At 41.2% G+C, this 118,070-nt stretch overlaps 4 protein-coding genes across 9 annotated transcripts; 2 read left to right on the top strand and 2 right to left on the bottom strand.

The window, feature by feature from the left end:
• Positions 1–8,553: 8,553 nt before the first annotated feature.
• Positions 8,554–44,757, top strand: KLB (klotho beta). The gene is made up of 5 exons (XM_045984507.1): positions 8,554–9,371; positions 29,330–29,840; positions 32,850–33,118; positions 38,703–39,846; positions 43,831–44,757. The coding sequence occupies exons 1-5, from the start codon at positions 8,586–8,588 to the stop codon at positions 44,193–44,195; spliced, it is 3,075 nt and encodes a 1,024-aa protein (XP_045840463.1). The 5' UTR covers positions 8,554–8,585; the 3' UTR covers positions 44,196–44,757.
• A 4,242-nt stretch (positions 44,758–48,999) lies between these two features.
• On the bottom strand, positions 49,000–53,825 carry RPL9 (ribosomal protein L9). Its single transcript, XM_045998480.1, has 8 exons — positions 53,801–53,825; positions 53,303–53,349; positions 53,101–53,216; positions 52,430–52,525; positions 51,105–51,237; positions 49,670–49,750; positions 49,339–49,453; positions 49,000–49,091 (listed from the first exon to the last, which is right to left on the bottom strand). Exons 2-7 carry the CDS (start codon positions 53,346–53,348, stop codon positions 49,347–49,349), a joined length of 579 nt encoding a protein of 192 aa, XP_045854436.1. The 5' UTR covers position 53,349; positions 53,801–53,825; the 3' UTR covers positions 49,000–49,091; positions 49,339–49,346.
• A 106-nt stretch (positions 53,826–53,931) lies between these two features.
• Positions 53,932–69,557, top strand: LIAS (lipoic acid synthetase). Of its 4 annotated transcripts, XM_045998397.1 has the most exons (11): positions 53,934–54,092; positions 55,224–55,396; positions 56,320–56,413; positions 57,591–57,671; positions 59,984–60,140; positions 60,227–60,284; positions 61,771–61,899; positions 63,527–63,672; positions 65,258–65,328; positions 66,199–66,310; positions 69,264–69,557. In XM_045998397.1, the coding sequence occupies exons 1-11, from the start codon at positions 54,048–54,050 to the stop codon at positions 69,317–69,319; spliced, it is 1,122 nt and encodes a 373-aa protein (XP_045854353.1). In that variant the 5' UTR covers positions 53,934–54,047; the 3' UTR covers positions 69,320–69,557. The 4 variants fall into 4 exon arrangements, with proteins under 4 accessions (XP_045854356.1, XP_045854353.1, XP_045854354.1 ...); XM_045998398.1 differs by lacking the exon at positions 57,591–57,671 and having other exon boundaries at positions 53,940–54,092; XM_045998400.1 differs by lacking the exons at positions 56,320–56,413; positions 59,984–60,140; positions 60,227–60,284 and having other exon boundaries at positions 53,932–54,092.
• An 11,780-nt stretch (positions 69,558–81,337) lies between these two features.
• On the bottom strand, positions 81,338–116,687 carry UGDH (UDP-glucose 6-dehydrogenase). Of its 3 annotated transcripts, none has more exons than XM_045996902.1 (12): positions 116,411–116,687; positions 107,472–107,660; positions 98,913–99,014; positions 95,776–95,976; positions 95,465–95,662; positions 94,149–94,296; positions 90,962–91,056; positions 88,118–88,248; positions 87,765–87,898; positions 86,299–86,390; positions 86,066–86,176; positions 81,338–82,710 (listed from the first exon to the last, which is right to left on the bottom strand). In XM_045996902.1, exons 2-12 carry the CDS (start codon positions 107,631–107,633, stop codon positions 82,600–82,602), a joined length of 1,485 nt encoding a protein of 494 aa, XP_045852858.1. In that variant the 5' UTR covers positions 107,634–107,660; positions 116,411–116,687; the 3' UTR covers positions 81,338–82,599. The 3 variants fall into 3 exon arrangements, with proteins under 3 accessions (XP_045852858.1, XP_045852856.1, XP_045852860.1); XM_045996900.1 differs by having other exon boundaries at positions 107,472–107,640; positions 116,411–116,686; XM_045996904.1 differs by lacking the exon at positions 107,472–107,660 and having other exon boundaries at positions 116,411–116,686.
• Between the last annotated feature and the right edge of the window lie 1,383 nt (positions 116,688–118,070).

Here is a 118,070-nt window from a genome sequence, read left to right as displayed (position 1 = left end):
TCATTTTCTTTTCTATTTTGGGTTGTGTTTTTGGTGTTATATCTAAGAAGTCATCACCAAACCTAAAATCTCCTAGATTATCTTCTCTGCTATCTCCCAGAGTTTTACAGTCTTGCATTTTACGATCTACTATGAGTTTAGGTCTATGATTCACTTTGAGTTAATTTTTGTGCAGTGTGTATAGTCAGTGGCTATATTCATTTTTTTTGCTTGTGAATATCCAGTTGTTCCAGCACCATTTGTTGGAAAGTCTATCCTTTCTTCCTTGAATTGCGTTTGCTCTGTGGCCAAGGATCAAATGACTCTATTTATGTGGGTGTATTTCTGGGATCTCTAGTCTGTTGTGTTGTTCAATGTGTTTGTTCTTTTTTTTAGATTTCATTTATTTATTTGAGAGAGAGAGCAATAGAGCAGGGTGAGGGGCAGAGTGGAGAGGCAGTCTCCCTGCTGAGCAAGGACCCTGATGCAGGGCTCGATCCCAGGACCCTGGGATCATGACCTAAGCCGAAAGCAGATGCTTAACCAACTGAGCCCACCCAGTTGCCCCCAATGTGTCTATTCTTTTGCCAATATTACACTGTCTTCATTACTACAGCTCTAAAGCCTTGAGGTCAAGCAGCATCAGTACTTGGATTATCAGTCCTTTAATATTGTATTGACTGTTCTGGGTCTTGTGGCTTTCCATATAAACTTTAGAATCAGTTTGTCAGTATCCATACAACAATTGGCTGAGATTTTAATTGGGATTGCATTGATCTATAGATCAAATTACAGAGAACTCATACCTTAATAACATTTAATTTTCCTATCCATGTACATGGAATATCTCCCCATTTATTTAGATTTTCTTTCATGTCTTTCATTAGAGTTTTGTAGTTTTCTCATAGATATTGTACATATTTTGTTAGATTTAAACCTAAGTATTTTTTGTGCTAATGTAAATGGTATTGTCTTTTTAATTTCAATTACAATAGTTCATTTCTGGTAAATAAGAAAATAATTGTCTTTTATATATTAACCTCTACCCAATTATAGAGAACAATCTAATGGTTACTAGAAGGGTGGTGGGAGGATGGGTTAAATAGGTGATGGGGTTTAAGGAGTGCATTGTGGGTCTTCTGAGTGGCTCAGTCTGTTGGGTATCCAACTCTTTTACAGGCGGGGAGAGGCATCCAACTCTTGATTTTGGCTCAGGTCATGATCTCGGAGTTGTGGGATTGAGCCCTTCATTCGGCTTCACACTCAGTACAGAGTCTACTTGTCCCTCTCCCTCTGCTCCTCCCCGCAACTCTCTCTCTTCCTCTCTCTCAAATAAGTAAATAAATACAATCTTTAAAAAAAAAAAAAGAGTGCATTTGTGAGAAGCACAGGGTGATGTATGGAACTGTTCAATCACTGTATTGTATACCTGAAACTAATATAACACTGTATGTTAGCTAACTGGAATTAAAATTAAAACTTTTTAAAAAATAAAGTAAAATATTTCAAGTATATATTATATGTGTGTGTGTGTGTGTGTGTGTGTGTGTGTATTAACCTATATTCTGCAACCTTGCTATAGTTGCTTCTTATTTCCAGGATTTCTTTTATTGAGGTTTTAGGATTTTCCATATAGACAATCATTATCATCTATGAACAGACTTTTATTTTTTACTCCCCAATTTTTATACTTTTTGTTCCCTTTCTTGTCTTATTGCATTAGCTAGGACTTCTAGCATGATGTTGAATAGAAGTGGTAAGAGTAGACCCCCTTGCCTTTTTCCTAATCTTTGCAGGAAATGAACTTTTGTTTCTAATATTGGCTAATTTTTCCTTTTATGTTCTTTTTCTATCAAAAATAAAAATTGAGGGTCACCTGAATGGCTCAGTGGGTTAAGCCTCTGCCTTCAGCTCAGGTCATGATCTCAGGGTCCTGGGATCAAACCCCACATCAGGCTCTCTGCTCAGCGGGGAGCCTGCTTCCCCCTCTCTCTCTGCCTGCCTCTCTGCCTACTTGTGATTTCTCTCTCTGTGTCAAATAAATAAACAAAACAAAATAAAATAAAATCTTTAAAAAATAAAATAAAGGGGCGCCTGGGTGGCTCGGTGGGTTAGAGCCTCTGCCTTCGGCTCAGGTCGTGGTCCCGGGGTCCTGGGATCGAGCCCCGCATTGGGCTCTCTGCTTGGCAGGGAGCCTGCTTCCTCCTCTCTCTCTGCCTGCCTCTCTGCCTAGTTGTGATTTCTCTCTGTCAAAGAAATAAAAAAAAAAAATTAAAAAAAAATAAAATAAAATAAAATAAAAAATAAATAAAATAAAATAAAAAATCGGGACACCTGGGTGACTCAGTCATTTAAGCATCCACCTCTTCGTTTCGACTCAGGTCATGATCTTGAAGGTCCTGAAATCAAGCCCTGTGTCAGGCTCCATGCTCAATGTGGAGTCTGCTTGAAGAGTCTCTTCCTCTGCCCCTCCCCCCACTCACATATTTTCACTCCCTCTCCCCCCCCAATAAATAAATCTTTGAAAAAAAAATTGAAAATATAAATAAATAATAAGTTAGGAGCACCAGTCTGGGTTAGTTGGTAGATCATGTGACTCTTAATCGCGGGTCATGAATTCAAGTCCCACACTGGGCATAGAGCTTACCTTAAAAAAAAATATGAGTTAAGAAAATTTTTAATTAAAAAAATTAAATGTACAAAAGAAGGAGAATAACTATAACCTATTGTTCACAATCCGAACAGTATAGCAAAGTGTGGGTATTTTCTTACAATTCTATATATTAGTTATTGCTTTTATTACATAATTAAAATCATGCTGACTATTCCATTTTTTACCTGGATTTCTTTTTTCAGTATTTTTTTTCTTTTTTTTTAAATTTTATTTATTTATTTATTTATTTGACAGAGAGGGACAGCATGCATGTATGTGCAGAGAGGCAGAGAGGGAAGGAGAAGAGGCGGGCGGAGGACAAGCAGACTTCCAGCTGAGCCTAGAGGCGGACACAGGGCTCCACACCAACTGAGCCACCCAGTCACCCCCAGTTAGCTTTTTACCCTAAACATTTTTTTAAGATTTATTTATTTATTTGAGAGAGAGCAAAAAGAGAGCATAAAAGGGGAGAGGTGCAGAGGAAGAGAGAGAGGAAGAAAGAAGCAGACTTCATGCTGAGTGTGGAGTCCAACACAGGGCTTGATCTCACAACCTGAGATCATAACCTGAGCCAAAATCAAGAGTCAGATACTGAACAGACTGAGTCACCCAGGCATCCCTACATTTTCAAAGACTATTTAGTAACATTAAAATGTTTAGGATAGGGGCACCTGGGTGGCTCAGTCATTTAAGCATCTGACTCAGGTCATAACATCAAGGTCCTGGGATTGAGGCCCCATTGGGCACCACACTCAGCGAGGAGCCTGCTTGATGATTTCTCTCCCTCTCCCTCTGTCTGCTCATACTGTCTCTCTCCCTCTCTTTCTCTTTCTTTCTCTAAAATAAGTAAATAAATATTTTTTTAAAAAGAAAACGTTAGTGACTCTACACTGCTTTATTCCATGCCTTACGTAATTATTTCCCACAAATGTATCTTTAAATCATTTCAAATTTGGGGACACATCAGTGGCTCAGTTGGTTAAGCAACTGCTTTTGGCTCAAGTCATGATCCTGGGGTCCTGGGATGGAGTCCCATGTCAAGGTCTTTAATCAGCGGGGAGCCTCCTTCCACCTTTCCCTCTGCCTGCTGCTCCCCCTGCTTGTGTCACTCTCTCTTTGTCAAATAAATAAATAAAATCTTTAAACATAGTCATTATAAATAAATAAATAAACATTTTTACCATCATAATACTGCTATATTTGTACCTATAGCATTTTATGTATTTAGAATAATTTGTTATAAATTTCTAATATTACTGAATTAAGACATGAAAAAATCTAAGGTTAATTATATATTAGAAAGTTGCTTTCCTTAAGTGTTTTACAGATTCATGTTCTAACCAGCGATGTGTTACAATCTCGTTAACAGCAGTTTTCATCACTCACTTTAATTCCTGCTAATTTAACAAGAGAAAATATTTGGAGTTTGGGGGTTTTTTTAAGATTTTATTTTTTAGGGGGTGCCTGGGTGGCTCAGTGGGTTAAAGCTTCTGTCTTTGGCTCAGGTCATGATCCCAGGGTCCTGGGATCGAGCCCCATGTCTGGCTCTCTGCTCAGCAGGGAGCCTGCTTCCCTTCCTCTCTCTCTGCCTGCCTCTCTGCCTACTTGTGATCTCTGTCTGTCAAATAAATAAATAAAATCTTTAAAAAAGCAAAAGATTTTATTTTTAAGTAATCTCTCTACCCAAAGTGGGGCTCAAACATCAAGTCCAAGATCAAGAGTTACATGTTCTACCAACTGAGCCAGCCAGGCACTCCTAGAGTTATTTTTATATGTGTTTTTGATTGCTGGTTATTTAAATTTTTTTCTTTAGCTAGACAGTTGTGCTTCCTCTTTTGCATATATTTTGTGCATGTTGTTTGGCCATTTCTTTAATTTAGAGTGTTTTTCTTTTGACTTGTCTGAGTTACTTATATAATAAAAAGTTGGCCATTTGCCTTCTAGATTTGCTGTAATATTTTCCAAGTTTGTTATTTGCGTTTCAATTGTTTCATATATTTTAATTATAGTTAAATTATTTATATGAGCTCATATATAAGTAAATAAATATCATTATATAAACTATTTATAGTTTTTAAGCTATATATATAAACTATATATATAAAAACTATATATAAACTATATATAGTATATATATAAACTATTATACATAAAATATGTATTTATGGATTTTAATATTTGCTTCCATTTTTCTCCTAGCTTTCTGTAACTATATATATTTTTAATTAAATATATCTGTGAGGGTGTAAATTATCACATTTAAAAATTTTATTTTTAGGGGCACCTGCGTGGCTCACTCGTTAAGCGTCTGCCTTCAGCTCAGATCATGATCCCAGCGTCCTGGGATGGAGCCCCGCATCAGGCTCCCTGCTGGGTGGGAAGCCTGCTTCTCCCTCTCCCACTCCCCCTGCCTGTGTTCCCTCTTCTACTGTGTCTTTCTCCGTCACATAAATAAATAAAATCTTGAAAAGTAATAATAAATAAAGATAAAAAAATAAAGATTTTATTTTTAGTCATCAGCTCACCATATATACATATATCAAATCACTACACTGTGCATCTAAACTAACACAATGTTACGTGTCAATTACATCTCAGCAAATCTGGAAAAAATATTTTATAAATAGTGAATTAATCGCATCAACTCCATTCATTCATTTAATGATTAAGCATTTACTCAGATAAGTGATGATAAAATTTCAGATAGGAAACATTCTTCCAGGCCGGTGGAGTAGAAAAACAATTCCAGGATTATGTGATAAATGCGGAGATAGTGGTATACCTTCTACAGGCGTATCCATTCAACTTTAGTGACTAGGAGGCCCCCACATATTCCATAGGGACCAGTCATGGCCCTTGTTTTTTAGAAAAGAGACACTGAGAGAGAGCTTTAAGTCAAGCAGGGGTTACAGATAAATATATTGTGTGAGAAATGTCCTAACAGAGGAAGTCTGGGCTGCCCCGGGAACACAGATCAGAGAGACACATCTATACCAAATCCAACTGTCTTAGTTCCTCTCTGGCTGCCTGAGGATCAACCACCATGATGAGCGACGTGGTTTCTATCCAGACCAGGAAGTTCATGACCAACTGACTACTTCACCCCGGGGAATACAACAGTAACTAAGACAGAAATTCGGGGAAAAACTAGCCAAAATGTACAAAACAACACCAGATGTCACCTTTGTATTTGCATCCAGAGCCTATTATGGTGAAGGGGAGACAACTGGCTTTAGCCTGATTTATGACTTCTTGGATCACGCATCCAAAAATGAACCCAGATACAGACTTGGCGGGTAAGAGAAGAAACAGATGTCAAGGAAACAGTGAAAGCAATGCCAGAACAGAATGAAGAGAGTCAGGGGGACTGCAAAGGCCAACGCTGGTGCGGGTCAAAGTGAGCCGGGATCAGACGCAGAAGGAGCAAAGACTCTGCAGTGACTTGACCTGCAGCGATTGTGCAGATGTTTCACAAGAGGATTAATAAAGAAGTAATGTATTTAAATAAACAAGCAAGTAATTTAAATACATTTAAATATGTAATTTAAATAGATTTTATTTAGATTACATTTAATAAATAATATAAAATTTCACTTACATAAGTAGATAAATACGTAATTTACACAAATTTCAGTTAAATAAGTGATTCAAAACAAACTAGGGAACCGGAGAGTCTTGCTAGAGGAGGTACCATGGACATGAGCTAGAGGAAGGGGGCACACATCCTGGCAAAGAGCCCACATACCAAGACAGAGGACATGAGCCCTCCCCGTGCGTCCAGCGAAGGCAACGTGGTTTGTTATGGCTGATGGGATGCGTTCTACATGTAGCTAACTGAAGAGGAATGAAGTTCAAAGGTGTGGGCAGGAGCCAGAATATAGCATCTTTTATGCTGAATCTTAGCATCACTTTCTGAATAATCCTTCCTTTTTTTTAATTTTTTTTAAGATTTTATTTATTTATTTGAAAGACAGAGATCACAAGTAGGCAGAGAGGCAGGCAGAGAGAGAGGAGGAAGCAGGCTCCCTGCTGAGCAGAGAGCCCGATGCGGGGCTCAATCCCAGGACCCTGGGATCATGACCTGAGCTGAAGGCAGAGGCTTTAACCAACTGAGCCACCCAGGCGCCCCTGAATAATCCTTCCTTTTCACATAGAAATAAGAATGCTCATTGAGTCCTTATTATGAGTCAGCGTCTCTTCCAAGTGATTTCCATGTACTAACTCACTTAATTCTCACAATCATCCATGCTGTAAATACCAGTATTATCCCTTTTCTTACATAACTCGGAAACTGGGGTGTAGAGAGGTTAAGTAACTTGTCCCCAGTCACACAGCTATATTTAAACCCATGCAGTCTGAGTCCAGAGGCTAAAACTGTTAAACACTCTGCCATTCATTATTATGGGATACTTCAAATATTTAAAAGACTAAATTTTTAGGGGCGCCTGGGTGGCTCAGTGGGTTAACCCTCTGCCTTTGGCTCAGGTCATGGTCTCAGGATCCTGGGATCGAGTCCCGCATCGGGCTCTCTGCTCGGCGGAGAGCCTGCCTCCGCTCTGCCCCCCCCCCCCCCCCCCCCCCCCGCCTACTTGTGATCTCTCTCTCTGGCAAATAAATAAATAAAATCTTTAAAAGAAAAAAAAGAGTAAATTTTTTACCCTTCTGTACAGTATTATCGTTCTATTCATTCTTATTCCAAAATCATGCTGTTTAAGTTGTGCTTTTCTTTCATGTTTTCATATCTAAAGGTAATCTGTGCCTTCACTATTTTCTTTTTCAGGGTTTTTTCTTTCTTTATTTATTTATTTATTTATTTATTTATTTATTTGACAGAGAGAGATCTCAAATAGGCAGAGAGGCAGGCAGAGAGAGAGGAGGAAGCAGGCTCCCTGCGGAGCAGAGAGTCCGATGCGGGGCTTGATCCCAGGACCCTAAGATCATGACCTGAGCCCAAGGCAGCGGCTTAATCCACTGAGCCACCCAGGCGCCCCAGGGTTTTTTCTTTTTTTAAAGATTCCATCCATTTATTGAATTGACAGAGAGCAAAAGACAGCAAGAGAGGGAACACAAGCAGGGTGGGTGGGAGAGGGAGAAGCAGGCTTCCCGCTGAGCAGAGAGCCCGATGCAGGGCTCGATCCCAGGACGCTAGGATCATGACCTGAGCTGAGGGCAGACCCTTAATGACTAAGCCACCCAGACAACCCTTTTGGGGTTTTTTCTTTTTTTTCTTGTAATTATCGCCTATTTATTTGTCAAATGAACTTTCACAATAATTTTGTTGAACTCAAGTTTGGGATTAGAGGATTTAGGTTGAAAGTGCATTTAAACGTATAAATTAAATGAGAAAGTATTCAGTGTTTCTATCCAGAAACTGCTATATACTGCTTCATTCATTTCTCTCAAATTTATGAATACATTTTTATAATTTTCTTAAGATAAGTAGCATTTGATAAGAGCATCCTTGGATGTGTTATAATTTCTGCAGAAGTGTAATATCTTATTGTATTTCCTCGTTCTGGATTATCAGCCCATAGGAATACCACTTATTTGTATCGCTTCTCCTGAAATGTGACATAATAAAATTACCACTCAAAAACCACGAACATCGGAAAGGTATACACTTTATTCAATAGTGTTCAAAACATTCAGAAAAGATTTGGGTCGCATGGAAGGCTACAAAGAGAATATGGCATTTTTAGTCATTGTTTATCTATGTTTTAGTTACGCATTCAAACTCCTGTCAGTGATGCGTTTTCAGATCATTCTTCCCAGAGTAAGACAGGAGGAAACGAGCAAATTACGTCGCTCTCCACGACCCATCCCAAGGCTCACAGTTCAAGCTAATCATTGACAGAGCTTTACAATCACAAGCTTTTACTGAAGCGTTGATAAGACAGGCGGGCAGTGAGCCGCCAGCGAAGCCAGGCTGTGCGGCTGCATCTCCAGGGAATGAATGGATTTTCGAAGCGCCCATGAAAGAAACAGACACCGCAGGAAAACAATGTGCAACCGCGGTCTCCAAAGATCTGTCATCCTGTCGGCATTTATTCTCCTACGAGCTGTTACTGGATTGTCTGGGGACGGAAGCGCTGTATGGTCTAAAACTCCTCATTTTAGTCCGGTAAATGAAAGTCAGCTGTTTCTCTATGACACTTTTCCTAAAAACTTTTTCTGGGGCGTTGGGACTGGAGCATTTCAAGTGGAAGGGAATTGGAAGACAGATGGAAAAGGACCCTCTATATGGGATCATTTCATCCAAACACACCTTAAAAATGCCAACAGCACGAATAGTTCCAGTGACAGTTACAATTTTCTGGAAAAAGATTTATCAGCCCTGGATTTTATTGGAGTTTCTTTTTATCAGTTTTCAATTTCCTGGCCAAGGCTTTTCCCCGATGGGATAGCGGCAGCTGCCAATGCAAAAGGTGTCCAGTACTACAATGCTCTGCTCGATGCTTTAGTGCTGAGAAACATTGAACCTGTAGTTACTTTATACCACTGGGATTTGCCTCTGGCGCTACAAGAAAAATATGGGGGTTGGAAAAATGAAACCATAACAGATATCTTCAATGACTATGCCACCTACTGTTTCCAGACGTTTGGGGACCGCGTCAAATACTGGATTACAATTCACAATCCGTATCTAGTTGCTTGGCATGGGTATGGAACAGGTATGCACGCTCCTGGAGAGAAGGGAAACTTAGCAGCTGTCTACACTGTGGGACACAACCTAATCAAGGTACTGTACCACCTGTAAGCTGGCTTCATGTTACAGCTTCCGAATGTAAGGGACAGGAGTTAAAAAGAAATGCTAAGAAATGATTCTTGTGTTTAAATAATTCTTTTTATTGACAACAGCTCAACTCATGGTAGTCTAACTCACAACTTCTAGCCTCTAATTTCACATTTAAGGTCGGCTTTTATGTATCTAAGCTCTTAGTAATGTGTTAAGCCAATTATTGTCCTTAAGGGTTGTGCTTTAAAAATTTTTTTAACTCTTGGGGTGCCTGGGTGGCTCAGTGGGTTAAAGCCTCTGCCTTCAGCTCAGGTCATGATCCCAGGGTCCTGGGATGAAGCTCCTCATCAGGCTTTCTGCTCAGCGGGGAGCCTGCTTCCCTCTCTCTCTCTGCCTGCCTCTCTACCTACTTGTGATCTCTGTCTATCAAATAAACAAAAATCTTAAAAAAATAAATAAATAAAAATGACTTGCAAAATTAAAAAAAAAAATTTAACTCTTAAAATCTACAAGTAGACATTAAAGTGTGAGGATATGAGCTTCCTTTCATTTGGTGAAAAACCAGTACTTTAGAAACCTAGTTGCTGAAACCCTTTTCTGACAATGTGTAACCATTTCAGAAATTTTTTACAGCTTGACCTTTTCCTTTGTTGTTAGTATTGTTATTCTTAGTGATACTTAGCAGTAATAAGCTAAATACATGTTAACTAACTGATCCGTATTAAACACAGGAATGGAGAAAAATGCACTTCACAGTTGGTTTTATCTGTGTTACATGGCAGAAAAGATGAGGCTAACTCTTCTAGGAGGTAAAATTACACTAGTAATATAAAAACTGGGGAGAATATTCTCCACTCGGTTTTAAAAGCTAGAGTTAATGTTGTGAGATGTTAAAGTTACTAAAACAGTGAAAATGTAAGCAAAATAATAGCAAATATTGGTTGGATGCTTACTGTGTACCAAAGACAATATTAAGCATTCTGTATGCATTATCACAGTTAATCCTCATAATAACTTTGTGAACTAGGTCCTATTAGTATCCTCATTTTAAAGATAAGGAAACTGAAGCTTAGTGGGATTATGTGAATTAATTTATAATGACAACATAATTAAACCACCAAATGTCTTTATTAAGAATGTTTTTAAAAGAGCAATATTTCAGGGATTTTAAAGTGACTTCGCCTCACACTGAAGCTAGTATCTAGAATCAGGTTAAACTTCTTGAGTCCAGTAGTTTCCTTGGGGAAAATAAATTACTCTGGACACTTGTCACATTTTGAAAATGAAAGTTTATTAGTACTGGTTCATACTGTGGTAGGAGGAGTAATTTGATTTTTGATAATCAAATGTGAAATGTGTAAAACTAGAAAAAATGTATAGGAACATAAAATTACTCCAAGGTCTAAATTTGCACATACAAAAATACCTACCCACCTTCTTTTCTTTTTGAACTTGCTGGGCTATTATACATAGGTGTTGTACTATGGTTCAGTTGCATCTGCCTTTGCCATAAATACATTGTATTATGACTTCAAGGTCATTTACATATCTCTGATTAGCATTGTCTACGGAACATATGATTGATGTGAGGGTGTACTGTAATTTGGCAAGTAGGACCTTAAAGGTAGAGCTATTAACTATGAAGATTATGCATATGTAAGTTAGAAAACTATTCCTTTTATCTAGTTCTTTAAATTATTAAAATGTATGCATTCATATATGCTACAGGCTTGTGTAGATTGAGAAACACCAGATTGTACCAGAGAGTATAAAGTGAAAAAGTTCAATTCCTCTCTCCCTCTCCACCTGACAATTTCAGCCTCGAGGAAGCTACGGTTGGTAGTCTTTTACATAGTCTTTTTAGAGTTAAATAGGCACATACATGCAAGTATATGTTTATTTAACCTTCTTATAAAGAAAAATGTTCTCAATTGTTGAAGTTTTCCATTACCTGGAAAAATGTTAACAATAGGAATTTTCAGGAACAATATATTTTAGTGGTTAATTTAAAGCCTTAAAAACTGGCTATTGGATAAAAAATACATGGGAAAAAGTTGTAACTAACCAATAGACATTGCCTTCAAACTTCTCATATAAAATGCTGTATTTTCAGATGTTTTTCATTGTCCCCTAATTCAAGACAGACTCTGCCTTTAACACAAAATTAGCACTCTCCCAGAGTGAAATAAATTTTGTTTTAAATTGAGGCATTATATTTTTTAATTACTGACTTTTCCAAATAATTTCTCCTATCTCTTTAAAATTTCTAAATCACTAGCTCAAATAAGGAGTGTAAGGGGTCCCTTGAAATCAGCCAGAAAGTGAAATATGCTTCTTAGCCCAGTGACATAGAGCTCCAGAGAGAAATCTTGCAATAGTTTGGTAGCCCGAGGTGAACTCATTTTTCCCACTTGTTCCTTCTCTGTTCTTCCTTTGACATGGAAAAGATTAATTTGATATTTTCTGTCGTAATCAGGTATTTATTCCTTATTTTGCCACCTGTGACCCAGAAGCAGCATTCTTGAGGATTTGTTTTGAGTCCGAGTTCACACATTTCACTGAGTTTAAAAAAAAAAAAAAAAGCGTAATATAAAAATCAACTTGGGGCACCTGGGTGGCTCAGTGGGTTAAAGCCTCTGCCTTTGGCTTGGGTCATGATCCCAGAGTTCTGGGACTGAGCCCTCCATTGGGCTCTCTGCTCGGTGGGAAACCTGCTTCCCCCTCCCTCTCTCTCTGTCTCCCTGTCTGCCTACTTGTGACCTCTGTGTGTCAAATAAATAAATAAAATCTTTTTTTTTTTTTTAAAGCTCAATCAACTTTATTCCCCACCCCTCAGACACTGATAAAAGATTTCAAAGTGGCTCTTGGGGTCTTTCTAGTTCCAGGATAACCTTGAAAACTCCATTTCAGTCTGCAGTATCCTGGTTTGGAGAAAACCTGAATGAGGCCTAGTCAGTTCTGAGACTGACCTGGACTTTAAATCCCAACTTTATTGCAGATTTGGTGATTACATTACAGTGAGTCTAAGCTTCAGGTCAAAAAAAACCCACAAAAAACAGAGGACTGCCATAATCATACCCACTAAGAGATGCTCCACTCTGGGTTTTGAGGAATATTTGGAACAGAGAGAGTACATTTTTTGACTTGGCCATCTCTAAGTGTGGTAATCATGGCTTTAAATATACCTGCAATCGTGGCAACAACCTTGCCAGGTGCCTATTATTATCCACCATGTTTTACCACAGAGTGATTATTTCTAACATACATCGTGTTCCTGCCCTGCATAAAATCCATTTAAGTGGATCTTCAAAGCTTTGGGGACTAAAGTCCTGATTTTTCACCAAGATACTCAACCCACAACACCTGGCCTCCATTGCAGGCTCCTTCCCGGCCACTGTCCCAGGCCCATCAATAATATCGTTGTACCCCATGATCTACTATAGTGCGTGACTGGCAGTGTCTTGGTTTTACCTCGCTGTTCCTCCCCCACTCAGGCTTTACTAGCATTCTATCCTGTGAGGATGCCCTTTGAACTCCCTACTTGACCCATCTGATGTCTTCAAGACTCTGTTTAGGCAGTCACCACCTCTAAGTTGTTCTTGACTTGTTGGGGTTAGTGTCCCTCCTAAGGGGTCCCATAATTAAGACGGGCTCGCTTCTGTCATAGCACTCATACCATATGCTACTCTTCGGTCCCGGCAAGTAGCCTGAGAGCTCCTTGAAAGGAGAGGCTCTTCTTTGTCTTTGTGTCTCCAGCACCGAGCACGGAGTATTACATACGTGCTGGGTAGAAAGTTTGTTGCGTGAGTACTGTAGGATTTCAATCTCAAATCCTGCAATTGAAAAACCAATCTCAAGTTCAAAATTTGTACTTCATTGCATTATTGCTGATTCTTGAAATATTACCCATGTTGATCTACTGGTACATTAGTCAGGACTTTTTGGTTGGGAGGGACAGGAGCCTAATTCAAGTTGGCTCAGCAAAAATGGATGATTCCCTGGCTCAGTAACCAAATCAAAGGATGAATGACCCCGTTATGAGAACACTGTCAGAAGTCCTTTATCTCACTCTCTCATGTCCTTTCCTTCTTGAGGGTTGGCATCCTTCTCTCTTCTGTAGAAGAAAGATTTCTCTCTTTCAAGTTCAGTTTTTAAAATCCTCGAGATGGACTCCAGACTGTATGGCCCTCTGGCTCTCATCCCTCAGATCAGCAAAGCCCCAAGTTTTCACATTAGTAAAAGCAGTTAAGATGTCTGTTTTCTTTCTATTTTTAAGCCAATCAATATGCATGAAAATTTAAATTTGTAAGTCCCTCCCCTTAAAAGGAAACATCTGAGAGCCCCTAATTAAACATGCACAGAAGTTGAGGGAGATGAATTTGCTCATAAGAGGGGAAGTCATTCCATTTATTATGCCACAAAATAGCTTTCATGATAGTTTTGACTTCATTGCTTTAAATTTTTATCTTTTGTAGACATGTACTGTTTACATAGTGTCAGGATTTCTCAACCTCAGGACTATTGACACTTCGGGTCAAGTAATTCTTTTCTGTGGTGGGGTGTTCTGTGCAACATAGAATGCTTAGCCCTATCCTTGGCCTCTCCCCACTAGAGGATAGTAACTCCCTTGTCCCCAGGCTTATGACACCAATAATGTCTCCAGACATTGCCAAATGGCCCCAGCAAGTGGGAGGCAAAATTCCTCTCCTTTCCCTCTCCTGAAAAGCACTGATGGGAACCTATACTAGACAACTGGGCCGAAGACCTGAAGCATTTAAGATCAAGAATTTTGAAACAGAATTAGTATGAGGGACATAAAGTTGCCTCAGTTTTAGAAAATCGCTTCAAGATTTTCACCAGAGCTGCAAGTTGCGTAGATAAACTCTAAATTAGTTTATGTCTAGTTTGGCTTTTCACACGTTGAGAATAAAGACTGCCCCACCAGCTCACGTTGTTGGTGAAACACTGGTAAGAGCTGCCCCCAATGGTTTCTCTCAGAGACTTACTTAGTCACGAACCGAACACCAACTGTATTTTTTGAAAGCTTGTACTTTTTCAAAAGCAAAATTCAAGGATTCAAACAAACGTAAGCAATTTTTATCCATTTTTGATGCCATAACAAAGTTCGGGTTTTTTGTACATGGCTTCATGTTGGTTTTTTTTTGCTGGGTTTGGTTTTGGGGTTTTGGGTTTGTTTTGTTTTGTTTTGTTTTTGGTTTGTTTGCACATCCAAGTGCCACGTGTACCATTATTTACTAAAATGTTTTTCTTTAAAATGTTTATTTTGAAATGAAATTTTTTCCTGCAATACGTGAGACCAGTCAAATACCCTTAAAATAAGTATGTAACACTTTCATTTCATCTTCGTTACACCTAAAGTGATGACTTTGCACAAAGTGCACAAAGAGGAGGGTGTATCAGACTTGGAAAACACCACGTTAATACATTTGGTCCTAAAACCAAACACATTGTGCCATTTTAAAACGTGTCATAAAATGCTTTTCCTTATGTAATTAAAATAGTTTGAATAATGTAACACTATTAAATGGGAAAATGCCAATATTTGTGCACGTGTTATAGGAGCATCTTAAATATCCATAATTTATTTTCTGAGTATTTTCTATTTATTTAACATAAACTTTCCAATGCAATTTTTAACAAAACAGGCTTATGTAAAATAAAATATATATCAACACTTTTTTGTATATCACACACCAATGATGAAATTATTTTTCAAATTCCTCTGGGGTTCAAGAGGTTGCTTAATACTGTGAAAGAGGCTTTCAGGACAAGAAATCTTGGGAAACTCTGCTCAAGGTCGAGGCCTCACCACTGTGTTCCTGAGCCTGCGATAAAACTTGATTTATTCCCTATTTTTCTACCTCTTTGTGGAATGATGTCTTAATACTTCTTGGCATCATTCCCTCAGAGAAGCTCACACCAGGTTGGGTATGTGTTAAGTATCCAATAAATAATTCAATTGATTATTGTCTGTTTAAGAAAGATCTACCTTGTCCTAGAAAGGATTTAAAACTGCCATTGAATAAAATTGGATTTCAGACACACACGCGTACACACACACACACACACACACACACACACACACACACACCCAGCATGGATTCTGGCATTAACACATACTCTTTTCAAAACAAGCAAATCAATAATGTATGCCTGTTTCTACTAAAAAATTTTACGTTAAAAGACCATCCTGAAACAAGCTACAGAATATTGAAGACATTTGAAACTGAGTAATGTGTTCATGAAGGCTCACTATAGTATTCTTTCCATTTTTATACGTTATGAACATTTCCACAATTAAAAGTAAAAAAAATAAAAGAAGTGGGTGCCTGGGTGGCTCAGTGGGTTAAAGCCTCTGCCTTCGGCTCAGGTCATGATCTCAGGGTCCTGGGATCAAGCCCGGCATCAGGCTCTCCGCTCGGCAAGGAGCCTGCATCCCCTTCTCTCTCTCTGCCTGCCTCTCTGCCTACTTGGGATCTCTGTCTGTCAAATAAATAAATGAAATCTTTTTAAAAAATTAAAAAAAAAAAGAAGTAAAGAGATTATTTTTATTTTAAAAGAAAACAATTGTCTTTATGTAGTACACCTCTTAAGGGCACTATTACAATTCCTAACCAAAATTTAGTGTTAAAATTCAAAACACAGCAATGATGTGAAAAAGCCACCATTCACAGGATTAATAGCCAAGACTTCTTTGCCAACAGGATTAGTATGCTGCAACTACTTTCTTGAACAAGAGGGCTGCAGTGTTTCACAGGCACATTTAAATAGATTAAATGTCATTTTTTAAACCTCTTCTTTCTAAGCCCCCACCAATAGCTGAAGACTAAGTATAATATTTTGAAATGGAAAGGTTTTTTTACCCTATAATAGTTTCCAGAGCCAAAATTCAAATCTTACCCATCCAAATCCAAGCTAACAGGATTTGATGACATGAATCAGCTACCTAGCTTCGGTGAAAAAGAACAATCTATGGTCTTGAAGCCCATGGAAGCCACTTGCATTGACGCTGACTCACAGACATTTAACTTCACTTTGCCTATTTAAAGACCAGAACCATCCATCGACATGTCCCCCCCCCCAAAAAAAAATCTATGAACAGTTTATCCCTGGGACGCCTGAGTGGCTCAGTTGACTAAGAGTCTGCCTTCAGTTCGGGTCATGATCCCCGAGGCGGGGATCGAGCCCCGCATTGGACTCCCTGGTCAGTGGGGTGTCTGTTCTCCCTCCACCTGCCACTCTCCCTGCTTGGTTCTGTCTCTCTCTCTCTGACAAATAAATAAATAAAATCTTAAAAAAAAATTTATCCTTGACTCATGCATTAACCATGATATTTCCCATGTGTCCCCATGATTCTAGAGTTGTAGTTGCTCACAAATTTAGTGTCCCATTAAAGTAATGTTCGATCCTTTCTGTGTGCCCTTGGCAAAACCATCTGAAGTTGAAATAAATGTTAACTCAATTATTCATTGAATTAGTTAATCCATGATACCTGTATTATAATCCCAACTCATCTCCCTTAAGATCTAAGACACCTCTAACAAAATATAGGAAGGAACGATCCAACAAGTTAACACTAGCGTCCTTAGAGGCATTTCTAATCAAATTTGAATAAAAAGATAAAAACTGCCTGTGGGTAAGAATTGTCAAAGGCAGTTCCCATAACCAAAATACCATGGTTAGATATGAGTTCTATTTTTAAAAAAACCTATTTATAGAAGACAGTTTGTTTTCTAAAATCTTCAGGAGAGCAATATTTACTTTTTCTAATCATTAAGTAGAAAAAGTTATACTTCAGTGAATGATTAACAAGAGTTTAAATAAATGTAATTATAAATGTTCAGAGAATAACATTATGATCATATTTAAACAGCTTGATTTGATACGGACACTCTCATACATGGAAAATTTGGCCCAACTAGAGATCACAAAATACTATAAACACTGAAAGCTGTGCTAGATATGATGCAAGAAATGAACTGAGGAAAACTTTACATTTGCTGGTAGAGTACAATAAGCCATTTAATTGTATATGAAAAATTAATTGCATATGAAAAATCTTACTGAGAAAACTCAACACTCACTTAGTCTATGTTCGAAGAAGAGGGAGTCATTAAACCATTAAACATGAAAGAAAGTTCTGTTGCTAAAAAGTAGTAAGTAGGAAGGCGGAGAAAAGATCCAGACCTTCTAATTTCTTCACTAGGAAAGAATGAATCACTGACATCATTCAAATGGTTCCTGGGTGATCTTCTGGAAGATATTTGGGGGATGTCTCCCAGCTGGGGAAACCCCAATCTTTAGTACTGGGGGCAGAGTACTGATGGGCTCTTCATAGTGTCATATCTTGACCAGAGATTATGTGACTAAATCTTTAAAAAGAGGGCTGGGGTTTACCGCTATCATTCTTCTTTTATGTTATCTGTATATGTTTTGTATGTCTCCTGCTCTTCCCTTTGAATATCAACATACCACTATGGAGTAAAAAGGCATCCTTTTCTTTTTTTTTAAGATTTTATGTATTTATTTGACACAGGGAGATTACAAGCTGGGGGAGCAGCAGGCAGACCCGCTCAGCGGGAAGCCTGATGCGGGACTGGATCCCAGGACCCTGCTATCATGACCTGAGCCGAAGGCAGACGCTTAACTGACTGAACCGCCCAGGCGCCCCATAAAGGCATTCTTTAATAGACAATGGAATCTAGAATAACAACATTTTTTTAAAGATTTCATTTATTTATTTTACACAGAGAGAGATCACAAGGAGGCAGAGAGGCAGGCAAAGAAAGAGGGGGAAGCAGGCTCCCTGCTGAGCAGAGAGCCCGGTGCAGGGCTGGATCCCAGGACCCTGAGATCACGACCCAAGCCGAAGGCAGAGACTTAACTCACTGAGCCTCCCAGGCACCCCTTAAAGTATTTTCATCAAGTTTTCCACCATGCTCTCCTTAGCTGTTAGTTCAGTTCTTCTTTGTATAAATATTTCTCAAACCAGCTGATGAATAAATAAGACTATTAATTCATTGCAGAGTGACATTGGTAACAGATAATACAGCAATTAAATAAGCAATGAAATTTCCAGAATTAAGGGCATCTATTAAAAGCCTAAAATATTTTTAAGTAATTTTTTAAAAATTCATTTTTTTGAGAGCGGAAGAGAGAGAGAGCATGAGTGGGGGCAGAGGAGCAGAACGAGAAGGACAAGCAGACCCCACAGCGAGCAGGGAGTCTGATACAGGGCTTCATCCCAGGACCCCGAGATCGTGACCTGAGCCAAATGAGCCAGCCAGGTGCCCCTAGAATAACAATTTTTTTTTAAAGATTTTATTTATTTATTTGACAGATAGAGATCAAAAGTAGGGAGAGAGGCAGGCAGAGAGAGAGAGAGAGGAGGAAGCAGGCTCCCTGCCAAGCAGAGAGCCCGACGCGGGGCTCGATCCCAGGACCCTGGCATCATGACCTGAGCGAAAGGCAGAGGCTTTAACCCACTGAGCCACCCAGGCGCCCCTAGAATAACAATTTTTTACTTAAGTTTCTACTTTTTCCTCTGAGAGGTTTGGAACTTTAGAGAAACTAAAGAGTAACAGCATACAACAATTAAATTGGCGTACAGAAACCATTTGTTTCAACCAATTCTCTTGACTTTTTTAAACTACAAAAATAGGGACACCTGGGCAGCTCAGTGGGTAAAGTGTCTGCCTTGGGCTCAAGTCATGGTCTCAGGGACATTAGGCTTCCTTACTCAGTGGGGAGCCTGTTTCTCCCTCTGCCTGCCACTCCCCCTGTTTGTGCACTCTCTCTCTCTGACAAATAAATAAATAAATAAAATCTTAAATTATAAAAAGAATGCATTTTTACTGCAAAACACTCAAGCAATACAGAGCGGCATGAAGTCAAAAATGAACAGTCTCCTTTTTCCTTGCTTCCCAGCCCCACACCCCAGGAGGAACTACTGCTAGCATCTTATTCAATGTCCAAATACTTTCCTATGTGTATAGAAACACATACATACAGTCACTTCTTTTACAAAATTTGCATCATATTCTTGCATTAAGTTTTGATGATCATCTCTGATTAATTGAAATCCAGAAATATGCTGCTTTTTTTTTTTTTTTAGATTTTATTTATTCATTTGACAGACAGAGATCACAAGGGGGCAGAGAGGCAGGCAGAGAGAGAGGAGGAAGCAGAGAGCCCGATGTGGGGCTTGATCCCAGGACTCTGAGATCATGACCTGAGCCGAAGGCAGAGGGTTAAGCCACTGCGCCACCCAGGTGCCCCCAGAAATATCCTGCTTTTATCCCTGTCTATCTGCCCTTCTCTTTCCTATTAGAGGTTATAGTTCATCTGAAGGCAGGAGCTATCTTGTTAACGTTGTTTTTTTATTTCTGAATGCCTACCAAAAGTGCCTTGTGTATGTTAAATAAGTATTTGTAGACTTGAATTTAAACAATTAGTCAGTGTGAATGAATGCAGAGTGAAGAGAAGGAGATCATAATAGCTGTGGATTGAAGGAAAGAGGTCAAATGATATTTTGCAACTTGCTTTTGCTGTTGTGTGTAATTTCTATAAGGGAAAAAAAAATTAAGCAGAAGGTAATGCTGGTGAATTCTCTCGGTTTGTCTGGGTACTGCTACGGTGTCCCAGCTGGTAAGGGAGCATGACGGTGTCATCAACACCAGGAATCGCAGCTCAGCTCTTGCCTGACAGTGTTGCTGGGGTCCGAAAACTGTCACATGGCTTTCAGGGTGTGCTGGTCCTTGTTTCAGGGCCTCTGTGTCTATGGCATAAAAGTATGCTTCGAAGGCGTACAGATTAAGGTGCGGAATGTCCTGGAAATGACAGCGACTGAGGAAGCCGAAAGACTTCATTCTAATTCTAGCTTGCCCCGGAGACCTTGGGCAAGTCACTTATGTCTTGGGCTTGGGCATCTCATCCACAAAAAGGAGATTTTTGAAGGTTGGGTCAAGTTCAAGGGCCAGGGCCAGGGCCAAGTCTCAGATCCATCCTCTAACCCAACTTAGTAGGCAAGAGCACTGAACTTGGAGCCATAGGGAGCTTGGGTGGCTCAACTGTTAAGCATCTGCCTTCAGCTCAAGTCATGAATGATCCCAGGGTCCTGGGATTGAGTCCCGCATCAGGCTCCCTGCTCAGTGGGGAGCCTGCTTCTCCCACTCCTACTCCCCCTGTTTGTGTTCCCTCTTGCTGTCTTTCTCTCTCCATCAAATAAATAAATAAAATCTTAAAAAAAAAAAGAACTTGGAGCAAAAAATACAGCATGTTGACTTAGTTTGTGAAACTGGACAGGTTATTTATTTAACCTTCTTCCCCCTTGGTCTCCTCTCCTCTAAAGTAGAACGCTTAGGGTACCTACCATAATTATCTTGAATGAGGATTAAATGAGATAGTACATGGGAAGCACTTTAAAACAGTGCCTAGCACATCGGGCACGAGATCCGTGTTAGTTCTTACTATTATTTATATGATTCATTTTCTATGGTTCTGTAATTTATTCACTGTTCTGTTCTATTTGATCATGATAGTCACTCATCTGTAAGGACCATTTCATTGTGATTTTCTTGTGCTGTGGGGAATGCTCTCTTCCCTCTTGGTTTTAACGTTTACAACAGTGTAAAGACCTGGATCCTCAGTCAAGATGGTCAAGTGTGGACGTGGTCCCTAAGGGCTCATTTAGCCTCTGACACCAGTGAGGACAATATCTAATGCCAACTTTGCTGGTTCTCAGAAAGAGGCCCAGGGAATTACACACGAATGTTCCATGCTGTGCTGGGCACTTGGACAACCACATGGCTTTCTGAAAACCCAAAATTTCCTGGCAAGTCCTCCTTGACCTTTGTAGGTGATCCTGAATTTCAGACATAATAGATATCTTCTCAGCATGCGAGAGTAGGCTACAATACCCTCATTCTATCCCTGTTTAGCTCTTTTAATCAATTCTAATCAAGTACAGCAGAAATTAACATTTAATTTTAAAACAGTATGTTGTGGTGCATGTCAAATGGTCCCCAACTGCTTCAAAATTTAGAAGTGAGGGGGCGCCTGGGTGGCTCAGTGGGTTGAGCCGCTGCCTTCGGCTCGGGTCATGATCTCAGGGTCCTGGGATCGAGTCCCGCGTCGGGCTCTCCGCTCGGCGGAGAGCCTGCTCCCCTTCCTCTCTCTCTCTGCCTGCCTCTCTTGTGATTTCTCTCTGTCAAATAAATAAATAAAATCTTAAAAAAAAAAAAAAATTTAGAAGTGATAGGACGGGGCCCCTGAGGGGCTCAGTTAGTTAAGCATCCGCCTTTGGCTCAGGTCATGATCTCAGGGTCCCAGGATTGAGTCCTGCATCAGGCTCTCTGCTCAGTGGGGCATCTGCTTCTCTCTCTCCCTCTGCTCCTTCCCACTGCTCACGTGCTCTCTCTCTCTGTCTCTCATGCTCTCTCTCTCAATAAGTAAATTAAAAAAAAAAAAAAAAGAGCTGATGGGACATACAGAAAGCAGGATGGTTTGGTAAGGTGATCAGAGATGCCTGGGTTCAAATCCTAGCTTTCCCCATGTTCAGCCCCTGTGAAATTCAGTTTCTTTTCTAAAATGGGGGAAATGACATCTGCTTCGCGGGGGCTATGCTACCAACATCGTCTGTCAGGTGACCACCTAACTAGCTGATCCCTACTGGGCATTCACTCAGCAAGGATTCAATGCCAGGCTGTTCTCTGGGCTTCTCTCTGTACAATTGTGAACGAGACAGTCTGTACTCGAGAAGCTCATAGGCCAGGCATGGTTCTACAATGCGTGGGCCTGAGACATACAACCTGGGGGACCCTCTGTGAGAAAATACCCCCAAAAGTATGGACACAGGGGCGCCTGGGTGGCTCAGTGGGTTACAGCCTCTGCCTTTGGCTCAGGTCATGATCCTAGGCTCCTGGGATCGAGCCCTGCATCGGGCTCTCTGTTCGGCAGGGAGCCTGCTTCTTCCTCTCTCTCTGCCTGCCTCTCTGCCTACTTGTGATCTCTGTCTGTCAAAGAAATAAATAAAATCTTTTAAAAAAATGATTCTAAATACAACCTGGCTTCCAACCTACCTAGAACATTTTATAGGGACCCACGCAAGTAAGGGGTTCACGGGAAATCTGCCTTTGTTGCCGGGCCTAAAATTAGTAGGTCTTATTTTCGTTATTGGAATAACGGTGTTATTTGTAACTTCCACAGTGGCTTCTGCATTGACTGTCTTTAACTCTTCCTTCCTAAATCTTCAGGAAAAGCTGCAAGTCATTCATCCTGGCCTTTTAGCTTCGATTATACTCTGAGATATGGTCTTTTTGCATGAAAAAATTACCAACAGGATCCCAATTGTTAATGTAATAATAACAGGAAGCTGAAAATACCATTCCAACCTCTGGAGAGTTGGCACGTCAGTGTTCTCCTTGGGCAAGGAAATTGAACTTTAGTTAAGCATCAATTTGCGGCTATTGATTTCTTCTAAGCTCCCTTCCAATATCTGGGGAAACCCACAGATGCTTCACTTAATTAATGATGATCTTTATTCTAGACCTCTTTTCCCCTCTGCATTGCCAGTTTAGACTCTGACTCAAGCATTAGTTGAATTTAGTAATAATATCATTGAAATTAGAATCCTGCAACAATGTTAAAACATGCATTTTTTTTTAAGATTGTATTTATTTATTTGACAGACAGAGATCACAAGTAGGCAGAGAGGTAGGCAGAGAGAGAGGAGGAAGCAGGCTCCCCGCTGAGCAGAGAGCCCGGTGTGGGACTCCATCCCAGGACCCTAGGATCATGACCCCAGCTGAAGGCAGAGGCTTTAACCCACTGAGCCACCCAGGCGCCCCCAAAACCATGTTTTTGAAGGAACAAATACATTGGAGTTTAATTTTTACATGATTCCTACGGGGAAATCCTGAAACTAAACACACTGATAACAAGCAAAGATTTGTTAGAATCATTTGAAAATATGATGGTTGAAAAGAAAATAAGAGGAAAATTCATTAAAACAAATTTTAATATGATCATTACTGAACTATTCCAGCTATAGGAAACATGAATTTGAGGGGCACCTTGGTGGCTCCTGGAAATAAAAGGTTTAAAAATATAAGCAACACCAAGTGTCGTAGGTGGATAATTCCTGCATGTCCTATTAACTTAAAAAATATCCAACATGTCAGTTATGGCTCTTCACATCTTTTCAGCCATATTTCCTTTTTGTTCTCATAATTCTTAAACATAATGTTTTGTTTTGTTTGCTTTTGGAGAGGTGGGTCCTCCGTGGTTCCATCAGTTAAGGGTCTGCCTTGGCTCAGGTCATGATCCTGGGATCCTGGGATCGAGTCCTGGGTCATCCCTGCTCACCGGGAAACCTGCTTCTCCTTCTCCCTCTGCCCCTGCCTTCCCCCCTTCCTACCCCCTCTCCTTGCTCACTCTGGCTCTCTCTCTCTCTCTCTGTCTCTCAAATAAATAAATAAAATCTTAAAAAAAAAAAAAAGAAAAGGAAAACATGAATTTGAACTATTAAAAATAGCATAGGTAAACATTTCCTCTATGAAAAGTGGAAACTTTTGTTAATATTTAAGATCTCTCCTAAGTATAATGAGGGTAAGATATTGCCTCCAAGAGTTTCAAGATTCAAAAAAAAAATTAAAGAAATAACAGTCACACAGTTTGTTTTATATTATATTATTTAAGCTTTTGTTTTTAAGTGATCTCTACAACCAACATGGAGCTCGAACTCCCAACCCCGAGATTAAGAGTCACATGCCCCACGGACTGGGCCAGCCAGGTATACCCACATAATATATTTGTAATGAAGTAACAGTCACATAATTTAACAATGAACAGTAAAGTCTGCATACCTTAAGCCCCTAATAAACATCTGTGGAAGGCAGAAATAAATGAATGAATGTTAAATAACCAGGAAGGACAGGTCAAGGAACATTCACACGGATGGACAAATGTGTGAAAAGCAATTTGGAAATATATAAAAGCAATTTTGAAAATAGGTAACCTATTCCTGGGATTAACAGAAGGAAATAATGCAAACAAATTAAAAGCTATATGCCCAAAGTTAGTTATTGCAACATCATTTATAATGGGGGAAAAAAAGAGGAAGGAAGGAATGAACAAAGGGAGGAAGGGAAGGAGGTAAGGATGGAGGGAGGGAGTGAAGGACGGAAGGAAAGAAAAACAAGCTAATTCCTATCAAAAGAGAGGTAACTAAGTGAACCATCTTTCATTAAATTGACAAATGGTTATGAAGAGTTATGAAGAGTTAAGAAGATAGAAAATATTCAAAGTGATTTTAGCTGGGAAACCTATTTGGAAAAGCTGGAAGGGAACACAGAAATATGAAAACAGTTCGCTATGGTTGTGGGATTTTTTTTTAAAGATTTTATTTATTTATTTGACAGAGATCACAAGTAGGCAGAGAGGCAGGCGGGGGTGGGGGGAAGCAGGCTCCCTGCTGAGCAGAGAGCCCGATGCGGGGCTCGATCCCAGGACTCTCGGATCACGACCTGAGCCGAAGGCAGAGGCTTAACCAACAGAGCCACCCAGGTGCTCTGGTTGTGGAATTTTAAAATAAATTTTCTTTAACAGTTTTATTTGATTCTTTATGAAATAATTCTATTTTATTTATTCATTTGACAGAGATCACAAGTAGGCAGAGAGGCAGGCACAGAGAGAGAGAGGGAAGCAGGCTCCCCGCTGAGCAGAGAGCCCGATGCAGGACTCGATCCCAGCACCCCGGGATCATGACCTGAACCGAAGGCAGAGGCTTTAACCCACTGAGCCACCCAGGCGCCCCTATGAAATAGTTTTAACAATAAACATGTTCAGAGGTTCCCATGAAGATATTTCCACCACAATGTGACTAAAATCATGCACAGACTTGGAAATTTAGCTTTTGACAAAGGATGGGGGGGTCCTTAAGTACGGACACGTGTGATGTGCTAGGATTGTTATTCTGTCTTCAACCCGTGCCCTCCACAAGCGTCCCGCCATGTCCTCCTGACCTCTACCCCCACTTACATCTTGTTTCTAAAGTTGTGCCCGCTATCTTATTTGCTTCCTATCATTCAGAGAACTTATCTGAGTCTGGTCTTCCAGGGGCATCCAAGAAAGCTGCTACATTAGAGGAGAGGAGGAACAGAACGAGATATTCCGCCCCTGGCTGTCTCTCAGTGACATCAGGCCCTGATAGCCGGTTCAGAAAGAAAAAGCCGCTGACTTCCCCTTTAAGCTACTGAACCTGAAGAACAAAGGTTGAAGCTCCCTTAAATCAATCATTCCAAAGGTAGATGGCCTTGTACAAGATAGAGGGTAACCTTGAAAATCGCACAAGGACTATTGTGCAAGGTTGCAGGGCCCAGGCTGAACTCCTGCACCCCATTTTAGTTTTCCCAGTAGACCTCCTTTATGAGTGTCCGACCGAAGGACACACCTAGATATCTCTGTTCCATCAAGATCTATGTCTAACTCCCTAACACGGAGCAATACTTTTTACCTTTTTACTTGGCAAACAGGATCGAGCTATATAACCCTAAGGGCCACACGAAGCCCCTCCCCCACATTCCCCACAGGAGAGTGGAGAGCGGTCTTCAGTCCAGAGCAAAGATAACCCTAGATACCTCGATAGCCTCTGCAAATAGCAGCAAAGGTGAAAGACACACTGTGAATACGAAGGTCACCTTGGGGCATGACCACACAAATGTGCATGTAACTATATATGCGCGTCTCCGGAAAAGTCTCTTGGAAGTGATTGCAAATGTACGTTGTCTCTTGTCTTCTAAGCGGTCCTCGTTCCTCAAAATACTGATGCAACCAAGATTTTATCATAGGTTACATCACTTTCGTATTGCCACTGAACTAGGCACTAGAACATCTGTCTTGAAATCCCCTTCTCCATTTTTTGTTCCTAGGAGGAGTGATGTAGTAAGCGCTTCCTGATGCCATCTCTTCCCTTTAGTGTCTGATGACATCGTATGTGCGAGGCAGCTAGTTTGTGACTTGGAATCTGGCTTGCTCAGTGCTTTACAGATTACACATCAGAGGGCCTGACAGCCCCGAAGGTAGACGTATGGATCGCTGCGGTTTTTGTGAATGAAATTACTGAGGATAGCAGGGGATTAATGGACAGATCAGAACAGAGCTAAGAATGCCGCCTTTGGGTTCTAATGATTGCTTTTGTATCAAATCAGAAAAAAAAAAAAGCAGTTTTCAAGTCTTTCTATTGGGATTCCAACCCCAGAAAAGCCCACAAAAAGCAACTAAGACCACTTCAGGGTGAAGGCTGTCCCAGGCTCCCCTGTGATTCCTTCTCGAAGCTGGGAATCAGGCGGTGGCCTGAAACTTCCCCAGAAGGAGACCATTCTTAAGTATCCTTGGGAATACTTGGGTGCTAAATGAGTCTGGGATCTTCCAGTGAAAATTGAGCAAGGACAGATGGAACATAGGTAATACTTCAAAGCATCTGCTCCTTCAGAAAATCTTTCAGGGGGTGATTTAAATGAGCTATTTTTGCATAAAGCAAGGAGGCATCCATCAGTCTTGGAATCCTTTCTTCCTATGTTAATACATATCTCTCCCCATCCTAACCCAATTTATGGAACATTTTCAGTGTCCACAGGATCTATTAGGTTGTTGTTGTTGTTTTTTTAAAGATTCCTTTATTTATTTGAGAGAGAGAGAGAGTGCATGTCCACCTGCGTGCACAAAAGCAAGGGAGGAGCAGAGGGAAAGGGAGACAAGCAGACTCCTGGAACCGGAAGCTGGTCAGTCGTGGGGCTCCATCCCAGGAGCCCAAGATCATGACCTGAGCTGAAATCAAGCTTCCGACCTTCAACCAACTAAGCTACCCAGATGCCCCAGGATCTATTAGGTTTGAACCATCGCTCAGATTTGATGGTTTCTGGCCTACATAAAGGCATGTCAGATCATTCAACCCAATATAAAATACTTCTAATGAGCAAACAACAAGTTACAGAACAGAACAGAACAGAAAGCAGATACTGTGGGTTAAAAATAGTAAGGGTTTGTGGGCACCTGGGTGGCTCAGTGGGTTAAGCCTCTGCCTTTGGCTCAGGTCATGATCTCAGGGTCCAGGGATCGAGCCACACATCATGCTCTCTGCTCAGCAGGGAGTCTGCTTCCCCTCTCACTCTGCCTGCCTCTCTGTCTACTTGTGATCTCTCTCTGTCAAATAAATAAAATTTTTAAAAAAATAGTAAGGGTTTGTGCACTTGTTTTAGAAACACCAAAAAGAGGAGAAATTACAACACCTTGGAGGAGACATCAGGAGACAAGCAAGTCTGAAGGGAAGAGATGCTGTCACACAGATAAAGGACAATTCTAAGCCTGTCCAGGTCACAAGGTGACCTTGAGCATTAACTAGCCTCGAGTCCTTAATTGTAGGCCTTGATATTTGCTCCTTCTAATACAGCTTGTGGCTCATCACCAAGCTTTTCTTTTTTTTTTTTTTTTAAGATTTTATTTATTTATTTGACAAACAGAGATCACAAGTAGGCAGAGTCAGGCAGAGAGAGAGGAGGAAGCAGGATCCCCGCTGAGCAGAGAGCCCCACGCGGGGCTTAATCCTGGAACCCCAGGATCATGACCTGAGCCGAAGGCAGAGGCTTTAACCCACTGAGCCACCCAGGCACCCCACCAAACTTTTCATTAATTTTTCACTTAATGACCTACTTTTACACCATTTTATATTTATATTTTATGCCATTTATGTTTTCACACATTTAGTCTTATTTTCCTCAATAAGATGATTGGCTCCTGATTCTCCTGCCGTTTATTTCAGCCTCTCCGGGCAGGGCAAACCAAGCTAAGTTAGTACTCAGTGCGTACCTATTAAACGGACTGGAAACCTATCCTGAGGCTCTGTTATCAGAAAGCTCAACTGGAAATGTAAATTCTGGGAGGACCAATAGTAATAACAGGCATCTTTTTTTTTTAAATTATTTATTTATTTGACAGACAGAGATCACAAGCCGGCATAGAGGCAGGCAGAGAGAGAGGAAGGGAAGCAGGCTCCCTGCTGAGCAGAGAGCCCTAAGCGGGGCTCGATCCCAGGACCCTGAGATCATGACCTGAGCCGAAGGCAGAGGCTTTAACCCACTGCGCCACCCAGGCGCCCCAATAACAGGCATCTTTGAGCACTACCTCCCACATGCCTTACGGTTTGCTACAGATTTAATATAGACGTTAGCACTGTATCTAACGACTTTACAAAGGGCCTTAGTATTAACTTCATTTCACAGCTGAAGATACTAAGAGATTTCAGAAAGGTGAAGTGAATTGTCCAAGGCCACATGGTAAGTTCCTGAACTTCAAGCCCGAACCCAAAACCCACACTCTTTCCTGCTTTGTATAGTCCCTGCCACCCTTCTATAATAACCATAATAATAACTGTTATATTAATAATAATAGGGTTATAAAAGAAGAGTTTTAAAAATAAAATTGTCTTAATAATAATAATATTTAAAAAAATAATAGTCATAGTAGTAATAATAATGGCTTATGTAGGAGTTATTCCATGCCAGACACTGTTCTGAAGTCCTTTACATATATTAATTCATTCAATCTTAATCAGCCTAGGAGATGGATTCTATTATCCATTTACAGGATTTTGAGAGTGCACTATCTTGGACTTCTAAGTTAGGGCTGCAAGGAGATTCCATAGAACAATGAAAGATCAGGACTCTCTGCCTGCCCCTTGACAATCATATAGGAGAGGCTTTCCGTTGAAGGCACAGGAGAAGGCAGACAGAGAACAGACTTTGAGATCATCAAGGTTCCCTGACAGCTCTCCCCTGCATCATCCTGTGTGTCACGAATTTGTCCATGAAAAGACTTTCTACCAGCCAAATTACAGTCCGTGTGAGTAAGGACAAGAAAGATTAACGATATTTTCTCCTTATTAGGCTCATTCAAAAGTTTGGCATAACTACAACACAAATTTCCGCCCACATCAGAAGGGTTTGGTGTCAATCACGTTGGGATCCCATTGGATTGAGCCAAACAGATCAGAAAACATGGTGGATATACTCAAGTGTCAACAGTCCATGGTTTCAGTGCTCGGGTGGTTTGCCAACCCTATCCACGGGGATGGAGACTATCCAGAGATGATGAAAAAGAAGTCGTTCTCCATTCTACCCCTTTTCTCTGAAGCAGAGAAGAAAGACGTGAGGGGCACCGCTGACTTCTTTGCCTTTTCCTTTGGACCCAACAATTTCAAGCCCCAGAACACCATGGCTAAAATGGGACAAAATGTGTCACTCAATTTAAGAGAAGTGCTGAATTGGATTAAACTGGAATATGACAACCCCCGGATCTTGATTGCTGAGAATGGCTGGTTCACAGACAGTCATGTGAAGACAGAAGACACCACAGCTATCTACATGATGAAGAATTTCCTCAACCAGGTTCTTCAAGGTTGGTTGCACATTAGCTCGAATTCTTAGTCCTTGGAATACTTACACCATAGGACACTTAAAGTCATCTTCAGACGTGATTATGGTTGTTGGGTTTTCCCACTGACCTATGTTAATGGAGTTTTTGTGTTACTCTCATGTCCTTTTTAAATAAAAGTTTGGGAACAGAATAACACTAGACTTTAGATATACACCCTTAATTGGCAACAAGGGGCTGTATCACGCTTTTTTAAAAAAGATTTTAAAAATGTATTTATTTATTTGAGAGAGAGAGCAGGGGGAGGGACAGAGGGAGAGGAAGAGATTCTCAAGCAGATTTCGAGCTGAGCACAGAGCCCCATGCAGAACTCCATCTCACAACCCTGAGATCATGATCTGAGCCAAAACCAAGAGTCAGACCCTTAACTGACTGAGCCACCCAGGCACCCTGATGCTATCTCATTCTTTTTAAAAGAACATATGCTACAAGAGATATTCCTCAAAGTTTTCTAACAGTAGTAACGTGGTCTAAGATGTTGAAAGCTTTTCCTGAAATTGTGCTGTTTTTAAGGGTACCTGGGTGGCTCAATCCTTGAGCATCCCACTCTTGATTTCGGCTCAGGTTGTGATCTCAGGGTCGTGGGTTTGAGCCCCATGATGGGTTCCACACTCAGTGGGGAGTCTGCTTCTCTCCTCCCTACTCCTCTTCCCCTCCCCCCAGTTGATCTCTCTTTATATCAAATAAATAAATAAATCTCTTTTTTTTAAAGATTTTATTTATTTATTTGACAGAGAGAGAGACCACAAGTAGGCAGAGAGGCAGGCAGAGAGAGAGGAGGAAGCAGGCTCCCTGCAGAGCAGAGAGCCTGATGCGGGGCTCGATCCCAGGACCCCGATGCGGGGCTCGATCCCAGGACCCCGAGATCATGACCTGAGCCGAAGGCAGCATCTTAATCCACTGAGCCACCCAGGCGCCCCAAATAAATAAATCTTAAAAAAAAAGAAATTGTGCTCTTTTTATTCTATTACATGACTAAATGGTGAAAAGGTCTGAAGACAAACAATGAGCCATGAATGGCAAAGCTGAGTAAGTTCTGTTGCTCCTAGATATTTCTCTGATCCCTACTAAGCCCGTCCTTCCTTTTCCACTATTCAAGGAGTGACATCTACAGGTGGCTGATTGGAAATAATGGAGCAGAAGATAAGCCCATATTGTGGTAGGTCTTTCCCCTACAGAAACTTGGCTCCATTTCACCAAATATAAAGAAATTCTCAGCAGATCTTTCTAAAAGTTTGTAGCTCTCTTTAGAAGTCACATGCCAGGATGCCTGGTGGCTCAGTTGGTTGGGTGGCTGCCTTCAGCTCGGGTCATGGTCCCAGGGTCCTGGGTTCAAGTCCCACATCCGGCTCCTTGCTCAGCAGGGAGGCGCTTCTCTCTCTGCCTCTGCCTGCCACTCTGCCTGCTTGTGCTCTCTCTCTTTGACAAATAAATAAAATATTTGGGGGAAAAAAAAAGAAATCACGTGCCTAGGGGCACCTGGCTGGCTCAGTCAGCGGAGCATGCACTGTCTCTTTTTTTTTTTAGGATTTTATTTGTGAGAGAGAGAGTGCGTGTGACTGGGGTCAGAGCAGAAGGAGAGGAACAAGCTGACTCTGCACTGACCGCAGAGTCTGTCACAGGGCTCGATCTCACAACCCTGAGATCATGACCTGAGTCAAAACCAAGAGTCAGGTGCTTAACCGACCGAGTCACCCAGGCACCGCTGAGGATGCAACTCTCAATCTTGGGGTGGTGAGTTCCAGTCCCATGATGGGGACATTTATTTACTCAAAAGTAAATAAACTAAAAATAAATAAATACATACATAAACTGATTAATTCATTAATTGATTAATTAGAATTTAGAAGTCACAAGCCTAGAGGAAATGTTCTGCTGGAGAACCTTCAGGGAGGGTCCTCGGGGAGAGCAGGATCTTGTTGCACCAAACTGTGGGAAGGAGCAGCATGGAAATAAAAAGCTTTTAAGAAAAGAAAAATAGGTTGAGGTTGATTTGGATATGTGTTGCTTTTATTGTTGCTGTTGATTACCATACTTCATTTTTACCCAATTTCTAAAAGTTATTGAATCAGGGGCGCCTGGCTGGTTCCATCGGTAGAGCACGAGACTCTTGATCTTGGGATTGTAGGTTCAAGCCCTACATTGGATATAGAGATTACTTTAAAAAAAAAAAAAGTTATTGAATCAGAGTTTTTAATGCTAGAAAGTTCCTGAGAGATCTTTTCCAACCTTTTCTGTTAAGAAACTTGCCCAGGAGCAGCCTTCCAGGAGCACAGTGGCCTCCTGCCCTCCGCCCCTCTGCTGGCCCGTTCTCCCACCGCGCTGTCCTTGTCTCTCCTTATATGTACGTTCACTTCTGTTCATTCTCAAAGCTGATTTTTCAGTCCTTAAAGGATAGTTTCATAGAAAATGAAATGGGACCTAACCCAAGCTTGAAATGTCACGAACAGACCATCTGCCTTGGTCTCAAAGGGTTCTAGGGATTTCTATGTCTTCTGGCGCAGATTTGCCCACTAATATTCTCAGGAATATTTTTTTTTAAGATTTTATTTATTTGACAGAGATAGACATAGCAAGAGAGGGAACCCAAGCAGGGGGAGTGGGATAAGGTGAAACAGGCTTCCCGCTGAGCAGGGAGCCAGATGAGGGACTTGATCCCAGGACCCTGGTATCGTGAGCTGTGCTGAACGCAGACGCCTAACGACTGAACCACCCGGGGATCCAAAGAAGTATTTTAAACTTGACCCTTGAACTGTGTCTTTCCCTTTTTGTGGGTAAGGGAGAGGAGCATTCCGGACGAAAATAGCTGCCGCTTTTCAAGTAGCAAAGGGAATTTTCTATTGTATATCACAAGCCTGCAAAATGAGGATAAAAGCCGTTTCCCCATATGCTCCTGGCAACACATCCCCTGATAGATTGCGAATCAGAAACACAAACCAGAGTGAACATCTCTGCGTTTCTTCCTCTGTGCAGCTATAAGGTTTGATGGAATACAAGTGTTTGGCTACACTGCCTGGTCCCTCCTGGATGGCTTTGAATGGCAGGATGCTTACACCACTCGCCGAGGATTATTTTATGTGGATTTGAATAGTAAACAAAAAGAAAGAAAGCCCAAGTCTTCGGCACTTTACTACAAACAGATCATACAGGAGAATGGTTTTACTTTCAAGGAGTCCACCCCAGATGTGCGGGGTCAGTTTCCCTGCGACTTCTCGTGGGGAGTCACCGAATCTGTCCTTAAGGTGAGTGACGGCTTACAAAGTAACTCTAAACGGGTGCAAATAGGTCACGGTATTTTTTTTTTAAGATTTTATTTATTTATTTGACAGACAGAGATCACAAGTGGGCAGAGAGGCAGGCGGAGAGAGAGATGGGGAAGCAGGCTCCCTGCTGAGCAGAGAGCCCAATGCGGGGCTCGATCCCAGGACCCTGAGACCATGACCCGAGCCAAAGACAGAGGCTTTAACCCACTGAGCCACCCAGGAGCCCCAGGTCACGGTATTTTATTTCTTGGACTCGATGACAGCTGTCAGACAATAGCAAATATGATTACTTGGAGGTTCTGAAGGGAAGTTGAGAGGAAGAGGAAGGAAGATGAGATTTAGTGCTTTCCCAGAGCCTCTCATATGTCAGAATTTATCCTTGGCGATGATGATGAGAGGTTGCCCTCAAGAAGTATATGGTCTAGAGGGAACTTAGTCATTGGTCAGTAGCGTCAAAAGTATAAATTTTTTTTCTAGATTATGTTTTGCCAAAAGCCAATTATTGGTGGCCCTTGATTTAAGTGGTTCCTGTTCTTTGGTAGGTTTGAATAATTTGCCTTATGAGGTCTCTGTATCCTCATGGGGTCTCCCATTCTCATTCGTCACCTTCATTACATTACTCCTTAAATGCCGCCTTCTCAATAAGGCTTCCCTCCACTCCAAAAAATAATAATAATAATAAAGAATAAGAAAAAAAATCACAATCCTCTCATTCCCCTTTCTTCCTTGTTTCCCCTGTATATCCTATTCATCACTAGCCAACATACTATTATGTACTTTACACATTTTTTTCCCTTTAGCCTTATTGAAAGGTAATGGACATGCAACATGGTGTAAGTTTAAGGAGGACAACATGATGACTTGATACGTTTCTGTTTTGCCAAAAACGATGACCACTGTAACAAAATTCCCATTTCTTTCTGCGGTGAGAACATTTAAGATCTATTCTCTCAGCAACTTGAAAGTATGTCATACGGAATAATTAGCTATAATCACCACGCTGTACATTCCATCTTCAGAACCTGATTTTGTCACCGGAAGTTGGTGCCCTTTGACCAATATCTCCCCATTTGCCCCACCCCCCCCACAGCCCCTGATAACTGCTTTATGGATTTTTATTGATCATGTTTTCCCCTTACTAGAATGCAAGCCTTCCCTGCATGAGGGTGGAGAGGTTTGACGCTTTGCTGTGTGCCTGACCAGGGCATCGACGGAGCACCAGCCACGTACCATGCAAAGTGAAGTTGTTAAGGTCAACTTTTAGGGCCAGAGGAGCCATTTAGAGATCTCCTATTCCAAATCCTTCATTTTACGGATTAGGAAAGTAAGACCCATCGGTTCCTAATTGAGACCTAAGTGACTTGCCCGAGGAAACAGAAATAGTGGCAGAACTATTAACAGGCAACTCACAAGTCTCGTATTTGCAGCGCTCTTGTCACAATAATAGCAACTATCTTTTAAGGTCTCATGTGCCAAGCATACAACTGTTGTATATATGCACATTCTCTTTCCTAAATCATAAAGCCTTCATTTTACAAGCAAGGTAACTGAGGCTTAGGGAGGTTACATAACTTGTTCAGGGTACCCAGATCTGTCTGTTTCCTGACACCATGCTAGAAGACCTCACAGTGCCACACTATGGCCTCTATTCTAGAAGCAGATGGAAAGCAAGATCTACAAGGGATGGGTCAGACAAAAGGGCTCAAACCATGAGTGAACAAAGTTCTCAGGTCATGAATCTCAATCCCAGTTGATACTTAGGCATGATTTAGTAAAGACTCAGAGATAATAACACAGGAAAATACAGAAGTAACCTAAATACAGAAGTGACTTGTCCTCACTTTGTGTCCCCTGTAGAGCCAACTACTTACCCAGTCCCTGTCTCCACCACATGGAAAGGCAGGCCATCTTTTCCCTACCACTTCAAATGGGTTTATATTTTCTGTAATTCCATACCCAGCAAAGAAATATCCCAGGAGATCCAAGAGTTCCTGCCTGTACGTGACCCAACCTGAAAGTTTCTGCTTCACCTCAAAACCTATTTGTGCCCCAGTGATTAGCTGTGAAGGTCTACCCCATCGGGGGACCCTACCCCTACTCTGAGGAGCAAGAGTGAATCACCTGTGGCAGGGGCAAGCAATTCTGTGATCAACCAGTTCTGAGTTTCATGCTTATGCATGGAGCCCAGTGAGGCATCAGCTTCCCTTGAACTTGGACTAAGAGTGAGGATGAATTGTTTGCCGAGGAAAATTAGAATGCTTTTTGAAAAATCAGCCAGAGGATGTATGAATAGATGCCCAAAAAATTGATGTCTTCTATTGAAAGAGTGACAAGATGAAACTAACACCTGAAAAACAGTAGTGTGCCTGCCTACAAACATCCCCATCTTGTTTTCCCCAGCCTCACAGTATTCTTTTCTCCTCTAACATTTGGTTTTGAGAAATTTCAAATGAGTACAATAAACACCCATATTCCCTTCATCAAGATTGACCAATTGTTAACATTTTGCCACATTGTTTTATCTCTCTTTTATAAGCCAGTGAAAAGTTGCAGACATTATTACTATTACTATATTATTACCTAAAATATTTCTACTCAAATGTGTCTCTTAAAAATAAGGACAGTCTCCTATGTTATTATAATATTATCATACCCATAATATTGAATATTGATTCAATATCATCTAATGTACATTCCACATTCAAATTATCCTAAATGTTCCCGAAATGTCCTTTATAGATTTTTTTTAATTTTAGATCAAGAATACAAACAAGGATGACACATTCATTGTCATTCATCTTTAATCTCCTTTAACTCAGAATAATTCCCCCAAGAATGGTATTGGGATTTTTGAAGAGCTCAGACCAGTTGATTGTAGAATGTCTCATGTTCTGGATTTGTTTCTTTATTGGATTCGATACACTTCTGGAAAGATACTATGTAAATGAAGTTGTCTGTTTCCAAATATATCACATCAGGAAGCACACGATGTCATTTCATCATGCAAAATGTTAATGTGTTGAAGTAGTAGTTACCACATTTCTTGACTAAGGTGGCATTTGCAAGATCTCTTCATTGAAAAGTACCTTTTCCATTTGTAATTAAGAAGTAATGTTCTGGTGACACTTTGAGACCACATAGATATCCTCCCTCCCAACAACATGTCACTAATGGTCTTAATAATGATTCATAAACTTTACCTGAACTATTACTTCGCAGAGTATAAAATGGTGAATTTCTAATTATTCCTTCTACATATATTAGGTAACTCTCTTAATTTCAAAGCATTATAGTTCATTACTGTCATTGTTTCATTAGTCCTTTTGATGCTCAGATTATCTCAAAGGTGGCCAGTGGGACTCTTTCAAACTGCTCCTGTGTCCTTCTGACATTTCCTTTTGTTTTTCAGTACATCCTTATTTTTCTGGCATAAGATGTACCAGCATCACCTCATTCTTTCCCTGCCCCAAACTGGAAAAAGCCATTTCTCCAAGGACTCCAGCATCCTTTCGGTGGGGAACAGAATTTTAGAACGAAGCTCTTGGGAGCTAGGGTTGAGATCGTGGTTCACCACCCCCAACTAGATCTCTTGGCAGAATAATCATACCCACTTGCTAAACTGAATACTTGTTGGAGGGTTTTTTTTTGTTTGTTTGTTTTGTTTTTTTTTAAAGATTTATTTTTTGACAGATAGAGATTACAAGTAGGCAGAGAGGCAGGCAGAGAGAGAGAGAGGAGTAAGCAGGCTCCCAGCCAAGCAGAGAGCCCGATGCGGGGCTCAATCCCAGGACCCTGGGATCATGACCCGAGCCGAAGGCAGAGGCCTTAACCCGCTGAGCCACCCTTGTTGGAGGTTTTTAAAAGACAGATTTTCATTTGATCTTGCCTTACCTCATAGCAAGATTGCTCTTTGTAAACACCCTTTCAGTATTAAGAGGCACTGAGGTTTCGAAACACTGAGATTGCCAATCTAAGCTAGAAGGATTTTACTCAAATAATTATATGCAGATTTAACTTCATGCTCACATGATCGATGTTCTCTCAGTTTAATGTTCTAGATAACTAGTTGGCAGATGGTAAGTGGGCAGTGATATGGTTTTGTAATTAGACTATAAAGGATGACACATGAGAAAACAATTAGAGAGAAAATATTTACCAAAGGTTAATTATCATTTTTTCCAGGTGCACTTAAATTCAACCACAGGAAGAAAAAGTACTTGGAAACAAGTACAGAACTTATATTTTCTCTTATTAATTTTGAATTTGAAGTGTTTTTTCTTCAGCCCTCTTCTGTTTTAATTTAGCCTCAAAGGCCTCGCAGGCAATTATTGCAACCACGGAAAACTAAACCCAAGTCACGGCTACCTTATGTTTGTAGATTGCTTTAGAGTTGACAGAGTGCTTTCCCAGAGTCATTGACTCGTCACAACACACCTATGAGGTGGGTGAGATTACTCTGTCACTAGACAGAGTTGCCAAGCCCCAGTTTCAAAAGGGGTAGAATGAGGACAGGAGTCGAGGATTAGCTCCTCAGTGGGGGACGGGGTATAACACCTCATCATCAGATCCAAGAGTCGATTTGGGAGTTGCTGGGGAAATTTTACTGTTTTTCATTTCCAGTCATAATCGAAACATTTTGCATTAAGAGGGTGTTCAGTATTCTGCTGGATGAAGAAATGCGGTATTCTCACAGGCACGTCGGTGGGGACAACATGATATCCATGTGACATCACTGGGACTTTTCAAATATAAGGTGTTAGAGAGTTGGACTCAGCAAGTGCAAGGCGTCGTTCGCTACCCCACTGGCTTCTTTCAGGAACTGTGGCTGGGTCAACCAGCCACCTCTAACTCCAAGTCCTGGTCTCCATGAAATCCTCTACAACTGGAATTTTAACTTTGCTGTCAAGTTATGGCAGGGTTTGGAAGGTCCAGCTTTCACGATTCCTTCTCACTGAGGGTACAAGCCCAATTTCCTGATGCTTTTCAACAGAATCATGTGAGACCCTGCTGGGTGACTTCCGTTTTTAGGACAAACGAACTAGGAAACAATTTCTCAGGGGTTTCCGAAAAACAACTTGTCTTCGAGGCTAAGCCCCGGTATGGTTCCTTCCCGTTTTCTGGTCTCCCTGGGAGATTTCAAGGGCTAGAAGGGAGGTTCATCCAGCAGGACTCTTCTATGATGTCACCATGGGAACTGCAGGAAAGGGCCATTGGTTTCGAAGGCTACATGCATCATTTATTTTCTCTATTGTCAGGAAGAGGCGCAATAAGATGAGGCCCATCTTCCTCTTAGACTATGCATGCTAAGGGCCTGTCTGTGGGGTGTGCTTCACTTGAACGTGCTTGTTTTTCTGGATGCCTGGGTGGGTGGCTCAGGCAGTTACCCGTCTGCCTTGGGCTCAGGTCATGATCCCCACCGAGGTCCTGGGATCGAGCACCGCATGGGGCTCATTGCTCAGCAGAAAGCCTGCTTCTTCCTCTGCCCCTCCCCCTGCTTGTTCTCTCTCTCTCTGTGTCTGTGACAAATCAATGATAAATTCTTGAACGTGCATGTCTTTCACAGCCCAAGGTGGTGGCTTCCTCCCCACAGTTCAGCGACCCTCACCTGTACGTGTGGAACGTGACAGGCAACAGACTGTTGCGCCGAGTGGAAGGGGTGAGGCTGAAAACACGGCCAGCTCAATGCACAGACTTCGTCAGCATCAAAAGACAGCTGGAGATGCTGGCGAGAATGAAAGTCACTCACTACAGGTTCGCTCTGGACTGGCCCTCCATCCTTCCCACGGGCAACCTGTCCGTGGTTAACCGACAAGCCCTGAGGTACTACAGGTGTGTGGTCAGCGAGGGGCTGAAGCTCCACATCTCCCCCATGGTCACCCTGTACTACCCGACGCACGCGCACCTGGGCCTCCCCACGCCCCTACTGCGCAGCGGGGGGTGGCTGAACCCGGCCACCGCCCAGGCCTTCCGGGACTACGCCGGGCTGTGCTTCCAGGAGCTGGGGGACCTGGTGAAGCTCTGGATTACCATCAACGAGCCCAACCGGCTGAGCGACGTGTACAGCCACACCGGTAACGACACCTACCGGGCGGCGCACCACCTGCTGATCGCCCACGCCCTGGTGTGGCGCCTCTACGACGGGCGCTACCGGCCGGCGCAGCGCGGGGCCGTGTCGCTGTCCCTGCACTCGGACTGGGCCGAGCCCGCCAACCCCTACGCCCGCTCGCACTGGCAGGCGGCCGAGCGCTTCCTCCAGTTCGAAATCGCCTGGTTCGCCGAGCCGCTCTTCAAGACCGGCGACTACCCGCGGGCTATGCGGGAGTACATCGCGCTCAAGAACAGGCAGGGGCTCTCGCGCTCCGCCCTGCCGCGGTTCACCGAGGAGGAGCGGCGGCTGGTCAAGGGCGCCGCGGACTTCTACGCGCTCAACCACTTCACCACCCGCTTCGTGATGCACGCGCGCCAGAACGGCAGCCGCTACGACGCGGACAGGGACGTGCAGTTCCTGCAGGACATCACCTGCCTGAGCTCCCCCAGCCGCCTGGCGGTGCTGCCGTGGGGGGAGCGCAAGGTGCTCGGCTGGATCCGCAGGAACTACGGGGACGTGGATGTTTACATCACGGCCAACGGCATCGACGACCGCTCCCTGGACAACGACGAACTGCGCAAGTACTACCTGGAGAAGTACGTCCAGGAGGCTCTGAAAGGTGAGGCGCGGGCCGGCCCCCGCACGCAAGGGCACCGCGGGCTCCGGCGAACAGAGAACGAGGGGAGGAGGCGCGCTAGGGACAGCGCCAGCTCCTGAGGGAAAATTCGGCAAGTTTAGAAAAGTATGAAAACGAAACGCAGAGCACAAAACCAAATCACCTGAAATCTCACTCCCGCAAACAAGCACTGTTGGTATTTTACTGGATTATATAGTCCCAGCAAACTAGACCGTTTTAGTACAAGTGTGAGTTTTGTTTCCAAATAAAATCACACGATGTGTCCCATGTCACTAAAATTGCCTTAATTATTTTTTTTTAAGATTTTATTTATTTGAGAGAGAGAGCGCAAGCATGAGCAGGGGGAGAGGCTGGGGGGGAAAGGGAGAAGCTGACTCTCCGCTGAGCGAGTAGCGGGATGCGGGGCTCCATCCCACGCTGCTGGGATCATGACCTGAGCTGAAGGCAGACCGCTTACCGGCTGAGCCTCCCAGGCGCCCCGTCTTAATATTATTTTTTTTTTAAAGATTTTATTTATTTATTTGACAGAGAGAGAGAGAGACAGATCACAGGTAGGCAGGGAGGCAGACAGAGAGAGGAGGAAGCAGGCTCTCCGAGGAGCAGAGAGCCAGACGTGGGGCTCGATCCCAGGACCCTGGGATCATGACCTGAGCTGAAGGCAGAGGCTTTAACGCACTGAGCCACCCAGGCGCCCCGTCTTAATATTATTTTAATGGTTGCTTAAGATCCCATCATATGGACACATCTTTACGCATTTAAGCATTCCTGTTTGAGGTGGGTTTGTTTTTTGTTTGTTTTAACGAAAAAGCAAGTACCTTTGAATATAAATCTTTTGTCTTCATTTCTGATTATCTAAGGACTGCCCACTATGGAATTATTGGGTCAAATGTTATAAACAGCAGTTTCCATCCTCCTCCCCAAGCAAGTTATATATATTTTTAAGTATTTTATTTATTTTGGCAAGAGAGTGCGGGAGCACGAGGTGGAGGGGTACAGAGTGAGGAGATAACCCGCTGACAGGGAGCCTGACACACAGGACTCGATCCCAGGACCCTGGGATCATGACATGAGTCAAAGGCCGACACTTAACCAACTGACCCACCCAGGCACCTGCAGATTATAATTTTAATACTTTAAAAATTACTCAATTTTATCTATTTTAATGGAAGCAAACTTCAGTGTTTGAGAGTATCTTATATACTCTTCCCAGTACTGGCTAACATTTAAAAAAATTTTCTAAATGTCCATAATAGATTTGTTGAAGCAGCAAAAAGATCCCAGAAATATACTTATTTACTGAGCACCTAATACACACAGAAACTCACCACTGAACAAAGTAAAGACTACTGTCCTCGTGAAGCCTCTATTTTTGTGGGATGAGAGTCAACAGATAAGATAAATAGCATGTCAGAGGCAAAAAGTTCTACGGAGAAAGAACAGCAGGGAAGAGGGTGACTCGGAGTGGGGTGTAGGAATAGTTACAATTCTAAGGCGTGGCTGGGGAAGTCTTCAAAGACCTGGAGGAGCAAGACAGCAAACCTGTGCAGTTATCTGCCAAGTGTTCCAGGTGAGAGAACAGCAAATGCAAAAACCCTAATATGGGAGCATGCCTGGTCTGCGTGAGGTTCAGAAAGAAGGTCAAAGTGGTGGAAGCAGGAGCAATAGAAGAGAGTAATCAGAGGTGAGGTCAAGGAAATAGAAGAGGCAGATCAGACACGGTTTAGTAAGCCATCGGAAGAACTGCGGCTCTTACACTCTGGAATTGGCAGGCTATGGAAGGTTTTAAACAGAAGGGCACATGATCTAACTCATACTTTTTTTTTTTTTAATTTTTTTTTTTTTTTTGTCAGAGAGAGATCACAAGTAGGCAGAAAGGCAGGCAGAGAGAGAGAGGGGGAAGCAGGCTCCCTGCTGAGCAGAGAGCCTGATGTGGGACTCGATCCCAAGACCCCGAGACCCCGAGACCATGACCTGGGCCGAAGGCAGCGGCTTAACCCACTGAGCCACCCAGGCGCCCCCTAACTCATACTTTTAAAGAATCACTCCGGCAGCTCTTTTTGGATACATTGTAAAGGACAAAGAACAGAATCAGGGAGGGCTGGAGTAGTCTAAGAAAGAAATAATGGGGATTGGATTAGGTTATTAAGTGGAGATGGTGAGAAGTGGCTAGATTCTGGATTTATTTTGAAGGTAAAGTCAACAGAATTAGATGGAGGGTGTGAGAGAAGAGTGAAGAATGAATCTGTTTTGATTTGAGCAACTAAAGGGGGAGTGGCCATTTACCGGTTGGAGGAGACTGGTAAATTTTTGGAGTTGTTTGGTTTTGCACAGTTTAAGTTTGAGATGTCTATTAGACATCCAGTTACAGATGTCAAATAGGCTAACGAGTCTCAGATTCAGGTAAGTCTGGGGCTGAGATACGGACTCGGCAGTTAAGAGCAAGAATGGTGGGACTTCTGGGTGGCTCAGTGCGTTGTCTGCCTTCAGCTCAGGTCATGATCCTGGAGTCCTGGGATCAAGTCCTACTTCAGGCTCCTTGCTCTGCTGGGAGCCTGCTTCTTCCCCTGCTTGTGCTCTCTCCATGAATAAAATAAAATCTTAAAAAAAAAAAAAAGTAAGAATGGTATTTGGAAACAATAAGCCTAGCTATCACAAGGGAGCAAGAAGAAAGGCGTGAGCCCTGGAACATTTCAATATTCAGAGGTCCAAGAGATGAGAAAGCACTAAGAGTGACTAGAAGCCATGCTACTAAGATAACTAACGGAGAGCATGCAATTGAGGGGGCTTCTTTTGCTTAAGATTTCAGAAGTTGTACAGCACGTTCATATGGAAATGACCCAACAGTGAGGGGTAATACATAAGAGAAGGGGAGAACAGACGGACATGTCCTTAAGTAAACAAGAAAGAATAAACTTAGTGTACAGGTGAAGTCAGCCTTCTAGGAATATGGACAGGTCATCCATAGTAACAGAAGTATGATAGTAGGTGGACAGATTTGATGGTGCAAAATTGAAGAATTCTCTGAGTACTTCAGTTTTTTTTTTCCCATTTTATTTTTTCAGCGTAACAGTATTCATTCTTTTTGCACAACACCCAGTGCTCCATGCAAAACGTGCCCTCCCCATTACCCACCACCTGTTCCCCCAACCTCCCACCCCTGACCCTTCAAAACCCTCAGGTTGTTTTTCAGAGTCCATAGTCTCTTATGGTTCGCCTCCCCTTCCAAATTTTTTTTTTTTTAATAAACATATAATGTATTTTTATCCCCAGGGGTACAGGTCTGTGAATCGCCAGGTTTACACACTTCACAGCACTCACAATAGCACTTACCCTCTCCAATGTCCATAGCCCCCTCCCCCCTCCCAATCCCACCTCCCCCCAGCAACCCCCAGTTTGTTTTGTGAGATTAAGAGTCATTTATGGTTTGTCTCCCTCCCAATCCCATCTTGTTTCATTTATTCTTCTCCTATCCCCCTACCCCCAGTACTTCAGTTTTTAAGTGAAATAGATAGGAAGGTCATCCCTTCAAAGCAAGGATGACAGTTTAAGGGAGAGGTGTGTATCAGTCAAGTGACTAGGGAAAACCATGTATGGTTATTGGGCAGCACCAAGAGCACATTTGAGGTCTGGAAATCAGGTCAAATAGACAAGATTTTTCTGCTTGTGACCAAATGAACACAATGGCAGTTAAGTCCTTTTACATTCATGGCTCCAGTTCTTCTTAAATTTGCTTTTGTGCCCTGCCCCCACCCCTGGTGTTTTTGTGTTATTTATGAATCAGTTTTACTTTGAATTTTTAAAGCTTAATTACACATATTTTCACCTATTTTTCAATCATAAAAGAATGTCAGAACCCTTTAATGACAATTGCTATTTCGAGTTTAGCTTATTTCAGTGGAAACTAAATTCTAACTCAGATACTTTATAGTTCATTTGTGATTAATGTTCATTTCTGATATTTTTCAGCACACCTAATTGATAAAGTCAAAATTAAAGGCTATTATGCATTCAAACTGACTGAAGAAAAATCTAAACCCAGATTTGGATTCTTCACATCTGATTTCAAAGCTAAATCCTCAGTTCAGCTTTACAACAACCTGATCGGCAACAGTGGCTTCCCTTCTGAGAACATGAGTCCTAGATGCAATCAGACTCAAAGAAACACAGAGTGCATGGTCTGCTTATTTCTTGTGCAAAAGAAACCACTGATATTTTTTGGTTGTTGCTTCTTCTCCACCCTGGTTCTACTTTTATCAATTACCATTTTTCATAAGCGAAAGAGAAGAAAAATTTGGAAAGCAAAGAACTTACAACATATACCATTAAAGTAAGGCCACAGAGAAGTTCTTAGTGAAACTGATCCTATTTCTGTCTGCATGATAGAAAGTCTGAAAATTCACTCCAGTTCCATACACTGGTAACTTATAGAAGAACAATCTGAAATACTAGTGGTAACCAAGGTGATGACAATCAAGGTCTCTGTTGCGTGGTCCAAATGAATTTTCCATTAGGTGTTCACATTCCTGATTTCAGTTTTTGCATCTGAAGATGAAGGCTTTCCCCAGACAGTAAGCTGTGAGGATTATCTCACAGTAAGCAGTGAGGATACACTGCTTCATTAAGTGTAATGAGCTGTTATCCATCATTCTTCTCTAGCTTTCTTCTATAAAAACCAAAAGATACTTATAACAAATTACGTAGAAAAGAGTGTAACTTTTGCTAGACTCCACAGCAGAAATTTACAACTCTTAACAGTTGGATAGTCAGTGATTATTGTCACTTCTAACAAGGTGTTTTTCCCCTTTAGAAAATACATAATAGGCTAAGTAGTGCTCATTCATCATCAGCTCCAGCACAGACTCTTAAGCACATTGATCCTAGTTTTTCTCAATAGAAATAAAAATCATCACTTATAAAACATGGTATTTTGTGAGGTCCCTCCTCGTATCAGATCTGATTTAAAAACACAGAAGTTCCATGACTCATTTCATGGGAAGATCACAGAACTAAGATTAAGGAGAGCTAGACCCAACTGCCTGTGGAGACAGCAGTCACTCAACCTCACAGTAAAGCAAATTCCTCTTTAGACAAAATGACAGCATTCTTCCTCACTTGGATTTTTGTGAGGCAACAAACAAGATCTTACATAGTTAGGAAAGCTAAATATTCTAAAATGATGTAGTTTTTTATTATAAAGCTATCAAAGGATCATATTATTCCAGAACACTTGCGCTCTCCTGGGGAGCTCCACTGTTCTGACACCATGTGAATATAGGGACCTCTCAAAAAAGTATAGAGCGCAGCTCAGTCTGGACCTTGCAACTGTGCCTCTGGATACGATTCAGAATGTTGATGGTCTGAAGGAGTTAAAACTTTTTCCACTGCATCTTTTGAAGCTGGATTAAGTAAATTCTTAAATCTAAATTAGGAGCTTGACTTTCTTGAACTCTTATACTTAACATTCGTTCAGAGTATTTTAAGTTTTAGAGGAAGAAAACCTGAATGTAAACCCATTCATACCCATTCTTTAGGTTAGTCAGCATTTAAATAACCACCCATTTTGCATAATAGCTAATCGCTGTCCACACCCTCTAAGAATTTACTGAGTCAAAGGAAAGTTTTTTTGTTCAAAAAACCTTGGTAGGAAACTATCCTAAATTAAGGCAATTGTGATTGCTTTTCAGGTCTACCTATGTCAGAAGCCAAATTCAGTAGGTAATGGGAGATTCAAACATAATGAATAGAAGGAAGTTGCAAAAATGATGGAAAATCGGTTTTCTTTTTGGCTGGTCAAATTCAAACAGTAATTGTGGTTTCCTATTCTCCTTGCTCCACTGTATCCACTCTCCCAGCTTTGGCGGTTTTTAAGCTTTTTATGCTTTCAAAGTAATTTTTGTTATTTCCTGTTTGAAAACTCACATCATTGGCCCTAAAGCTATTCACAATTACAACTGGTTGTTTTAATGTTAACTATGTGGAAAGACGGTCATTTAAAACACCACCTGGCTGGTTTTTTTTCCTTTGTGTCACATGGATTCACTGATTCCAAAGTTTTAGTGAATATTCTCATAGGAATTATCAGTTGAACAACTTATTGCCAACTTTTAAACTTTTTAATATCCTACATCTTGAAAAAGGGATGCATATTCAGTCATAGGAATAACAAAGATTTAGAATTAAGGTTTTGCTTTTCTGGTGTCTCAATACTTTGTGCTCTGATTTAAAAGTATCTTATATTCAGTTTGCCATTAACCTTCAATACTTTGTCTTGACATTTAGAGCTGAAGTTAAAAAACTTGTGTGCTTTTTCAAATGTTACCTTGCCATAAACTCCCCCAGTCAAGTCGCAAACCAATGCTTACAGTTGTTAGCACCTGGGAACTCATCATGTAAGAATCCTTAGGTAAATATTTAATCTAAATTTTAATCTGTTAATCTAAATAAGTCATGATTGATTATACTTAATATTCAGGTTTATCCCAAACTCATTTAAAAATTGTCATTTTAAACTGATAAGCTTTTGACAGGATATTTTCAGAATTTAGAACTGGGACTTGCTGGGGGGGTGGGGAGTCCTCTTAAAATCTAATTAACGTGTGTTCTATTTTGTTTGTGGTATTAGTTTGTATATTCAATGTAATAACCCTGTCTTTCACAAACACGTCTGGTACATATGGAAAATATTACAATATAGCCATGGTGTTTAAAGATCCTCTGTAAAATGAGGTGGTCAGTACATTTTGACTAATTATTTAATTCTCAATGTAACTTATTCCAAATAAACTGGTTTATGCTTATCATTTATATTCACTAACAATCTGGTCAATTTTAAGAACCATAAAATGTGAATGGGTCTGATGTATAACTGATTCTGCCCCAATACTGCCTCTGTCCATCTTCCCAAACTGTGTGCATCCTGGATAGCTTTCTTTGGAGTATGTTTTCTCATTATAAAATATGGGTATCTAAACCTCAGAGTTGGGAAAATAACACACAAGTCCTTGTTATCCATTGTAGACACAGAAGACAAGGAATTCTTCCCAGGGGAAACTAGAAACTAGATTTTTCCTACCACATCCAATTTAAGTGAAAAGCATCCCAGCTACAACCAGCTTCCAATAGTTACCCCATGAAGTCTTAGCCATCACGTCAATCCACTTTGCTGTGAGAAATTACACTTACTCCCACAGCTGCTACCACGGCCCACACACTGACATTCTCAATTTTAACATCCCCTGTAATATTAACATTTGGAAACTTCTTCAACCCTCAAAATCAGTTTTGAAATCCTCAATGCCTTCCAAAACACTTCTTTCCAGCCCCACTGGTCTTAAAGTTTTTATACTTTAATTTCCCTGGCAATCTAGGTACCATTCACTCAGCAAATAGCTATATACTAGACCATTACTGTTCCAGGTATTTGGAATATCCTGAGAAAAGATCCATCCTCACAGTTTACATTCTAACAAGAAAAAAAGCATACAATCAATACACAACAAAGTGAAGGATATTACATTCTATATGCTATGGACAAAAACAAGTGAAGCAGAGGTAAAGGTGTATGTGGTAGGACAGCAGTGAGGGGTGAACACAATCGATAGGCAGATCAAGGCAGGCTTCACTGAAAAATGTTTGACAACAGACCTGAAGGTTAAATTGCTACTCCAGAGGGAAAGAACTTGTAAAGGTTTTAAGGCAGTGGTACTGAGAAAAGCAAGGTCAGCTCAGCCAGTCTATCAGAAAGGTTAAGAGGGAGTGGAGTTTGAGAAAAGCACTCTGGTTACTGCTAAAAAGATGACAAGAACAAAGCTGACCAGTTAAAGAACTATTATACTAATCCAAGCCAAAACGTAGTTTTGTTACGAAAAATTTCAAAATTTATAGACAATGAATCCCCCGTTTCAACAAGTATCAATTTATAGGTAATCAACAGCACTTAGAACCCCATCAGTGCCTTCCTAACCCCACTTTAAATATTTCAAAGCAAACTATAGTTGATTTTTTCACTTCTATTTCTTAAAAACGTACCAAAGATTAACTCCTTAAAATATCTAGTTGGCTCATTTAAAATCAAGATCTCAGTAAGATCCATACATTCCCAATGGTTGCTCCTTTTTATTTTTCTTGAAGATCAATAAAGCGAGAGGGCACAAGTAAGGAGCAGGCAGAGAGAAGCTCCCCGCTGAGCAGGGAGTCCAACACGGGGCTCCATCCCGGACCCTGAGATTATCACTTGAGCTCTAAGGCAGATGCCTAATTGACTAAGCCACCCACTTACCCCCCCCCTTCTTCTTAATATAAATCCTTAAAACATACCTTACATTGAAGGCAAGGCCTACACTTCTCCAATGGATTTCATGTACAGTGTTTTAAGAGAAATCAAAGTTGAGTGTTTTGCCTGAGAAATCAGAAGGCTGGAGTTTCCATCAAATGAAATGGGAGAACTGGAGAGGCTGAGGACCTCAGTGTGGTAACACAGTATGGTAACACATTTCAAGTGTGACACACAGAATTAAGATTCTCAAAGTGTTATGTTTCTAAAAATATCAAGGACTAGCATGTAGGAATAATGGTTGAGGTAGGGTAGAGTGTGAAGACTGAGAACATCTTAGACACGTTTATCACACACAAATTAACCCTATCACTTTGTTCCGCCCCTCCACTTTTCCCACAAGTTAAGGGTACATGGGCAAGTGGCTCAAGCACACTTACCTCACAAATATTCAAATTTATGCCTCTGCAAAATTAGATACCTTCAGAAGCTCCCCCAAAAGTTCTACATCCAATGATGAAGTCACACGGTGTTGCCGGTCACTGGTACTTCATTCCTCGTGCCTGAAATGCCCTTGATATTTCTTCAAAAAACTAAATTAAAGCCAATTCTCCCACAAAGTTTTACTAGAAAAAACTATTTTATTCCTTGTTACTATTCTTAGCACACTACAATTTACTTCTGAATGATTTACCTGCCAAATGTTGGGAAGGCTTATTGGTTTAAGAAAAAGCCCCAGAGACGCCTAGGTGGCCCAGCCTACTACTCCCTCTCCTGTCCCTCCCCCATCCACTCACACTCTCTTGCTGTGTCCCTCAAATAACTAAAATCTTAAAAAAACAAAAAAAAGGAAAAGAAAAAGCCACAAATCAGTATAGCTTTTATTGCATCTTTAAAATATCACAAATAAGTCTGAAAAATCATCCGGCTTCTCGCTGTTTCTGCAGACGGACAACTGTAAGAAGGAATAAAAAGATCTATCAATATCCATCAATACCCTCCAAAACAAGTTCTACTCTCATTAACCTAAAATGTTTAGATTCCTAGTTTATAGTAAAAATGCATGTCACTTTTCTTATTCTGTCATCTACTATATTCCAGAATGTAACTCACTTTCTGCCATTACAATTCGTTTCAGACTCTTAGTAAATTAAGACCTCAAAAAATCAGTAAGGAAACTTACAGACACTGCAAGAACCTACCTCAGATCTTATTCATCAGCCTGCTGAACTGTTCCTTTTTCAGAAACATAGATACCATCCAAAAATTTTCTGATATCCTTGTTTTTAACAGTTGTGGCTTGCTGAATCAAAGCAGCTATTAACAGTAAAAAAGATAAGGAAATTACATTACCAGCCAAATTCATCTTAAAATAAAAGGATTTTATTATATGCCATACTTAAAACCTATTATCTTTGGGGTACTTTTTACTTAATTTCACAAATGAAAAAGCTCACCCAATGAGCAGAATACCATGTATTCAACTACAAGACTTAAAAATTCTGTAGACATAATTGGGCATAGTAAACAAACCTGAGTTCGATACAAGTTCAATGTCATTTCCTTCAAGAATTAATTCATCTTTTTGGGCTTGAGATACAGAACAAGCAACACCTAAAAAGGGAAGAAAGCATTCACATAGGGTAAACATAAAATCAAATCTGCACAACACTTAATTTAAAAACATTTAGGGGCGCCTGGGTGGCTCAGTGGGTTAAGCCACTGCCTTCGGCTCAGGTCATGATCTCAGGGTCCTGGGATCGAGTCCCGCATCGGGCTCTCTGCTCAGCGGAGAGCCTGCTTCCCTTCCTCTCTCTCTGCCTGCCTCTCTTGTGATTTCTCTCTGTCAAATAAATAAATAAAATCTAAAAACAAAAACAAAAACAAAAAAAAACCACACATTTAAAGTAGCAACTTATTCCATTTATAATTCTACACAACAAATGACACTTGTTGAGATTCTGATTTTATAGGACCTGACTTTAATCTGGGCAAAATCTTGTTTGTGTTCCTGCTTGAATGAATCTTTTCCAGAGTAGTTAGACTTTCAGGGATTCAGTCAAGGACTATGACAGTATTCAATTCAACTGTCCACAGCTTTGTTATCAAGTCTTATTTCTACTGTATAGATTTGGTACCTCTCAAGTTTTTTTTTTATATAAGGGTTCCCATTAAATGTTTTGACCATAGCTAATACCACACAGTATTTCTGTAAACTCATTAAATGGTACTAAGAATTCCTTCCTCCTACCCCAATGGAATCAAGAAGCATCAAGAGATGGGGCGCCTGGGTGGCTCAGTGGGTTAAAGCCTCTGCCTTCGGCTCAGGTCATGATCCCAGGGTCCTGGGATCGAGCCCCGCATTGGGCTCTCTGCTCAGCAGGGAGCCTGCTTCCCTTCCTCTCTCTGCCTGCCTCTCTGCCTACTTGTGATCTCTTGTCTGTCAAATAAATAAATAAAATCTTTAAAAAAAAATTTTTTTTAAATAATTTTTTTAAAAATACGCACATACAATTTTCTAATGTCTAAATTTAAAATATTTTTAATGTTTCTGTGTTTACTATGTATCAAGCTAGAAATGTTCCAAGTATTTAATTTTAATTCATCCAGACATGAGATGTTCCCAAATTTTGGATGAGTAAAATGAGCGAAAAGTAGATGATATGCCCAAAGCTGATAGAACTGAGATTTGAACCTAGGCAGTCTATGCTATTAACCACTATTCAAATTTTTTTTAGAATTTCAGTTTGCAAAGAGAATTAAACATAGCTAACACCCCCTGAAACTAACATACAAGCCTTTAAGAATCACAATCAGTATGAATACAATACAAAACCTTAACACCAAGAGTTACTACATGCATAATCAAAATAGGCAATTCTGAAATAAATATGGATTTATAGTCAGCCCCAAACAGCAGTCTTCACAGGTAAACATTTCAGAACCGTATCTGAAGGTATGCACATACCTGGCCTCATCCGAACCCTGCGGATATACTTTTCACCCAAGAAATTTCGGATTTCAACAAGAGAACCATTCTCCTGAATAACAACGTTGATGGGGAAGTGAGCATACACAGACCTCATCTTGTATCGGAAGCCCTATTAAGAAAACAAACTATTAGCAAAGCTGACAATTTGAAAGACAAATCCAGTTTTTAAAATTTTGTAGGGTGCTTACATTATTTGTAATTTTAAAATGAAAACAGTCCTCACATAGCACTCATTGTCAGGATTTTTTAACAGTGGTCACTAGTACCAAATCTTCCAAATTGTATACATGCTTCTGACTTTCTTCAATAGACTCTAAAGTTCTTTAAGAAGGCATTTATTTTACTACCTCCTAGGACCACAGTAAACAAAGTCAGCTTTTAAAAATGAGAACCCCAGGGGTGCCTGGGTGGCTCAGTGGGTTAAAGCCTCTGCCTTTGGCTCAGGTCATGCTCTCGGGGTCCTGAGATCAAGCCCTGCATCGGGCTCTCTGCTCAGCGGGGAGCCGGCTTCCTCCTCTCTCTCTCTGCCTGCCTCTCTGCCTACTTGTGATCGCTGTCAAATAGATAAATAAAATCTTAAAAAAAAAAAAAAAAAAAGAGAATCACAAAGCCCTTCATCTGGGCACTACTAACATTTACTGAGTTACTAAGGTATACCAGTATACCAGATGACAACTCAGACAGGCCCTGCCCTCAAGGAACTTAGCCTGGTAGCAAGAGTAAATAGGGGAAACATGAACCAGCTGGCTTATAATGGAGCTGAAGGGTGCCATTATGAGGCACATTCTGAAAGGACCGAGTTTTAATGTGAAGAAAAGCATTTCAGCAAAGACAGCAAAATGAACTTTATCTTAAAGGCTGGGGGTAGAGGGAGTTGTAAAGAGAATAGTGACAACAAATACACTTTTAGGAAAGTAGACAGGGAATGCCGAAAGGAGATCCAGGTTCTTCAGTCCCTTCAAGAGGTGCCTATGGAGGGTGGCATGCCAACAAGAAATCAAAGCCTATCCTACTATGTGCTACGTTTCCATATAAAAACAAAAACAAAAACACCACCACACATCCTGCAAAAAAAATGCCATTAGCCTACTATTAAGACCATCTGGTCTTTAGTCACATTTATCACTTAATCCTAAAGACCCACAGATGCCGATTATAAACTGCCAAGATCGCCTTTCCCCCAAAACCTCCATTAACTACAGGCATAGTCTATATTCCGCAGTAGACACTCATGTTGCATGCATGCATGACAGCTGAGAAACGTCCCCTCCCAAAAGGAGGCAGTCTGACCCTCTGCTTACCAGTGTAACGCCCTTGATCATGTTCTGTACGTGACTACAGATGGTGCGAACCGTAGCCAGTTCTTTTCTATTCCCCCACCATTTGTCAACTCGGAGCTGTAACAGAACAAAAACTTCGTATCATTCCTTCCGGTAATACAGATGCTTGACAGAAAAATCCACTTTACTCGGGGAATTACTCTGGATTCGAGCATTAGCCCTAATTAAAGCAATCACATCTGAAGCCCTCCATTACTATCTTTTTTGCTACTAGACGTCAGGAAACACATTTCACAAGGGAATGCCAAACCAGAAATACTCATTTTTCAAGTTGCATCCTACTTCACTCCTAGAAAACTAAAATACCAGGCTTCCAAGACCTGCCTGGTCCCTAAGATTCCGACGGAACCACCACGAGGACACCACTGGTGACAGTATTAAGACCACGATGCTAACGACGACTACGGTACTAACACTGAGCTTTATAATCAGAATTCGCTCTCCCGACCTCACTAAAGCAGCCCCGCCAACACTAGCTACACCTTCCCACACCCGATTTCAAGCTAAAACAACGAACCTCGATTCTGTAATTCCTACAGCCACCAAATTCGGTGTTACTACATCACTCCCTTCCACACCAGCCATGGATGGGTCGGAAGAGGAAACACAACACGACACGAGCCGCATCTCACCCTCTTCTTCTTCTTCCCAAGAAGACTGAGCTCTACGTTGATGTGATTGAAGTCTCTTCGCAGAGTTCCTCTGGGGCCCTTCACTATCACTGTGCGTCCCTTCAGGGTGATGTCGACTGAAAGAGAGCATCTGTGAGGCCTCGGAACCAGGTACAAAGCAGGCAGCAAAGACCAAGAGGGGCACAAACATCAGGTCTCATACCATTTTCCGGAATGTCGACCGTCTGATTGCTGAGAATGGTCTTCATCCTGAAACACAAACCCCTGGGGTTACGAGACCGGCGCGGGGTCTGTCTGCGGCCACACCACCCCGCACGGAGCTCCGCTCCCCCCGGAGACCGGCAAGCAGAACCCCCGGGGCGGACACAGGACGACCCACCCGGAGAACGGCCCCCGCTGAGTCCTGGCCAGGAAAGGGAGGCTGCTGGGCAGGGACTATGAGCTCAGCGGGCGAACTCCCACTCGGCGCACCCCTAGCAGTCTTATTACGGCGGCGCCAGCCCGGCAAGGCTGAGGGGTGGGGGTAGGCCCACAAGCCCAATACAGTTCTCGAATCCCAAGGCCGCCAGATCCATATGGCGCTCATCGCGCCGGGAAACGACCAACACAGAGGATCCGAGAGTCAGACCCGCGTCCCGGGCTTTCCCCGAGCCGATGGCTTCAGATTCCCAAAACTCACAAAGTTCCGAAACAACCTCACCTCGCAGTAGATGCGGCAAAGAGAGAGCGTCTTTCGTCATCACGTTCTTGTAACCCGTATGGGCCCTGCGTATGACGTCATGAGCACGCGACCCTACCAGGCTAAAGCAGCCAATCGCGGAGCAGCTCAAGTCCCGCTGGGTCTGCGGTGGCTCAGGTGCCTTGTCATAAACCGAGCGACGGTGTGTTGATCAGTCTTTCCTTGAAATTAGTGATCCTTCGACCCTCCTAGGAAAAAAAAGAGAGGCATGTCTCTACGCTGCGGGGGCGCAGCCTGCACCGTGGGGCCCCGGGTGAGCGGCGGGGCGAGCAGGGTGCGGGCCCGGGGTGGAGGGGCTCTCATGTCTTTAGAGCGCCCAATAATCAGTCCAGCACTTACTAGCGTTTACTTGACCTAGACGCTGTTCTAAAAATTTTCATGTAGTATCTCATTTAATTCTCCCGACACACGATCGTGTAGAGTCTCTGGTATTGGTTTGTAGGTCTCTCTGGCAGGCGATGAGGGCTCCCCCCCCGCACCCACCCCGCGTATCAGAGTGATCTGAACCCTGTGTTATTAGAGCATTATAGGAGCACGGCGTTGAGCACGCCAAATTCCTACTTTGTGTTCGGGTCTGTCTTTGTACTAGACACCGGTATGGGCAGTGAGAACAAAAGCCTGTGTTCTGCCTTTAGAGGCAGAGTGATCCAGTGCAGTAGCAATACCGCAGGACCCCAACAGGCATTCTTCTTTAATTGTTGAAGGTTCTCTTGCGTTGCACGTACTGACTCGTGAATTTAGTGTTTTGGCTATCTTGTACACGTTCGTGTTCAGATGTAGAAGCCAGTGTTTTCTTATGGTTAGCAAATGGAAATTGAGTGACTACCGTGTTCAAACGTAGAATGTAATCTAGAAAATTAAAAACATTAGGTTTGGTTTCCCTCCTTTCAGTTCTCTGAAACCAACTGAGCGATACCTCTGCATTTTAACACTATGCCTATCCAAAGCCCAGATAGGAGAGACTTAATGCAGATTTCCTTTTATATGTCTTTGACTCGACTCAAAAGTGGAAAATTCAGAGCTGTGGCATCTCCAGTCATTGCAGTTTAAATTTTATGAAAGACAGACTTTTAGTAGTTAAGTGGGTTACATGAAAGTGTGACATGTTAGCCAGGTCCAAAGGTTTCCAAATCTTTTGTATCTCTAGCAGTAAACTGGTAGCTCCCATTCTCTTTTAGGTTTCCTTTGTTCTTGAGACTTTAATCCTAGATTCTGAACTCCTACACAAAGCTTTTAAATTGTTTGACATAATTTCTATATCATTTCTCTGGTTTTACCCTCTCTTTTAGGTTTTACCCTCTCTTTTTACCCTCTCTATTAAAGTAGGTTCAAACTAAGTTACTTCAAATCTCACTAAAAACATGTCCTAATGAACTCTCTTTAGATATTTGGAAGATACTTATGCAGTCCAGTCAGAGCAGTAAGTTCCTTGCCGGATAAAAAAAAGGAATTCTTACAAAATGGACCAGACCTTCAAGATTTTTTATCTGGTGATCTGGTGGACAAGAGCAAGTGGGATGAGTATAAAGGAAACTTAAAACGCCAGAAGGGAGAAAGGTAATTGAAATTTTGAGATAAATTCCTTCATTGTGCATTATTTTCACATATAACCAAGCCCTAGATTATAATTTAAATCAGACTTGGCAAATTTAGCTAAAAATCATTAGAAGTGATACAGGCATAGAACAGGTAAATAGCTGAAATTGTTGGAATCCTCTTCTCTGTGCCTTTTGGTAGTTGTTCTTCAATCTTCCTAGGACTTAGCCATCCCATTGTGCATTCGGCATAAAATTTCTGCATAGAGCAAACATTATCACCTTGCTACTAGTCGATTTGATCTTGATGAAATTTTCATTGTTACTGCGTATTGATGATCTAACTTGTTGCTTCTATGTACATATGTTCTATGGATACCTTGCCTTAATTCTGGTGAGGAAATTTCACACAGAGGGCAGATTGCTTTGGGAGTGACCTTACCCAACAACTTCTGCTCCACAAGTGGATATAAGTCAAGGGGAACCTGAGGAAACATATTCTTCTCTCCATATTTTAGATTTTTTTCAGTAATAACCATCATAAATCTGGAATGCAGAGCAGAAAGTACACTTGGGGGATCTCTCCTTTCTCTGAACAAATATAGAACTTTTTGTCAGTATTATTCACTGGGGAATGAGATGTTCAGAAACTTCCTCATTCTTTCATTAGGATGGCGTTAAAGTCACAGTTACTCTGTGACTTTGCAAAAGGTAGACGTGAACATATTGCTCTGTTAGACACAATTATGAGTGTGTTCTGAAGTGGTTTGAACGAGTCTAAATGTGATTCTCTGTTTTTACTCTTCTGGCAGAAATTATAAGAGTTAGCCCAGGATTATGGGGCAAAAAAAACTCAACTCTGAAGTAAGAATTGTTATAGAGCAAAGCTGCATGATTATTTGGGAACATATTTGTTAATGGATAGTTATGTTTGGCTTTCCTCAGGTTAAGACTACCTCCGTGGCTAAAGACAGAGATTCCCATGGGGAAAAATTACAATAAACTGAAAAATACGTTGCGGAATTTGAATCTCCATACAGTAAGTTTCAGAGTGTTAAATGTCCCTCTTAACTAAAAGTCATAGTGTTTCTGCATGTGTGTAACTTAAACTTTAATAAAGCACGTATCAAAAACAGCAAGGAAAGTGAATAAAGATATTTAGGGATGCATTATTATCAGGAATGGAAATATATTTAAAAATGATTTTCCCCCAGGGCACCTGGCTGTCTCAGTCAGTAGAGCATGCAACTCTTGATCTTGAGGTTGTGAGTTCAAACCCATGTTGGGTGTAGAGATTACTTAAAAATAAAATTAAAAAAAAAATTTTAAGGACGCCTGGGTGGCTCAGTTGGTTAAGTGTCTGCCTTCAGCCCACATCATGCTTCCAGGGCCCTGGGATGGAGTCCAGCATTGGCATCAGGCTCCTTGCTCAGTAGGGAGCCTGCTTATCCCTCTGCCTGCTGCTCCCCCTGCTTCTGCGCATCCTCTCTCTCTGTCCCTCTCTTTGACAAATAAATAAAATCTTTAAAAAAATGTTTTTTAAAAATCAATTTCCTTGCAAAAGAAATAAAAGTTAATTGTATTTCGGGGCGCCTGGGTGGCTCAGTGGTTTAAGCCTCTGCCTTCGGCTCAGGTCATGATCTCAGGGTCCTGGGATCGAGCCCTGCATCGGGCTCTCTGCTTGGTGGGGAGCCTGTTTCTCCCTCTCTCTCTGCCTGCCTCTCTGCCTACTTGTGACCTCTCTCTCTGTCAAATAAATGAATAAAATATAAAAAAAAAAAAAAAAAAGTTAATTGTATTTCTTAATTTCAGATTTAATAATACAAAAAAGATCTTCTCCCCTGCAATTTAGGAAATGAGGGGTTTTGTGTATATTTTATATTACAAATTAAATACACACTTATTGAAAAGAATATAATGTTAAATGTGAAGCATCATGTATGCCGTCCCAAATGGTAACTACACCACTTGCATTTTTTAGCATATTTCCATCCAGATCTTCTTTGCACATGTAAAATATATAAATTCATGTTGTTTCTGATTTAAAAATGGGATCCTAATATATATACAGTTTGGCAGTTTATTAACATTTTTGAATAGTGAATTTCTTCATAAATACATTGTAAAGAATGGACAGTTTAAAATGCCTGATCACTAATTTGCTTAGTTGGTTCATATTTCCAACTTGATTGTATTCCATTACTTATTATTCCCAGGTGTGTGAGGAAGCTCGCTGTCCCAACATTGGAGAGTGCTGGGGAGGTGGCGAATATGCCACCGCCACAGCCACAATCATGGTAAGAACGACCTCAGACTCGAAAGTTTTAGTCTAGAAATCGAAATGAATATTTTGTGTCTTTCTCCTCAAAATGTGCGTTCTGAGTTTGTGACCAGATTTTTTGTTACTTACGAATTTGTGAGAAATATGAAGGAAAAAAATCTGATGAATAATCTAGGCTGATGTGCTCTCATCCTTCTCTGAATAGATCTGTTCTTGATTTTTCCATATTTCTGACAGTTAATCACATGCTGCCTTGAGATATCTCCTCTATTAATTTTTGGAAATGTTATTCATGATTGCTTAACTTTTTCCCCCCTAAACAATAATAAGCATTTATTTTTCTCTGTCATGACCCTTTAGTTGCCTGGGGTACAGCTGATCTCGACTGGGCTAAAACTGGACTGCAGGAAGTAGGTTGAGGTCTCAGGGGTCAGGTCTGCTCCACAGAGCTTTATGGAAAATAAATAAATTAGATCAGCAGGTCTCTACGCCACATTCTTCATCATGAAGAATGGAAAGAGCAGGGCGCCTGAGTGGCTCAGTGGATTAAGCCTCTGCCTTCGGCTCAGGTCATGATCTCAGGGTCCTGGGATCGAGTCCCGCATCTGGCTCTCTGCTCGGCAGGGAGCCTGCTTCCTCCTCTCTCTCTCTCTGCCTGCCTCTCTGCCTACTTGTGATCTCTCTCTCTCAAATAAATAAATAAAATCTTTAAAAAAAAAAAAAAAAAAAGAATGGAAAGAGCAGCAGAGGGCAAGCCAACCATCCAGGCACATTTGAGGCATCTGCTTAGCCATGGCTGCTGCCTTTCTGTTGGCCAAAGCAAATCACATGGCCAACCTGAACAGCAGGGAAGGTAGAGACATAAGTTCCTCCCCCAAGAGGCGGGCCCTGAGAGTTAAATGACAAAGAGTGAGATATATAATCTTAATATGGTGGAGTCAGAATTGGTACTAACTGTGCACTCTATCATATTTATCCAGAGGGGTTTGGAGATTGAGATACTGGGGTTAAATCTAAATTGGGTGCAGCTGAAAGTTCAAACTTGTATGGGCAAGTCTGAGTCACACGGGAAGAGCAGGAGGCTATCCACCTGGGGAACCAAGGATTCCTATGAAACAGAGCTGACTGTGGAGCTTATCCAAGTTATGAAACCCAAGTTCTTGAAGGAAGGAGTGATTTTGAACACTCCATGATGGAAACCTCTGGTTTCATCCCTTGCCTGGCCCTTCCCCACTGACTCATGACTGGTTTTTAGGAAGAGTTCATTGTTTTGATAAATCCCTATGGGAGAGTGGAACCTTAGCTATGAGTCCCACCCCCCCACCCACTCCCCAAGGGGAGGGGTTAAACATAAAGAGGAGCTTTCAAATCTCAGTCCATAATTCTCAGCTTTGAAACTCCAGTGGCCCCAGAAGATCTGCAATGGCTGTGCTTAGCCGTTACTAGTTCTTAGTTACTACCAGAACATGGTAGTAACCTGTAGCAGCAGAAGCAGCATCCTGAAGAATAACCCAGAGGAAGCAGATTGTATGTATTTAACAAGAAGGAGCTGTGCCTTCTGTTTAACTCTCATGGAGACCTACATGTTGATGTGTTAATTGAGTATTTCCTTTAAAATCATTTTTATTAATATTAAATAGGTACAAAAGAATCTTTATACACTATATGAGGTTTTATTACTTTTTTTTTTAAGATTATTTATTTATTTATTTGACAAAGAGAGAGAAGGGGAAGCAGGCTCCCTGCCGAGCAGAGAGCCCAATGCAGGGCTCAGTCCCAGAACCCTGAGATCATGACCTGAGCCCAAGGCAGAGGCTTAACCCACTAAAGCACCCAGGCACCCCACTATATGAGGTTTTAAAGAGTAACAGTGTAATAGACAGTCTGATACCTCCAGTTTGAGGGTGGGACATTAACATTATCTTTGAAGCCCCCTGTACAACCTGTACAACATTTCCTGATCCCATCACCTTTTTTTCCCCTTTAACAGTTGTTTTTTCAGGAGACTCCACACCCAGCTTGGAGCTCATCATGGGACTTGAACTCTTGACCCTGAGATCTATACCTGAGCTGAGATGCTTAACCAGCTGAGCCATCCAGGCGCCCCTCCTTTTAACAGTTTTTAATTCTGAACTTCTCATTTCCTTTGCTTTCCAGTTTTGTTATATACATTTGTATTCCTCAACAAATTCCTTAATTTGAATGTTTCAAATTCCTATAAGCGAAATCAAACTATATGCATTTTTTTGTAGCTCGCTTTATTCTCTCAGCATATGCTCTTTTGGGTCATCCGTCTGTGTGTTTTAAATTATAACATCTCTGTTCTAGCTGATGGGTGACACATGTACAAGAGGTTGCAGATTTTGTTCTGTTAAAACTGCAAGAAATCCCCCTCCGCTGGATGCCAGGGAGCCCTACAACACTGCAAAGGCAATTGCAGAGTGGGGTCTGGATTATGTTGTCTTGACGTCTGTGGATCGAGATGGTTAGTGGGTCATCATTGCCTCTTCCAGAAATTGGCCCTTAATAACTTGGGACATCATCTTGAGCTGTGAACTCTTTTGTTTCTAGATTTGCCTGACGGAGGAGCTGAGCATTTTGCGAAGACTGTAGCATACTTAAAGGAAAGGTACTTGTTTTTTTTTGCATTTGCTTGTGTAATTGGAGGACTTTTCTTTAGCCCATCTGAATTCAGTTTCTTTAAGGTGTTTACCTTAAAGTGGAGGTCATTAACCTTTTAGGGGATTATAAACCCTTCTGATCACCTCCGGGAGACATATGGTCTTTTCTCCAGGAAAAGTCTGTCCAAACATACAAATACATATTTGCATAAAATTTTAGGGATTCAGCAGCACAGACTTATGGACCTTTAGGCCATAAGAACCTGTCCATCATATTTGAGTGGCAGTTTTAACTTGGAGTAATTTTTAAAAGATGTATAAATCTGCAGACTTCCCAGCACTAATAGTGAATAAATCATCATCTAGAAGTATATAGAATGAGATAAGCTCCCACATTGGTAAAGTATGCAGTACTTGATAAAGATTTTATCCATATTCATATGCCCTGGGAAATTTACCCATGATCCACATTTTATTAATATTTAATCCCATCTATTTAAAAAGCACTAAAGAAGGAGTTATGCTTGCTTCCTACAGCATAGTGCTAGTTGAGCACCTGGCACTTAATAAATGTTTTTTAATGATTCCCCAGTGTTTTCTGTTTTTTTAATAGTTTACTTTAAAAAGTTCTGCTTACAACCGACTAAACTGATACACAAACTACTGATGAGTCTCAGCTTTACAAGTAAAAAAGCAGTGAGTTATAAGCTGTGTTCTTTCAACATCTCTTATCTATGAAAGGGTGTGTATGTGGTCCTTTCTACATCTCTTCTCACAGGAAATAGCCCCAGAAACTTTGCCATTGGGTTTGTGAAAAAATTTATCAGCTGTCCTAGTCATTTCTACTGCTGTCAAAGGGAACAGCACTATGACCTAGTTCACATTTTAATGCTTGAATGCATAGATATAGCCAGAATATAAATAAGAAGATTAATGTTTAACTTGTATTTCATTTAAGCAAACTCATGACTCAGCAGCTCAGAAAATCGTTTTTAAAACCCACAGCACTTGGGAAATATTTGCCTGAGGAAAAGAGGATGACACTATATGATGAATTTTTAAAGAAACCAGAATTAAAGCAATCAAGTACTATTTGCATTCACATAAGAAATGTCCCAATTTACTTTCCAAAGAATAAAAAGATATTTTATATTTCATGTTTTAATGTTTACATTTTAATTGTTTTGAGCAACATTATTATCTTAATACCTGCTTAATAAAGTATAAGTCTATTAATCTCAAAATTTATTCTGATCACTGTTTACAAGCAGATCCGTTTTAACTGCTGTGTACATAATATTTGATGTTCAGGATTTTTTTTTTCACATAGTGGTTTATATATGAATGTTTGGATGTTCATGCTTTCCTTGACAGGATTCTAAAGATTATTGTGTTGAAACTGATACCAAATGATTACTGGTAATTTCTGTTTTGATTAATAGCCGTGTCAATTCTTTGCCTCAGTTTGATGCTTTTATTTTTTTTCCCCCATAGGAATCCAAAAATTCTTGTGGAATGTCTCACCCCTGATTTCCGAGGAGATCTAAAAGCAATAGAAAAAGTTGTTCTGTCAGGATTGGATGTGTATGCACATAATATAGAAACAGTTCCAGAATTACAGAGGTGATTTCATGTACAGAGCAACAGTGGCAAGTTTGGAGGGCCAGAATCTGCTCTATTTTCTCCCTTTTTTCAGGGGAGGATTTTCTATTTGACTTTTACAAAATGACTCTCTTTTTTTTTTCTTAACAAAAGCAATATATATGTATTATAGGAAAATCAGAAAAATAGCCAACAAAAAGAGCATAAGCATCAAGTGTAATATTTCCACCCAGTAATATCAATTACTGTAACCTAAGGGTGTGTATTTATACACACGTGTGTATGCTGTGGTGCAGACACACATCATGAGCGTCTTTTCCTTTTTTAAATCATATCATATTGCAAGTGCCAATGAGTTCTTTTTTGCAAAGAATAGTTTTCAAAAGTAAGAAAAAAATAATACAAGAGCAACTACTCTGACTGTAATTCTAAAAAGAAAAGACTGGAAAAGCACATTTGGCACTAAAATACGCAATAAGTGATACAAAAGGAACACTTATCATTCAGATGTATTTTCAATCTCCTTAAAAGCAGGTACTGTTCTTTCTAATAATGTTAATAATTAGGAAAATTTACAGATTGTTATGCCACATTAGTGACCATATTCATATTTCAAAAAGAAAATTAACCTTCAGGCAAAATTAATGTTTATTTAATTTTAGTAAAGTATATTTGGCAGTGAGTTTAGTAGTTGCTACACATTATCTGTATTATAGAACTTGAAAAAGTATGGTAAACAATAATCAACATTTCCACTAAATCATAAACATTGGGCAACATGACAAAGTCAATGGAGAAATACTTTCTAGAGTAATTGTGTTCGGTGGTGTCGGTTTTGTGGTTATTTTTAAATTCACAAATTGGTTTCCTTTCTTCCTGTGAACTGGTCTCTGATTAAAACAGCAAGTCAGGTACACAAAATAAAGGTACATTAGGATTCAAACAAATACTGGATTAACATCAACTAATCAGCAGCTCTGTCCTTTCGGCCTTCCCATTTAAAACATGGTGGCTTGGCGGCTGTTGAAGTCTAACACACAGCCTGTTCCAGCCCTGTCATTTCTCATGATACTACCACCAGTGGGTGCCAATTTCCTTGGTTTCACTTAAGAAACATTATCCTTTCCAGTGAAAATTCCAGAATCATGCATTTTTACCTAAGAGGTGTCAGTGTCGTATACTCACCAGCAGAGGGCAGCTTGGTCTTTAGGAAAGAACTGAACATAAAAGTTGCAGACCTCTGAAATGTGGATTTATGTTAAACAGTTTTTCCTTTGTCCAGTATTAAGATTTTCTTACTTCTATTCTTTTTCTCTTCTTTCTTAACTATCCCTTACAATCACTCATTCTCTGCTTCGAATTTGGGTCTCTCAATGAGTAATTCATAAACTGAATTACTTCTGTTCTGGTTTTCTCTGCCCCAGGCTTAAAAGGCCTTCAAAGTAGACAGAACTTGGGGCCAAGTGAAGCTTGATTTTCTTTACGAAAGTAAACAGCTAGATATTTGTTCACAAATGTTGGTATTGAACCACATGGTGTAATATAATGTCCAGAATGTCCTTTCCTGGTCTTTGAGATGGCTTGCATAACTATGTACTTAGTTGAGCTTGTGGTTATTCTTGCTGACAACAGCTCTGCTGTTTTCAAGGAAAGTTCGTGATCCCCGGGCCAATTTCAGCCAGTCTCTGCGCGTACTGAAACATGCCAAGGAGGTTCAGCCCAATGTGATTTCTAAAACATCTATAATGTTGGGTTTAGGCGAAAATGATGAGCAAGTGTATGCCACACTGAAAGGTAAAAAAAATTGAAAAACGAAAACTCTTTTTCATTTGATTTGAGTAATAGCAGGAACCCCATTTTGAAGGCCGTGTTACATTTTCTCCGTAGTGTCAAACGAAAGTGCCAGTAAGAACAAAGTGCAGGATATGATTACAACAGCAGCATAAAAAGGAAAGGAAGTGTGTTTTCTTTTCTTTTTAAGATTTTATTTATTTACTTGAGGGAGAGGGAGAGCACAGAGGGAGGATATAAGGGAGAAGCAGACTCCCCGCAGAGAGCCCAATGTGCAGATCCCAGGACCCAGAGATCATGACCTGAGCTGAAGGCAGAGGCTTAACCGACTGAGCCACCCAGGCACCCAGAAGTATGTTTTCTTAGAACATTATGGAATGATATGCAGAAATCTCAGGACATGAAATTTGTACCCCATTTTATTCTGCACCCTTTAAACAAGTGAAAATGAGATTTTATCCACATTTCTTATGTAGTCATTGCCTAGTTGTAAGAGCCAGCCAGGTACCAGGAGCTTTCACAGGCACTGACAAGATGAATAAGATGAAGCCAGGCCTTGGAGGAAGAGCTGACTGATAACATTGTCACATAACATGATGTGCTTTGGACTTTGCTGAATCTTAGTCTCATAAGCCCATATGCTTTGTGATTCTTGGGCTTTATAAATTGCAAAACAAAACAAAACAAACAAAAAAACAGCCTGTCACTTACATGAGGATCCTTTGCCTACTTGCAGTTACTTATTGGTTCTTTTTTTTTTTTTTTTTAAGATTTTATTTATTCATTTGACAGAGAGAGACACAGTGAGAGGGAACATAAGCATGGGGAATGGGAGAGGGAGAAGCAGGCTTCCCGCTGAGCAGAGAGCCCAATATGGGGCTCGATCCCATGGCCCTAGGATCATGACCCAGCCAAAGGCGGCCTCTTAACCACCTGAGCCACCCAGGCGCCCCTACTTATTGGTTCTAAGAGTAACAAGTGTGAATAGTAATGAAAAGTTCCTCTTTACTAGAGTAAAAGCATAGTTTTACTAGAAAGATTCTGGTATGTGAGAGGTCAAATCATATCCCCCAGAGCATATCTTGCACAGTTAGTAAAACTGCATACAACAGGTCTGGTCTATAATACAGGTGATCTCAGGCCTTTCAGATACTGTTCCCTTCTTTTCTGCCTAACAGACTCTTGCTCGAAACCCCTTCACCCATATTTGAGCATTTATTGCATAGTATTAGAGTACCTTGTCCTTCTTTCTGTCAGCCCCTTGTGAGTATCTTACTCATCCCTATGTTTTCAATCGTTTTCAAATTCCCTGGCTCTTTTGAATGGATAGATACAGTCTTAACTCCCCAACATATGGCCCTGGATCTCAGGGTTCAGAGTTTGAATCCCACTTTGGGTGTAGAGGTTACTTACAAAAATCTTGGGGTGCCTGGCTGGCCCAATCTATGGAGCATGCAACTCTTGACCTCAGGATTGTAAGTTCATACCCCCTTTTGGGTGTAGAGATTACTAAAAAATAAAATATTTTTTTAAACTAAAAAATCTTTTTAAAAACCTGCTCATGTAATGTGTGCCTTTTTTTCTGTAGCACTTCGTGAAGCCGATGTGGACTGTTTGACCTTAGGACAATATATGCAGCCAACAAAACGCCACCTTAAGGTATTGCCATCTTGCGTTACCGAATGTTCACTGGTAATTTGAATTAAATCTTTGTCATCCATAGGTACAACTGAGAAGCCGCTGACTTTCTAGTGTAATGTTCCATGTATATTTCCAAGTCCCAGTTCCCATTTGTCGGCATAAAGCCAGCAGATGATACTGGCACATTTTTGCTGCCCCGAAAATTGTGCGACTTAAGTGAATGTACAGAAAAAGAACTAAATAGTTGGGAAATTGCATTCATTCACACATGGTCATCTCGTGATTCGTTTTAGAGTTATGTGAGAGCCAGAGGTGAAGTAAAAATGAAGAGCCTGTCTTATTTCTGTATTGAACATTCATTCATTCAGGAAACTTTTGTCAAGTAGTAACCGTGTGCCACACACAGGGCTGAGCACAAGAGACAAGACGAGACAAGGAGGTCTGGTCCTCAAGAACCCGATAGGTGTGATTAATTCTTGATTATACCTGTTAGTCCGTGAAGGGGGATACAGATATATAATCTCTGTAGGTGATCTCATCTTTTTCAACTTTCAGAGTAACTAATGTACTACAAAATTGATGTTTTCCCTCCGTAATCAAGTGCTGAGAGAGGCCTAGTAACCAGTAGGCAAGTCATCTGTGAGGAAGGAGAGGCGAAAGCCTCTGGGCAACTGGATAAATTATGAAGTATAAAACCATCCTGAATGCATGAGCGTAGATTTTCTCCCATCCAAGTACTAACCAGGCCCGACCCTGCTTAGCTTCCGAGATCAGACGAGATCGGGCGCGTTCAGGGTGGTATGGCCGTAGACGAGCGTAGATTTTCTACAGAATCACAATGCTTTAGGGAAATCCTAAAATCTATCTGAATGAATTCTCTCAATGTAGGTTGAAGAGTACATTACTCCTGAAAAGTTCAAATACTGGGAAAAAGTAGGAAATGAACTTGGATTTCATTATACTGCTAGTGGCCCTCTGGTGCGTTCTTCATATAAAGCAGGTAAGCTACACTGTGGGGGATGGTTTTATTCAGACCATAAGTTTCCACGTTAAAATTATAATAGCTGTGTTTGTCTTTTGAAGGAAAAATTGTTTTTTGGAACATCCTTAGGAACTTTGCTCCATAGAGGACATGTTAAGGAAAAATTTCTCTTAAACCTGTTTTTTTCCTTAAATAAAGAGTCCCCTCCCCCTTTCTAGCTCAGCCACTGTGATGAAAACAGGAGTAATCAGCTTATTCTTTGTGTGGCTTTCAATAGTAGGTTCTTCAGAAATGACAAATACCAGTGAAGTATATAACACGGTTTTCTGAAAAACGTATATTCATTTGACAGCCATGCCAGCTGCATCTCTAAATAAACTCCTAATTTCAGATCAGTTTAAATCCTGGAAAGTATTGGTTTGACTGCATTGCTGCATATCCATTAATATCTTAATGGTTTTCCCTCAGAGGCAATAGAAAAAAATTTTAAGATTCTTTTCCATATAGAAATTTTGACTCTTTTCACTAGCCACACTGCAGTTCTTCACTTTGTAATTTCAGCTCTTATTTTGATTAGTAGCTTGAGCTGACTTACAAAAAGAAAAGCCTTTTCCAAGGGTTAAAAAGTCATGTGATCGTGGCCATCAGAAAGTCTATGAGAACATATCTGAAGCCCGAATTTAATCCAAAAAATATTTATAATGTTTTCCCTGTCAGTTGGACTTCACAATTATAATTTCTTGAAGAATAACAGTTATTTTTTTGGATAGGTCTAAACTACATGATTACCGTAAATGATCTTTTAGATGATTGTGTTATATATTGGGCTTAAATTACAGATATAGGGGCTCCTGGGTGGCTCAGTGGGTTAAGGCCTCTGCTTTCCGCTTAGGTCACGATATCAGGGTCCTGGGTTCAAGCCCCGCGTCTGGCTCTCTGCTCAGCGGGGAGCCTACTTCCCCCTCTCTCTCTGCCTGCCTCTCTGACTACTTGTGATCTCTGTCTGTCAAATAAATAAATAAAATCTTTTTAATAAATCACAGATATATTTAAATTAGGCACACATTCTTTTGATAAAAACTAATGTTCATGTATGAGTGATATTCAGTGTGTTCCTCTTGAGAAATTCAAGACATTTCAATGAACTAACCACAGCTTATCCTAGTTATAAAACCCAAGGCTTTGAATCAACACTGACTCACAGGATGTGAGGACTTTGGAAGCCAATAAAGTGATTTATTCTTCAAGCAAGAAGAATTCTGCCAGCAAGCTGAAAACCTTTGTAAAGGATAGAACTAACATCAGCTTCCGGAGTGGTTAGAGAAAAGTAAAATCATTTGAAAGGGGTTTTTTTGTTGTTGTTGTTGTTTTTAAGGAAAATTTTTAACATTTATAAGAAAGTAAATTATGAACTTTTTAAAGTTACCAGTAAAAGATCGAATTCTACTATGTAGAGCATTAGACTCAGCTGATGGGCTAGGGTCTGATAATGTTGGTTCTACTCCTGCCAGATTTAGATAAGTTCTGGAGGAGCGTGGCTAACTCCATTACTTGGCTGGGTTGTGAACCTTGGGATTCTTGGCGATCGGCTACAGATATGCTCATTGCAGTTATACTTGGATATTAAGATGACAAAGCAAAGTTCATCAGACTCCTCATAAAACCAGGCCTGTGGTGCTGGCCTCTGCCAATAAGCATTGAGTCGTGCTGGAACAGTGAGACACTAAATGGAACCCTAATGACCTGAGAAGGGAATGTGCCCCCTCTAAGCAGCCGTCTTAATGCACAGGCACAACCGAGGGGGTGGGGAACAGGCCCATTGTAAATGAAGAGCTCTTGACTCCCTAGAGGGGGATAAGCTAACGGGATTCCATCAAATGAGTCGGCTCAACTGCAAAGAGGTCTGTTTTATAAACAGCAGATCCAGGCTAATAGTGTAGCAGAATTGCTCTCTGAAATGAATCGTGCCAACAGCAATGCTTTGTCAGAGATGAGGAATAGATAGTGCACATAGAGTGGAATAAATGTTCAGAACAGACCCATAGATAAAATACGGTCACCTTTACAATATTGAGGTACTAGAAGGAATAACAGAGACTAGTGATAAAAAATTTTTTTGTAAGCAATGGGGGTAGAGTTTATTTAAAAAAAAAAGAGAGAGAGAGAGAGAGAGATGGGGCACCTGCGTGACTCAGTGGGTGAAAGCCTCTGCCTTTGGCTCAGGTCATAATCTCAGGGTCCTGGGATTGAGCCCCACATCTGGCTCTCTGCTCAGCAGGGAGCCTGCTTTCTCCTCTCTCTCTGCCTGCCTCTCTGCCTACGTGTGACCTCTGTCAAATAAAGAAATAAAATCTTAAAAAAAAAAAAAAAAAGATGGGGTGCCTCGGTGGCTCAGTGGGTTAAAGCCTCTGCCTTCAGCTCAGGTCATGATCCCAGGGTCCTGGGATCGAGCCCCACATCGGGTTCTCTGCCACCTCTCTCCCTGCCTGCCTCTCTGCCTACTTGTGATCTCTGTCTGTCAATAAACAAATAAAATCTTAAATAAAAAAAAAAGATAAAGCAGGGCTCCTGGGTGCCTCAGTCATAGGGCATCTGCCTTCTGCTCCAGTCATGATCCCAGGGTCCTGGGATCGAACCCCACATTGGGCTTCCTGCTCGGCAGGAAGGCTGCTGCTCCCTCTCCCTCTGCCGCTCCCCCTGCTTGTGTTCCCTCTCTTGCTGTGCCTCTCTCTGTCAAATAAATAAATAAAATTTTTTTAAAAAAAGAAAGATAAAGCTAATGGGGTGCCTGGCTGGCTCAGTCGGTGGAGTGTGCCCCTCTTGATCTCAGGGTTGCGAGTTCAAGCCCCACGTTGGGCATAGAGCTTAACGTTTTTTTAAAAAAATTGATTAAAAAGAAGGGAAACACTGAAGTATAATTCTGAAATTTACATTAAATTGATATTAATATGTTTTCATTTTTCCTAAATAGGTGAATTTTTCCTGAAAAATCTCGTGGCTAAAAGAAAAAAGTCCTCTCAAGTATAACAAGACCTTCAAGATCACAGGAATTATTAATACCTGATTCCAGTTGCTATGAGAAGTGGTACCAGAATGCCTGACTTCAGTGGACATACCTCAGTCTCATTGTTTTAAGAAACACATTGAGGGGCGCCTGGGTGGCTCAGTCGTTAAGCGTCTGCCTTTGGCTCAGGTCATGAACCCAGGGTCCTGAGATCGAGCCCATATCGGGCTCCTGGCTCGGTGAGAAGCCTGCTTCTCCCTCTCCTACTCCCCCTGCTTGTGTTTCTTGCTGTGTCTCTCTCTGTCAAATAAATAAAATCTTTAAAAAGGAAGAAAGAAAAAAAGAAAAAAAAAAACGTCGATAGCTGTGCATATTTAATTAAATAATTCACTTGTCTTTTAGCCTATCTGCTTTGTTCTATTAAAAAATTGCTTGCTGTGATGTAATCATAAAATATCTTTTTAAGAGCTTTACTGTTAACAGTATAATTAAAAAATACATGGAAAACTTCCAGAAGGGGCGCCTGGGTGGCTCAGTGGGTTAAGCCACTGCCTTCGGCTCAGGTCATGATCTCAGGGTCCTGGGATCGAGTCCCGTATCGGGCTCTCTGCTCAGCAGGGAGCCTGCTTCCCTCCCTCTCTCTCTCTCTCTCTCTCTCTCTCTCTGCCTGCCTCTCTGCCTACTTGTGATCTCTCTCTGTCAAATAAATAAATAAAATCTTTAAAAAAAAAATAAAAAAAAAGAAAACTTCCAGAAAAGCTTCCAAGCCTGTTACCTGTACATCATCATCACGTTTCACTTGTGAATAATGACACACTGTGATGAAACAGCACAGATCGAGTCCGTGAACTGTTTCCTTACAGTTGGCGTATGTCCTTTACAGAACACCGCAGCAGTGCTGGGATAATTTAGAAAGGCTTTAGAGTTTGCATTTCATTTCTTTACATTGGGATGACTGCTTCAGACCTGCAAAATATTTTCACATTAGTTACTTGGTTAGGACCTTTGGGAAACCAAAATCATGATGGTATGGAAGACAGAGAAATACAACCTGAGCAAAAGGGTATTAACCCTCATCTTACAGTAGTTTGCTGCATGCACGTGCACTATCCCATTGATTCCTTCTTTTCTTCACCCCACTCTGGTGAGGTGGTTGCATACGATGGTACTGGCCTGAAGGGGGATTTTCTTTCCTAGGTACTGGAACTCAACTTCATCTTTAGACTCTAAACCCTGTTTTTGATACTACATTCTTGCAAAGGAAGTTTTTAGACAGCTAAATTTTAAAATATGTAATATGGATGGCCAATTCTATTTTGAATTTTTAAATGGGCAAACTAATTTTTTTTTATAAAAGTAATGCATAACTTTGAGCATGAGTTACATTTTCATTTAACCCAAGGGGGAACCATATATGCTTTGCCTTAGTTTCTTTACAGATGCCAGTAAATTTTGCTGTGTAAAATAACCCAACTTGAAACATCTCTGGCAACTGCCTCCTTAAAATCTGTTATTTCACTTTACGACGACGTGGATGGAACTAGAAGCTATTATGCTTAGCGAAATAAGTCAATCAGAGAAAGACCATTATCATATGATCTCCCTGATGTGAGGAAGTTGAGAGGCAACTTGGGGGAGCTTGGGGAGTAGGAAAAGAATAAATGAAACAAGATGGGATCGGGAGGGAGACAAACCATAAGACGCTCTTAGTCTCACAAACTGAGGGTTGTGGTGGGGAGGGGAATATGGAGAGGGTGGTTGGGTTATGGACATTGGGGAAGGTATGTGCTATGGTGAGTGCTGTGAAGTGTAAACCTGGCGATTCACAGATCTGTACCCCTGGGGCTAAAAATATATTATATGTCAATTAAAAAAATAAAAATTATATTAAAAATAAGTAAAAAAAAATCTGTTATTTCAGAGACACCTATTTGCTCAGTCAGTGGAGCATATGACTCTTGATCTCAGGGTTGCAGGTTCAAGGCCCCATACTTGATGTAGAGACTGCTTAAAACTTTAAAGTTTTTAAAAATCTTTTTTCACAGGAAAAACGGGGTTACTTTTCAGATTCTGATTCTATGAGATAATCTGGATATTTCCTAATTTTGCACAATGTAGATGCATGGTAATAAAATATTTTAGCAGAATAATTTTGTCTTGGGGCGCCTGAGTAGCTCAGTTGGTTAAGTGTCTGCCTTTGGCTCGGGTCATGATCCCAGGGTCCTGGGACTGAGTCCCAAATTGGGTTCACAACTCAATGGGGAGTCGGCTTCTCCCTCTACCCTCCCCCCTGTTTGTGATCTCTCCCTCTCACCGTCTCTCTCTCTCAAATAAAATCTTTAAAAACAACAAAAACAGGGGCACCTGGGTGGCTCAGTGGGTTGAAGCCTCTGCCTTCAGCTCGGGTCATGATCTCAGGGTCCTGGGATTGAGCCCCGCATCAGGCTTTCTGCTCAGTGGGGAGCCTGCTTCCTCCTCTCTCTCTCTGCCTGCCTCTCTGCCTACTTGTGATCTTTGCCTGTCAAATAAATAAATAAAATCATTAAAAATTTAAAAAAAAGCAACAACAACAAAACAAACAACAAAACAACAAAGTAGAATCACAAATTGTAGCTTCTGGATTTGTTATTTCTTCACTCCTTATTCCATAACTGGCCTTTATGCCGTGTGACTTTTAGACTTTTAAACTGGCCTTTTAGACCATGTGACTGAATTCCTGGGTCTTGCTGGACATTTGATTGTGCTTAACATGTGTAAAGATACACTCCCTTGCACAACTATACAAGAATGGACAGATCTGAATCTTTTTTTTTTTTTTCAAATATTTTATTTATTTGACAGAGAGAAATCACAACTAGGCAGAGAGGCAGGCAGAGAGAGAGGAGGAAGCAGGCTCCCCGCGGAGCAGAGAGCCTGATGTGGGGCTCGATCCCAGGACCCTGGGATCACGACCCGAGCCGAAGGCAGAGGCTTTAACCCACTGAGCCACCCAGGTGCCCCGACAGATCTGAATCTTAAAAAGCCAGGGCAGAGCTCTGACCTTCCTGAACAGTGATCCCATTAATAAGCACGTTTGAATGCACAGACATGACACGAGGTCTATATGAAAATTCTTGATCAAGCAGGAAAAATGAATGCATCAGTGGTCTTCAATATATTAAAATTTGGTATGTGCCCATTTCAGTATGATCTTTTTCTTTCTGTAGCAAGCACAAATGGCATTTTTAAGAAAAGGAAAGTGATCAATGCACATAGTTTTTAAGATACCAAGTAGTACAGGAGTCCTGGCCCCTTTTCCAACCACTGAATCTGCCGACACTGAAAACCACTTCCTGTTTGGTGAGATAATAAGTATCTCTATTAGTGAAACTAGTTTTGGGGCGCCTGGGTGGCTCAGTGTGTTAAACATATGCCTTCTGCTCAGGTCACAATCCCAAGGTTCTGGGATCGAGTCCCACATCGGGCTCCTTGCTTGGTAGAGAGACTGCTTCTCTCTCTGGCTGCTGATTCCCCTACTTGTGCTCTCTCATTCTCTCTCTCTCTCTCTCTCTGTGAGAAATAGTCTTAAAAAAAAAATGAAACCAGTTTGAATAGGAGTCTCTCCTACTTGAAGCTGAAGGCATCTAACTTCAGAGGTATTATCAGTATTATTACATTAACAAACATGAACACCAGTGACTTTGCAGAAAAATGGGAATAACATCCCAAAAAAGGATTCAGAATGTAAGGAGAGCAAAGTAGCAGGAGCAGCCATGACAGGGGTGTGAGAACATGCCCTTCTTCCCCCTGAGTTTCCAGCCACACATGCCTTCACCTACATTCGTGCTAATAAAATACCATTTTAATCCATTTTATGTTGGGCTTGCAGGAAAATTTCCTCTGACAATGATTCCCTTGCTAAAATTTGGTCCACTGCATTTTCACTTTCTTTTTTTTTTCTTTTAAGACTTTGTATATTTTAGAGACTGCAAAAGCAATCACAGAGGGAGAGGGATCACAGAGGCAGAGAGAGAAACAGTCTCGCCGCTGAGCGGAGACCCCAATGTGGGGCTCGATCCCAGGACCCTGAGATCATGACAGGAGCCAGAGGCAGATGCTTAAACAACTGAGCCGCCCAGGCGCCCCCATTTTCACTTTCAAGAGTTTGATGATCCCTTTTTTCCTTCTTTTTTAAAATACCATCCTGTTCTTGTTTCCTAGCTGCAAGTTCTATTTTTCTCTCTGAGGATAATTAGTCTTTTGAAGTTGTGCTTCTCTACATTGAGCACTGTCTGTTTCCTTTGTTTTTTCTCTGCCTTTTGTGTTGAAGGTTCTCCTCAGCATCCCCTGATCCTGGGCAAGTGAGAGTGGGCCCTAAAGCTGACAGGAAGCTGGAGGGCGAGGGGAGCCTCCCTGTAGTGTTTGGGGGGGGGGGGGAGGTGAGCTGGATTCCTTAGTGAGGAACTCCCAAATGTTTGGATTATTTCTCCACAGCCATTCAAGTCTAAAAAGACAATAATATTTCTTTAAATAGCCTTGAGCATTACAAACTTGGCTGCTGACTTTCTCAGAAGCCATGAGGAAAAGCAAGCAGGATGATAGGGGAGTGTGGGTCTCCGTTCAGCATGCAGGCTTTTAATTAGTTCCCTTGTTTCCAGGCCGGTATCTCACTAACACCCTCCTGAAATTTTCTGACTCTAGTTCTCCTGAAAATAAACCTCTAATATCCTGTGAGAGTGAGGGGTGGGAAAGGTAGTTTCTTCTTGTAAGGGAGGAGAGAGACCATGAGCAATTGACTTCAGAACATGTACGATCTTTCACAGAAGTCTTTTGTTTTCAGCCCTTCGGTCCTTCCTCTGTGGTAAATGGTGTTTCCAATCCTTGAGATCTCCCAAGGAGCCAATAACCTACACCAAGAAACAGTCCCTTACATGGGCACTGAAGTTTCTATTCACTCTTCCTAAGTTCCTTAGGCTCCCAATGCTTTCCACGTAAGAATTGGTTGACATCTCTCATCCATGCCTCCTTTCTCACTCTCTTTGCCTGTTTCCAGCTTTCTCATTACTCTCCTGCCATTTTATCTTATTTTTCCTTTACCGCCATGTTGGTGCGTAAGCTCGAGTAAGGGCTCATCCTCTCATTCAGGGGAGAATGAAAATAGCGCATGTGCGTTAAACTCCGTGCATGTAACCGGAAATCCAGACTGTCTTTTGACTTAATGGCTTTGCTTTAGGGCGAAGTGGTGCTGGACTCAGAGCGCAGAAGAGGCTTTAGTTCTCGTGCAGGACAAGTGTCATCGCGCTAGTTGTCCCCAGTTTAATCAGTTTCTTTAGAGAGGAACTCTGTCCCCAATCCCAACTGGTTTGTTGGTTTTGGCTTTGTTTTTTGTTGGGCCCCGGCGGCTGGGAGAAGTAGTCACATAGGGGTAAACGCACCAGGCTGCCTGCCATTCAGCTTCTAGAGAACGACTGGGTGAGAAGGTCTGCCGCTGAAGTTAAAGACCCTCAGTTAAGCGCCCCCTCCCCCAATCCCGTGTGTGTCCCTCTCTCCCCCACATCCTTTTGGGTAGAAGGTCTGCTGTTCCAAAGGGCAGGGCCTCCCCCTCTGCCAATATTCCAGGAAGGAGCTCTTCTCAGGCCATATACATCCATCTGCTCAATGCTTTCCAGAAATTTCTTTTAATCTCTTGACCACAGATGGTGCCTTCCTATTCTATTTTATTGGATTATGCATTTTCCCCATCTTTCTATAATTTTATTTTTTAAAATATTTTATTTACTTATTTGACAGAGAGAGAGAGATCACAAGTAGGCAGAGAGGCAGGCAGGGAGTCAAGCAGAGAGAAGGGAGGAAGCAGACTCCTGCTGAGCAGAGAGCCCGATGCGGGGCTTGATCCCAGGACCCTGAGACCGTGACCTGAGCCGAAGGCAGAGGCTTAACCCACTGAGCTACCCAGGTGCCCTCCTGCTATAATTTTAATGGAGTTCTAAGAAGGGAGACGATATAAGTGTGTGGTTCAGTATACCAGGCTGAGAGGCAGCTCTGCTTGCTGTCTTTTTAATAATAGCTTTGCAGGTAGTTTTACATATATACTGTAATTATCTATGTTGTGTATATGTATTTAAATTGAAATCAGTTGTCTGCAGTGTCCTTGAAACAACTCTGTAGAAATGCTTGGGTCACAGTTTGAAAATCATTGCTAAAGAACTATTAACACCCAATTTTCAGTTTATACCTATATGTTTGGCATTACATAGGCATGGTCTTTAAGTGTTAGAAAAACTATCATCCTTGGTAGTTTCTTAAGTTTAGTGTTACTAATTAAAACTCCCAGTGTGTTTCCTAAGCTCTAGTCTCTCATACACAACCGCCATAATTTTCACCCCATCTCGATGGAAACTATGGTATTAATTTTTTTTTACAGTTGACTGAATTTCTAAACTTAAATCCCTTTAAAATGAAACTTTATATCCCTCATCATCAGCAATAGTAGCAAAGAAAATGTTAATTTTATGTATAAGAGTCTGCTAATTATTCCCAATTTCCATAACCCTCCTATAATTTTAGAATTTTTAGCTGGCATATAGTCGGTCATCCTGATGAAGTTCTAGAACCTAGGTGAGGTTCGGTGGGTTGAGGTCGGGAGCCGAAGACCAAGAAAGAATTCTTGAGACATCTTTGGTGCAAAATGGTGTTTTATTAAAGCATGGGGACAGGACGTGGGCAGAAAGAGCTGCTGCCCGGTTATCCTGAGGAGTGGTTGATTATATATACAGGAGTTGGGTAGGTGAGAACAAAGGGGATGATGTTAGTCTCTAAGGAATTTTGGAAGCAAGGTCTCCAGGACCTTGAAGGGCTAGCTGTTGTCTGCGGAAAAGGTTATTCATTACCAATAACAAAAATCTTCTTGTGAGACCCTTTAGATGTATATCAGTGGGCCATTTGCTTGGGAATGATTCTCAACACTATCTTGGAGATCTAGAGATAAAGTTTCACATTTCTCCTATCAAGTGTCCTTGTTAGTGAGATTTGGGTTTAGAAGAAATTTAACTTTATTTAGGGCTTGAGGAACTGAGTTATTGGCCTCTGGAAATTGTGCTATTGTTAGGATAGCTTCTTTGTTGTAAATCTCCAGGACATTGGTAAGCCAAGGGAGACTCCTATCTTGCAGGATTGTAATCTCTGCAAGTTAAGTATTTGTTTCTCTTTTATGGCGGTCAGGGGTGCCTGAGGAATGTCACACATATTACCGAGGGGAGCGGGTGGAGAGGGGGTGCAAGGTGCCAGCTTTTGCTTTGTCCTCAGCCAGCCTCCTGCTCCCTCATCAATCCTACTAAACATTAAATTTCCTTTGCAACGCCTGGGTGTCTCAGTGGGTTAAGCATTAACCTTCAGCTCAGGTCGTGATCCCAGGGCCCAACATCGGGCTTCCTGCTGCGAGTCTGCTTCTCCTTCTGCCTCTGCCCCTCCCCCTGCTCATGCTCTCTCCCTTTCTCTCAAATAAATAAGTAAAATATTTAAAATTAAATAAGTAAATAAGATAAAAATTAAATTTCCCGGACTCCGCTGCAGCTAGTTGTGAGTATGCAGCTATGTTTTGAGCAGCCGTGCGTGAACAGAGATGATTTGTGTTACTGTTCTCATGTGTCTAAGTGTGTTCTCAAAGGGTGGGTCATGCCTTTCCCTTCTTTCCCCTCCTCCCTGCTGGCTGGAAAGAGAACAGGACTGTGGACCTGGAGCAGCCATCTTGGACCCTGAGACAGACTTTTGTCAAGGACGGCAGAGCAACGAGGTGAAGAAACCTAGACCTGTATGACCATGAAAGCGCTCTACCAGCCCTGGATCACCTGCCTGGACTCTTCTAGAAGAGAGAAAAGTATTTCATCTCTGCCTAAGACACCATAATTTGGGGTCTCTGTTAGAACAGTCAAGTATATATACTAATTTAATTTGTAAATGATGTTTATTCTAAACCTTTAAATTCTTAACTATTAAAATTAAGAAAAAATGTATATTCTCCTCAAAGTAATCTCCCGTGTTAGTAGTGGTATATTGTAAAATGCAGATCTACAATAATACATACTGTTTTTTTCTCTGTCTGCATTTAGGTAAAAGGAAGGGAAGAAGGAAACAAGAGGTCATTGTATCCAACTTATCCTCTGAACTTTAAAGGTTATTTACGGGAGCACCTGGGTGGCTCAGTCTGTTGAGAAACCGACTTGAAGAAGTTCAGGTCTTGATCTCAGGGTTGCGAGATCGAGCCCTGTGGTGGGCTCCCTGCTCGGTGTGGAGTCTGCTCCTCTCCTTCTGTCCCTCCCCTGGCTTGCTTGTGTTCTCTCTCTCCGAAATAAATTAATTAATTAAAAAAAAATCAAAGTCATTTATCAATATTACTTTGCCAGGCTGGCACTAATGTATTTCTTGTGTTTTTTGTACCCGAGTTTTTGCGTCCGAGAGACCACCAAGGAGCCAAGCACTGATGCAGTCACATGAGGGTTTATTTGACAAGCTTAAGCTTGGGCCCAAGTATACTCGATGCAGTGGAGTAGGGACTTGGACCCCGAGCTTAGTTAAGGCAGGGGTATTTATGGGTTCCTGTTACTAAAGCAGGGTGAGGGTCTCTGGAACCAAAGCAGGGTGGGGCTTCCTGGAACTAAAGTAAAGTAGGGGAAAGTTCAGCCCTTGGGCACAGGGGTCTGAGATGGCTGTACTTAGGCTAAGGCTAAACCTGAGGTGGGATGGCCTTGATTTTTCTCGGCCTCCACAGTGTTTTGGTCTAAAACTTGAATTAAGTGCCAGAATGTGAATAAATTAGATAGTAACATCTAGTTTGGGGCTGCACACTCTAGTTTTTGTTTATCTGTTTGTTTTTAAGAAAGTGACAACATTGGGGTGCCTGGGTGGCTCAGTGGGTTAAGCCTCTGCTCAGGTCAAGATCTCAGGTCAAGATCTCAGGGTCCTGGGATCGAGCCCCGCATCGGGCTCTCTGCTCAGCGGGAAGCCTGCTCCCCCCCCCCCCCGCCCCCGTCTGCCCCTCTGCCTACTTGTGATCCCTCTCTGTCAAATTAAAAAAAAAAAAATTTTTTTTTAAAAAGTGACTACATTTTAAAAAAAGAACCTTCAGTGTTTCCATTTTATCACTTTAACCATTCGAAAGTGTAAGTGAACGAACTAAGTACCTTCACAGTGTTGTGTAGTGCTTGGTGTCTCCGTTTTAATGACTACATGAAGCCCCACTCAGCTGCAGTCTGTTCGCAGAGTGAGCTTCCAGATCAGCTCTTCCTCTTCATTTTCCTCTCAACTCCAGAGAAAAGACAACTTGCTTTGCCAGAAACCAGTCTCAATGTTCCCATGACTCTCTTTCCACGTCCATTGGTTCTGCCCCTGACGTGCTCATTCCACCCACCTCTTCCTTCCAAATCACGTCTGCTAAGACCCACCTCAAATGCCATCCTGCCTCCAGGAAGCCTTCCTCTCTTCCTCAGCTGGAGTGAACGTTACCTGTGTGTCCAAATAGCATTTCCTTTTCACCATTTATGGCCATACTCATAGTTCATCAATTATTTCTGTAGGTGTCTTCGCTTCTCCACAAGATTGCTCTCATTCCCCTAGGACCTCCACTTTTTTTTTTTTTTAAGATTTTATTTATTTATTTAGCAGAGAAAGACACAGCAAGAGAGGGGACACAAGCAGGGGGAGTGGGAGAAGGAGAAGCAGACCTCTGACAGAGCAAGGAGCCCAATGTGGGGCTCAATCCCAGGACCCTGGCATCATGACCTGAGCTGAAAGCAGACACTTAATGACTGAGTCACCCAGGCACCCCTGCCCTCCATTTTTTAGCACCTCATGGCATCTGCCTTATAGTGGGTACAGACAGCTAATTTGAAATAGTTTAAATATTGCTCCCTCAATGTGAATACAGTGGATTTATGGGCAGCTAGACCTTAATTTCACTGTCTTGATCGTCTCTCCTTTCTGTTCTCAGCCTCCTGTCAAAACTCCGACTCCTTTCTGGTAGTTGGGAGTCTCCAAGAGGATGAAGGGCAGGGACTCCCATTCTTCTCAGTTTTGGCCCTATCTACCTTCTGATTCTTTCCTTGGGGTGGTATTCCTTTAGTCTGCCTAAGGCCACAGATGCTCACTCTTTTCATCATTCCTCTAAAATGAGGCTTTCAACATCAAGAAAAGCCCCTATTCAAATGGCTGTGACCTTGAGCAAATTACTTAATCTCGCTAGCTTCCTGCCTGCATCTGAAAATGGGGATAGAGCTCGTCTCAAAGGACTTATGTGAGGAACAGATGAGAAGATGCACCTAAAGGGCTTGGCATCGAGCCTGCTTGGTAAACTGTGTTAATTACGATACTCTTAGTGATTCCAGAGCCTACGCATGGCTCTGTTCAATGGGACCAGCTTGTTACCGTGTCTAATGGCCATGTCCGTCACCTGCCCGCCACTGTGCAGTAAGAACTTTGCATGGACACTGATCTCACATAATCTTTGTACCAACTCTTTGTGTTAGAGGTTAATTATCTCTAGTTTACAGATGAAGAAAATAAGGCTTTCAGGTAACTGAGCCAAAATATCACATGCTAATCCGTAGTGCAGTTAGGATTCAAAGCTTAAGTGGAATGACACATTCTGGAGAACACGTCACGAGAGAGGTTTCACTTTTCTATATACACTTCTCTATTTTAATGTTTTCTTTTGTGCCATATCCCTGTATTGTTTTCTTCCTCCCTCCTTCTTTTTCTTTCCTTCCTTCCTCCCTCCCTCCCTTCCTTCTTTCCTTTTTATAGTAAAGGAGTAGGAGAGGGGCAGAGGGAATCCCAAGCAGGCCCCACGCCCAGCATGGAGCCCAACGAAGGGCTCCATCTCACAGTCCCAAGATCATGACGTGAGCCAAAGCCAAGTTCAACCCTTAACTGATTGAGCCACCCAGGTGCTGTCCCTGTATTATTTTCAATTACAAACTCACCAGTATTCATTGCCCCAATCAAAAACATACCAGCTAATAAAAACAGAAACCTTATGTCATTTAACACACACACACAGTCTTTAATTTTCTTAGTAGCGAGAAAAAGCCTAACTACTTTCTTGCAACTTTTCACACAAAGGACTCAAATTGCGGTGTTGTTACTTGTCCAGTTACTGGTTTTTGTTTTTTTTCCCTCCCATTACGAACAGTAAGTATACATGGTTCTATATCTTTCCCCCATTTTCCCTTTTTAGTCAATAACTATACTTTAGGGGCGCCGGGTGGCTCAGTGGGTTGAGCCCCTGCCTTCAGCTCAGGTCGTGATCTCAGGGTCCTGGGATTGAGCCCTGCGTCCAGCTCTTTACTTGGCAGGGCGCCTGCTTCCCTCTCTCTCTCTCTGCCTGCCACTCTGCCTATTTGTGATCTCTGTTGAATAAATAAACAAAATCTTTAAAAAAAGAAAAACTATACTTTACACATAATTATTTACTTATCAGTCCTAGGCATTGAAGCATCCTGCAGCTAAAATCAGTGCCTTATTCTATCTGCTTTCGTAAGAAATCTTTGGGTTCTAATTCCCCTTAATGGGATATAAGGTTATTAAGCAGAATACAAGAATATTTTCAAGCAGGAATGTAAAACAAATTCTAATTAATAAGTTCATTCTCACCTCAGGGTCTTTTAAGTAAGGATTCATTTTATGTTCAATCACTCTGTTGTTTTTCTCTTTCTGATGTTTTGTTTCTCTCTGATCTGCAAACGTTTTCTTGAAGAGCCAGATAGCAAATATTTTAGGCTTTTTAGGCCAAGGGGCAAAATTGGGGACTTACATAACCATTTAAAATGTAATCATGTAAAAATGTGAAAATCATTCTTAGCTTACAGGTGGCTGACCATATTTGGCCCATGAGCTTTGGTTTGCCAATATGTGATCTATTTGCTAAATTCCCACCCTTTCTTACATCATTTGAATGATGTAATACCCTTTTCTCAAAAAAGTAAGGAGTAATATTTTTCTGTCTAATGTCAGGCTGTCATAACTCATTTGTTACTTGCACTATGACAAAAAATACACCCATGCAATAGTTGATAGAGAATATTTTATTTATGTATTTGATATCAGTACAGATGTCTGTCCTCATCTGTATATTTGTCTCTGCATTCTTACTGAGCTGCAAAATTCCGAAAGGATGACACTGTATCGTTTACTTGATTCGTACATTCTCAGCAAAGCACAAGCATCAGATAAACATCTCACATATTTCAATAATGATAAAGGACAAGAGAAAATAAAAGTCAATAAGAGCCATAAGAAAAAAGCACATGGAAACATATAAAAATTCTCATTTTAGAGTTATGCTATACAGAATTTGTAAAATCTACTGCTTTAAGTTCATACATGAGACTATATTGGTTTTCTTATTTAAAGAAAAACGGGAAACTTCAACAAGCTATAGAAATAAAAATGCAAAATAGAGGTAACAAATATTTTTGGCTCTTGAACTAAAATAATAGTGATCGGTGAGAAAAAAAGGAGATGTGAAGAATAAACTAGACTAATACTGATATTTTCTTCATGTTAAAAATAAAATTGCCTTTTAGTCTTATTTGAATTGATTGGAATTGAGCAGTGATGATCTTCTGGGGATAAAAAAACAACATAGCTCCTTAAAACAAAAGGAGCAAAGGAACATTATCCAAACCAAACTTGTAGTGTCACTAGTAACATGGGAACATAGGGAAAATATTTTAAGCACATCCAAAGGAAAAAAAAGAAAAGCACACAAGGCCCCATTCTGTCCGCTGCATTCTTCTTCCAGGTTCAGAGAGACAGGAAACGGCTTGGCAAACGCCTTACCCAGTTAAGCTGGAAATCTATAAGTCTCCAGGACACTTTTTGAAAGGGTAGCAGGTTTAGCCCAGTATTTAGGACAGCAATCTCATGATTTAAAATACATACTTAATGACAAGTAAATAAACCAATGATCAGAAAAACCGAAGAGTGCCTTTTCCCTTATAATGTGATATTAAAAGTGCTGCCTGCGGACATTTTGTAAAGTAAAAAGTGTTTCAGGATTAATTTTTATTTTACAAAAATCGACACCATTAAAACTGACATGATTATTTACCACTCATCCAATCACTGAAGTAACAACGTTATAAAAATACGTAAAAAAATTCTAGATTCATAATACCAGATACACTAATTCCCGTACAGCTAATATAAATTTGATTATTAAAAAAATAGCTTATTTCCTTAAAAACACTTTGTTCGTTTATCATTTAATATCAGGTAGATATCTGCTATCCTAAAGTACCAAAAAAATTACAAATAAAAATGGCAATGTTTATACTCTGGGTTTCTTGTTCGGTGGATCCTGAAGACTGAACTTTGGAATTTCCCCAGAAGGAGCATATGGAATCCTCTTTGAAGACACTTTTTTTCCAATTGTTTCAATCTAGAGGAGAAAAAAAGACTTTAGAAAGAAAATCTGGAGTAGTCTTTTTTCCTTTTAAAAGCAAAAGAGGGAGGCGCCTGGGTGGCTCAGTTGTTGGGCTTTTGCATTTGGCTTGGGTCATGATCCCAGCGACCTGGGATCAAGCCCCGTGTCAGCTCCCTGCTCGGCGAAAAGCCTTGCTTCTCCCTCTCCCACTCCACCAGCTTGTGTTCCCTCTCTCACTCAATCGCTCTCTATCAAATAAAGAAAGAAAGAAAAGAATAAATAATAAATAAATCTTTTAAAATAAAATAAAAGCAAAAGAGGGTCTCAAGTTGTCTGGGTTGCTCTGAAAGATCTTTGGTTCCTTCCATGTTTTTTGTTTCTAGAGTCAGTCTACACTCTCCTTTTCCTAGCCAGGTCTGGAGACTCTTACTCCTGACACCAGACACTCTCAAACAGAGGACAGACTCAGCACATGAATGAAAGCAACTCACAGACCAGATTCCAGGGGAATCACATTCTCTCTCAAACTCTCTTCTCATGTCTGCTTCCCTTATTCTAAGAAATTAGCATAAGCTGTCACAGCATTGATTTCAGGAATTCAGGCTTCAGAGTCTGAAAGGCCCCAGCTGGATTCCTGACTGATAATTGCAATCACCCAGGCTCTCTAGGTCTTTCTTCCTCATTTATAAATGGTGTTACAACCACTCATTTCAAAAGGTTGTGGTATGGATTAAAGCAGATAAAGTACTCAGCTCAGCACTGTGTCTGACAGACAAGTCAGCCTTCAATAAATAAATGGTAGTCTATTTTTATTTTGCATATTACATTTTAAACTGTTCCTCACATATCCAAAATAATTCATCTTATTTTTAAAGGCACTGCTTCTTCAATGATCATAAATTTAGCTTCTCTCTCCAGCAAAAATATACTATACAATTTTCATAAGTGCCTTTGAGTTAAAAATTAATATTTAATTCTGACTCAAAGGGCTTCTGCTTTGTATTCATCAGTTGTCTCCATGACTTATGTATGCCCTTTATTTAGTGATTCCATTCCTAATTTTTTCTTTATTTTTTTAAATCCCTAACTACAGGGGTGCCTGGGTGGCTCAGTTGTTAAGCATCTACCTTCGGCTCAGGGTCCTGGGAACGAACCCCTCATGGGGCTCCCTGCTCAGCGGGGAGCCTGCTTCTCCCTCTCCCACTCCCCCTGTTTGTGTTCTGTCTCTCACTGTCTCTTTGTCAAATAAAAAAAAAAAAAAACCTTTGGGCGCCTGGGTGGCTCAGTGGGTTAAGCCGCTGCCTTCGGCTCAGGTCATGATCTCAGGGTCCTGGGATCGAGTCCCGCATAGGGCTCTCTGCTCAGCAGGGCGCCTGCTTCCCTCTCTCTCTCTCTGCCTGCCTCTCTGTCTACTTGTGATCTCTCTCTGTCAAATAAATAGATAAAATGTTAAAAAAAAAAAAAAAAAACCTTTAAAAATAAATAAATAAATAAATCCCTACTACAAGAAGTTAACTTTCATAAGAACTCAAACTCACATTAAATCTATCTATCTTTATATCTCTTCTCCCTTAGATGAGTCATACAAGTAGAAGAGAAAATGTGTCTGTGCCTTGGAAGTCATCTTTAAAAAATAACATTGCTTCACTTTAAGTCATGACTGGAAAAAGCCGTCATGTTGTTACTCACTAAGGAGGGGCAGGACAGAAGAATCCCCAGGGTCTCTGGTGGAGGGTTAACAGACAAGGATGTCATCTGCTTCTGGTTGCAAGTGAATCCCTCATGAATGAGAAATGAGCAATGAATTCTAAGTAGGAAGGATCTTCAACAAGTCAGTGACAGGTCATGAGAACCAGATCAGATCTTCTGAGCAGCAGATAACTGAGCAGCAGATAAGGCCCAGTCCGTAAGTCTCCGAGGCAGCCGGCACTGAGCAGATGCTCACGGCCAGCTCCACGCCCTGCCCGGCCCTGCTCTGCTCTGCTCGAGGGCTCTGCTGACTGCCCTCTCCTGCCATATTTCTTCATCCTCCACAACCTCCCCTCAAGCCTCCCGCCCCCACATACACGCTGCTCTGAGAAGATGGAATGTACCTCCTTCTTATTAATACTCTTGGGGCTCCCAGGGAAAATTGAAATTGATGCAACACAGAATGTACTGTTTGGGTTACTGTCAGCTCTCTAAACATTCCATAATTAATTGACAAACTTGGAATTAATTAAAAAGGGCCAGTCCCACGGAAGCTCCCACACTTTTCACTCAGACCTCTCAGGTGCTGGGACAGTGCTGAGCACTCAGACAGTTCAGGATCCCGTACAACATGTGACAATTTGCCTTTTTTTTTTTTTAAGATTTTATTAATTTATTTGTCAGATAGAGAGCACAATCGGGGGAGTAGCAGGCAGAGGGAGAGAGAGAAGCAGGCTCCCTCCTGAGCAAGGAGCCCGATGTTGGTCTTGATCCCAGGACCCCAGGATCATGACCTGAGCTGAAGGCAGACACTTAACCAACTGAGCCACCCAGGTGTCCCCATCTTGCAGTTTTTAAAACATTCATATAGGAATAAGAGACCTGGCCTCTGAGAGGGTCAGTGTGCTGCAGACAGTTTGACAGAGCAGCCTGGGTGGCTCTGGGAAGAAAAAAATTAACTTTTTTTTTTTAAGATTTTAATTTTTTTAAGGTTTTCTTTTTTTCTTTCTTTTTTTTTTTTTTTAAAGATTTTATTTATTTGATAGAGAGAGATACAGCGAGAGAGGAAACACAGGCAGGGGGAGTGGGAGGGGGAAAAGCAGGCTCCCCACTGAGCAAGAAGCCCGATGTGGGGCTCGATCTCAGGACCCCGGGATCATTACCAGAGCTGAAGGCAGACAGTTAACAACTGAGCCACCCAGATGCCCCAAAGATTTTAATTTTTTATCTGACAGAGAACACAAGCAGGGGGAGTGGCAGGCAGAGGGAGAACCAGGCTCCCTGCTCAGCAGGGAGCCCAGTGCAGGACTAGATCCCAGGACCCCAGGAACATGACCTGAGCCAAAGGCAGTTTGCTACCCAGGTTCCTGAAAAAACTTTAAGTTTGTATATTTTCTTACTTGATCTTTATATGAGGTTAAGGCAAGGTAGACAAATACTAAATGATCTTTATATCACAAATCAAGGAGGGAATAAAGTAATTACAGAAATCACATAGAGATTTCCCAGAGAACTAACATGTTGCCCCAAGTTATATTATTGCTAAAGTAGGGAATATTAAAATTCTAAAACTCAAAAGCAGGGAAGTAGGGAACTCAAAGTAGGGAATATCAAAATTCTAAAACACTAAAAAGCAAATGACCAAGCAAACAAAACCAGACCCATCTGGGATCATAATAACCTGGAAGCCAATGGTTTGTAGCTCATTGTGGAGCCCGTCCAAGACACGCCGCCCATCAAAGATAAAGGCTGGCTTCAGCATTTTCTTATGAATGCGCTCATAATCCAGTTCCTATAAAGACAGAAGCAAAAAAAAAAAAAAAAAATTAGAACATATACATGAACACATACTCAACCCCAAATGATACCAGAATCCTTCTAAAATTTTCATTAATATGACTTTTATCACCTCACCTTAAACATGTCCCACTCTGTGCAAATAACCACAGCATGGGCGCCATCACATGCTTCGTATGGGTCCTTGGAAATGGTCACAAGCCGGGACACTATAACAACAAGAGCCACAAGAAACTGACAATAAGAAAGGGTTTATTTATAATTACGCACTTTAATTCTAGAATTGCAGGCAGATTAAGGGTCTGACGGAAGTGGAATGACCCTCTTTGGTCACTCATTTCTGGTTGAAATGAGAATGAGAGCGATGGTGGATGCCTGGAGCACCTGATCCTTGCCCTAGCAGTATCTCCTCGGAACCTCCGGGGCTTTTCAGAATATGTTGGAAAACCCATTGGACTAACCCACAGACAATCAGGTCAAATCAAAGTTGATGGAACAATGTCTAAGAGTTTAATTTATCATACCAACAATAAAAATGGAAGAACCACGGAAGCAACACAAATGTCTAACAATAGATGAATGGATAAAGAAGATGACATCCCCCCCCCCCCACACACACACGACAGAATATCATTCAGCCATAAAAAACAATGAAATCTTGCCATTTGCAATGACATGGATGGAGCTAGAGTGTATTATGCTAAGTGAAACAAGTCAGTCAAAGACAAATACCATACGAATTCACTCATGTGGAATTTAAGAAACAAAACAAAGAAAAAAAAGAGAGAAAGGGAGACAAACCAAGAAACAGACTTTATTTTTTAAAAGATTTTATTTATTGGGGCGCCTGGGTGGCTCAGTGGGTTAAGCCTCTGCCTTCAGCTCAGGTCATGATCTCAGGGCCCTGGGATTGAGTCCTGCATCGGGCTCTCTGCGCAGCGGGGAGCCTGCTTCCTCCTATCTCTGCTTGCCTCTCTGCCTATTTGTCATCTCTCTTTCCTTCAAATAAATAAATAAAATATTAAAAAAAAAGACTTTAAAAGATTTTATTTATCTCCTTGGCAGAGACAGACAGAGATCACAAGTAGGCATAAAGGTAGGCAGAGAGAGAGGAGGAAACAGGCTCCCTGCTGAGCAGAGAGCCTGATGTGGGGCTTGATCCCAGGACCTGAGACCATGACCTGAGCTGAAGGCAGAGGCTTAACCCACTGAGCCACCCAGGCGCCCCAAGAAACAGGCTCTTAACTATAGAGAACAAACTAAGGTTATGAGAGGGGAGGCGGGTGGGGGATGGGTGAAAGAGGTGATGGGGTTTAAAGACAATACTTACCATGATGAGCCCTGAGTAATGTACAGAATTGTTGAATCAGTATATTGTAAACCAGAAACAAATACTGTAATAATATTGAAAATAATACTGTTAATACTGTAGGTTAACTATACTGGAACGAAAACATTTTTTAAACACAGTATTTCATTAAAACACACACACACACACAATGACAGAACAACCAAAGGTTTCTAGAAAACAAACAGGTTTTGGGGCCCATACTCAAAGTGACTCATGAGACTCAAAGCCTTACCTTGGTCATCCTGGGAAACTCCTGGGTGAGAAAGATCCACAACTATTTGTTCCCTTGGTACTTTGGGATCATATATATGGAGATGTGCACCTTCATCCATCAAATATTTGCTGATATATATACTAGAAGATTCTCTGAAGGAAAAAAAAAATCAGTGTTGCTAAGCTTAGAAATGGCATTTATTCTAATAATCTAGAAGCTTACAGAGGAAAGATTCTATCTCTTGTGAGGATACAGATGTTCACTTTATTTTTATTCTTCATACTCAATTTATATGCATATATTTCACATACACACATCCACCATTAAAAATCAAAATCTCCAGGGGGTTGAAATATTTTGAAGAACGGTACCTCGTATCACCGGTGTCCTTTTTGAATGCAAATCCCAAAATAGCTATCTTCTTATCAGTTACGGTATTAAACAAACTGTCTATAATCCGGGAAGCAAACCTCCTTCTCTGGTAGTCATTCATATCTATAACCTGAAATTACACGCACAGTTATGCAATGTTGCCTGTATAATGAGTGTGGTTAAAAGAGGAGTGGCCTACGCCATTTACTGCTCACAGTTTACAGTACTATTGCATGAATAGTAACAGGGGGCAAAGATTAACCAACCTCTTCAGTATCTATTGATTAAAAAAAAAAAGAATTAGCACCCCACCACTTAAAACCATCATAAAAATTTTCATTTGGCTTAACTTTCCATGCACCCATCTGGGATAGAATAGATATAAAGATGGGGCACACAGTTAAGTTTCAACCCCATTAGGGATCTAGCTGCAAGAACAGCCTAAAAAAGGCACATAGAAAACAAGTGTTCTCCTTAGCCAACTTCTCTGAACCCTGTGGAAGCAAAGCTGTAACCAATCAAATCGCAAAACATCCCCTCCTATGCTTACCCATCACCCCTCACCAGTGAGTAGAAAGTGGACAGAGAACAGCTGAACAGTGCACCGAGTTACAGCTGCCCTCTAGATGAATCAAAATACCACTAACCCTTGGCAAAGTTGCTGGTTTTTTGAGAGAGAGGGAGTGTGTGCAGGGAGGGGGAGGGGAGAGGGGGAGAGAGGGAATCTTAAGCAGGCCCAATGCCATCTCATGACCTTGAGATCATGACCTGAGCCGAAATCAAGAGTCAGAAGCTTAACCAACTGAGCCACCCAGGTGCCCCTCTCCCTTGGCAAAGTTTTAAAAGAGATATTATTATAAGTGTACAAGTCTCTGAGCACCTAATCCTTTACTCACCTAAGAGTTTATAAATAATCTTCATATTCATATGACCAGAGGAACATAAGGAAAGAGGCTGGTTTTTACTTTTTTTAAGGCTCTGATTTTTAGGGGCTGTCTCAAAGTTTGAGAGCTTGGGAAATGAGACCCGTGGCATTTTGCCACGATGGACAGGAAGATAAAGTCATTCGCTGGACTGAATGAAACTGTTACATTCATTATATATTTTTCTTTAAAAGTGCATTTTCTTATATTCTCACCCACTGCTGAAATCTAAAAAACTATAAACTTTTGGGGAAGATATATATATTGGCTGGTGTCTTGGACAAGTTATTTAACATCGCTAAGACTCAGTTTCCTCACCTATAAATGGGGGATAATATTAGTGATGAGGACTAAACGAAATACCGGCAAAGTACCTAAAAAAATGCCTGGTTTAGAGAAAGCACTCAATTAATATTAACTCTATTTTCAATTTGGGAAGGGTCTCTAATTTTAGCTCTGTGAATCTCAAAAGGACAAAACAGGTATCAGCACACACACAAACCACTAGAAAGCATTACGATACAGGTTCTTCCTTTATTTTGATTTTCTGTCTTTAAGATCGAAAATAGTTATAATTTTTTACTTTTTTAAAAAAATATTCTTTTATTTATTTATGTTTAAAGATTTTATTTATTTATTTGAGAGAAAGAGTGAGTGAGAGCGAGCACACAGGCAGGGGAGAAGCAGAGGCAGAGGGAGAAGCAGACACCCTGCTGAGCAGGAAGCCCAGGACCCTGGGATCATGACCTGAGCCAAAGGTAGCTGCCCAACTGACTGAGTCACCCAGGCGCCCCAAAAGAGTTATAATTTCTTTTTTTTTTTTTTTTTTTTTAGATTTTATTTATTTATTTGACAGAGAGAGATCACAAGTAGGCAGAGAGGCAGGCAGAGTGAGAGAGGAGGAAGCAGGCTCCCCGCCAAGCAGAGAGCCTGATGTGGACTCGATCCCAGGACCTTGAGATCATGACCTGAGCCGAAGGCAGAGGCTTAACCCACTGAGCCACCCAGGCGCCCCAAGAGTTATAATTTCTTACAAGATTTACTTTTCTATTTTATAGAGAGAGTGAGCGAGAGTGTGGGGCAGGGGGCAGACAGAGGAGAGAGAATCTTAAGCGGACTCCATGCTGAATGTGGAGCCTGAGGTGGGACTCGATCCCAAACCAAGAGTTGTACGCTTAACTGACAGTGCCACCAAGGTGCATGAAAAGAGTTATAATTAAGAATAATAGTTTTCCTGTTGCTCCCCATCCCCCACCACTGACAAATTAAAAAAAAAAAAAAGAGAGAGAGAGAGAGATGTGAAGGGGCGCCTGGGTGGCTTGATAGTTTGATAGTTAAGCGTCTGCCTTCAGCTCAGGTTATGATCCCAGGGTCCAGGGATCAAGCCCCACATCCGGCTCCCTGCTGAGCAGGAAGCCTGCTTCTCTCTCTCCCACTCCCTCTGCTTGTGTTCCCTCTCTCGCTGTGTCTCTGTCAAAATAAATAAATAAATAAATAAATAAATAAATAAATAAATAAAATCTTAAAAAAAAAGAAAAAGAAAAGCATCTGACTCTTGATATTGGGTTAGGTCATGATCTCAGGGTCATGAGATCAAGCCCCATGTCGGGCTCCAGTCTGAGGCCTCTTCTCCCTCTGACCCTTTCCCCACAAAAAGAATAATAGTTCTTGCTTTACTCTGGGAGTAAAACTTGTTATAAAACTGGAAGAAATATGGTTTACCAGAAATTTCCATCAGAGTTCATTAGCAAAAAAGACAAATCAAAAACACAGAAGACTAATAAATAAAACTAACATAAATGAAAAGAATGAGACATGAGTTCCTGGAGTATATAAATCCTATCAAAAACATTTACAGACAAAGGGTGACATGTTTTAATTAGAAGTTAATCAAAAGTTGTTGGCTATAAAGATTAATACCTGTTGCCAATAACGTGCTACTTCAGGCAAATTCAGAGCCTCGCAGAGATAAACCAAATTCAGAACATCTTTCTGAAAGCAGCTTCCACCAAAACCTAAGAAAAAAGTGGCAATATTTTCACTTATGAACCATGACTGAATCATGTGGCAAATCTGTCCTACTAAATTTGAGGGCCTATGCTAGAATTTTTTTTCTAAGCAAACTCCATACCCCACATGGGTCTCGAACTCACAACCCCAAGATCAAGAGTCACATGCTCTACTGACTCTGCCAGCCAGATGGCCCTATGACAGGATTTTTTCTTTTTTTTTTTTTTTTTTAAATTCATTTGACAGAGAGAGACACAGTGAGAGAGGGAACACAAGCAGGGGAAGTGGGAGAGAGAGGAGCAGGCTTCCTGCTGAGCAGGAAGCCTGATAGCAGGGCTCAATCCCAGGACCCTGGGATCATGACCCGAGCCGAAGGCAGACGCTTAACGACTGAGCCACACAGGAGCCCCTCTTTTTCCTTTTTTAAAGAGAGGGGGAGGATGGGAGTCAGAGGGAGAGGGAGAATCTTAAGCAGGTTCCATGCCCACTACGGATCTCATAAACTTGAGATCACGACCTGAGTGGAAATCAAGGGTCAGACATTTAACCAACAGAGTCACAGTAGGCACTCCTAGAATTTTCAGTAATAAAACTCAGATGTCAGAAATTTAGTGGATTTAGAGATTGTGTGAAATCTTCAAGCAACTAATAAACAAACTCTATAAATAATTTCCAGATAATTCTAGTTAATGTTTCATTCTAGTTAATTCTAGTTCTAATTCAGTTCTAGTTAATGTTTCATTATGGCTACATTTTCTATTTTAATTCTCATTCATCTAGTATCACTGCCTCACGTCTCTTACTTTAGCACAGGGCTGATAAACTTTTATAGGACAAACTGCAAATATTTTAGCCTTCCTGAGCACAACTATGTAACTCTGCCTTTGCGGCTCAAAAGCAGTTGGACAATATGTAATAAAATAGCTATGGCTAAGTCTTTAATCCCCATCACCTCTTTCCCCCATTTCCACCCCCTTCCCCTCTGGCAACAACAGTACTTTCTCTATAGTTAAGAGTCTGTTTGTTGGTTTGTCTCTTTTCTCCTTTGCTTGTTTTGTTTCTTAAATTCCATATATGAGTGAAATCACATGGTATTTGTTTTTCTGACTTATTTCTCTTAGCATTATTCTCGCTAGATCCCTTCCTGTTGGTGCAAATAGCATCGTTTCATTCTTTTTTATGGATGAGTAATAGCCCATTGTGTATATACACCTCGTCTTCCTTACCCATTCACCTATCAGTGGACACATGGGTTGCCTCCCTATCTTGCCTATTGTAAATAATGTTGATAAAAATAAACAGAGGGGTGCACGTATCTTTTCCAGTCAGAGTTTTTGTATTCTCTGGGTAAATACCCAGTAGTGGAGTTACTGGACCATACGGTAATTCTATTTTTAATTTTTGAGGAGTCTCCATACTGTTTTCGAGTGGCTGCACCAGTCTGCATTCCCACCAACGGAGCATGAGGATTCCTTTTTTTCCACATCCTCACCAACCTTGTTGTTTCCTGTGCTGTTGGTTTTAACCATTCTGACAGGTGTGAGGCGATATCTCATTGTGGTTTTGATTTGTATTTCCCTGATGTTGAGTGATGTTTTCATGTGTCTGTGGCCATCTGTATGTCTTCTTCAGAGAAATGTTTGTTCATGTCTTCTACCCGCACCCTTTTTTAAAGTTCTATGTTTAGAATGCAACTTGAACTCATGACCCTGAGATCAAGAGTCGCATGTTCTATGAACTGAGCCAGGCAGGTGCCCTCTAACCAATTTTTTTTGGATTATTTAGTTTTTTGGGTGTTGAGTTATATAAGTTCTTTACATTTTTTATTTATTTACTTTTTAAAAAGATTTTATTTATTTATTTGACAGAGAAACAGAGATCACAAGTAAGCAAAGAGGCAGGCACAGAGAAAGAAGGGGAAGCAGGCTCCCCACTGAGCGGAGAGCCCAATGTGGGGCTCGATCCCAGGACCCTGAGATCACGACCTGAGCCGAAGGCAGAGGCTTAACCCACTGAGCCGCTCGGGTGCCCCTCTTTATATATTTTAGATACTATTTATCAGATATGTCATTAGCAAATATCTTCTCCCATTCAGTAGGTTATGTTTTAGTTTTGTTATAATCGTTTTGTGTTCCTTTTTTATTTTTTAAAATAATCTCTACCCCCAATGTGAGGCTCAAACTCATGACCCAGAGGACAAGAACTGCATGTTCTACCAATTGAGGCAGCCAGGCACCCCTGTTCTTATTTTTGTGTATTTAAAGACACCTTATTTAATATACCTTGTTGATGCACTCGAACTCATGCCTGAATAAAGCTGCTCTAACCCTAGGTATTTTGTCTGAGGGGCACACATCACAGGCTCCTGGCATCTCAGAACAGTAGCTAGCACTAGCGTGTGGCACGCAATATGCCTGGGGGCCATTTAAAGAAGTGAAATCACCACCAAAAAGCACAAAAAGTGCAAAAAATGTGGCACGAAGTAGATTACAAAAAGAGTACTTGTTTACAGAAGGGGAGCTGAAACCAGAAAACAAGTGTGCTGTGTGACACAAATTCAGCTGGGAAGGTCTGTGTTGGTGACTCAATTTTTTTGCTGCTCTCTGTGTCTACAAATGACCACAAAAGCACTATAAGCATTGATTTAGGGATTACAAATAAGTTTTAGCAAGTAGGATAATTCATACGTATAGACCTGGCAAATAATGAGGACCAACTGTATTTCACCAAGGCCACATTTCCGAAAGTATATATTAATAGGCAAAGGAAATGATAGGGAATTTTCTTCCTGTTTGCTTCAGTAAGGTATTGAGTTATTTCCCATGTGGTTTCCCCAACTTACTCTTCCTAACTGTTCTAACTAAATATTAATTACTCCTCCTAAAATGGCAAACTATGCTTGTCTTACTAATCAATCAGTAATTACTAAAATAAAGTAAGTTTAATTACCGCTTCACTTTGCAAGTTCTTGACAGGTTGAAGGCTACACATGTCATGGAATCATTACTCTAAGTGCATTAAATTCTGCAAAGACGTCCTTAAAGTTAGAGACCTAGCCAAAGGAACCTCCTTTATGTACAGAAACATCTCAGTTTACCAACACTGGCTTTCAGAAACTTGTTTCCAATTCTCTGGTCCATTCCAATAGCTGTTGCCACTTCTTCTACATCAGCCCCTGTAGCTTCACAGAGAGCACTAATGGAGTTAATGCTGCTGATCCTCTGGGCAAGAAAAGCATTTGCTGCCTTTGGGGGAAAAAAAGAAAGGAAAAGTACGATGAGTTAAAATAGCAATTTTCTGTGTCAGGATTATATTTCATCGAGTTGATATAATTACCGAGGGAGATAGAGAAGTTACTCATGGGCTCAATTTGAGGAGGCTATGGATGTGTTGGTAAAGGAAAATTTGTTTTTGTTTTCTTTAAGATTATTTATTTATTTGTCAGAGAGAGAAAGAGCGAGCACAAGCAGGGAGATGTAGGATCTCCACGGAGCAGGGAGCTGGACACAGGACTTGATCCCAGGACTCTGAGATCATGAGCTGAGCTGAAGGCAGACGCTTAACCGACCAAACCATCCAGGCATCCCAAGGAAAATGTTTTAAATTAGAGAAGAAAGAGGATTAAGATTGGGATTAAAAATAGAAAGAGTGATTTTAAAAACTATTTTCTTTTTAAAGATTTATTTGAGAGAGAGAGAAAGAGAGAGGGAGCAAGCCAGCACAGGGGTGGGGAAGGTAGAGAGAGCAGGAGAGAGAGAATCTCAGGCCGACTCCTTACTGGGCACAGAGCCTGACTCGGGGCTGGATCCCATGACCTGAGCTGAAATCAAGAATCAGACATTCAACCGACTGAGGCATCCAGGAGTCCCATTAAAAACTACTATTTTTGGGGTGCCTGGGTGGCTCAGTGGGTTAAGCCTCTGCCTTCAGCCCAGGTCATGATCTCAGGGTCCTGGGATCGAGCCCCGCATCGGGCTCTCTGCTCAGCAGGGAGCCTGCTTACCCTCTGTCTCTGCCTGCCTCTCTGCCTACTTGTGATCTCTCTATCAAATAAATAAATAAAATATTAAAAAAAAAAACAAAACTACTATTTTTAGTGCACTCTCCACAGGTCATGGTCTCAGGGTCCTGCGACGGAGCCCCGCATCGGGATCTCTGCTCAGCATGGAGACTGCTTCCCCCTCTCTCTCTGCCTGCCTCTCTGCCTACTTGTGATCTCTCTCTGTGTCAAATAAATAAATAAAATCTTAAAAAAATTTAGAATTTGCCAGAACATTTTATACTGTGATATTTGATTTCCCTTGTGAAAATTATTTCACAATGGACAAGAAAGTACCTGTGTGGCTTATTAGGCTTAAGAGAAATTAGTCCTTAGCTTTGTATTTCATGGAGGGTTGAACGCTGTGTACCAACCAGTTTGGAAAGTTCCGAAGACCAAGTATTAGTGGTGAGGATCTTTTCTCTGGGAACCCAGTGCTCATACACAGCACACAGTGCCTGCACGGCCCTCTGGCCCTCGGGGGTTTCATCCCCTCCAATCAGCACTCTGTCCGGGTTCTTCAGGTCTTTGATGGCCGTTCCTTCCGCCAAGAACTCAGGGTTGGACAGCACCTAGAATCCCAACACAAAGCCAAGTTTCAAACTTAGAATTAACCAGGAGCAACTGACTATAAGGCGTCAATATTTATATAAGAATCAGGTTCCAGGGCTGCCTTTGTTTATACCTGTAAATTCAAGTTGGGTTTTGTGTTTGCATCAAATATTCGACGAATACTTTCTGCTGCCCGCACTGGAACTGTGCTTTTCTCCGTCACAATTTTGTACCCGTTTGAGTTTTGCACAATGCGTCTGGCACAAGCCTCGATATACTTCAGATCTGCTGCGCGACCTTTCCCCATTCCATAGGTTTTTGTTGGAGTATTCACCTGATGAAAGCATATGGGATTATGAATGAAAATATCCATGAGAGATTCAGTGATTTCAAGATGAACCTCGAGCCATCAGTTAACTAGTTAAGCGGGAAGCTATCATCATTAGCTTTCATTTAACCCCCTATTAGTTTCATGGAAATGATACATTTTAATAATATAATCATCAGACAGATGCCTGAAGCATCTGGGGAACTCGTTCAACAAATTTTTGTTGAGAAGCTCCTGGATAATGACAGATACCCAGGCAGGCAGTTTCCAAGCTAAGCCCTGGAGATACAAAGATGAATGAGACTGTTCCTGTCCTCGAGGAGTTCACAGGCTGAAATGAAATGTAAGTTTCCTTTCTTCTTTATTATATGTAATACATTATCCAGGTCTTTAAAACCTTTTCTATCCTCCTTTCTAATAGACCTATATCAATAGTTTTCAAAAGCATTTGCAGTATCATTCACAAATGCTTTCTTAGCTTATTAAAGCGAGACATTATCTAGCATCTTTAGGACTCACAATACTACGTAGACAACTATTAAACAGAAAGAAAAAGAAATCATGAGTCCAGAGTCTAGGCATTTCCTTTTGGCTTAGCTGTACCACGTAAACTTGGAGAAGTGTAGCTGCCTTTGTTTCAACTACCTCATTGGAAAATGAGGATAGCATGCTCCCTAAAATCTAACATGTGGGTTTTATGATGCTTTGGTAAAAATCAAAGCACTCCAGAAAGCCCAAAATTCTACAGAGGAAGAGAGAGACAGAGAGAGTGGTTGTGCGTGCGTGTGTGTGTGTGTGTGTGTGTGTGTGTGTTTAAGCAGGCTCCATGCCCAACATGGGGCTTGAACTCAGGACCCTAAGACTGAGTCTTATGCTCTACCACTGAATCAGCCAGGTGTCCCTTACACAAGAAGAGTTTTGAACCAGTAATTAGTGGTACCAGTTCTCGTCTCTTGACAAGCTTATAACCTAACAGGGGACTAAAAAAAGGAAGCAAGCCAAAATAAATAAAAACTCAAAGACTGTGTTGAGGTGTGAAAATCCAGAGAACAAAAGTTGTTTATTTGCATGGAACAACTTAGGAAAAGCCTTAGACATGGAAGTCAGCGTTCACCAGAGCACAAAAGGGCCAAGACCGCTAACAGGATAAGGAGGAACATGCTAAAAATGATAGAGGATCAGACAGTTTCCTCTCATACAGGTGCTCTGAAGAGAACAACTGCACACTGATTCATATACAACTATTCCTACCTGGAATAGGCCTAAAATTAGCCTGGCGTAGGAGGAAAGGGAGAGAAGTAGTAAATGAAGCAAGATCAGCCATGGTAACTGCTGACAGTGGAGAATGGGTAAATAGGATTCATTGTATTATTGTCTCCATCTCTTGTATGAATTTTCCATAATGAAAAGCAGACCACAAATAAATCCTAAAAAGCTGATCCGGAGAATAACGAGAAGTAGATGTGAGTTACACAGTAATAAATTACCATAATAGGTATGCAAAGTAATAGCTTGGAAAGATCCAGGGCAGCTCAGGCTAGATCCGCAGAGAGGCAAGTATAAAATTAGCTGTCTGGCCAGACCACCCTAAAGTGGACTCTACTACCTTAGAATAGATCCTTTTAAATATATATATATATATTTTTTTCTTTCTTTTTTTTTTTTTTTTTTAAACAGGAAATTCCCCTACTCCCATTCCAGACTCTGGTTATCCAGAAGTTGGACTAAGATAACTTCGTGATTTTCTCCAAGTACCCAGCTACCCCAAAATCTTTTCTCATTTTCTATGCCTTGCTTCTTAACCTTCTCCAAGCTTAAGTAGAGGATGGGTAGGCGAGTCACAGAAGCTGTACCAATTTCTCTGAAGTAATTAAGAATGCCAAAAGAGAGACTGAATTCATAATGGTTTCACCACCGGCTTCATTACCACTTTCTTCTGGATTTAACTTATCTTTATGGTACTGCTTTTGTCTCATCAGTCAGAAACAAACTCTAATTCAACAACATATAATCATTAACAACATGCATAATAAATTCAACAACATTTACCCTCTAGGGACCCTATGATATTTCTTTCCATTAGTCCATGGGACTCAGTCAAAGCCCACGCCACTGAATTCCCCTTTATTCTTTAAGGCCCTAAAGGTCTTGAGTCATAGAACACCCTAGCTCAACCATATATTAGTGATCACTATACTATTACACAGAATATTTGAGCAAATGGTTACGAGGACAGCAAGAAGTTACCTTGGTTTGAATATTAGATTATCAGAGTTTACTCCCAAGCACCAGCTCTATTTTTTCATTACAAAGGTCCATCAAAGTTAGCCATATTACCAAAGATGCCTGTGGACTAGCCTATAACCCAACACAAGCCAAAGTGCAAAGAGGTCATATAAACTGACTTTTCCTGGCACAGCTGGCTGGCTCAGCAGAGCAGGAGACTCCTGATCACAGGGCTGCAAGTTCGAGCCGCATGTTAGGGATAGAGATCACTTAAAAATGAAATCTTTTTTAAAAAATTTAAAAAACAAGAAATCACATGACTTCTAGAACATAATTCATCTAGATAGGAGATGCCTATAAATTTGCACACATGCTTTAGCTAATTCTCTTTACCTCACCTCCACCAAGCAGTGGTTGAAACAAGAAATGATGAAATACGTATACTGTTACCACATGAGCTCACACCAGCGCTTCTTAATTCTAGATCCCAGACTAGACCTGTTTCCAAATTTATTTGTTCAATGATCCGTGATATATTTGACCAGGTGATTATGGGGTACGATGAAGTGTTGGACAAAGTGACAACCAAAATTCAACAGCACAACTCTATGCTAAGTAATGATGTGGCTTGATACCAACAGATGACTACCCAAATACAATGAAATGTCCATATAGATGAGAATGCGTTAAAACTCATAGCCAAAGAAAATACTTACAGAAATAAATACAAGATCAGCTTCTTTAATGGCATCATCAATATTGGTAGAAAAAAACAGATTTTTTCCTCGACAGGATTCTACCACTTCTTTTAGTCCTGGCTAAAAAGAAAAAAGAGTTGTGTATACAGTTTAGCAGTTTTTTGTTTTTTTTTTTAAGATTTTATTTATTTACTTGACAGAGAGAAATCACAAGAGAGGCAGGCAGAGAGAGAGGAAGGGAAGCAGGCTCTCCGCTGAACAGAGAGTCCGATGTGGGACTCGATCCCAGGACCCAGAGATCATGACCTGAGCTGAAGGCAGCGGCTTAATCCTCTGAGCCACCCAGGCGCCCCCAGTTTACCAGTCTTATGAGATAACCTAATAGTACAGAATTACCTTTGTTAAAGGAGAAAGTTATACTGCAATTTAAAGGTCTAGACTTGCTCTCAAATAACACCTTTGTAGAAAAATCTAAAATCATATACCAAAGGCCAAAAGTGTACATTATGTAACAATACTAAATAGAGCAAAATTGACTCAGCCACAATAAAAGCACTAGGTCGTTTTACTGTGTCATTGTTTACCATGTGCCTGATTGTTTCATAAGAGTTAACAATCAACTGAGTATCAAGGCAATTATCAGAAGAATTCAAGGTCTTCTGTGATTTCAAGCAAACGTTTGATTTTTGCATCATAATCACGAATGCAGGGTTTTACTCCCAAGAATTCAAGTCAGACAACCCATTGTCAAACAGTCAACATCTACTCTATGCATATCTAAATATATATTTTTTCTAAGTCCTAATGTAAGAAACACTTTAACTGAAAATTTTATTACTTTTCCCATACAGTGTAACAGGAAATATAGTTAAGAATACTGAGCTGTGGGGCACCTGGGTGGCTCAGTGGGTTAAGGCTCTACCTTCAGCTCAGGTCATGATCTCAGGGTCCTGGGATCAAGCCCCACAGGGGGCTCCCTGCTCAGCGGGAAACCTGCTTCTCTCTCCCTCTGCCTGCTGCTCCCCCTACTTGTGCTCTCTCTATATATATATCAGATAAATAAATGAAATCTTTAAAAAAAGAGAGAGAGAGAGAGAGAAACAGGATACTGTGCTGTACAAAACCACCTAACAAGTATTCTTGCAAAAAAAAAAAAAAAAAAAAAAGGAAGGAGGGGTGCCTGGGTGGCTCAGTGGGTTAAAGCCTCTGCCTTCTGCTCAGGTCATGATCCCAGGGTCCTCAGATTGAGCCCTGAGTCAGGCTCTCTGCTCAGTGAAGAGTCTGCTTCTTCCTTTGCCCCACATGGGGCTCAATCTTATAACCCTGAGATCATGACCTGAGAGGAAATCAAGAGTTAGACGCTTAGCCAACTGAGCCACCCAGGCACCCCAGGTGACATGCTTACATTTTTAAAATAATTATTATCTTTTTTTAAAGATAGTATTTATGGGGCGCCTGGGTGGCTCAGTGGGTTAAGCCGCTGCCTTCGGCTCAGGTCATGATCTCAGGGTCCTGTGATCGAGTCCCGCATCGGGCTCTCTGCTCAGCAGGGAGCCTGCTTCCCTCTCTCTCTCTGTCTCTGCCTGCCTCTCTATCTACTTTAAAAAAAAGAAAAAAAAAAAAAGATAGTATTTATTTGTGAGAGAGAGAGAAGGAGAAAGAGAGGGGGAGAGAGAGAACATGGGGGGAGGGGCAGAGGGAGAGGGAGAAACAGGCTCCCTGCTGAGCAGGGAGTACAGCCATCATAAAAACGATTTCCTTGGTTCTAGAAAATGAGGGTAAAAGGTTATAGAGTAGCGATTTTGCAGAGAAGACTGAATTTAGTCCTATATATAATTCCCTAATATTTAAATAAAAGTGACCTAAAATCAGAGCAATGCAAGATTTATACTAACTAAGCCTTAATGACACCTCAAAACAAACAGCTATATTATTCTGTTAAAATCAATGGGATATTTGTAGATCTCCAAAACTGATGCAAAAGTAGTTAATAATATAGGTCCTACCTCTTATTAAATTCATTATATAATTATCACAATTAGTATTGAGAATTTATAGGGTAATTTTATGGAAGAACTCAAAACCTTTTCGCAGGGTAATATTATCTTTCATTTTATTCAGAAAGAGTAAAGCAAATTATCCATTTTGCTTTTTAACAAGTAGCTATTAAATTGTTTCAAGTTAACAAGAAAACCAGTGACTATTCAGAAATATGGTAATACAAATTAAAATGTTTTAATTGTTAAATATTAACACTTTCTGGGAAGCCTGGGTGGCTCAGCGGGTTAAGCATCTCCCTTCAGCTCAGGTCACAATCCCAGGGTCCTGGGATCAAGTCCCATATAGGGCTCCCTGCTGCAAGCCTGCTTCTCCCTCTGCCTGCTTGCACCCCTTGCTTACTCTCTCTCTCTCTGATGAATAAATAAAATCTTTAAAGGTAAATAAATATTAACACTTTCTACTATAGTATTTTCTGAGTAAACACTTGAGTATCTTGTTACCATATTTTTTTTTTTAAAGATTTTATTTATTTATTTGACAGAGAGAAATCACAAGTAGACAGAGAGGCAGGCAGAGAGAGAGAGAGGGAAGCAGGCTCCCTGCTGAGCAGAGAGCCCGATGCGGGGCTCGATCCCAGGACCCTGAGATCATGACCTGAGCCGAAGGCAGCGGCTTAACCCACTGAGCCACCCAGGCGCCCTTGTTACCATATTTTATGTGATGGTCATTACTATTTCCTTTTCTGGCAGTAAAAATGACTATTTTTTTATTCATATAGTTTTGGCCCCTGAAATATAAACATATTGGATTAGAAAGAACCACAATAAACACAAGCTCATGGACCCTAAGTATATTTAGCTGGGTTTCCATTGTGACCTGATAATCCTTTTACTTTGTCCTCTCTATTCTGGGATTATTGCTCTGAACCTCCACTATTTGCAAGTCCTTGACCCAACATTACCCCTTTTATCTTCCTCAAAATACCTTACCTCCTACTAACAGACAATTGAAATTGCCAATATGTCAGTCACCCTTCTTTCATGTCCCCACCAACAAAACTGTCTATATCGGGGCGCCTGGGTGGCTCAGTGGGTTAAAGCCTCTGCCTTTGGCTCAGGTCATGGTCCCAGGATCTTGGGATTGAGCTCCGCATCAGGCTCTCTGCTCAGCAGGGAGTTTGCTTCCCACCCCCCCACCCACCTGCCTGTCTACTTGTGATCTCTGTCTGGCAAATAAATAAATAAAATATTAAAAACAAACAAACAAAAAAAACCCTGTCTATATCTTTTTCCATTCTTGTTTACTTTCCTCCAGTCCCCAAAGAAGAGGCTTTCAAGGCCAATCCTTCTACTTGTGCTTTCGGTTCCATCCTTTTGCTATCTTTCCGGACTTCATTACATCAATTAGCCTCTTCTTACACTTTGACCTTTCCTTCTCCATGTAATTGGTGATCTTAGTTTTGAACATGCTCAATCATTTATCACGGAAAAAACGTATAAATAAATAAAATCACGCCTTTATCGTGTAACCCTCTCTGGTGCCACACCTTTTTCTACAGTCTCTCACTTCCTTGATCTCTGATCATCTGCAATCGTTCTTACAACAATTACAGTGACCCCCATAATACCAAATGTAATGAATATGTCTCGGTCCTGATGTCTTCCGTATCTCGCATAATGGACAGCTCACTCATTCATTCATTCAGCTAATATTTACTGAGTACTTATGTGCTGGTCACAGAGTTACTCATAAGCAAGACATACAGAATTGACCTTTGAACAACACAGATTTGAATTGCACAGGTCTACTCATACAAGAATTTTTTTCAATAAATATAGTCCAGTACTATAAGTACATTTTCTCTTATGACCTTCTTAATAACACTTTCTTTTCTCTAGCTTACTTTATTGGAAGAACATAGCATATAACATAGGGTGAGCTCCCCTAACCCCTACATTGTTCAAGGATCAACTGACATCCTTCTGGGGTTTGTACTATTAAAAGTCTTTCTGGTTCTCGGTTGACCTTCAATGAACTACTCTTCATTGCTTCTCTATGGCATTTCCTCCTCCACTTATCATCAAACATTAGAGATTTTCTTGGTTCTGTCCTTGACTCTGCTCTGCAGACTCTTCTTGGGAGACCTCAATTACTCTGATTTCAACTACTGCCTGTATAATCCTAACTTTACATCTCCAGTCCTGAATCGTTTATTTACACTTTTGGTATATATATCCAACTGCCTCCTGAACATCTCTATTTGGATCACCCAGAGCCTTTATAACTAAGTAAGACCAAACAGAATTTGAGATTTCATCTCCTACTACCCTCCACAACATCCTGCATTCTTGATTTCAATTTATGGCACAATCATGTACCCACCATCCAAACGGGAAACCTGAATATCATTCTAAATTCCCTACTCTCCTTTATCCTTATACAATCAACAAGCAAGTCCTATCATTTTTCCTTCTAAATATTTTTCCAGGGGCACTTCGGTGGCTCAACTGGTTAAGTGTCTGCTTTCAGCTCCGGTCATGTTCCCAGAGTCCTGGGATCCAGCCCCACATTGGGCTCCTTGCTCAGTGAGGAGCCTGTTTCTCCCTCTGCCTGCCGCTCCCCCCTGCTCGTGCACTCTCTCTCTCTCTCTGTCAAATAAATAAATAAAAATTTTTAAGTTTTTTTACTTTTTTTTTTAAGATTTTATTTGTTTATTTGACAGAGAGAGACACAGCAAGAGAGGGAACACAAGCAGATGGGTTAGGAGAGGGAGAAGCAGACTTCCTGCTGAGCAGTGAGCCTGATGTGGGACTTGATCCCAGGACCCTGGGATCATGACCAGAGCCGAAGGCAGACACTTTTTTTTTTTTTTTTAAGATTTTATTTATTTATTTGACAGACAGAGATCACAAGTAGGCAGAGAGAGAGAGGAGGAAGCAGGCTCCCTGCTGAGCAGAGAGCCCAATACAGGGCTCGATCCCAGGACCCTGAGATCATGACCTGAGCTGAAGGCAGACACTTAACAACTGAGCCACCCAGGTGCCCCAATAAAATCTTTGTCAAATAAAAAAAAAAAAAAAATCTTTAAAAGGTAAAATAAACACAACCTTATAGAAATCATCTTTATTTTCTGATTTATAAATTCCTCAAGCAGGCATTAGAAGGCTAAAGTCATTTACATGCTAAGAGGAAAATCATTCTACTTGCTAAGATGATTCTTTCTATAATTTTAAAGTGCCATGTTTTTAACCTCTAAAGCTAGTGGGTTTTGGAAAAAGATTTCATTTTTTTTGTAGGCTACACTAAATACTGCAAAACTAAAATAGCTGTTTATGGTATATCTAACTTTCTGGAATAGACATGTGAAAAATGAGATAGGGGAGCCTGGCTGGCTCAGTTGGAAGAGCATGCCACTGTTAATTTGGAGGTTGTGAGTTCAAGTCCCACTTGGGGGTTTTTTTTTACTAAAAAAAAAAAGAGAGAGAGTGAGAGAGAGGGAGAAGGAGAGGCGAAGAGAGAGAGAGAGAGAAGACTTTAAAAGCTAAATAGTGATAACCATTAAATAAAACCAATACAATTATGAGATTTCATTCAGGGTTTTGAAAACTCAGACATTGAGTCTAATGAGCACAGTGCTAGCTAGACTTTCAAATCTTTTATATTCTTTATAAAGAGATTTAAAGAAGAAAAAACTTATGAAATAAAAGTATGAAAAATTATACTTCTATTTCTTTGTTTATAAAAGATAGATTATTGAGAACAAACAAGTATGATATGGAAAAGAAATTATTTTAGATCTTACCTCTTTCAGTATAACTATATATCCCAACTGGACTCAATGTCAATGTGGAAAAACTATTTTAAATTAAAATTAAAATTAAATTTAAATTTAGGAAGAAGAGTTTCAGATTTCAATTAATTAAGTAGTAATATCAACAATAAGAATCTGGCCAGGGAACATGTCCAGCCAACTGATTTTTTTGTTTTCTCTAAGAAAAATGTCTAATTCCAATACATTATAGTTTGTACTTTTTAAAGATTTATTTATTTTATTTTAAGATTTATTTATTTTAGGGAGAGAGAGAGAGAGTGCAAGAGCTCATGTGAGTCGGGGGAAGGGGTAGAGGGAGAGACTGTTCAAGCAGACTTTCCCCACTCTGGGCTCAGTGTCATGACTGACCTCAAGCTCACGACCTGGGCCAAAACCAAGAGTCCGACACTCAACCCACTAAGCCATTCAGGTGCCCTTACTTTGCATTTTTTCCAATTCAGGATACCTTTGTTTTTAAGTTAATTTTTATTGAGATAAAACAAAAATACATAAAATGGTACCTATATTAATACAGAAAAGTGTGTATTTCAATTTTCAAAAGTGAACACACTTGTACAACCACTATCTATAATGAGAATTAGATCATTAACCATAAATCAGAACCTGCAGTTTGCCCTTTCCGAGTCACTACCACAGCTCAAATTAACACCATGCTGAATTCTATCACCAGAGATCAATGTGCTTACATTTGAACTTTATACAAACAGAATTATACAATATGTACCACTTTATGTCTGACAGCACATTATTTCAGGGAGAATTTCACCATATTCTTGCGTGTGGAAGTAGTTCCATTGATTTTCAATGTGGTATAGTATTTTGCTGCGGGATTATGCTATAATTTATGTACCCATTCCAATGCCAATTAACAGTTAGGTTGTTTCCCATTTAGACCTCCTACAAATAGTACTGTTACAGCTGTCTTCTGCTGCATGGATTTCTCCTGGATATACACCCTACAAGTGGAAGTGCTGGATCAGACTGCACAGGTTTTCAGCTTCAGTAAATACTGCTGAGCAGTTTTGAAAGTGACTATACCAGACTACATTCTGGCAACACTGTGTAAAATTCCAATTGCTCTAAGTCCTTGTCAACACTTCGTATTGTCAGTAGTAATAATTTTATCCATTCCGATGCATGCCCTTGTTTCTGAAGACTAGAGCAAACGGCTGGCAGAATTAATTACTGAATGATTGTGTATAAATATGGCTTACAGCACTTCAGATGACTTGCAGCCCTCGTACAAAACACTTTTATGAAGTTATCTCTCCAAAATGTTTTAAAATTCTCCAAAACCAAATCTAGTGGTAATGTTTGAACAGGAAAAGAAATGCTATGGCACTAGAGTAATTTAAAGAACTATTATGGGGTTGGGGGGGGTGTGCCTGGGCGGCTCACTCAGTGAAGTAATGGACTCTAGGTTTGGGCTAGGTCACAGGATCAGGCCTGTGTTAGACTCCACACTCAGTGCAGAGTCTGCCTGTCCCTCTGCCTCCCTCACTGCCCCTTCCACTACTCTGTCTCTCTCTCTTATTCTCTCTCTAATAAATAAATAGATAGACAAAAATCTTTAAAGTACTTTTATGGGTGGTTCAACTGGTAGAAAAAGAAAGGGTAAAGCACAAACAGAAGCCATCACATACACAGAATTTTTTTTTTTTTTATTCCAAATTTGATTCAGCTAGGAGTGTCTCCAAGATGTTGGGTAGCTACTAGTCTGTGGATGCTTTTTCATGGATTTCTATATTTCATATGCCTATAAAATGGTTGAGACTTTCCTTCCAAAGGACTAATACATTTAAAGACTATGATTAAGCAACCAACTCTTGATTTTGACTCAGATCATGATCTGAGGGTGGTGAGATGGAGCCCGGAGTTAGGTTCCCTGCTCAGTGGGAAGTCAGCTTGAGTTTTTCTCCCTCTCCCTCTGTCCCTCCCCTTCCTCACACTCTCTCTCTAAAATAAATAAATAAATCGTGGAAAGAAAGGAAAGGAAGGAAGGAAGACAGACACACAGACAGACTATGGTTGGTAACAGTCTTACAAATAACAAAACTTTCTAAAGGAAAAAAAAAGAATATATTAATGTTGGAAAAAAATGCCACCATCAAATTCTCAAATGCTTCTCTGCAGGGCTTCAAAGGTATAATATCATTAACTCATTTTACAGTGAAAAATTTTTTTAAATGGCATCCACGTAGCTTAATAAAATAGTTGGAAGCATATTTTCCTAACTATAAAATATCTAAATTCACAGTAATCTTGAAATTCTAATTAAATAAATTTGTGATACTAAGTATTACATATAAAAGACATCATTTATCCATTCACAGTTTACCTGAATTAAGTACATTTACCCCCAAAATAATGGATTTACATGAATTAATATTATAAACATCCACAGTTTTATTTTCTTTGTACAGAACACCTTTCTAAAATTTTACTATTATAATATGGTAACCATATTAACAAAATTAGAAAATAGATAAGAGAAAAAATTACCCATATTCTCACTGCACTAATATAACCATTGTTAATATCCTAATACATTTTTTCCCAGTCATTTTCCCTGGGCATACTTGACATAATTACAATCGTCATGTCTGTAACACTGTGCATCTAGATTTGTCATTTAATTCCTTTTCACTTGCAGTCATAGATTTTTACCTTAATAGAAATTTGTTTAACAAAACCAGTAAGAAAACAAAGAATGTAAGAACAAAGAGTTGTTTACAATGGGTTACCTCATAAATAGGGAGTGTAGAAGAGTTCCATGCATTGATTCTTGATTCATTGACGTCAACAACTGTTACCCTGATTTCAGGGCACATATGAGCAATGACACTACACGTAGGTCCTCCAACATAGCCCGCACCAATGCAACAGATCTTCTTAATTTCAAACATGATTAAACTAGAAGGGAAGCAGTAAGACTGTTCCACTATTGAAAACAGAAAATTTAAAGAAATCACATTGAACATTTATCAAACTCTATAAAAACTGTCAAGGTGACAGATAATCTGGAAAGATTTCCTGCACTCATACTCATTAAGAATTATTAAAAGAGTGATAATATACAGCATTCCAATTGGAATGTCCATTCTCAGCTGCACTAGCATAAAACATGGGGTGGGGGGGGGGGGGAAGTAACTGATATTGCTGAAAAAAATGCCACGAAGATTATAATGATCTAATATTTAAAAATTCAAGTGCAAGATAAAACTTTACTTAGGTCTCTAAGGCCACCAGGGTAACTTCAACTGCTGAGGAAAAATTCAAGGTTGAACACACCAGTGCAATTCTTGTTGAAATAAATGCTGGTGTACAAAGGTCAGCCTTATGGCAGGTTTAGATTAACGTGACAGATAATGAGAAACATGACAGATAATAAGATTAGTCTGAAAGTTTAGAAGTGGCCTCTGTGATTATATTCCATATACAACTTGTTTTCAGCAGTTTATTTTTAGGTACTTGACAATGATCTTAAACTCCATTTCACCTTTAATTGGAATCTATGAGTTGGTTAAAGGAAAGTAATTTCTATAGTTAGCAGAGCAATTACACAGATTTTGATGGGTTTTCAAAAGCCATTTAGGTGAACAGATTCACACTAATCCAAATGACAAGGTACTGATATATATATATGAGAATGTCAGTTTAACCAGTCAGAATGGATAAAATTAGCAAGTCAGGAAACAACAGATGTTAGAGAGGACGCAGAGAAAGGGGAACCCTCCTACACTGTTGGTGGGAATGCAAGCTGGCATAGCCACTCTGGAAAACAGTATGGAGGTTCCTCAAAAAGTTGAAAATAGAGCTACCCTATAACCCAGCAATTGCACTACTGGGTATTTACCCCAAAGATACAAATATAATGATCCAAAGGGGCACATGCACCCGAATGTTTATAGTCCACAATAGTCAAACTATGGAAAGAGCCTAGATGTCCATCAGCAGACGAATATATATATATATATATATGATGCAGCCATCAAAAAAAATGAAATCTTGCCATTTGCAAAGATGCGGATGGAACTAGAGGGTATTATGCTAAGCAAAATAAGTCAAACAGAGAAAGACAATTATCATATGATCTCACTGAGTTTGAGAAACAAGGCAGAGGGTCATTGGGAAAGAGAGAAAAAAAAAATGAAATAGGATGAAACCAGAGAGGGAGACAAACCATAAGAGACTTTTAATCTCAGGAAACATTCTGAGGGTTGCTGGAGCGAAGGGGGGTAGGAGCAATGGGGTGGCGGGGTAATGGACATTGGGGAGGGTGTGTGCTATAGTGAGTGCTGTGAATTGTATAAGACTGATAAACCACAGACCTGTATCCCTGAAACAAATAATACATTATCTACTCATATATTTTTAATATTCCTTTATTTGACAGAGAGACAGCAAGAGAGGGAACATAAGCAGGGGGAGTTAGAGAGGGGGAAGCAGGCTTCCCACCGAGCAGGGAGCCCAAAATAGGGCTCAATTCCAGGACCCTGGAATGATGACCTGAGCCAAAGGCAGATGCTTAATTACTGGGCTACCCAGGTGCCCAAATACACTATATGTTAACAAAAAAATAGAAAGAAAGAAAGTCAATTCATTATAGTAAGAAAAAGAACTGCCGAACTGATCAGATTCTTAGAATTTTAGTCCTTACCAACACGGACCTGGGACATCACCTCATCTAACCCATTCATGGATTCCAGAGAGAAGGAAAATGTTAATCAGAGAGTTTAAGAACTGGTTAGTATACTCCCACATGGGTCAGAGAAGGTACTAGGGAAGGCTAATCTTATTGTAATGCCTGGGAAGTACAACCCTATTGTGAGAAAAGATACACAAGCCACATAATTAAGATAATCCAGTTCCCTTAAGTCTGAATCTGTATTAATCAATGTTCTAATCACTGGTTTTCTGGGTAGACTTCCCAACATAAGAGAATGAACCAAACAACCCACACAAGTATCCTGGTCTGTGTTAGGAAACAAGTAAGTCAGCTTACAAATCAACCTTCAGTGGTCATGCTTAGCAGATATCAATTCAAAGTCTAATCTCTAATGACCTTTAAAAAACTTAAAAGAACATAAAGTTTGATAAAACAGTATATATGAGCAAAATTGGAATCTATTGATTCTACAGAACAAAGCCATATTCTCAGTGATATACAAAGAAATTTTAAAATGTATTTTTTGGGAGCGCCTGGGTGGCTCAGTGGGTTAAGCCTCTGCCTTCGGCTCAGGTCATGATCCCAGGGTCCTGGGATCGAGCCCCGCGTTGGGCTCTCTGCTCTGCAGGGACCCTGCTTCCTCCTCTCTCTCTCTGCCTGCCTCTCTGCCTACTTGTGATCTCTGTCTGTCAAATAAATAGATAAAATCTTCAAAAAAAAATAAAAATAAATAAATAAAATGTATATTTTGTGTGGCACCTGGGTGGCTCAGTCAGTTAAGTATCTGCCTTCATATCAGGTCATGATCTCAGAATCCTGGGATCAAGCCCCTCATCGGGCTCCCTGCTCAGTGTGGAGCCTGCTTCTCCCTCTCCCTCTGCTGCTCCCCTTGCTTGTGCTCTCTCTCTCTCTCAAATAAACAAATAAAATCTTTAAAAATAATAATAATAGGGACACCTGGGTGGCTCAGTGGGTTAAGCCTCTGCCTTTGGCTTGGGTCATGATCTCGGGGTCCTGGGATCGAGCCCCACACTGGGCTCTCTGCTCAGCGGAGAGCCTGCTTCCCGGCTCTCTCTCTCTGCCTGCCTCTCTGCTACTTGTGATCTCTCTCTCTGTCAAATAAATAAACAAAATCTTTTAAAAAATAATAATTATACTAAAACAAAATGAAATGTATTTTTTGTTTTGGATAGATAGTAAATTCATATGGTCCAAAATTAAATCTGTATAACAAAGTATACAGTAAGAAGCCTCAAGTGTACCGCATCCTTATCTCTTGGCTACCCACTACTTTGCTTCCACAAGCAACCCTTTCATTAGTTACTTGTGTATCCTTCCAGTGTTTCGTATACAGTACAAATAAATACATGAATATATCTTAATAATCCCTTCTTTCTAAATTCAAGAGGTAGAACACTATAAAATACAATCAACACTTGGCTTTTTTTCCTTAATGTATTCTCAAGACTTATTTTCCCCTCTCTCTTGCTCTCTTTATTTTTTATTTTTATTTTTTCTGTTGCCGGTAAACTCTCTCCTTTTTAGAAACAGTTACACTGTATTCCATTGTGTGGATGTACATACCAGGAAATATTAAAACCATGCTAAATCTGGTAGATCCTTTTTAATTATTTGCTTTTTTTAAGTAGGCCCCATGCCTAGTGTGGGGCTCAAACTCATGACCCTGAGACCAAGAGACACAACACATGCTCTGCCAGCTGAGCCAGCCAGGGGCCCCTGGTAGAGATTCCCTCTTTAATAATCTAAATAAATGGATTAGAGTTCCCTATTATCACCTGTGAAGCCACACATACATGATATTCCTATTATAGTTTTAGGGTTCCAAAATTCACCCCAGCGAAAATATTGAGCCTAACAAAATTTATTTTGGCAATCATTCATCTTTGATTTCTCTGCCCTTTTACTCTTCAGTTCTGATGTACTACTCTCCAGGCTTCAAGTGCCCTATATACAAGGAGAAAGAGAAAACGCTAGGAGGAAAGGACTGCGTTGGGACTGCCAAGTGACTAAAGCTCAAGGGAATGTTCTGAAATGCTCCCACCTCTGGGCAGTCGAGCCTGGAGCAGGCTTGCCACAGACTTGTCTCCAGCATCTGCTGCCACTGTCCTCACCTCTCCAGTACAAAGGGCTTGGCATCGGGTTTCAGAAAAATTGCTTCAACCGCTTCAGGCCTAGTCCCTTGTTCTCTTTCATGAAAAATTAATATTCCCAATTTAAGGATCTACCAGTGGACATAGCAGAGAATCTGGCCAATAGATCTAGGTCCTGACACTCAAGAATGTAACAACTGACTCAGGAAAATTCAACTGAAAAACAACTATTAAGCCCCCTACTATGTTACAGCTACTAATGTTCTATGTACTGTGGATACAATAGTGAACATGACAGGTACAGTTCCTACTCTTCGGTTATAGTCTAGCGGGAGAACCCAAAACAAAATAATGGCAGCTCTGATACATTCCATATGAAAGAAATAAACAAGTAGGTAGAGAGGGAGAGAGGGAAAGAATTCCTACAGATAGGGTACTTAAAGAAGGACTCTCTGAGAAGGTGACTCTTAAGCAGACTTAAAAGATGAAAAGGAGGGGCGCCTGGATGGCTCAGTTGGTTAAACACCTGACTCTTGATTTTTGGATTTTGGCTCAGTTTATGAACTCGGGGTCATGATCTCAGGGTTGTGAGATGGAGCCCCTTGTCAGGCTCACTCAGTGCAGAGTCTGCTTGTGATTCTCTCTCTCCCCCATCTCTCAAATAAATAAATAAATAAAATCTTGTTTGTTTTTTTAAAGATTTTATTTATTTATCTGACAGAGAGAGAGATGACAAGTAGGCGGAGAGGCAGGCAGAGAGAGAGAGGAGAAAGCAGGCTCCCTGCTGAGCAGAGAGCCCAATGCGGGGCTTGATCCCAGGACCCGAGATCATGACCTGAGCCGAAGGCAGAGGTTTAACACACTGAGCAACCCAGGCACCCCAATAAATAAACAAAATCTTAAAAAAAAAAAAAGACGAAAGGAATTAGCCACACCCAAGTAACATATAAGGCAGTATAATCAATCAAATGATGAGTATTAAAGTCCAGAGGGAAAAAAAATAAGAAGGTATCTACATCAAGGGAAATGCGTAATATAAGCCTGGCCTAAAGAATAAATAGGATATATGGAGTACCTGGGTGGCTCACTGGATTAAGCCTCTGCCTTCGCTCGGGTCATGATCTCAGGGTCCTGGGATTGAGCCCCGAATCTGGCTCTCTGCTCAGCGGGGAGCCTGCTCCCCCCACCACCCCCGCCTGCCTCTCTGCCTACTTGTGATCTCGCTGTCAAATAAATGAATAAAATCTTTAAAAAAAACGAAATAAGTAGGATATAGAAAGGAAAAGTAGGTGGGGGAGAGCATTCCAGTTTGGGGGGGCGGGGGGAGGAATAAGTAAGGACTCATAAACAGAAATGAGTTCAAAGAAGTAAGGAGATCGGACTGGTTGGATAAGGATATGGGTATTTAGAAGCGGTAAAGGTAGTAACTGTCTTTTAGACTGGAAGTGAATCTAAGGGGTCTCAGATGCCCCTTTCAGGGGACCATGTGCATGATGGTTCAGGAGGCTATTATTTAATAATTTCAGGTAACATGGGCACCTGGGTGGCTCAGTAGGTTAAGCATCTGCCTTTTGCTCCCATCAGGTTCCCGGGGTCCTGGGATCGAGTGCCACATAGGGTTCAACGGGGAGCTTGCTTCTCCTCTGCCTGCCCTGGCCCCCTGCTAGTGCTCGCTCACTCTCACAAAAATAAATAAAAATCTTAAAAAAATAAAATAACTTAGGTAACATAATTGAAAGTAGCCACAACAATCAATAGCATTTGTGTGGCTAAAATCTAATAAACTCCACTAAAGGAGAAAAAAAAAAAAATCCCAGGAGGATCAGCCTCCTGGAAAGAAGTAGTTAAGAACAAAAATGCGTTTATTTCAGCACTGTCTAGAGTAGAGTGACACCGAATCTGGGACTCAGAAATGTTCTAGTTGGGGCAACTGGGTAGCTCAGGTGGTTAAGCATCTGCCTTCAGCTAGGTCATGATCTCTAGTTCCTGGGATCCAGCCCTGCGTCCAGCTCTCAGCTCAGCAAGGAGCCTGCTTCTCCTTCTCCCCCTCCCTCTGCCTCTCCCCCTTCTTGTGCTCTCTGTCTCTATCTCAAATGAATAAATAAATCTTAAAAAATAAAAAATTTAAAAAAAGAAGTGTTCTGGTTTCAGAGATACGGGGTAAGAATATGCTTTCCCAATTCTTAGATGGCATGTTCTCTGAAGATTCTTTGCTCTGATTCCACTCTCCCTTAGGAATTCAGATCCCCAGGAATCATAATATCGGAAAGGGATGACCCGGATTTGAGATATAAGTACCCCAGGGACTGCAATAAAATTTCCCTAATTGTAACCAAATGTAACCATTTGGTCTCTTACGAGTTCAATAATTTTAAGTTAACATCTAATGTCTCATGAACTCTGGACCCGTGGAGGGAAAAAAAAAATCTACCTTCCAGATCTGCAAGGATGAAGGTGAAGTTCTGAATGTGATGAATACAGAGAACTACCCCACGGTAACACCCTTCCGAAACAGCTAGTCAACCTCTCTAATTACAACCAGTATATCTGGAACACCTAGAAAGTAGAATTTCAAAGTATTTTTGGACCAGAGGGTCTTTCAGGGTTACCATTTAATCCCAGAGCCAAGAGGTTATAACATTCTTATATAAACACAAACTGAATGCCTACGTGATGCCAAAAAAAACCCAAATCTCATGGGTTCAAGGAGTTCATAGTTTAATAAGGTGCTCCCAGGCTAACAGCTCTCATCTGCTGCTGTTACCTCAACATTTAGAACAGTAGGTTCTCAATAAATATTAATTGAATGACTGACTCTCCATAAGGGCCTGTTTGAGATGAAGACTGTTATTTGAGTAGCTTTAGCTCAGATGGCTGATTATTGCATTTTTTTTGCTGAAATTGTCCAGAATATTATCAGCCTCTCTTTTTAATGTAGAACTCTGGCATGTCTTTCCAGAGATACTTCTTAACCACCTTGATTGCCAGGCTGTTCGCAGCTTGCCTTACATACAGCAGCTGGGGTAAATGACGGATGGACTTATACTAGAGAAGAACTCTATGTGTTTTGGGGGTGTCCCTGTGGTGTTATTTCACACGAAACATGGCTTGTAGGTGACAATGGGAAAATTACTGAGCAACTGTGCAAGTCCCAATAAACGTTCACTTGGAAGTTCCAATAAAATCTTCAATCCTTATTATGGAGTTTGATACAGTGTTAGTTACATATTTTGCCTGACACAGATGTCTTCTGATTCCGTATTCCATTTCTACTTTAAGTACCTTCTGATCCTCGATTGTGCTGTCAGGGAAATAGGAATGTTTGCTTACCAAGTGTGTCAGTTTGCAATGAGTTTTTACCTCTGTACTTGGGAGAAATCTCAACAAAGGCTGTTCCAAAACTACCCTTCATCTAAAATTTTTAAAATTCAGATCAATATTTCAAATTAGAAGATAGGGGTAACAAATATCGAAGGCCCTATTACAATCTAAGCTGAATATAATCCCTCCATCCCCACCCTCTTCAGTATACTCTGCGTAATTACCCAGTAGCTAAGGGAATGGACGTTATAGTTGGATATGTCAACTTCACACATCACCTCAGTCATTTCCAAAAATTAAATACTAACAGATGCAACAGATGCCTGACCATGGGAAAAATATTTACTCAGTGAGAAAGGCAGTGTTAATGCTGCATCTAAAGGGCATCATATAAAGCTGTGGAAATAAGAGGGAAGATGAAGTATGCTTATTAGATACAGACTTAATATTTGAGAAAGGAGTACAGCAATGGGAGAAGAAATGAGATCCTTTCAAACACAGTTGTCTACCACTTACCTTAACTAGATGCTGGGTACTAACAAGCACATCTCAGAGCAGACAGTAAGCTCTTTCATTTCCAGAACCCCCCTGAAGAAACAGACCAGACTACTGTTCTCCATTTCATAGGGGATTTGAAGAAACTCAAAGACTCACTGTGTTTTTGAGGGCAGTCAATGGACAGCTACTCCTCTGTATATCCATGAAAAGCTCCCTACCAGTGAATCCCTCTTTTTAATATAGCATAATTTTCAAGCCTCCTCAGTTATCTTCCTATATGTAAGAATCATGACTTTTCCCGTTTCAAGATTATTTATTTATTCATTCGAGAAAGCACATGCCCCAGGAGAGCAGAGGCAGAGGCCGAGGCAGAAACAGATTCCCCACTGAGCAGGGAGCACCGATGTGGGGCTCGATCCCCAGATCCTGAGATCATGACCTGAGCCAAGGCAGGCGCTTAACCGACTGAGCCACCCAGGCGCCCCAAGAAGTATGATTTTTCAAGGTCTCACACAGGCTTTCCCTGACATGAAATAAAGGAATTACATGGTGTGGCAGCCAACAATGGATTCCAGGACAGCCCGAACAGATGTCAAGATGGAATGTCTTAGGATTTCGCCCTCAGGGGCTTCCTGGCTTCATTTTTAAGGGCGGCAGGTGACAGGAGGGCAGCAGCAGCTCCCCAGGTGAGCCGACTAAACACACAAAAAAAGACCAGGACTCTAAGACCAAAATGGGGTCCCTAGCCAGAGGACCACTTCCTTCGGTGGACGTTCAGCTTCCTGGGAAATCTCATTTGTTTCAAGTCAGAAAGTGGGAAAAAGCAGAAAGAGAAGCGGTTGGAAGACTGGCGAATGTAGAATAAAAAGCCCAAGCTATCCCATTCTCAGGGCAGCGGACCAAAACGCGATTCCCGCCCAGAGTCCAAAGGGGAGAACCAGGGTCCTGAGGCTGGGAGCCCTGACCAAGCGCACAGCGCGACCGGGAGCAGCGCGCACTCCCCCCGCCCCGCTCCCTGCACATCCCGCCGGGACCCGGGACCTTCCAGACCGGGCGGCAGGGCCAGCCCGCGAAAGGCGCTTACCCGCTTGCAGGCACCGAGAGCAGCGGCCGCTCCTATCCCAACTGCTCGGACAGCTCCTCGCAACTGGCCGTGCTGCAGCAGCTCCTGCACTCTCGCCCTGCTCCGCCAGACCTCCCCTCACCGCGTACTCCCCTCTCTCAGGCAGTCAAGCACTGCAACCAGAGTCCCGGGCCCGAGCCCGTATTTAAAGGATTCTGCCCCAGAAGGCGGAGGCTTCATTCCCCCGCAGCCAGGCCCTCCAGGACTCTGGCCTCCAAGGCATCCCTGCTCCTCCTCCCGCCACGCTAGGCCCCGGCCCGCCCCTATTTCCTGCGGGCCCCAGGGGCGGGGAGTCAGGGCGGGGAGTCAGGGCGGGGCTAATCGTAGCTAGCTGGGAGGCCCCGCCCCTAGCCGAGTCTAGGCGAATCCGCTCGGGCCAGCTCAGCGGTCCTGCCCGTACCGCGAGCGGCAGTGGGCGGAGCTGCGTGCGCGGCGATTCAGCTGAGGCCCTCGGGGTGGGGTTCCGGGGTCCGCAAGGCCGGGTACTAGTTTTCCCTGCCGCCTGCAGCCTGTGTTTTGTCTGGCACCGCTTTCCTTCCTGTGTCCTGGTTCCCGCTGACGGTCGGCGCCGCGGAGGTGGTGCCGCGTGCGCGCCGGTGGTGCCGCGTGCGCGCCGGGTCGGCCATAATCTAGAACTGCGGGGTACTTGGCCCGCTGCGGCCGGAGGGGACCGGAAGATCTCGGCCCCCTTTCCGGTCTCTCCAGCAGCCCCGAGGGCCGACATGGTCTTTCGGGCCCCCTAGATCCTGCTGGTCAGACCGCCCGGCGGCTTACTCCCCTCACCACTCCCTCCGGGCGGGCGGCCCAAGGTTTACTCAGATCCTTTCCCTCGCCAATTCTGGGAAGGAGGCGCGTCGCGTCTCGTAGGATGCTGAGTCCTGTCATGACTGGACCAGTTCGTGCCTCCGCCCTGATCCCTGGGAGGAGAAGCACGACACCCACGCCCTCCAGACATATTTTCCAGAGCTGCTCCTGCCAAATTCGGGAACTGGGTTGTCTGTGCTGAGAGTTTGCAACATACAAGTTCCGTGTACGAGGAAGAGTAAAATTACTGTATGGACGCTGCCCGTTTTTAATGAGGAGGACAGCTCTGTTCCCTTTTTCCTCTCCCAAGTGATCTTAAGTCTCAGATCGGAGAAGAGAAAAGCAGCCTGGACTTTTGTGTGTGTGTTCCTCATGGAGAATTACATCAGGTTACATAATATGTACTTGAAGTCAAAGACCATTTTTAAATACGTCATGAGGAACGTGATTAGGAATTTATAAATACGCATTAAAATACCTCATAGATGGGTGGGGTTTTTTTTTTTGAAGTTTTATTTAATTAATCTCTACACTCAACATGGGGCTCCAACTCCCCACCAGATCAAGAGTCCCATGCTCCTCCAAATGAGACCGCCACGCACCCCGAGATGATGGTTTTCTTTTCAAAAAATACTTTGAGAGATAGAAAAAGCAAGAGTGGGAAGGAGGGGGAGAAGCAGTCTCCCCGCTGAGCAGGTAGCCCCATGCCAGCTGATCCCAGGACCCGGGATCATGACCTGATGCGAAGGCAGACAAGCTCCCCGAGATGATGGTTTTCTTGACAGGATCATGACAACTTCAAGAAAGCTGTTGAATA

The sequence above is a fragment of the Meles meles genome, chromosome 2, assembly GCF_922984935.1.
Source record: "Meles meles chromosome 2, mMelMel3.1 paternal haplotype, whole genome shotgun sequence".
Classification (NCBI taxonomy): domain Eukaryota; kingdom Metazoa; phylum Chordata; class Mammalia; order Carnivora; family Mustelidae; genus Meles; species Meles meles.
This window is presented reverse-complemented; position numbering and strand designations above follow the sequence as displayed.

Excerpts from the sequence above, each read along its gene's own strand:
- UGDH (XM_045996902.1), bottom strand. The coding sequence starts at position 107,633 with ATGTTTGAAATTAAGAAGATCTGTTGCATTGGTGCGGGCTATGTTGGA. Across the intron at positions 99,015-107,471 it reads CTACACTCCCTATTTATGAG|CCAGGACTAAAAGAAGTGGT; the intron begins GTAACCCATTGT and ends TTTTCTTTTTAG. Across the intron at positions 86,391-87,764 it reads AGTTTCCCAGGATGACCAAG|TGTCCCGGCTTGTGACCATT; the intron begins GTAAGGCTTTGA and ends TTGTTGTTATAG.
- RPL9 (XM_045998480.1), bottom strand. The coding sequence starts at position 53,348 with ATGAAGACCATTCTCAGCAATCAGACGGTCGACATTCCGGAAAATG. Across the intron at positions 53,217-53,302 it reads GGTCGACATTCCGGAAAATG|TCGACATCACCCTGAAGGGA; the intron begins GTATGAGACCTG and ends GCTCTCTTTCAG. Across the intron at positions 49,751-51,104 it reads CAGGGTTCGGATGAGGCCAG|GTGTTGCTTGTTCTGTATCT; the intron begins GTATGTGCATAC and ends TTCCCTTTTTAG.
- KLB (XM_045984507.1), top strand. The coding sequence starts at position 8,586 with ATGGATTTTCGAAGCGCCCATGAAAGAAACAGACACCGCAGGAAAACA. Across the intron at positions 9,372-29,329 it reads TGGGACACAACCTAATCAAG|GCTCATTCAAAAGTTTGGCA; the intron begins GTACTGTACCAC and ends TCTCCTTATTAG. Across the intron at positions 39,847-43,830 it reads CGTCCAGGAGGCTCTGAAAG|CACACCTAATTGATAAAGTC; the intron begins GTGAGGCGCGGG and ends GATATTTTTCAG.
- LIAS (XM_045998397.1), top strand. The coding sequence starts at position 54,048 with ATGTCTCTACGCTGCGGGGGCGCAGCCTGCACCGTGGGGCCCCGG. Across the intron at positions 60,285-61,770 it reads GTAGCATACTTAAAGGAAAG|GAATCCAAAAATTCTTGTGG; the intron begins GTACTTGTTTTT and ends TTTCCCCCATAG. Across the intron at positions 63,673-65,257 it reads AGTGTATGCCACACTGAAAG|CACTTCGTGAAGCCGATGTG; the intron begins GTAAAAAAAATT and ends TTTTTTCTGTAG.